Consider the following 144,179-nt stretch of genomic DNA (forward strand, 5'->3'; position numbering starts at 1 on the left):
GCCCAAAATGTATCAGTCCGCACCGCTGTCTCTGTGGAACCGGGCAGAAATCAAACACATCGCCCCTGGAGCTCTTAGTCGACCCTGACACTTATCAGCCAATCAAAAATAGAGGCTACACAATAGCCAATCAGAATATACCACTATTTGGGTAAGATTTAACACAACAACCAATGAAAAAAAAACATTTTCGATGGTCGGTTTGAACAAAACCTCAACATGAAACATCTTGTCTCTGGACGGGACATTGTCCTCAATCATGACCCTAAAAATGTCTGGGCTTGAGCCGAACTGTTTTAAATGGGAGCAACATTACAAATGATAAAGGAGACCAAAAAGGCAACAAACACTTACAATAAACAACACCAGTCATAATCTCTCTCTCTCCCTCTCTCTCTCTCTCTCTCTCTCTCTCTTTCACACACACACACAAATTAAAAAATGGAAATTAAACAAATACTTTGTATTTGGTTAAAATGTGGTCAGTGATCCTTACCAAGCACAACAACCCCCCGATTATTATTATTCATTCATTCATTCATTCATTCATTCATCTTCTACCGCTTATCCGAACTTCTCGGGTCACGGGGAGCCTGTGCCTATCTCAGGCGTCATCGGGCATCAAGGCAGGATACACCCTGGACGGAGTGCCAACCCATCGCAGGGCACACACACACACACACTCATTCCCTCACACACACACACTACGGACAATTTTCCAGAGATGCCAATCAACCTACCATGCATGTCTTTGGACCGGGGGAGGAAACCGGAGTACCCGGAGGAAACCCCCGAGGCACGGGCAGAACATGCAAACTCCACACACACAAGGTGGAGGCGGGAATCGAACCCCGACCCTGGAGGTGTGAGGTGAATGTGCTAACCACTAAGCCACCGTGACCCCCGATTATTATTATTATTATTATTTTTTTTAATTTAATTTAATTTTACTTTAGTTTTTTTTTGTTTGTTTGTTGGGGGGCTTGGAGATGGCCTGTCTTCAAAACTTGAGAGCCCTGTGAATGGAAAGCCAGAACCAGTGTTGGTGAGCACCTGCAGTCCCTGGGTTCTTACGTTTGCATTTCGACACCTTAAACCTGCTGGACAGCTGAAATCTGGCAGCAGATTTGGTGGAATATGATTCAATTCCACTTGCTTTGACTTAAAGTGAGGCACAGGCTTGTAAGCTGTCATAAGAGTTTAGGGCACAAAATGGAATCCTGTATCTCCAGTGCACTTTTTTTTAATCCATGTACATATGTTTAAAATACATTTCAACGTGATAGTATAAACTACATTCTGATTGACTTATGGATTTAGGAACCAATGCAAAAACATATCATAGCTGATTATATGCTGCCAAACTCTCAAAAGAGTGAAGTGTCTTGTTGCTATTACCAATAATTGATGTCATGCTTAAAGTCATGTACATGATGATGTTATATTGCATACAGTGTCATGACAGCATGAAACCTGTGATTAGATATTTATAACATGGTTATGTTCCAATAATTCTTAGGCTTGAAGAATATGTTACTGCTAAAGATTTTGCGTTTTGGTGAAAATATAAGTGACATTTCTTACATACTCTTTTGAAAGTATAGAAATACATCTGAGTTTGAGTTCAAAAGATGAATATTAGACTATATACCAAAATATGGAATACGATAACTTTGTTGGCAGACCATATAATTTAGATACTGGGATGAACATGAATGCTACAAAAAAACTTGCATATAACATTTTTTTGGGTAGCCCCTAAAATGTCTTTCTTATGCTGTTATACTGAGCATGCTCATTAAAAACTGATCGCTCTAGAGGTGGCTGTCAAATTACCTCAATGAATTAGGCTGAAAAGATTGACACGTGGGAGGCACGTAGGGGGTACTGCTAAATACACTGCCATTCTCGAATTAGGGATAAAACCACCTACACAGACACAGAAACACACAGAGACACAAACCGCCAACACTCCCCCACACACTGACATGGAAAGCTGACAACTTAATACAACTGAATAAATCACAAGTTGGAATATCGGGCGTGTGAACCTTAGGAAACTTTATGTGCGTGCATATTTTTTCTGTTGTTTCTTCTGAAATTATATAATTAGCCTATTATATGTTGAGTTAGAAATATCCATCAAACCTTAAAACATAAACAGTACAAATGTTCAGCAGTATCGCCACGATTTGGACCATGTAAACTCTTTAAATAGAACAAATTGTGTGAAAAATTGTTTTAAATTTTATTTAAAATGTGCCAACATTTATATAATAGTTGGCATTGCATAAGCAAGACTAGAAATATCCGCCACTGTTACTTGAACTGATTGAGCCACAACGAACAGTACCACCGCTATAGAAACTGTTGTTTTTTTACATTGCCCAAATATATTTTTAATTAGCTGTGTAATCATGATGACCCACATGTCATTCCATTTTCCAAAAGGTGTGAGACAACCAGAGTGTTCATTGCTCTCTGTAGGCATTCAGTGCCTGCCAAATCCTCCCCTTCAATTAAGTTAAATATAATGAAGCCTGTGAATTCATTTAAAAAACATGTGAGTTTGTGATGAGTCAAAAGAAAAAGAAATCAGAATGATTATGTTGTTCGTAAAGGGAATGGATTGACTGTTGACTGGGAACGAATCCTAATCTATTATGGAAGATAAAAAACAATAATTCGACAGTAACCTTCAACATAATGCGAGGGACAAGGAGAAAGAAGAGGACTGGCATGTGCAGTGCAAAACGGCACATGCATGAACAGACAGAGTAGTGCAATCAAAATGCTAGACCTTTCACTGAGTTTAAAACCCTTGTCTGGTTTCAGCAAAGAGGACTGTTGCCAAGGCAACCGCTGCCACACTTGCCAGATGGGGTGGTGATATATATATGAAATCTAGAGTGGTATTAGGACTATAGCATGTGTATATACCTAAGCATACAGTACATATATATACATATACACATGCTATAGTCCTAAGACCACTCTAGATTTCATATATATGTATGTATGTATATATATATATATATATATATATATATATATATATATATATATATATATATATATATATATATATATATATATATATATATCACATATGTCACCTATACTGACCTACACATATACACAGGGCAGTGGTGGCTCAAGTGGTTAAGGCTCTTGGTTGTTCATCGGAAGATTGGGGTTCAAGCCCTAGATGCTCCTGCCCTTAACCGTTCCTGCTCCAGAGGCACTGTATCATACCTGCCACTGCACTCTATCCCCAAACACCTCAGTTCGAATATGCAAAGAAAAGATTTCCACTATGCTCTAATGTATGTGTGGTGATAATAAAGATTTCCATTCTTTTGAAATACAGAACTCATCTTTTCTGGTCATGTGTGTTGTGAAACAGTGAATTGCAGAAGGCACAAAGTGTCTACTAACAGAACATAATGAAGACCACTAAAATCCTTTTAGTCCAGTGTGTCTCCTGCTGTGGTTACATCTGTGTAAGTGAGTCAAGGAGCCCATAAGTGATGATACAAGATGTGCTGGGGAGACTTTCAAGTGCTCTAATCTCATCAAGTAAAAAAAAAGATTAAAGTTTGCTGAAAACTACCAACTGCTGGTTTGAATATTAAATAATTGTAGGAACATTTGCACCATTATTATTATTGGCTTTTTGATATTTATATTAATGTTAGAAAATAAAAGCAAGAGGGATTGCTATATCCAAAAAAATCAAAGCAGTCTATCCTCATAATGAAGCAAAGCATGAGCAGTGAGACAGAAAAGTCTTTTAAATAGAGAGAGAGAGAGAGAGAGAGAGAGAGTTCTGTAATTAGAGGCTAATCAGTAGAGAGACAGCTAAGTGGCACCTGTTCCATTCGTATCTGCTTGCTAATGCATGGCCAAGTGTTTATATTGTGGCGTTAATGTGTCTTTGTTTGTGATTTACAATCTATTTCACAATTCACATATTCATGCTTGAGTTTTGTTTTCCTTGCAGGAGGTTACAAGAGTTTATGAAAAGTGTTTTAAAAAGATTAAATATATATATATATATATATATATATATATATATATATATATATATATATATATATATATATATATATATATATATCATAATATATTGAGACAAATGTCAAAGAATGTCAGAATGGTTCAAATCAAAGTCTGTGCATCATTCATTGAGTGTATGTAGTTACACAGGAGACAAAATTATCTCAAACTCATTCATTCATTCATCTTCTACCGCTTATCCGAACTACCTCGGGTCACGGGGAGCCTGTGCTCAGGCGTCATCGGGCATCAAGGCAGGATACACCCTGGACGGAGTGCCAACCCATCACAGGGCACACACACACTCATTCACTCACGCAATCACACACTAGGGACAATTTTCCAGAGATGCCAATCAACCTACCATGCATGTCTTTGGACCGGGGGAGGAAACCGGAGTACCCGGAGGAAACCCCCGAGGCACGGGGAGAACATGCAAACTCCACACACACAAGGTGGAGGCGGGAATCGAACCCCGACCCTGGAGGCGTGAGGCGAACGTACTAACCACTAAGCCACCGTGCCCCCCATTATATCAAATTATTATCCAAATTATTCCAATTGAGTTTAAGCTTCAATGCATTATTGCATATCGACTTACGGTCTGATAAAATTATGTCTTATGGTGAGTCCATATACCACAACACATTAGGAATTCAGTTGCGATACAGAATGCACCAGAGTTATAACCACTGGTATTAACCACTGTCTGTGATTTTACCTTTATCAAAGGAAACAATTTCCTGTAACTTGGCGTGGTTCTTTTTTCTAAATTAACATAACTTCCTGCAGAGTTGTTTCAGTGATCTAATGCTAATAATAATCGTTTGTTGATACACCAGAAGTATTTCTTTATCTTTATTTTTTAAATATTGCATATTTTTATTTACTTTTTTTTTTCTCTCCAAATATTAGGTTATGACTTTTCAAACAGTTGCCATGAAATGCCGTTATATTCCACTTAAGATAGAAAGCCAATCATTTTAGATTTATAGATGCATATTAAAAAAACTCTTTACCAGAACACATACAAAAAAGATTCAAGATTCTAGGTTGGAAAGTCAGGATTGCTGATGAGATATATATATTCCATTGCATGGCCTTAGAATGATGTATCTTTTATGTTTTATGAGAAGAGCGAAGATAAATGGATGAAAGCAAAGCATTAAGTGGATAGCTGTGTTGGATGACCTGGATTAACCTTTGGTGAGCCATTTCCCTCCTTAGCAGGGTAATGCAGTCTATGAGCTATAGAAAGGCCTTTATTGAGTTAGCTAAGCCGCAGTGTGTTTTCCAAGCTTACCTGTCTGAGCACACACTGCAATCATCAAAGGTTTGCAGCCCAATTTGCATGAAATTTAGGCCAAGATGAAGAGATTAACCTCACACTATTATGGGTGAAAAGGGAACTGGATCTATTTGTCCTCGTTGAAGATGAGAGAAGAAATATTCTTGCTCTGTACACCAAAAGATAGCAATGCAGATGTAATTTTAAAATGTAATCCATTTTAGAATGTGGCCCATAATGATTCAGAATGATTAGACTTATTGTGCTCATATTATTTCACATGTTGGAAATTATTGGCTGTATTGGGGCATGGGTACGCTTTCACTGTGTCTTTTTTGTCATTTTAGCAGTCCTTACCGCCTGTGGTACACCAGTTATTGTGCCCCGGTCATACCCAAGAGACACTTCCATGGTATAGCCATCAACCTGGCTTTCTGGATCTTGCTCAGAACCTCACTGAGATGGTGGATGTTTTCTGACCAGGTGTTGGTGGGTATCGAAACATTACCCAGGTAAGCAAATCGCCGGCGGAGCTGTAGGACAATGACTATGAGGCACTGGAATTTGGTAAAAGGTAGAACCTGGTACTGCCAGTGCCAATACCCTTGAGACTGAAGAAGTTGTTACACAGTCGGAGATTTCCCTCGGGATTCAGGTCCACCACAATGAGGATGGACTCGGGGCTGAATGATTCTTCTTTTAGCATCTGACTGATCTCTTTCTCTGTAACCTGTAGGTCCACAAGTGGATCATAGGTGTATAGTTGGTGGACATTAAAAACCTGTGCCACAGTTTTGTCCATATAATTTCCTGCCATAAGTAATTTCCAGTGGTTCAGTTTCTGTATGGAAACAGATGGGCATTGGTTGGTGACTAGCACTGGAGATGGCACTGGCTTAACGAGTCCCAGCAGGTTGTCTATGCTATTAGTAAGTTGACTGAATTAGTTGATCACACCATCTCGGCACACTACTCAGTTTGCTCTACACCACTGAACCCTTGCCTGAAACCATCTTTAAATTGAATGCTGATTAATCCCAACAGTCTTTGCTGCCAAAATGAGAAATGTTAAATAATAATCTGCGGTATATCGTTACCTTGCTTTACCAAAAGCAGTCTATCTTCATCTTTCTCAGATTCCAGACAGTCAAAAAAGTCTCAAAAATCTTTTGAAGGGTTTGAGTAGAACTGTATTAAAGTATTGTAAAATGCATAAGAAATTCCTCACATTTTCTCGGACAGGCATCAAATTTTTTTTACTTAAAGTGAGAGGAACAGACGTTTTTCATGGTTGCACAGTAGCTGACCCTGAGATGTGAATGGGTCATGCATTTCCACTGGTGTTAGGGGGAAACCTTCTTCTTCTTCTTCTACTTCTTTTGGCTTTTCCCTTAGGGGTCGCCACAGCGAATCATCTCTCTCCATCTACCCCTTTCTTCTGCATCCTCAACACTTGCACCCACTAGCATCATATCCTCATTAATTACATCCATATACCTCCTCTTTGGCCTTCTTCTTTGCCTCCTGCCTGGCAGCTCCATATCCAACATTCTCCTACCAATATACTCACTCTCCCTCTTCTGAACAAACCATCTTAATCTGGCCTCCCTAAAGAAAAGAAAACAAATGGATCCAAGACACAAATTTTATTAAAGAACAAATACAAATTCTTTAATAGTCCAGAATTTTAACAAAATGACTTCAAGGGCAGACAAATCGAAGTGATTAAAACTTTATCAATAAACATGGTTAGTCAATGGGCTAGAGACAAAAACAAAGCAATGTCATCCACAGAAAGTTTATCCGTATATGTTACAGCTCAGAGTTTAAGAGAATGCAGTGAGAAACAAATACAAACTGTAAGGATTTGCATTGAAGTCTTGGTCCATGTGCTTTTTATAGCCATCTGACAGAACATAGGGAAAAAGCAAAGCAACTGGAGGATTAGTCTTACCATAAGATACCACTATAGTTTTATATACAGTAATGGTCTTCTTCACTTAAGCTTCATTAAAATTAAATGCATATGATTATGTCCCTGATTTAATAGACATAATTGATGTAATTACTGACCATAGACTACCATTAAAATGAGTAATCTAAATTTAAACTATTTCCATAGATTTCAGTTTAATAAAACACTGCACATTTAAGAAAAGATTGGGGTGCTATTCAATTCAGGACCAAACCCAATAGAATTGAAGAAAATCTCAGAGAAACCGCAGATCTTTATTTTGGGTTATTCATTCATTCATTCATCTTCTACCGCTTATCTGAACTACCTCGGGTCACGGGGAGCCTGCGCTCAGGCGTCATCGGGCATCAAGGCAGGGACGCCTGACACTAGGGACAATTTTCCAGAGATGCCAATCAACCTACCATGCATGTCTTTGGACCAGGGGAGGAAACCGGAGTACACGGAGGAACATGCAAACTCCACACACACAAGGCGGAGGCGGGAATCGAACTCCCAACCCTGGAGGTGTGAGGCGAACGTGCTAACCACTAAGCCACCGTGCCCCCCCTATTTTGGGTTAATTAGGATTAATTCATTGATAACAGTTGTATGATAACATAAGGAACATGTTGAAAAAGTTCTGGAATCATTTATCTTTCATCTTTTTTTACTGCCACAAAAACCTGCAGTTTAATTATTTACTTCAGTAATAATAATTTGACATCAAAATAATGTCTAATATAGATTATTTCTCAAAGTCTCTGTTGTACTTTTTTATACTCAAATAACTTATGATTTGATGGGGTTGGGGTAAATACTAAGGCCATTCAGTTAAAAAAAAAAAAAAAAAAGATCTTTCCATTTCTACAGGAATCATTTTAGAAGCTCTTCCGCATGCTGGTAGTCTTGCATTTCTATTGATGCTAATTGAAGACTCTAGCTCCAGTTGCTAAAAGACAGACTAATGTCTTTAACTTTCTGAAATGGCAAGAGTGCACTAGATTATGCCAAAGGAGTGTCGATTACCATATGAATGCAACTACTTAGAAGCAAAACACAATGTGACTCCACTGATAACATTGTATTGCTGTCCTTGTGTGAAAATTATAACTGGCATTGTGGAAACACAGTTCTTATTATAATGTTCAGGCATCACAAGGCCAAACAAGGACAAGTGCTGCTGGGTGTTTATTACTTGAGGGTATGTAATTAATGCTGTCTGGGAAACAACTCAGTGCTACTCAATGCGACAATGTTTATGTCCAACTTAATTGCACAATTACCCTTTGTTCCAAATTACTGGCAATTTCTCAATCATGTCTGTGTATATTATGAATATTTTCTGCCACCAAATTAAATACAAAGACTCACAAAGACTGTTTTAGAAGTTGTTTGAAACAAATCTATAAATAATATACCATCTGACTTTTTCTAGATATGAACGATAGTATTATCAGTATTAATCTATACACCGATAAGCCAAAAAACCTCTGATTGGTGCTGTGAATAATTTTGATTATCTCGTTACTCTGGCACATGTCAAGGAGTGAGTTATATTAAAAAGAATGGAAGCATTCAGGTCTAGAAGTCAATGTGGTGAAAGCAGGAACAACAGTCAAGGGGCAAATTGTGATGGCTAGATGACTGGATTAAAGAATCTTCAAAACGGCAGTTCTTGTGGTGTGTTCCTGGTATGCAGTGGTTAGTATCTCACTGTACAATAGTCTTTGGTACGATGTCTGCGGCCTTTTCGTTGATTATATAGAGCATAAGAAGTAAAAGCATTTGTTTGTCATATTTATTTTGCATATTCCAGCTTGATAGAATGCTAGAGACAGATATGGCAGCCCTGGAAGAAAAAAAAGTTAAGGGAGCCTTCAAAATTTAACCATTTAACAAGAACTGCTTGGCAGATCTGGTGATTGAACCCCCACCCTTCTGGTGTGAATGGGGATTGAATCTGCGAGCTTTGGTTCACAGGACCAATGCCTTCCCATTGGCCATCATGCCCGAGCATTAAGTTGTATGCTGCTAGCCTGCCTTGGATCTTTATAACTGCCTGTGATTTGCTTTCCTACATTATGCTGAATCACCATGGCAGCCAAAAGCCTCTTAGAATGATGGAGGAATAAATTCACAGCCATTTAGAGATACAAAAGGTCTGTCCTCCACAACAGAGAATGTCAGCATATGAAACAAAAATATTCTCAATAGTACTTTCACAAAGTCTTGAACAATGAAAAAAAATAAAGATTTTTAATAAAGATCTAACACCAGCTTCAGTTTTGGGAGAATAACTTACTATAATATTATTTATGAATATAGGCCTTATTCAGTGAAACGTCTTGAGACAGCCAGTACATGAAAGCTTAAAAAAAGATAAGCAGGAAATAAACCCCCATCCCAGCGGTACAAGGCCACCATGATAACCACTAAGTCACCTTGCCCCCTAGCAAACAACATTAAAAACAAATGAAATTTCTGATTTTACCAACATTTGCATGAGTTTTACAGAATTACAAATATAAAAAAAGGGGAGTTTTTAAACTCAGGCCATCCTTAAAAAAATTTTGGTTTGCAGTAACAGTAAAAAAAAAAAAAAAGGTCGGTTGGTAGGTCAATATATTTTTTTTCAAGTTTCAATGTAAAAAAAAAGTACAATTTTGGTGATGGTGATTACGTAGGTATGAATTTAAACAAATTAGCATATCGTGACGTCACTGACTGGGTCTTCAACCCGTGCCTTCGGTCGAACACCGTTCACATTTCTGTTGTAAAAAGAGAAAGATTGTGCAGAAGTATTATTTGCTGTTATGCGTGTGTCCGTTGCTGTGTGACGCGTTCCTAAAAAAACAAAAAAAAAACCTGGACGCACTCCGAGAGAAAGCCGTTAAAATCAATTTCCTATTTTCGAATCGATTCGTGCAATAGATTTTCGAACAATAGAATTTGTATTAGTTGTTTGAAGAGTGAAAAAAAAATTTGTCGGTCCTAACGCAAATTTACAACCGGCAAGTCGGTCGGACTTAAAGCAAAAAAAAAATTAAAAAAATCGAGTCGGTCCTAAATTGACAGGGTTCGGTCGGGTTACGGCAAACAGGAATATTTTTAAGGATGGCCTCATTTAAAGATTTTTTTACTTATTTAAAGATTTAAACCCTATGTATACCTATAAAACCACTACTCTCATTAAAGTACAGTAATACCTCGAGATAGGAGTTTAATTCGTTCCGTGACTTTGCTCGTATCTCAAATTGCTCGTATCTCAAATTGCTCGTATCTCAAAGCAATTTTCCCCATTTAAATGAATTGAAATCCCATTAATCCGTTCCAGCTTGCAAAATTCCACTCCAGTTGTTTTGTTTGTGTGTTTTGAATATGAAAAATTTACAGTACCTGTATTTATAAATGACAAATATTGTAGAAAAACATACGGTAATAAAAAAGAATGTTAAAAAAAATAAACTGGTTTTACTTTACGGAAGATGCGCACAGAGGTTGAGGGAGGAGTAAACAGGCGTAATTTTGTCTCATACGTACACTTTCGCTTTCGTTCACTTACTCGCTACTGTACACTCTTAATGCTACATTACACTTAAATGGAACTTAACTAAACTTCACTAAAATTAACGAACTTAACTGAAATTCTCTTAACTTAACTTAATTGCTACAATTTCTGTTTTCTTTACATTAATTTTGCTTAATTTTCTTCATCGCTTTTCTCTTCACTTGTTTTTGCCTTTTTTGTCACTCTTTCTTCACTAACATCTGCCGGTCGTTTTAATAAAAACCCGTCCGGTCGGCATATCAGATGCGTTGTCAGAGTCGATCCTGACCTCCCTGGGGCCCTAAGCAAAATTCTGCTAAGGGGCCCTCCTACCTGACCCGTGAGCCATGTAAACCATTTGCCACACATTCACACTTGACACCCCACTGCTCCCACTACAAACCTCCCTCCTTTTAAAAAAGTTTGCTCCATCTCTCAGTCAAAGAGTAAAACAATACAGAATAAAATGAGGTATAAACAAATCTTCATTGAATGGAATATTTTAAATAGAATTTTGAGTTGAATATTAGCAATTGAATTTAAATGTAATTTCTGATATCAAAAATATGGTTACTACTAGAAATCACACTCTTAATATTTACGTTTTAAGTATTGAAAACTGAATTCTTGATATCAACAATCCATATCATGTGAATGTATAAAAGCTAAAATGGCTTGCCATACCGTATCACTTTGTTTTATAGTATGCATGAGAGCAATACTTGATCCCTGATGATTATTATTTACTGAGGGATGTGCATTCATAGTGACCTGGCATTATGCCCACTCCAATGTAAATCCATTGGTTTCCATATTGCATTAACGTTGTTGTAACCTTGATTGAGAGACTATAAACATTATCATTTAGGAGTGCTATCATGCTACTTTTTGTACTGGTCCCCACACAGATGTTGCTGCTGGAAAGCGCGCGTGTCATTACGTGCACGATTGCACGCGCATATGAACACATGTTCACGCGCGGCGCGGTTATCGAGCTGCCGTTTATAAACACCGTTGCCCTTGGGCGTTTATTTACGCGAATGTTCACGCAATAAATTGTTGTGTGACAGACAGGCCAAGAGATGCACTGGCAGCACTGCACAGCTAATTTAGCTTGTCAGATCGAGACCAGAGACAGAATCACATCAACTTAACTTTACTGTTTTTTTGCTCTTGCTGACATCAAACCTGAAGAGAACACAAGTTTACCTGATTGCTGTTCTCGCATTTCACTCTCATTTTGTTTCTTTTTTCTTTTCATGGCCAGATGGATAGCTCCGCTTCATATTGTCATCTACACAGTAAACATTAACACGCGCTGTAAAATGAGGCAGGGGGAGGCGGAGCCTTGCGTAATTTGCGGGGCCCTACGCAACTTGCGTAGTGAGCGTATAGGGCCGATCGGTTCTAGTTCAAATTTTTTTACGGATCCAACGCTCAAAACGGATCCGAAAATTACGGATCCTCAGATGGTCGGCACCTCACGCAGCGCCTTTGCGACTCTCCATAGAAAATTAATGACTTCCTGTTTATCGGCCGTTGTTTGTCGTGTGCAGTGGAAAGGCGGCTTTAACCGAGTGAGACGCGGGAAGCTGAGGCGGGGAAACAGAGCACATGTGGTTGTTGGGGATCTTTGTTTCGGCGGCTCGGATGCTCGTATCTCAAAAATTTGCTCGTATCTCAAGGCAAAAATGTGATCGAATCACAGCTCGTATCTCAAAAAATTCGTATGTCAGAGCACTCGTATCTCGAGGTATCACTGTATATAAAATATCTTTCAAACAGCAAAGAGGAATCCCATCAGCAGTTCGAGAGAAATGTTATTCTCTGTAAAATGCAAAATAAAAATGTAAATAAATGGAACATACATACAGTATGTCTCTTTCCTGACTTTCTGCAGAGCTAGCTAAAATTATTGTGAGAACATAATTCTCCCCCACATAGAGAAAGGCAAAGCACGGAGTGGAATTGAAGTATTAAAATTGTCTCTGGAAAATGAGCAGATGAGCAGATGGCCTCAGACCTCCACATCAGGCATCTGGATATCAGCCCTTGCATGAGCAGGAAAAGGACAGCATTGATCAGGGTTGCTGAGTCCTTTCAAAAGGCTGTTATAGGAGGTGTCCCTGAGTTAATGGGGAGTAATTCAATCCTTATCAACTTTCATTTTTTTGAAACAATACAACAAAATAACCTCCTACTGTTTTGGGGTTGGATTGGGTATGATCCTGTTTTATGGTTCCTGAAAGCTATTCATTTGCTGAGATTTGACAAAGGACTAGTAAATAGAATAGAATAGAATAGAATAGAAATTCTACAAGTCAGTCAAATAATCGGATGACAGCATAGAGATCGATTTAATAAATAAATGAGTGGCATAATCAGCTTAAAGTGATGCACATAGATTAACCTTTATATTTAACAGATATTGTTTATTAGAGGTTCATGGAAAAGATGGGAATACTCGGTAGCTAGTGTTAAATACACTTAAGCAATGCGTGGATGATGTAGTAGGGTCTTGAGTTTGATACTGAGCTCGTATGGCTGTGAGAAGTTCTAGGATATTGAATATACATAATGAAATCATACTTTCCTATCCAAAAACAAACTGTGTTAATTAATAAGTGAAAGGATTTTTATTTACAAATTACCACTTGCTGTGTTTTTGAGGTTAAAGCAGCACACAAGCTCAGAATAATAAAATATGAATGGGTCAGGTTACTCAAGTTTACATACTATATTAGTCATGAAGTTTGTCAGGTAACATGGCTTAATAAAAGACTATTCTAACCAATGAGATAACGAAGTAGGTTGTATTACAAACGTTTTGGGGAACCCACCACTGCTTGACCTCTTAAGGTCTGGCTGTGTGACTGTGAAGAGTGCAGAGGAAACAAGGCTTCCTAAAAATCCCTATAAATCTAGCAAGCACTGCATGTTAGATATATGATATTTACACTTAGTTATTATATTTAAAATTTATTTTCGTATTTGTTTATAGAGGTGACAAATAGACATTCGCTAATTAATCATTTTAGTTATCTTCTAGACAAAACGGGGGCACGGTGGCTTAGTGGTTAGCACGTTTGCCTCACACCTCCAGGGTTGGGGGTTCGATTCCCGCCTCCGCCTTGTGTGTGTGGAGTTTGCATGTTCTCCCCGTGCCTCGGGGGTTTCCTCCGGGTACTCCGGTTTCCTCCCCCGGTCCAAAGACATGCCTGGTAGGTTGATTGGCATCTCTGGAAAAATTGTCCGTAGTGTGTGATTGTGTGAGTGAATGAGAGTGTGTGTGTGTGCCCTGTGATGGGTTGGCACTCCGTCCAGGGTGTATCCTGCCTTGATGCCCGATGACGCCTGAGGCTCCCCGTGACCCGAGGTAGTTCGGATAAAGCGGTAGAAAATGAGTGAGTGAGTGAGTGAGTTCTAGACAAAACCTTTCCACCCAATAATCCCCTGATACTGTGTGTGCTTCTTTGACATGCAGGAGGAAATTATGTAGGTGGAATGATGGTTCATTTTCCGCATGAAAGGCTTTCACAAGAACATTTGAAGTGGAAAGAAGAATCGGAGTGCTCCTTACTGTGAACAAAAGACATCTGAATAAATGCATCTATCCTTTGTTGAAATATGATGGCTAATACATACTCAAGGCCAGAGGTTCTCAGTTAGTGTAATGAATGTGATGTATTCCAGAAAAGCTTGTTGTTCAATGCTGTCATGAGATGTGAGGGAACTGAATTGTTGTATATACAAAATAAATGAAAATCTCAGGTGGTGTTCTGGTGACTTTGAAATCCCCATTCAACTTAACTTTGTTTCATGCTTGTAAATGATTATTTTCCAACAAATTGCCTTGAATTCTTGAGCTGTAATAAATTTATTATCTACAGGACTTTGCAAAAAGAAAAGTATAAAGAAAGGTAAAGATTAGTTAAAAAATAATGAAAAGAAAAACTTTCATTCATTCATCTTCTACCGCTTATCCGAACTACCTCGGGTCACGGGGAGCCTGTGCCTATCTCAGGCGTCATTGGGCATCAAGGCAGGATACACCCTGGACGGAGTGCCAACCCATCACAGGGCACACACACACACACACTCTCATTCACTCACGCAATCACACACTAGGGACAATTTTCCAGAGATGCCAATCAAACTACCATGCATGTCTTTGGACCGGGGGAGGAAACCGGAATACCCGGAGGAAACCCCCGAGGCACGGGGAGAACATGCAAACTCCACACACACAAGGTGGAGGCGGGAATCGAACCCCGACCCTGGAGGTGTGAGGCGAACCTGCTAACCACTAAGCCACCGTGCCCCCCTGAAAAGAAAAACTTAAATAATTAAATAACTAAATATGATATTTTACTCTAAAGTTCACATCTTAAATGTATTCATATGTACTAGGTCTCTACACTGTTTTGTGTTCAAGGAAATTAATGTATTTCTTATTTCAATATTTCAACCATCTTGGCAAACCTGTCATTGTTCTTCTGACATCGACAATACAAAATGTTCTTTATAACTCCTTTGAATATTTAAAAATGAGTATCTTTTCTACTGACAGCATTTCATTTATTAAACTTCAGTAACTCCTGATATTGAAGAAGACTGCTTTGAATCCACCACCAAGCCTAAAACCACTGACACTGAATGCAAATCAGGACTTCACCCCGGATACGATACCAGTCCATTGTATTGCATCCAAGAAAAATGCTTTAGGAAGCAAAAATGTACCCCGACACCTGACCATCACAGCCATATGTGGACTTTCCCCATTCTGTTGTATAGGATGTCTTTGTATGCAGTAGTACATGGTTTGCTAATGTAGGAGTGGATGACCTCGGTGTCACCACAACCCTAAACACACCTTAGGAAGTAGTAGTGAAAAACCTTCTCAGAGATTATTGGGGATAAGTTAGGGAGTAAATCTGGAATCTGGAAAACTGTATATGACGATAAGAAGGACATTATTCATAATAAAATTCTGTGGTGTTTATAAAAATTTATAATCACACCCTCCAGTGTCACCCAAATGAGGATGGGTTCCGTTCTGAGTCTGGTTCCTTTCAAGGTTTCTTCCTCTTCTATCTAAGGGAGTTTTTCCTTGCATCAGTCACCTCAGGGAAAAAAAATTAGGGGACAAAAATAGGGAAAAAAATGAAAAAACACATTTAAATACAAGTTTAACACATTTAAACACATTCTAATATTAATCTTGAACTTTTGTATTATAGTAATCTTTGTGTCTTACGTTACAGTATGTAAAGTTTCTTTGAGACAATGTCCATAAAACACCTATGGGCACATATTGCCAGCTGCCCACAAACCTATGGCCTTATAGTGTAGCTGACAAATACAAGACATAAGATAAGCTACAGGGTCTCCATAAAATGTTTGATTCAAAGTAGTGTTAATTTTGTCACCTATTTTTAATTTAGTCTTAGTCTTAGTCTTGTGCCAAATGTCCTTGTTAGTTTTAGTCATATTTAGTCATTCACATATCTTTTTTTGTTATTCAAGTTTTAGCCGACTAAAGGTCTCGTCATTTTAGTCTAGTTTCAGTCAAAAGAAAACTCAAGGTATCTTCGTCAGGTTTTAGTCGACTAAAAGTCTTTTAATTTTAGTCTAGTTTTAGTCAAAAAATTGTAGTCTTTTTTTAAAATAACACATTATTACTGAGATTATTACTGATAAACATTTCAGTAAAAAAATTGTTTCACATATGTTTCACTCGAACTTGACTGCACATCACATTTTTTACTTTATTGATACTGCTTTTAATCGTAATGCAAAGACCGGTCATCGGGACATAAGCTGTCATGTACAATAAAAGAGCCTGCGCAGCGACAGGAAATATAATTTAACACACAAAGCTGCCTAGACCTAGGGTGGACTTGTGCTCAGGATTTTTACGAATGGACGAATGGCGTGTGGACGAATTCTTTCCACACACACACTAAACAGCACGAAGCCGCGAACTCGTTCTGAACATTTTAAAGGCGTAACAGCTGATGAAATTACATTTTATCTTAGTTTTTATTTTATACAAAACATTTCCGTCTCGTCTTTTTTCGTCAACAATAATGCATGTTAATTTAGTCTTAGTCAGCGTTTTTGGACAGTGGTGCAGTCTTGTCATCGTCTCGTCTTAGTCATGAAAAAAAAAGGTTGTTGACGAACATATTTCGTCTCGTCTCGTCTGACGAAATTAACACTAATTCAAAGCAATGTGATCCCGTTCCTATCCCCGATTACTACATAATAATGTGTAGGACAGGCATCCTAAAAACCTTGAACTGTGAACTCATATAAATGTTTTATTCAATGTTATCTCAGTGTATACAATGGATTGACAAACTGTACACCGCAGACTCTTTTTGCATATATGTAATGTATGTAAAGTCTAGTGGTACATATCAACAACATTTTAATCACTGTCTTGATACACATAGCCTACAACATGCAGGTCTTCAATCTTCCCCCCTTATTACCATGCAACAGATGAAACATATGGTGAATCAAAGAAGAAAACCTCCCCAAAGGAAAGCGATCCAGAGAAAAAACAGATATCATCCTGCCGGTAATATTCACGACACATATAAAGGACAAATAATCGAAATAATCTTCAAGATTAAAAGTCGACGTAAATAGTTTATGTCTACGACAACATGGGAACATACAAACAAGTACAAATGGAATAAAATGTCAGTGAAATGGGGAAGATACCTTACAGGACGTTATAGCAATGAAAAACAATGATTTTTACATCTTGAATTTTACAAAAATAAATCCAGTCTTCTGTAGAAGCAGTTCCAACTGGTTCGCAGGGCAAAATATACAGTTCAGGAGTCTGGAGGAACAAAAACTTTCAAAGCATACAGGTGAAGGTGTTCCAACTGAAAAACAAACGTTAGACTGAAATAGTGCAAATTTCAGTCATTTTTCAATTTCAGTCATCGTTTACTTTTCTGAGAGAAAAATGGTAACTTTTGAACAAACCCTAAGTTTTGGATTGCGTTAATAAACCACTTGATAAATGAATGTAAAATAACATGATTATATGGTTGGTTATTATTATTTGTGTTTAGAAATAGCAGTGTTGTTGGTAATCTTTTAAGATTAGCATGGCAGCATCTATGAATATATACATATATAACAATTATCATAAAAGAAAAAAATGGGAAGGCATTTTGGGATTTTCTTGACAAACCTGTAGCTAATGAAGTTTATATATATATACATATACATATATATATATATATGTATATATATATACATATATATATGTGTATATATATATATATATATATATATATATATATATATATATATATATATATATATATATATATATATATATAAATTTGCTTTTGAATTAAAAAAAAAAACATTTCATTTATAGCAGATTATAACATATTTGCAGTTAATGTTCAATGTCCTGTAAATGTCTAGGTCTTATAAACAGCATTTACTGATGCACAGTGATATTTCCATATCCTCTTGCAACTCTTATACTTCATAAATGAAACCTCAATAGTGGAAAAAGTCTAACAACAAAATAACTCAAATACTTCAAAGAAAGAATCAAAGAAGGTACTTTTCCTTTATGGTACGTGATCATCGACTTTCATTATTGGAATGATCAATTAATTGCTAATTGAAAGCAGTGTGTATTCAGGCATGATTTTAATCCTAAGAGAAAAAAAAAACAAAAACAAAAACAAAAAAACTGCATGATAGTAATAAACATGGCATTTTGTCCACCTACATACCAACAACATACCTCTTTTGCTACTATAAATGGCAAAGGAAATAACAATACATCTGACCATTTTATAATGTGGCCATGACCTGTGTGACAGCATCAGTATACACTCAGGCTTTAACATTCCCATCATTATTCATGAACAGTTGCTGTCATTGGTCATGGGCTTCAGGGCTTGGTTGTACTAAAGTCAGATTTATTATTATTATTATTATTATTATCATTAATAATAACAACAATAATAATAATAATAATAATAATAATAATAATAATAATAATAATAATAATAATAATAACATAGAGGCTGAAAAGTATGTTGACAACAATATTTTTTAAAAAGCTGTTATCTAAGAGTCAGGGAAGTGAGCTGAGGCATATCGAGGGTATTTGTGATATGTATACTCTTCCCCTGTGAGGGATTATGTCCACCCTGAATGCCCAGAGGCATGATTATCAATGCCATATCTCTTAACTGTTCACAGATTAAAACCTAGTGCAATTCAGTGCTATTCTGTCAGCCAGTCATATGAGCGATAATAATTAAAAGGTAGAAATGAACCCAAGCACCAGTTCTCTAACTAATTTGGCAACTCTGCACTGTCTCTACATTTTTACTGTATCTTAAACACATCTGTTTTACTGTACATGATGTAGCAAGTTTCCTCATATTGTCTTCATTTCATTTATGTGCACAGCTCACGACAGTCTAAATGGAAAAATGTTTTAGAAAAGAACGAACAGATAAATGGGCCAAGAAAAAAAAAAAAACAACAACAACAACAGCAACAGATTTAATTAGCATCTGTACAGTGATCAATCAAGACAAATGCTGGTGCACTGTGGTAATTCTGCAAAACCACAATAACATGAAAGGTCTAACTGAAAAACCGTCGGTAGCCAGCGTCAGGGAAAGCTACCAGAAAAGGCATGAAAATATGGCATTTCCACAGAGGATTGTCACAGGAATAAAGGCAGAATGGAAAGAAAAGTGACTTTTGAAAAGATGTTCCATATCGCATAGGACAATCCAATGACAATCCAGTCTCTCAATGCTGAGCATTCAAGTTCCCCCCTTTCCCTCCTCAGTCAGAGCTCTACTTTTCTTTTTGAGCAATATAATCTTGTCCTTCAACCATAATCATCAATATAATCTTGTCTTTTGACCATAACCACCCCATGATTCATCTGTTCCAGCGGACAAACGCTACAGGAGGGAGATTTTTTTTTTTTTTTCATTTTTCCTTTCACAAGCTGAAGACACAAATGTGTGCATTATTTGGAGAGTGGAGAGTCCCTTCGAAGAGGAGGGGAAGGGGAAAAAGGGCTATGTTTCCTTGTCAGGCTTGCTGACAGGCTTGCCACCATTCATGACCACTGGATCTGTGCTTTTGCTGGGAGGAACTCCAGCCTTTGGGACTGCTTCACCAACGTCGTGCAAGGAAGGCTCCCGATACATGGCGACTGCAGACGAGAGAACAACATTGGTTGGACAGAGAACACTGACACGGGAAGTATTTACAATACACACAATTTTATTTCAAGTGTGTGTTTATCTCATTGCTTTTTGAAATTTGTTGAAACTTTAAACACGCTTTAAGGAACGTGCGAACCTGGCTACACCAAAGCAACTGAAATCACTCTAAACCTACTGTATGTTTACCTTCTATAGGCTTGGGTATAAAGTGTGCAGCTGGTTTTGTCTTTTTCACCCGGTTCCCCTTCATCGGCTGACCCTCTTTATTTAGGCCCAGGAACCAGGCTCGTCCTGACTCCTGCTGTCTGTAGAGCATGGATGAATAAATGACGTAGTAGTTCTCAAAAACCGACTCTTTGAACTTGCATTCTGGTGTGAAAAGCTCCTGCAAGACAAAGACGAAGATATACAGAAGACAATGTAACTATATCAGTTTAGTAAAATAAAGAATTCAACTGGATTTTTGCCAGACTGGAGGGGATTTAATATTTAAAAATATTTTGCCAGTCATATGAGGTCTCTAAGAGAGGTCTCTATGTGCTGTCACTTTGTCTCCTTACTGCTAAGCAATTTAATCATTTAGTTGACTAAAAACCTTCATGAACCTTCATGCATCACATGCATAGCCATTTACAACTTATTTCTTGAAAAACCCATGCATTAAACTCCCAATTAGTGTAACTGGGGAGAAAAAGGAGTAAAACTATGGTACCCGAAAAGTATGAGGATGTGAATTACTCCTGACTGACACAAACACACACACACACACACACACACACACACACACACACACAAACACACACACCCTAAAAGGAAGCGTTATCTACTAACATCACACCTTGACCTTGATATGAAATGCAATTCAAAATATTGGTCAGTCATAATTTTGAGGATTAAATAACACACAGAAAAGTAGAAAAAAAAAAACAATGCAGAATTTGTGACCACTATTGTTTTTTTTATCTTGCCCATGCAAAAATAAAGGTAAGAAAGGGGGAAAAACAGTGTTTCTTCTTCTTTTTTCCCCCCCATTTGTTTCTGCCTAAATCTGCAGCGAGATCCCTGCACAAGGCTTTGCTGAACATGTGAGTCATTACGGATCCACAATTCTGATGGAGGATCAAAGCAAAACACACAGTTCTTGTCATTTTTATGCAGTAGTCATTGTATAGTCTGTGCAATTCAGTAAACAAAACACAGCATGAGCTTAAGTTGGCATTTATTTCATTGCATCACAGCTAGAATGTTAATTAGCCGAGGCTTTTTAAAATGCACATACATCCATAATCAAGGCTAGGCATTCATTTAGACCTGTCTCTGGGGGGTTCTACTTCTATTGTGTTTGCCAGCATAGCAACTAGTTAAGGTCTGACTCACATGAAAGTGATTTTAATACCTCTCTAATTCAAAACTCACTCCCAGTATTTCTCCATACGGTATTTTCCCTAAGACTCGTGTGTATGTGTTCAAAAGCAGGTCTGATAATAATCTCAAAACTTCCTAGATCGAGTGGGAAGTAATACTAAAGGAGAATGTCACCTTTTGACTGAAAATTCTCAAGGGATATTGTTCTTTCCTCACCCAGTGATGGGAGGAGGTGTGTTCTAACACTGCACAGCACTACAGTGCTAATAACCCTGTGGAATTGTGGGTAAGGCAAACAAATAAAATAAGGAGGATGTTAGGAAGGCAGAGGGCCAAATTGAATGCAACTGTGTGGCATCATAAAAGTTTAAAGACTAAAAGCTTTTATCAGCAGTTTTTTAATTTTTCAAAGCAGGAGGAACGTACAGTACAGTACTTTTTATGCATCAAACACTGGGATGCTGACAAGCCTTCAAATGGGCACTCGCTTCTAGCCAAAGCGTCCTTAACAAACATAGAGAAGCACGATATACAGTATAAAGTAAAAGAGTTTCAGAGCTGCTGAGGAATATTAGTTCAGGCACATCAAAAGAGACTGAAAGTCCTCAATAATAATGAAATCAAGCAAAATACTAATTATTAGATGCGTTAAAAATGTATATACAGTATCTGCCATCTTTACATACATTTTAAATATGTTTCCTTTACTGACTTCTGTCTAAACAGACGTAAATAGATGCGTCTAATAAAAACTACTGATTGTGAATAATAACTGATTTAGTATTGGGTAAAACATATCTTGAGAGGAAAAATATTAATATATTACTCATTAAATAAACATGAGTTTTATTTCATTTCTGTTTATTTTATAAGGTATTTGGTACACCGCTGTATGGCAACACTGCATACTGAGCTTCCAGGTTCTTTATTTTTTCAGTATTCCCTGGTTAATCACAGGGAAGAAGATGGTCTAATCTTGATTTAATGAACAGAAATATTTCCAGATTGGCCTGCTCTACTTTGCTGTTGGACTGAGGGTGATATCCAGAGGTGAGGGTGATAGTCACACCCATCTTCTCCATGAAGTTCTTCTTGACTTGAGAGGTGACTTGTGCTCCTCATTCATTCATTCATTCATTCATCTTCTACTGCTTATCCGAACTACCTCGGGTCACAGGGAGCCTGTGCCTATCTCAGGCGTCATCGGGCATCAAGGCAGGATACACCCTGGACGGAGTGCCAACCCATCGCAGGGCACACACACACACTCTCATTCACTCACACACTCACACACTACGGACAATTTTCCAGAGATGCCAATCAACCTACCATGCATGTCTTTGGACTGGGGGAGGAAACCGGAGTACCCGGAGGAAACCCCCGAGGCACGGGGAGAACATGCAAACTCCACACACACAAGGCGGAGGCGGGAATCGGACCCCCGACCCTGGAGGTGTGAGGCGAACGTGCTAACCACTAAGCCACCGTGCCCCCTTGTGCTCCTCGGTCACATATAATATCCTCTGGCAGGCCGTAGGGTCGGAACACATGATTGAACGTGAGATCTTCGGTTTCAAAGGCTTTAAACATGGCTGGTCAAACATCACCAAGCCTGAACACCATCATTAATCATTAAGTCATGCATGCCAAACAAACCTAATTTAGAACATGAAGGTAATAGAATCTGCTAGCTGAAAGCTTTGGATATCAAAGCCACCAGGATGGGTTTTGACATGCATCTGGTTTTAATATCACATTAGCAGAGGCCATTTTAAAGTGAGCTGGCTTTTGTTATTGGGAAAAGGAATAGCACATGATTGGAAAGATATTAGCATGAAAACCAGATAGAGACATCTGTGGATTTAAACTTCAGACAGATGTCACATCAGATTCATCTGAATTACAATTATAGCACATATGCAGACTGTTCCAGCTAGTGTTTATATTGCAATTTAATATGCTCTGAAGAAATGCATTATTTGTTAGCATATCTTTAAAAATAAAATAAAAGTGAAATTTGCTGCATGCATAAATATTAAACACCTACTTGGTCCCCCATAGTAGAACCTCATTTTGAGGCACTTACTTTGGGGTAAGCCCCCTTCAGCTGCGCATATTGTTTGAGAGTCCAATATTTCTGGAATATTAACTTCAGGTTGTTAAATTTTTTTCATGATGCCTGTGGGCCGAAATTTTGAATCAGTGGCACGGATTCTCAATTGGATATTGATTCTTTCTGTCGAATCGCTCGTGTGTTGCTTTGGCCTGGGTTCATGTCAGCAGTCCTTCACTTTTAACAAGATTTATCGCTGAGGAAAAGCATCCTCATGTCATGATGCTGCCACCTCTATTCACCACTATTGGGATGAGCATCGTTATCCTACACATTCTGGCAAACGTCAGATAGAATTTTGCCTTGATATGTTTTCCTTTATCTGTAATGGTTTCTTTCTATCCACCCCTCTATACAAACCGGTTGTATCCACAACTCTTTATACTGCTCACACTTAATATTAACTTCTCTCTAGTCACTAAAGCTCCTTTAAAGTGATTTCTGGCTTCTCTGTGTCTTCCCCGATCTCAGACTATGACTCAGTATTTGAGAGACAGCCTTGTCTAGGTTGGACCTGGGTGGTATGATGCGGCTTCCGTTTCCTCTCAATTGATCCAGCAGTTCTCAGTGTGATATCCAAACTATATATAAAATGTATATGTATATAATAAATATCTTAGATTACTAATAGAATTATATATTTCACTGCACAGTGACATAGAAGATGTCAGTATGAAACAGTTTTCTTCACAATCTGGTCACCTGCCCTATACTGTATACTGTAACAGCTACCATTTCGAGGAGGGTAGAGGCTTGCATGACATGTAAAGTTAGCACACCCCTTCTTTCGGGAACTGCTGCTCATGCTGCGCAGTGTAACACAAAGGAAATTGCTATCTACCCTTTCCATGAGCATACAGATGAAGCAAACACTTTTCAAGCGAACGTGTTAAGCTGCTTTGTGACAATGCCCATTGCTAAAAACGCTATATAAATAAAACTGAATTGAAACTGAATTGAATATTCTGTCACGCCACTCCACAAGCCATCCGTATCTGGAATTACAAACAAAAGAGTAATACTTTTACCCAGTGGGTGCAACATTATTCCGGCAAGTGATTTTAAAAAGCACAGCTTCTCTATCTCAATACATTAGACACGTGCTGTAAAATAAGCTTAGAACGTGTTGCCCAAATCTTTTCTCTTTTAATCTTTCAAAACTCTTTCACCTTTTTAAAAATGTGTTCATTTAAGAAACGCACAAAACAAAGTACGGCTCTAGCTGCTAACCGCTACTGAACGGATATGAAATAAATAACAGCCTCAACATAAGTCAAGTCTTCTATCTTGTCATTTGGCAGTAATTGCTGCAATTTGTCATTCTCTACAGTCAAGCTACAAATCACAACAGGGAAACATGCTTGCCAGGCCACACACACCGCATGCCCACAAAGACATTGAGGGTAATACAGTACAGGCCCACCTTATTAGGGAAACCCTGTACACCTCATGCACTTTATCAGGTCATTACTGTGAGTGTAAACAGGACAAAACTGTGCTGTTTTAGTATAAGCTGCCTGAGTAAATTGCTGGGATAGCCCGAGCCTCCAAAACTCTCTGGAAGTGTACTGGAGGGATAAACATCATTCTTCCAATAGACTTTCTCTCAGTAAAAGTTTTGAGGACGGTAACATACCAGTCCAAAATCTGCCTGACCAGAGCATATGATTTACAGGACTTTCACTCAGCAAACCATTTAGTAAGTTCTCATCCCCTCTGAAAGGGGTCATCATCATTCTGGAAGAGATAACACAACAGGATAGAAATGCGTCATCAACATCAGCATATTCTAAGGGGACAAATGGACACAATCCTATCCACAAACCAATCACCACATAACACATCTCAGCTATCGTAAGCTGTACAGAAAGAAGTTATTAATAGAACGTCAGAATCTTTATTATTTATCAAATGTATTTTCTAAGCACTGGACAAATTTCAATAGAGCATGTCATTCTTGGCACACACTGTTTGTTCCCCTTTATGTAAAGAATATAAAGAAAACACATTATGATGATATGATGCCAAGTTAGAATATATATATATATATATATATATATATATTTTTAATAGAGTACACAAGAGTTTATTTTGTCATTCATTAAAAAACACACCATTGTTGTGAAAAATATGAAAAATATTTATTACTGGTACAACGTTGTCACATCAGCTTCAACCCGGAACTCCAAATCCCAGCAAATACTACGGCCTTCAAAGACCGCTGCCATGGACTACACAACACACACACACACACACACACACACACACACACACACACACACACACACACACACACACACACACACCTGCTCACAGTTACCAAGGTACTGTTTGAACACACACCTGCTTTATATGAACCACACTCACACACAGACGGTTTATAAGGACTTTCATTCATTCACTACACTAAAAGGTATTTGCTTAGTTTATGTGTTGCAGACCTTATCAATCATCGCATTGTTCTGATCTCTCAGTTCTGACCACAGGTTTTATCACATGTTCCCTATGCTTTTGCCTGCCGAGACACATGTAAATAGCTAAAAATAGTCATTCCTCCATAATCCTCACTTTTTTCTCACTCTTGATCTTAAGAAGACAAAATATTAGAAATCACAAAAACCCTCGGTCCTGAAATTTGGTGGAAAATTTACAAACAGTTCCACTGAACTGATGTTGGAGACTCCTTCCATTATTCATTCATTCATTTTCTACCGCTTATCCGAACTACCTCGGGTCACGGGGAGCCTGTGCCTATCTCAGCCGTCATCGGGCATCAAAGCAGGATACACCTGGACGGAGTGCCAACCTATCGCAGGGCACACACACACACTCTCATTCAATCATGCAATCACACACTACGGACAATTATCCAGAGATGCCAATCAATCTACCATGCATGTCTTTGGACCGGGGGAGGAAACTGGAGTACCCGGAGGAAACCCCCGAGACACAGGGAGAACATGTAAACTCCACACACACAAGGCGGAGGCGGGAATCGAACCCCCAACCCTGGAGGTGTGAGGCGAACGTGCTAACCACTAAGCCACCGTGCCCCCTCTCCTTACATAAAAACACATTCATTCTTTCACTATTAGTCTTAATTATGTAGCCTGTGCCACATTAAAGTCACTGTAAACTAGCTGTTAGTAAAGAAGTGATTAAATATTACAATGAACATATACCTGTAGTTTATCTCTGCCTACTGTCAGAGCTGCTGTTGTAGAAACCTGACCAATCTATAAATCTTCTTCCAGCTAGCAGAACCTTAATGCCATTTTGTATTTGTCTTAATGTCAGTGCCTCACAGCAAACGATTCCACCTACTGATATTGAATAGAACATTTCAAAACTATATTGTGAATAAGACAGTGACAATTTACAACTGAAGAGGTTTGTAATTAACACATAGAGAATCACTTCACACCCAGCCATCTGTTGAGCACAGAGACAGAGGTGTCAGAGGAAGAGTCTGTTGAAACCGCAGTTCTCGTTATAAGAAAAAAAAAACAACAAAAAAACTCTGCCCTATTTACATTCACAAAGTGATGCTGTTAGGCTAACATGAGAATACACACTCCATAGTAACGGTGCATACTGAAAATGCCTTGCATCCTGACATTGTGTTTAATACAGAGAGTAAAATACAATAATTCCTGAAATCCTTATGAGCTACTTAACATTTATGAAAAATGCTTTAACCTGTATTTCCAAATTGCATGGCAACCTAAAAATTTTCTGCTCATTGTAGCAGTTTTTCCATATGATTTTCTGGATGAATGCACTTAAGGATGCAAAACCATCATTAATTCATTCATTCATCTTCTACCGCTTATCCGAACTACCTCGGGTCACGGGGAGCCTGTGCCTATCTCAGGCGTCATCGGGCATCAAGGCAGGATACACCATGGACGGAGTGCCAACCCATCGCAGGGCACACACACACTCATTCACTCACGCAATCACACACTAGGGACAATTTTTCCAGAGATGCCAATCAACCTACCATGCATGTCTTTGGACCGGGGGAGGAAACCGGAGTACCCGGAGGAAACCCCCGAGGCACGTGGAGAACATGCAAACTCCACACACACAAGGTGGAGGCGGGAATCGAACCCCCAACCCTGGAGGTGTGAGGCGAACGTGCTAACCACTAAGCCACCGTGTCCCTCTCAAAACCATCATAATTCATTTAATTTATTTAATGTATGTACGTTAAAGCCCTTTCTTTGAAGCTATAAAATCTGCCACCTTCGTGGATGATTGCTCTAAAACAACCAGCTCTGAAGGATCTTTATTGCTTATATTTATATTGTTAAATATAGGCAAACCCAAATGAATGGGAGTCAGACCAATTCAATTTAGTGAGCAATCCCAGCCCTCTAGAATCTTCAATATAGGAAATCATTACTAGTAGAAGAGCTTCCAATATGTATTCATGAAAATCTAAATATTTAATCCAGTACGATGTTATAAAATATTCCCGCGAGCTGACTTTGTTTTTTTGATTCATGCAATTGTGATTTTGTAAGCTGTAGGATGTAAACATACTTTAGCAAAATGTGACACAATACATCAAAATGACTGATAGGATCTATTTACACAGAGACCCGTTATATGGAACAAAAGATGATGCACTTAAGATGGAGTTCTTAAAATGCTGCATCTACATCTTCAGCAATGAGACAAGTCAGCAATCCTTCAGCATTGCTCTAATTCCTGCATTATGTTGTCCTGAAACTTAGGAAAGTGGGATGAAGGAACCAAACTAATGATTAACTGTAATTCTGGATAATGCGCAGTTATATGAGGGAAAAAAAAAAAAACACATAATATCTTTATGGGTAACATTTAGGAAGATAGATTCTGGCTTTGGCTGACTCATTAAACTGGACAATGATGTACATTTAACAGAAAATCACATATGATCTCTATTTATATCAGCCAGCAGTGGTGTGGAAATCTCACTGTCAGTGATACCAAGTAATAGATGAGATTTTTTGCTAGCAACCTTCCCTCCGGACAGGGTTATAGGCTCCATGATGGTTTCTTTTTTCTCCACGTATCATAATTATACCTAATTTGCTCTCAACATAAAGCTGTATTTTGTACGAAATTATTCTCTACTTGTATAGGTATTTGGTTATTTATGAGTTTATATAATGAAGGCAAACATGCTTTAAAAGGCAAAGATTTTAGTACTGGAGTCACCGCAGGTTACCTTCATTCAATTATTCTCAGCATCATTCGTGAAAATCTTTTTTTTTATACAGTTTCCACAAAAATACAAATTAAGCATCTGTACTATTCTAAATACATTAAGAAACATGGTATAGAAACTAAAGATATTTAAGCATTTTTGGCTTGTATACACACACATATATATTTGACAGTAGATCATCCAATTTTAACTGATTTTAACCCCAGATATCACTGATGACTATGATTCAACATAAAGTCCAAACAAATAAAAGACACCTACGTTTAACAACCACCGTTTCTTATTTGCTACCAGGTGTTTGGTGTTCATTAGACAAACTGAGCTGAGCATGTAAAGAGTCACACTGGAATTGTCTAAAAAAAATTAGCATCTGAACCAGACTTTATTAACATTTGCATTTTCTGGCTCTATTACAGATAAAAAAAAAAACTCACAGAAGACAGAAGGAACCTGGGTATCATTTTAACATCATTACATAATTATAATATAATCTCTTAAATCCCCAGAATGATTTTTAAATAGAACCATGAGGCTTTATGTAAGGGATTCACAATGCAATTTAAGACACAGATACGCAGGATTTTAAAACTAGGCATACACAGTAAGCATAAATAAAAAATAAGTAATACTATGTGGGAAGTCTACAGAAATGTATTTATATCATCAAGTCTTCTATATATTCCTGGTTTCTATGTTCTATGTCCTAGTTTTTATATAATGTGTCGAAAATCTTTGTGTCTTACGGTCTAAAATGGATTGTGCATCCCTTACGAAGCTACTGTAAATGATATTACTTTCAAATAGTCATGCATACTTGTTACATATATAACATATATGTTTTTAAATGGGTTCATTTTATTTTGGGATTTTTGTTTGCGACTGGGGGGGCACGGTGGCTTAGTGGTTAGCACGTTCGCCTCACACCTCCAGGGTTGGGTGTTCGATTCCCGCCTCCGCCTTGTGTGTGTGTGGAGTTTGCATGTTCTCCCCGTGCCTCGGGGGTTTCCTCCGGGTACTCCGGTTTCCTCCCCCGGTCCAAAGACATGCATGGTAGGTTGATTGGCATCTCTGGAAAATTGTCCGTAGTGTGTGATTGTGTGAGTGAATGAGAGTGTGTGTGTGCCCTGCGATGGGTTGGCACTCCGTCCAGGGTGTATCCTGCCTTGATGCTCGATGATGCCTGAGATAGGCACAGGCTATACAACAATTTGACGTTATGCGAAGATACGTCAAGAAGGTGTGAGACTATTCAACCCCAGACTGTCAAATTAACTGAGATCACATGATCGATGAGATCATTTTCTGAAGCACTTGACCTGTATCTTTTATGAAGCATGCTGATGCCACATGATTGGCTGATTACTGAATAAAAAACACAGCTGTCGGTTCCTAATTAACTGCCTTGTGAGTGTATATATACACACACTATGGGGCTTTTTACACCTGGTCACTTCATGCGTTTTCTGTGATCAGATAGCTATCCGATGGTAAAAAGACCAGGTCTAAATGCCCTCCGAAACGTTTTCAAGACGATATAAATCCGATGGTTCAAACCACTTCAGGAGGTGGTCTGGGACGTGTTTCAGATGAAACTGGACAGATGAAAATGAATGTGGTTGTTCAAGCCACATACGTCAGCTCTATATTCCTCCCAAACAGAAGAACGTCACTCGCAAGTGACTCACGAGTCGTGCATCGCGCCAGAAATGAGGTCAAATATATTTGCATTTTGGGCGGGAGTAGAAAGATCGGATTGATATCCGATTCGCCAAGACGCGTTTATGTGGCCTAATGTAAATGGATCAGAGAAAACACATGAAGTGACCAGGTGTAAAAAGGCCCTATATAGCCAAACGCTTGTGGATACCCTACTATCAAACCCATGTTTCCTTTTTGAACATCCTGTTCCGGATTTAGTCCCACCATTACAATTGTCTTCACCTCCACTCTTCTGGGAAGGATTTCCACTAGACTTTGGATTGTGGATATAAGGATTTGCCCATCCAGTGATATGAGCATTATGAGAAAACCTGCCATGTAGTTGAGGAGTTGCGGTTGAGGTCACAGCTTTGTGCAGACCACTTCAGGTCTTCCACTCAAATCTTTCAAATGATGTCTGTATGAACCTGACTTTGTGCACAGTGCCATCCGGGAACAGGTTTGGGCCACAGCATTATGGACAAAGACAAGAGAGGGCCCACATATGGCCATAGTAGACACATGTCCACAGACTATTGTCTAAAATCAGTACATTATATTCACAAGATAATCACAAATCTCACTCTGGACCATTTTATGAGAGATCCAGCATGTAAGGGATGAACATTTCTTCAGTATACAGACGTTGTAAATATTTTCCTTTTCAATTGTTCTCAAACCCTGTAAAATCAATAATAAATATTATATATATATATATATATATATATATATATATTAACCGAAAAAAAAAAACATCCTCTTTTTGCTTACAAAGGCAAATGTGGATAGGAATAAGCATTTGAGACTGAAAAATGAGGTAAACAGTTTAAATTCTGTTGGATAAGACCATTCTGTCAGGGTTGGGGATAATTTATATTCTTGTCAGGTTGATGGCACTCACACATTTTGATGAGCCTTCCTTGGAGACAGAAAGAAAAGATTCAGTTGCAAACAGCAGAGAATTCAATGGTATTCCACATCTTTTTTATTATCCACTGTTCCCTCTTTGTTGCCTTTGTATCAAGAAGAAAATGAAAGAAAACACTGCATGCCTTTATCCCAGAAGGACAACTTATATTTTAGATAAATTAGCTTTGATACTTTGCTTGAAGAAGGCAAATAAAATACAATGAAAAATCAGACATTTAAATAGGTGGCAAATTTTTGACTTTTTTTTCTATTTTGAAGTATGCATTTTAATATATAGAGTGATGCCTCGAGATACGAGTTTAAGTCGTTCTGTGACTTTGTTCGTATCTCAAATTGCTCGTATCTCAAAGCAATTTTCCCATTTAAATTAATTGAAATCCCATTAATCCGTTCCAGCTCGCAAAATTCCACTCCAGTTGTTTTGTTTGTGTTTTGAATATGAAAAATGTACAATACCTGTATTTATAAATGACAAATATTGTATAAAAACATACAGTAATAAAAGAGAATGTTACAAAAAATAAACTGGTTTTACTTTACGGAAGATGCGCACGGAGGTTGAGGGAGGAGTAAACAGGCGGAGGAGTTAGGAGGAATTACTCTTTCGCTTTCGTTCACTTACTCGCTACTGTACACTCTTAATGCTACTTTACACTTACATGGAACTTAACTAAACTTCATTTAGAGCGCGGAGAGCAGCAACTAGAAAATAGAATAGAACCCCGTATAACAGAACCATTAATCATGCATAGAGTTAAAAATAGGAAAGGAAAATAATAAATGGATAAATAAATAATTAAATAATTAGAGAGGGAGAGAGAGAGAGAGAAAAATATGTGGAGATTTATGACGTAAACTGGTACAACGAACACGGGTTCCGGCATGGTGGAGTTGGGGTTGGAGGAGGGAGTTTAGATCGCGGCAGCAGCGAAGCGCTAGAGCGGCTCAATGAATGGGAATTTAAATGGTCGGGTAATATGGATGTCCTAACCGGATTGGTGCGCGTCGTGGACAGCTGACTAACAGCTGATGCACGCTTGACGACGTGGCCTGTCAGAACTAACGCGATGCTTGATTTCTCTTAACTTAATTGCTACAATTTCTGTTTTCTTTACATTAATTTTGCTTAATTTTCTTCATCGCTTTTCTCTTCACTTGTTTTTGCCTTTTTTGTCACTCTTTCCTCACTAACATCTGCCGGTCGTTTTAATAAAAACCTGTCCGGTCGGCATATCAGATGCGGTGCAGTCGCACAAGTTAAATTTTTTAACGGATCCGAAAATTACGGATCCTCAGATGGTCGGCACCTCACGCAGCCCCTTTGTGACTCTCCATAGGAAATGAATGACTTCCGGTTTATCGGCCGTCGTTTGTCGTGTGCAGTGGAAAGGCGGCTTTAACCGAGTGAGACGCGGGAAGCTGAGGCGGGGAAACAGAGCACACATGGTTGTTGGGGATCTTTGTTTCGGTGGCTCGGATGCTCGTATCTCAAAAATTTGCTCGTATCTCAAGCCAAAAATTTGGTCGAATCACAGCTCGTATCTCAAAAAATTCGTATGTCAGAGCACTCGTATCTCGAGGTATCACTGTATATAGAAAGTGTTTCACAAACTTTTCCTGGTACATTTTCAACACTGTGCAGTTTTATCTATTAAATGTAATTTGTGTCAAAAATATTGCATTATTAGTCAGAATACGAAAGTAAAATGAGTTATCATCGCCATCTAATGAAAATGGGTGAATGTATCCCAAGACTTTGTTAATTCATTCATGTAGACTTTTATAAAGCAGCCTGAACACATCAAATGATCTTTACCCTTCAACGTCGTAAAATCTATCAATTAAACCTATCAAAAATTGTGAAAGGCCTAAGGACAATTTGATACAGTAGCTGATCCACTAAACATCTAATGTACAGCCATAAGCTGGACCATCTAAATAAAGGGAATACAAGAGAGATAAATCAATAATCTACAGAATGAGTATAGAAAATCCACCAAATATTCATCTAACACAAACACCTTTGACAAACACCAAAGGCATATTGAACGCTTCAACATACTGTAAAGACTGTAAAGGAGCTTGAAATGATTGGACAGATCTTTCATCATTCTGAAAGTGTTTGCAAAAATGTTATTGTGTGTAATAAACTCTAACACTTAAAAATGCGACAAAACTCGATTTTCTGCAGCTGCCTATATAACTCACCACTCATTAAGGGCTTTTATTCAAATTTCTGCAGAAACTGTTATCACAAAACACAAGTCATGCACAATACACGGCAGAACTGAGCTTTAGAATCTTGTAAGGTTATAAAACACAGCAGAAGAATGAAGCAAAGAGGCAGTGAAGGTGCTTTACTCACTGATGTGTACAGATGGCCCTCTGCATTCATAGCAATGTATAAACCTGTCTTCACAGACTGGATAGCGACGATTCGAAGGCCCACTGGGATGAGGTTGAACAGTGCTGGAGAGAAAAGCAACAGAATAAAGTGGGAAAATACTTTTGTTACTTATCATCAAGCTCTTGAAGGAGAGAGGTAACCAAGCAACCAATAATAAGTAATTGCCTAATTTAGGGGTAATTCTTCGAATTGGTGACTAAAGTTTAAAAGGTACGGCACTACTTATGGCAAGAAATTCCCAGAATATGAGACGACTTATTCAAGGAATCCAGTTGATTTTCTGAGCACTCTATTTTTTCCTCTTAAAATTACAACCAAAATTACAACCAAGGAGTAAACCGAGTACAGGATTGGGGTTTTCACCTGGGTGTGTAGAAGACCAACTTTAAAAACAAGCATTTACCTTTCAGTAAGTGATAGAAAATGACGCACATCTCATTGTTCTTTTTCTTTGTTGTCAAATGTAATATGATGTAACATGAAGTCAAGAGAAGTCAAGATTATAAAAACAAACAAACAAACAAACAAATGAAAAAAGTTGATCCTAATGAGAAGACAGCAAGTACTGAAATAGAGCCTAAAAAGAGTTTACTATATTGGTGCATAGTCATAATTGTGGTTATTCTTTTATTCTTTCGTATTCCATAGCTTATAAAACACTTGATTCCTTGAGCCACAAGATCCTACAATTTCATTTCATTTCATTTCATTTCATTAATGTGATAGCCTAGAGTTTAAGGTGTTGGACTACCAATCGGAAGGTTGTGAGTTCAAATCCCATGTCCACCAAGCTGCCACTGCTGGACCCCTGCGCAAGGCCCTTAACCCTCAATTGCTTAGTTGTATAAAAAACGAGATAAAAATGTAAGTCGCTCTGGATAAGGGTGTAGAAAACGAGCCCATCATTTTATCTTTTTAGTGGACTTTAAATACGGCGTCTCATAGTTTATTCGGGCTTTCGGATGAACTTGAATGCTGACCGCACTCTGAGCCTTCTCCTCAGGGCCTGACTTCACCAGTGCATGACCACTTGTGGCTAAATAGGCACTAGATCCATATAAACATTTATTCTACAGCTATATGACAGACTGTCAAAGCATCATTTAAAGTTAATACATAAAAATGTAAAAGTGAACTCACAGGAGTTAGTGCTGTCATCTTTGGTTCCATCCAAACATCCATCTGGGCTCATCTGCAAGTAGTAACCTTGCCTGCAATATAACCTGGTTACAATGCCCTTGAGCTGGGGATCTGAGACCCGGGAAAAAGAGAGAGGCAAAAACAGAAAACAAAAGAAGATAAATATCACGCCACACAGTGTCGGCTATCACAGAGTCACGATCAAGATGCAAGAAAGATGTCCTGCAAGCATTTCATAATAAACATCACATTATACAGACTCGGATATCAGAAGATTTAGTATCGTTTTGCAGGACAGACCTCCTGTGAGCATTCCACTCGACAAGCTGTCTTGCACCATCTATCATCTTTTTAAATATTTATTATCAGTTTCTCTAAATGGCATTAGATAAATGGGAAGTGTTATAGAACAAAAGCCAAACCCTTGTAGGAATTATATGCGTAGGCAATATGCATATATATATATTGCCTACGCATATAATTCCTACAAGGGTTTGATTTTATATATATATATATATATATATATATATATATATATATATATATATATATATATATATTACACCGTGTATCACATTGATGTAGCAATGGTAGTGGATTGTGTTGTACTTGTCTTGATAAGGATGTCTGCTTTAGAGTAATTCCAAAATTATTAACACCCTTCAAGAAAATGAGTGAAAATGAGTACATACATCAAATAATGTTAACTGTGCAAAATCTTTTAGCTCAACTCAATTTAAATGAATCATTTTCAGTCCCTGCCACAGATTTTCAATATGATCTCAATCCAGAGTCTGATATTATTCTTTTGCGATTCTATAAGCATCCAGTGTAAATTTGAATATGTGTTATTGAAACACCTTGGCAAGAGACAACAGATTCATGATGCCATCAATCATCACAGGAGCCCCTTTCCAAATCAAACGCCTGCTCAATTCGCAGCCTACGTTTTCCTTAAAAGGATTTCCAAATAGTACATTTGTGCACAGAAAAAGATGCTGTTGGTCTCATCAAACCACAATAAGCCAGGTGCCTTGACTAGGTTAGATTTCAGTGTTAGCATAACCTGAACAAGTTACATTAATAAATATCTCACTGAAAGATCCCTACAAAGATGGCACATTTAAAATTTGAATGGCTTAGTATTATACTTCTTGTTATGGTTTCAAATAATATTATCTTGTTTCTATGACATTTTATGACCAAAGGCATGAGGTCTGTTTTTATATGATTTAAAAGGGAGATAAAAACACAGACAGACATTTTTCTAGTAGGAAACTGAAGTGTTTGCCAAGGTCTCAAATATTATAATAGGTTTATCACTTATTTATATATTTATATATATATATATATAGGAAACAAAATATCACTTCTATATTGTACTTCTATACAGTTTTAGATATAGCTCAGGATACAGAAGACAATTCATCCTTTCGAAGATATGGCAAAAAGTTAGATTCGATTTACTGTATTTTCCTCTCTGGTTTATGTAGTTGAGGGAATCCCACTTAAAAAACAAAGTTTCTTAGATATAACCCAAACACCTACTGTACACACCCATACTATTACACACTCCAGATGGCAGTGACCCACTTTCAGACATACAAGAACGTTCCTCACATAAATTAGAGAGCAACTTCTCCCTCTCTTTTCCTCCACTTGGCAGATTGCCTTTAGTGCCACATGCTGTGTTCAACCTTTCAGGGTTCAATATCAGATTAGCACTATCACATTACGCTAATTAACTTTCTCCTAGCCCTACCACACCTTGTGTGCTGTTTAGAGCATCTCTTTTCTGACTTCTTTCTTGTTTATTGTGTGAAATGAGGATTCACTCTCAGCCAAAAAAATGATTACCATGTAATGCTAAATTACATCACATTACAGTGAGCCATAGTAAATGCCAGAGATATACGGTCAGTGCTGAAATAATAGATTCTTACGTTTCCTTTTCAGGATTATATCCACTAAAATCCTAAGGAATCTTGAATCATTCCAGGGTTACAATCTGGATCTGTTGCCATGGAGAGTTTCCCGGCTCTTTAACACAGCCCCTCCCTTTCCCACAGTCTGTTACTATGGAGACATTCTTCCTATCTAGGATTTCCCTCATCCGGACTGTTGCCAGGGATACCGTATCAGGGATTCCCATTTCCTGTCTTCTAGAACAGACACTTCTTGTCTGTTTTTTTTCTACAAATATGTTTTGTGTATTCTGAGTTTTCTCTTCATCTCAAGTGTTCTTCTGCATCTACATAGGTGTGTTGGATTGTGTCTGTCTATAAGGACCAAAGAAACAATTTGTTTGAGAGTGCTGGCTCGTATCTTGTCATGGCCAATTGAGAAACGTGAACAGATACAGACACAGCTTTGTTTGCAGTTCAATAATCCAGTATTCGGTAACAAGAGGAACTTTGGATTTTTCATTACACTGTTTCAGACCTGAAATATCTTCTTGTTTGCTGCAAAACCCATGCAATTAAGTACATACAGTATAAATACAACACAGTACACTCAATGCTGTACTTTTTAAATCATATTCATTCATTAGAACTTCACATTTCTAAAATTCATTCATTCATTCATCTTTTACCGCTTATCCGAATTACCTCGGGTCACGGGGAGCCTGTGCCTACATTTCTAAAATTGTGACATTAAATAAAATAATGACTTGCTTCCTTTGGCTCAGGAACCTGGATATTTTTATGAGAGTCTTCAACAATTTATTAAAACAAATAAAATAAATCTCAGATTTTCACCTGGTAGGTTTGTTCCTTATAAAGTATGCATCCTTAATTTAAAAAAAAAAAAAATAAATCTAGGTTATTTCAAAGTGAACACTGAATAAATGTTTTTTTTTAAACCGTCCTTAATGTGACATTCGTATTCCAAAACAATACCACATTAATCTTTCGTCTAAATGTTATACAACCTAACAATGGAAATGAATTTCACAATAATTCTCCAGAATAATATAAGGAATATTTTAAGCATTAAAAACATCTGCAACTAATTCTTCTTAATACTTAATACTGCTTAATACTACACCCTACCTTCAAATCGCTATCTAACATTAGCTTGGATCAGGCAACATTAATGAGTGAGCGAGTGAGCAAACAAGAGCCTTCTGATTCAGACACCCTTCAGACGACCTTCGAGCGATGCCAGTGGAAATGGCGAGATTTCAGAAACGTGCAGTGTCACACGATGTAATTGGCAAGCGGCTACGTTTTAAGAGAACTCCAAGTGCTCCGTTTGTGTGTGTGTGTGTGTGTGTGTCCGTGTTTGTGTGACTGGTTTGTCCACAGATATTGTGCTGATAAGAGAATAGATTAAATTTCTTACAGCTGAAAGCAGATGATAAATCGGTCCCAGTGACAATATAACTGCAGACAGCCTCACAAACTGTACACATACCACTTTCTAATACAAACCATATCTTGGATGATCAAAAGTTAATGAAATAAACACATTGTTTTTCTATTCATAAATATGATTTGATTCAAAACACATCAAGAACAAAACAGTTAAACAAATATGGGTCTTTTAATTGTGACTCTTTTGCAATCTATCAAAAAAAAAGGGTTTGTGATATTAGTTTGGAGGATAAATTAATTTCTGTTATTATTTCGAATAATGTGTTTGACTGAATTAAACTGATTCAATTTACATATCTTTTTTTTTTTTTTTTTAAAAGGACACTTAGATTAGATTATAAAGTGAAATATTGGTGTAAAAAACAGACTTAAAAACCTTTATCAAGCCATTTTCGAGGCATGATCAGAAAAGGATCAAAAGAGAAGGTTGGAATGAAGCTGATACACATTACACATAGAAAAAGACGAGGTGGGACCGAGGTGTCATGAGCAATCAGGGAGTTGCTGTAGTTCCCAAACAGAAATGTGGTGGTGTACAAATGAGGCACTCACACATTACCGCCATAGAGATAGGAAAGCGTGCCTCATCAACTCAAACTGACAATATGTTGCTGATGACATTTAATCCGGTGTTCGTGTGTGTGATTTCGACTCAAATTGCAATCAAGCACGGATTGTTAGGGTAAAGTGAATATTTATGCTCGACGATTAAAAAAAAACACGTATTCAAATCGGAATTGAATAAATGACTCCATTATATAGCTTCTCAATCTTGTACTTACTATTTATAAACAAAGAATAAAACATGATGGGGTTTGCTTTTACGGGAAAAGAATGAACATATTGAAGGGATTTACTTCAAGCAATTTGCAAATGCCTACATGTTTCTTATTAATTTATGACTTATTTTTTCTGTTCCTCTGTCATTTCAGCCTTCTCTTCCCTCAGGGCTGTTGTAACAGAATGAATCAATCAGTAAGCGAAACACATCGTGCCTTAATACTTATTGATAGTCTATTACATAACAATCCAGCTGATCGATAATCTTTAGATCATATAGATCTTAAACTCCATGTTCTATAGCTTTTACGGTATCATTTGACTTAACAGCTTTAGAACTATACAATATTTGACAATGCATAATATATCTATAACCATTAAAGCAGTATTCGACAAGATAGACACAAAAAAAAACCCTCATGTGCTCTTGGATAATTGTGTATATTTGTTATTAGCCACAGTAACCAAAGCCAAAATATTCATAAACAAAGATACACATTTCTGGAGTTTTCTGGACACTACAGCTCAACCATTTAATTATCATTATCTGATTTACAGCTTTATTCGGGTATTTCTAGAAAAAAAAACCTTTCAAAGACACGTTTAGGTACTCCTAATGCAATCTGAAGAAGAATGTATATAAAATAATGATAGTCAAGAGTGAAAGATTTTTTTTCTTCTATTAAAAGTTATATATCTCATTTTCTGTTGAAAGCCGGTAAAACAGAATAAGATCGAATACGGTGTGTCTCCTTTTCATAAAGCAACAAGTTGTCATGAAACAATTGTGGATCAGGGATGATCAGATTCCTTTCATTTTTATATATGTATATATACATATATATATATATATATATATATATATATATATATATATATATATATATATATATATACACATATATAAAAATAGATTTTTCATATTATCTTGCTTTTTTTTCGAAGCACAACCAAGATTCCATCTAACAGTTATATTGATGGACAAATAAATATACCAGCATGTATAGCTACATGTTCACGTGAATGTCTTTGGGATATTACAAGCTTTTCAATAGCAAAGCATCTAAGAAGAAGACAGAGCACTGACATTTAAAATAATCTAAAAATCTAAGACTGTTTGTTTACGGATGCCTGTGTGTGTGTGTGTGTGTGTGTGTGTGTGTGTGTGTGTGTGAGAGAGAGAGAGACACAGTGAGAGAGGGAGAGAGAGTGTGACGATGCGATGTCTCCTCGTGTATATTGCCTGCCTTGCTGTCGACAGGTTGTCATAGCTGCAGTTAAATTGACTTGATAAATCTCAAGTGGGTAGAAAATTAATGGCTTCCGATAAAGCCTCCATAAAACAAAAACAACTGCGCACATGCAAATAAACCCAGATATTCATCTTTCTGTGCAGGAATAAACTCAGAGTCAAACTCTGTGACAACAACCCCTTCAATAGACATTGTCCAGGGTAAATAATCCAACACACACTCTTGGTCTGTTAAGAACTCCCTTTAATAAAGGGTACTACGGTCAGAGTTGAACAAAATGGCTGTCACCTGTTATAGTAGGACTTCCTGTCTCTGTCATTATATCTCCCCCCTGGCCCCGCACACACACACACACACACAACACACGCTAGTCATGTCTATTATTCACAGTATGATATTCCGCCTTGACAAACACTTAGTTACACACACATACACACACACACACACACAAACACACCTCTTGATATAGACACAAAAACCAAAACCACCCACAATGTGCCAAAGCTTCCATCTGCTGTGGATTTATAAGATCTTCCTGTGATGTACCAATATGCAGGTCAGAGATTTACCTAAAGATAATAAAACTATTTAAAGCAACAGGCCATGGTATTCCTCATCAGAAAAAAAAATATATATAAAAAAATCTTAGAAAGGAAGTAGAGGCAGTATGATATATACTAACATTTTTTTAGACTACAGTTGCTCTAATATGTCACTCTTCAACACTCTTGAATCAGTATCACAGACTCTCAATACAAAACATCATGAACATATTAATCGGAAGATACAATACGGCTTTAGATATTTTAAGTCGGTTACCAAAAGGGAAAAAAAAAATTAGAATAAACTACAGATTCATTTCATTGTACAATTAAATAATGTTCCATACACTATTAACAAATACTTGCCAATACTTTCCCTAGAAGCAGTATGGAATGTCACCTGTATTCATGTGTCATAACCACACCCTCCAACATCATGTATAACCACCAAGTAACACATTAAAAAAAAAAAAAACATTTTTCAACTGATTCTCAAGGACTGCCTTTATTTTAGACTACGATGTAAGTGTGAACGCAAACAGCTAAGTCTGGTAGAAATTGCAAATCAATTCATTTCATTTAAAACACTTACAGAGCAGTGAATCAGACCTAGACAACATGTATTTTTTCCAAACGCAATCAGGCCAGAAATAAAGACTCTGACCTATGAATAATAAAAGCTTCATCTTGGACTAGTCAGACTATCAGAAAAGAAGATAATCCATTTTGGATGCATTAATTTTGGATCCATTAATCAGGCTTAAAACTGGACCCTGTTGTGCAAAAAATGTTTGCAGACACACTATGTGCAGAGGAAAAGTGCAACCATGAATAAAATATCAGCAGTATATTTAAGGCAAGAAGTGTCAGATAAAAACCTGATCTCTAAGTGTAATTAAACCGAAACATTATATTCCCTTAACGCATATATATCCCAATTAGTTGCACTAATCTGAAAGCGGATAAAGCGAATCTTTCAGCACCATACGAGGATGCTCTCACGTCTAATTAAACACAAGTGGCTTTGTGCCCGAGACACAACAGCTTCGAGAGCAAAAGGGCCCTTTATTGATGTTGCTCACACCTTGTCTCCGTAGTCTCCTCTTCTTGAGGCCAAAGATTCGCACTTTGGAGAAGATGTCGACCAGGTTGCTGTTGCACAGCCCTTTGCTCTTACTCGGGCTTTTCCTGCGTCGGTGAGTCGCCGGTCTGTGCAGGTGCTGTTCGCGCGCCTGTCGCTTTTGTCGGATCAGACCGCTGGCGATTGCCGCTGCCATGTTTCAAACAACAAATAACAAAAATACACACACTCCACCGCCACCACCACCACCACCTAAAAACGCAGACGGGAAAAACCGGAACGCGTTCACCCCCGAACGCGCAGAGCGAAACGACAAGGAGCGATTTGCGTCTTTTTCTCTCTTTCTGTCCCTCTGCGTCCCGCTTTTGTCCGCGTTCATTACCGAAGCTATATCAACAGCGACTTTTTAAAGGGTCAGGGCTGAAATACTGGCAGAAAAAGTCCACGCGCGACACGTCGACGTGTTTATCTCCGCCGCGAGTCCACATAACATGCGTGCGCCGTCATACACACTTCGGTAAAAGCTCTTCTGCAAACACGACTCTGCCCGACTTCTTGGATGAACCTCCGCGCCACCACATTATTATTATTTTAGTTCGAAACGAATGACATCGGAGCGCTCAGGATCCATCCAGACCTGTTATTGCCAGTACAAGAAAGCATTAATATCAAGATTTTCTCCAAGCACTGTCCTCCTATTCCGTTCCCTTTCCTGACAGTGACACACAGCACAGGTGAAGATCGTTGGAGTTTAATGACCGCGTGTTTCTCCTGTGTGTGCGTGCGTGCGTGTGGTGTGTGTGTGTGCGTGTGTGTGTCTTGCCGGGTGTGGCACTATGGTCGCCTCACTCGCCCGCGCACCAAGTTCACTATGAAAATGACTATGCAAAAATTGAGGGGGGGTGAAAGAAATCATGAACGGTGTATCATGAACGGGGTAATTGGGGGAAAGAAGAGGTAAGAACCTGATGCATTCCTTATTACTAACTTTTTCTCAGGTGACATGGTGGCGAGGTTTGATCCCCCAAAACTTATCCGTCGTGGGCAGGTGGTAAGCTGGACTGATTTCATGGCATCAGTTTGGTCAAATCGAGAAAGTGAAGCTTATTACAATGTAGATGTTATGCACAATGTGTATATTCAGCATTATTCATCATGTCAGCAGATGAGACAATTCTTATCATAGGCGAGGTTAGTCTATTATAGTCAGCTGGAACATTGATCAGAACGTGGGAATGAACGTGGAACGTGACGCACACGCACACACGCATATCTTACATGATTTTCTTTTTCTTTCCTTTTTATTAAATGTCACTAAACCGCAGCGATTACAGTGCTGTTCGACAGCAACATAAAATTGAACACAATTCACGTTATTTAGTCAATAGCCAAAACAAGATGAAACTCGAGAGCCATCTACTGTTTGGTGCGTCAATGTAAATGCTGCTGCAGGTGTAAAATGACAGCAGCTCCTCTGTTATCTTGTCATGGTGTGTGACATGCTGGCGGAAAGCAGGCACACTGCAAGTCTGCCTTGAATATGCAATCAATGTGCATGGGTGAGATACAAGTGAATGAATGAATGTAGGTGTATGTGTGTGTTGGAAACAGCAAATAACTAAACCAGGCTAATCTAAACTAGAGCATATGCAAATGAAGGCAATTATTTTAAGCTTTTATTTCTTGTTGTCAGTTGTCATTGCTGCATTATGAATTATGTAGCTAAAAATGAATAATAATAACATTATTGATTGTTTTAAGTTCCACAGCACAGTGGCTTCTTTCGAACCTGTGGTTCAAATAACGATAATTGTGTGTTTTTCTCACCAAAAGCTTAGTGTTGTCTTCAAGCGGGATTACAGTTAGTCCTGCAGGCATTTTAGGGACCTTGGATAGCTCCCGGTTAATCAAGCACTATGATGAAACTGTATGTACGAAGAAGAAGAAAATCTCTTTGCACTTTATCATACAACACATAACTAAACTCTACCACAGAGGTTAAATCTAGAACACTGTAGGTTTTTTTTAGTTTGTTTCTCCAGGGAGAAAATTTTCCATTTCAGAGCCATTGCATTTGCTACTCTTTAGTAATGATTAATGTAGAACACCCCAACTGAGGTTTAGCTTTCATTTTCTTTAAGAGAAAAGCTTTTCAAAAAGAATCCTTGACTATCTAAGAACATTTAATTAACCTTTTTTAAATATAGCACACAAGCCACATCATGTTCATCATACAAACGTTCCACACTTTTATAAACTATTACCACATGCTTAGTTAACCAACTGCTAAATCTGTACCTGAATTATTGCTGAAAGCACTACAATAATTACTCTTGGTTTAGCATCATCTCAGGGGTTGTGGTGGGTCTTTAAAGCCAGGCTGTTAAGTGCAATCACATAGAAAGTTCAGTAAAAATTTCAAAACTTCTATTACATGCAAAGACGTGTTTCTGATAACTGACTAATATATGCACAAATGCATATGCTGTGCATTTTTGAGTGAAGATAAAATATTATAGCAACAAAAGATATTACATGCTTTATTCACCCTATAAAATGATAACTAACAAAATGATCAGCCTTAACATAACCACTGACAGGTGAAGTGTATAACATTGATTATCTTATTAGAATGGCAACTGTCAAGGGGTGGTATATATAAAATAAGCAGTCAGTTTTTGAGATTGATGCTTTTGGAAGCAGGTAAAATGGACAAGATTAAGGATTTGATCGACTTTGACAAGTGCTAAATTGTGATGGCTAGAAGACTTGATCAGAGCATGTCCAACAACAGGTCTTGTGTGGGGTTTTTCAGTATGCACTGGTTAGTACCTATCAAAAGTGGTCCAAGGAAGTACAGTACATCCAGTGAACCTGTGAGGGTTATTGGTGCCCAAGGCTCATTGATGTGCTTGGGGAGTAAAGGCTAGCATGTCTGGTCCAATCCTAACAGAGAAGCTAAATTTTGGAGCAATGGAACATACTACGTTCTAAAAGCTAGAATGCTAACATTTTTTAGTTTCTTTTTTGGCTCCTCCGACTCAAGCTCTCAGCAGGTAGCTCAGCTGTACCTGCTTACCAACTAAAAGTGAGGCAGAATAAAAAACAAAGCAGAAACTCAGACTTTAAGAAACTTTGTCCCAGCTCAGTGTACTGTACTACATTTACTCACTCACTCACTCACTCATTTTCTACCGCTTATCGGAATTATCTCGGGTCACGGGGAGCCTGTGCCTATCTCTGGCGTCATCGGGCATCAAGGCAGGATACACCCTGGACGGAGTGCCAACCCATCGCAGGGCGCACACACACACACACACACACACACATACACACACACACACTACAGACAATTTTCCAGAGATGCCAATCAACTTACTATGCATGTCTTTGGACCAGGGGAGGAAACGTCCCGAGGCACGGGGAGAACATGCAAGGCACACACAAGGAGGAGGCGGGAATCGAACCCCCAACCCTGGAGGTGTGAGGTGAACGTGCTAACCACTAAGCCACCGTGTCCCCCTGTACTACATTTACACTTTTGAATATGACTTTAAACTGCTTTCTACTCTGTTAAGTGGATGTAGATGGAAAGTTTAGTTGAAGCTTGTCTAAAGTAATGCTACTTCAATTTCTTTTGGTAGTGGTTACAATGTTCAAGCCTATTGCTCATCTTAAACATCTTGTTTTTTGGTCAAAGCTGACCAAAACAAATTGCACCACATTTGGGTAGCAAACCATAAGCACTAGAAACAAGACTGTCAAAATACAGATACTAGAAAACTAGACAGTAGGTATGGTATTACATAGCAAACACATGGAAGAATAGGTAACAGGTAGAAAAATGGAAAACACAACTCAAGAAGAGTTTCAAAAAGATGTGCAAGTTTGCCCTCTGGTGCTCTATTGGGGAAATGTCCAGGGTAGCTGTGACAGGGCAAGGAGGCAGAGCAATAAGTTCAGCAGAGCAGGGCAGGGGAGCAGAGCGGTGTCCAGTGGGGAGCAGAGCAAGATGTAGAATGAAAACTACCTCTAGCACCACCAACCACCAAGTTAACGCCCTTACAGTGCACCCTGGGGTACTACCCACTGCTGTTCCCATGCAATACAAACTCATCCAACTGCTGCAGTGGACAAATGGGTCAGATGGAGTGAATGGTTCTGGGAACAAGCCCACAAACACAGACTTGAACAGACTCCCTGCTATAAACCAGCTGACCACATTTATTTATCCACTTTAGACATTCACATTAAAGAGCTGTTATTTCGCAACATTGGTCCATTCAAGATCCTACAAAGAATTTTTGAGATCTGAATTTATGTACAAATTGGTCCGGCCAAGTCACAGCCACCTATTCATTATTCTGCATTTCATGACTGAATCAAGTAATACAAGGTCCCCTCACAGAGAACATCCCCCCTGCCACTTCCCCAGCACCCCTCAACATCTAAGGATAACTGGCTTACAGTTAGAGATGCCAGGCACCTACCCACAATGCACTCGACCGAATGCTATGCCAAGATTTCTACACACACATCACATTAACCCCTTCAGTGATGTCAGCGGTGCAAGCGGTTGGTTGGGGATTCATGGGGGATGTTGGCTTTGTAATGTCCGTGCCAGAAACAGTGTCTAACTTTAACAGTATATAAGGACTCTCATTTATTTTTTACAATACAAGCTATGCACAAAGTTATTTTGGAGCAGTCGAATTCAGGCAAGGAAGCAATACCCTCAGAAAAACAGGAAAGCAATGCAGCATTCTCAGTGGAACCACTTCCTGTGGATCAAGGAAGCGGATTGACAACTTCAGCCTTGCAGGGAGGCAGAACAATATCCAACGTGGTGCATGATGGTTGTGAAATGGCTCTAATCTGGGCAGGTTCTCCCTCTTCAAGAAATACTGTGTGGATGAACCCTGTCCTCTGGTTTGGCAATGAGTTGATCCAAGAGTGCCCCAAGCCTGCCTTTGCCTCTGGTTCACCCAGATATGCTCATATTGGAAAAGGTCCTTTTTGTTGGTCTTCTGTCACAATTAGGAAGGCAAAGATGAAAGCAGAATTGCACAAAGGTGAACAAAAAAAAACCATAGCACACAAAAAGAGGTAGCAAAACACAAACACGAGAAATAAGCCTATGGCAAAGAAACATAGACAGTAGAAATGGCTACAGTAGGCAAAACACAACAAAACAGTGAAACACACGATTTTAAATAAGGCTGCTATTGAGCAAACACAAGGGATTGGAAAAGAGGCTCAGAAATGTGTGCATGGTGCATGGTTTCCCTCTGCTGGTCGGGAGTGGAAATGTGGAGGAAAGCTATGAAAGTGTATAACATAAATAAGGAGTTTTTAATCATTTTTTCTTTAAACAGTTTGGCTAATTCTTTCTCCCTATAGGCAGATCTCTTGATGGATTGATGCTTCCCATTTAAGTTGATATTTGATGCTTTATTTTTGTTTACCTTTTCCAGTTGACCTTGTCATCTGTGGTGCTGGAGCAAGTTACAGACGATTGCTCTTTAAAATCATATTTATGTTTATATTAATGAAATTAACAGTAATGTAGTCATTATTACACATCATTTTCAATGGACACAATAAATACAGTTCTATTACTTTGTTTTATTTGGAAACATATGTAGCTGCATTATTATTGCACTATTATCATTTTTATTGTTCCATGGCCATGATTATGGTAAAATAAAGTGATTAAAAAAATAGCAAATCACTGACATTGACGTTCTTGGTCTGTCTAGCGTTGAAGTGTAATCAGTAATCAGAGTGTGGTCACTGACTCACTATATGAGTCAGATTAGAAATGGAATTGTGTAAAAATTAGACTCTCTGTTTAGACTCTCTGCGATATGGAGATAACATTGAGAGTATATAGCCTAGCTTCCTGCTACACTTTATTACATCTTTTACATTATTTTTGACATATTTTTTAGGAAACTAAATGAACTCTTCTTGTTTTTTTGTGATTTTCTCTTTGCTTTGGATATCTTGTTTGTAAATCACCTGACCTTCTGCCTGCTTTTGATTATGATTAAGCTTTTTTTTTTTGCAATTACTAAAAGCAAAAGCCATAAAGTTTTCTAAATATTGTGTCATTGTGTCAGCTGTATTCATTTTACTAAAACTGTCATTACATACTTTGATGATGTCCTAATCTACAAGGAACTAGGTACTAACAGGTACTAGGCATTTGACTACTCACTGAACAATTCTACATAACCATCAAGAAATGTGAGTCTTTTTTCTTCCATGCAAATAGAATCATTTTCCTTGGTTACATCAGAGATGGTGCTCTTGGACCAAGACAAAATCATGGCTTCAATGATCCACAGAATACCATCAGGGAACTGGAATGTTTATAATGGATTAGCAATTTTATATGGGAGATAATTAAAAAGTTGCAGCACGATAGTGTCACGTCTTACTGCCGTGCTGAAGAAGGGAGCCAAGAATCTCAGGTGACATCCTGCAGTGGAGCAAGCTTTCAAAAGCCTTAATCCAGCATTCACCTTGGCTCCATCCTGAAACATCTTGACCCCTCCAAGTCTTTCATAATGCAGGTGAAAGCTGCTGAGACGGTGTGGAAGCTGTTCTCTCATAGGATTTCGTGGAGAATCCCAAGCTCCACTCAGTGGACTTCTTCTCCAGGATGCTTTCCCTGGCAGAATGTAATTATGACTGACCTCAGTACCCAGGTACTCATCACAGGCTCTCCAAGAATGCTGTCTCTGGCTGGAGGAGGCCTTCACCCATTCCCCACTTTCATAGACCATTAAAACCTTAATATATTAGCCAAGAAAACTCACGGTAGGCATGCTGGACTCTGTAAGACCTGGTTGTTCACTAAGTTTGAAATCTCCATCACATATGAACCTGGATCAAAGAACACCAAAGCAGACCTCATTTCTCAGTTGTAGAGTGTAAGAGTGCAGCCTCCCACAGTCACACTTTGTAGTGACTATCACAAGGGACATCGATCAAGAGGTTGAAAACACACCAGATTTGAGAACTCCCATGTTCTCCTTGGTCATTCTGACAATCACTCTGGCCAAGGGACACCCCAGCACTCACCAGACCCATCAACTCCTCCAGGGCAAGTACTGATGGCTCAATATGTGCAAAAAAATTCATATGTTTATTTCCACCTGTCCCAAAGTATCTCACACCTTGCACACCGGAGAATCCCTCCTGCTGCCTACACCACAGAGACCATGGTTACTTCTAGTCATCTAGTTACTGATTGTTTCTCAAAGTCCCTTAATTTGCTTCCATTACCTGGCCATTCTACAACATTTGTAATAGCTGTTCTTATATTCAATAATGTGATCAGGTAATTTGGCATCGCAGAGGATATAATGAGTGACTGGGGAGCTCCATTCACATCAAGTGTAAGTGGAGGATTAATGTAGAGACTTGGCATCTGAATGAGCCTAACATCAGGTTTCCATTCCTGGCTAATTCCCAAGTGGAAAGAGCCAATCAGAAGGCAGGATGCTTCTTACAGACATTTTGCAAGGACAATCAAGAGAACTCGGCCAAAATTTGGTGCAACAGCACTTTACTTTTAAAAAAAAACAACAACAACAAAAAAACAAAAGCGTAGTCTCAGCGATTTTATTAGGACATTGTCTGGCATGTTTGCTGAGAATCTGCCATAGTATAAAAGAATTTATATTCATGAAAATCCCAGCAACCATCATTGTTGTTTTTTCTACTTGTCTGAAAAGTAGTAGTAGTTTCCCAATGTTTGTTTTCTTTTCTCTTTTCTGATATACTGACTTTTTCTTTCTGAAAAGTAATTTTTTTAATGTTTAAAATGTATTAATTAATAAATTTTTTTGTACTGACTCCTAAAGAGTATATATGACATCAGTAATTCAGCCTTCATGTCCTGTTATTTACATCTAGATGTGTTAAACATTTAGTGACGTCAGTGGGTTACATGCTTAGTGCAGTTATTGCAAGCAAGGGATTCGCAATCAAACTTTATTACGGTATTAACTTTTAAGCAAACATCAAGATATATTATATGTGTTTTATTTGGAGTTTGCTATAACTATATCATGAAATGGAAATAATTTGCTGCTTCATAAACAGCATTATGGCAAGTTGTCCACAGTGTGGAGCTGTGGTTCAGGATGATAAATGATCCTGTGAACACAATTAGACATGGAAGCTTTTTTAATTCTGTTCTAACCACAGAGTGGATTAGAAGTCTAGAAGTCATGTTTATGAGAGAAAGCTTAAAACTGAAAGGGCTAAAACGGACTATGAGTTGTAGAAGACAGAAAATAAGTAAGTAAATCCATAAAACAAACAAACGATTAAAAAAAAAAAAAAAAAAAAAAAAAGGAGATACTGTAAAGGATAGAGAGGGATGATGTAAGAAAGGATACATACTTTGGTTCAGTCCTACTGCAGAGAAAAGGGAAAGTCATCTATAGGACATAAATGGTAAAACAGTGCAACAGGGCCTTCTAACAGAAAGTGTAAATCATTAAGATCATTTAATCAGTATTTTTTTTTTTCAAATGAAAAGAAACCATGACCTCAGAATAACATTTTAAATAGGTCTTTCTTTGTGGAATACAGAACAAAACTGTGACCCCATTGTGTGCTACATGACTTTGGACTATTTACATATAGATTTTCAAATTGCTAATATTTGAGAATTTCTAATATTCTAACATATTGTACTGCCAAGATATCAAAAGACATGACTTAGGTCAACATCCATTGCTAAGTAGTGAGCAGAACAGGGGGACTTAAAGCAAACCCTCTGACGTCGAGAGAGCTGATTTTCACTCCAGGCTCTGCATTCCTCTCACCAGGTTTGCACTATTCTGCTCACATGTAGGTGACAGGAATGATGCTCATGCTTCTCTTAGCTGATTTGCTGAGTCTCTCCTTGGCCCTTCCTCCTATGGCCTAATTGATGGAGTGAAAGGAGAGTCCTTCTGCAGTGGTAAATCCCCCCACCCCCAACCACACCCGTACTAGACCTGTTGCTAAGCAACACGGCTTGAGTGGAACTCCCAAATGCCAGAAAAGAGGAAATTGGAGAGGCAATCACCTGCAGAATGTGAGCTGACGCAGCAATGATCTCGACTCAAAACCGTCTGTTTATCAAAGGTCTTTTAGTTTCAGCACTACAACATTAACTGATAAAGAACTGCTTGTTCTGTTACACTGGAACTAAATAATGATGTGCTATATCGGTGCACATGGAATGCTTTCTTTCTCAGTTTTTCAAAGACCTGTTTACTTGATGTTTGCTAAAGAAATCTCATGCTGATGAACCGAACAAATGCAAACACATGCAAATGCTCCTATACCTCACACATGCATGCAGAGTCACTGATCAGCCATTGTCACTGTACTGCAGAGGAGCATCAGCAGTTACAATATAATCAGTGCAGCATTGCATTCATAAACAAGGAGGGCTCTGTCTCTCACTAGTTCTCACTCTCTGTAGCTCCATTCACAAAGGAAAAAACGAGTTAATGCTTACAGAAAGAAAGATTGGATAAAAAATGGCCTTTATAAAGCACTTTATTTTACAGCTGAATTTTCCAAGGCACAATAACATTAGAATCTATTTGTTCAGGCTTGAAATCAAAAATGTTATACTTTATATATTTGTACTATATATCATAAATATTAATATTGTTAATTATATATATACATATATATATATATATATATATATATATATATATATATATATATATATATATATATATGTATATATATAATTAACAATATTAATATTTATGATATATAGTATAAAGTATAACATTTTTTATTTCAGTTTTGATTAAAGTATAACATTTTGATATATATATATATATATATATATATATATATATATATATATATATATATATATATATATATATATATATATGCACAGGTGCATCATTTATTATGATTCATGTAATAATCCAATTAGTCATAAATCAATCAAAAATCATTCAGTGCAAAAACACATGCATATACATTACAAGTCAAGAGCTTCACGTCAAAAATCAGAATTGGGGAAATGTGACTTCAGTAAGTTTGGTCATGGCATGCTTGCTGCTGTCAGACAGACTGCTCTGAGCTTTTTGTGCAGAATAGTGAAAAACAATTGAAGTGGTCATCAGTTCTTTGGGCAGAAAGCTACCAAAAATCTAAACCACTGTAGCCCAAACATGGAGAGAGAAATAACAAAACAAATGATGACTTAGCTTCCAGACACTTCGCAAAACTGGGCTTTAAGGTATATTCATGACTCGGTGGAAAAAAAAGACATTAGTAAAAAAAAAAATAAAATAAAATAAAAAATAACCATCTGTAAAAGGTATGTTGGAGTAAGCAAACAAAAGGTTCTATGGTCACATATAACAAAACTGAATGTTCATGAATGCATTTGTTTAATATATGAATGTTGATTGGTTCTGTACTTTTCAAGTGCTTGGTTGAACCCACTGAAATATCATGCCAGTCCATTTCCGGAGCACGGTCCATCAGGGAGCAACTCCTGTTCTGTGTTGTGGGTTGCCCTTGGACCACTGTCTTTGACTGTCTCTCTTTCTCACAGTTACACCAATACCACAATTCTCATACATTAGTACATCAGCAGCATATCAAAACTGACTTCATTTTAATATTGCACTACAGTTAAGTAGATGCAACAAATGACTGAAGTATCTAATTAAATATACTTACACATTATAACAACAAAAACAAATTCCACCTTGAGAATACCACATAGGAAGTGAGTGTTTCTAGAAAGAATATACGTACCTGCAAATCTGTCTAAGGCACACCTGCTATTTGATTTGACTTTTTCTGTATAAACAGATGCAAACTCCCTTGGGCCCATTGGCATTTTCAGACAAATGGTCTATGGTCAAGCCATGTTTGAAATCCTTCGCTTAAAACACGGATAGTTCATTTTGCCATCTTCTGTAAACATCTTTCTATAGCAGTAAAAAAAATTCTAGAAAATTCCTAGTTTTTCATAATCATCGCTTGACCATGTCTTATAAGGTTCAGGTTATAAATGTCTGTAGTCCAATGTACTCTTCCATGTAATTTTCTCAAAAGATGCCTTGGAATCACATGGAATCTGCATTTTTAATACAAATAAGATGTATGTTAAGTGTTCATCAGATGTATTGCCTTCCCTCAGGCAATACATCTGATGAACACTTAACATACATCTGATGGACACCTAACATACACAGAAAAATACCTATTCTTACATTGTCTGCAAGTACGCATTTATATTTTATTTTGCACATCTATATTTGAATTTGCACATCTTTACTTCAATTTGCACACTTATATTACAATTTGCACATACAACTGTCTATTATTTATATGTTCATGTCTTACCATTGCTACATGTTTACACTGTGGAGCTCCTGTACTAGAAAAAATTCCTTGTATGTGGAAACATACTTGGCAATAAAGACCTTTCTGATTCTGATTCTGATTCTGATTCTGAATATTCCCAATGAATTAGTAACATAATCAGATCAGACTCAGATCAATAAGATTCATAGCAGCTATGAAGTAAAGCCAACAAGTTAACTGTGACCAGGTTTGGTAGAATTTTATAGACTATTTATGTGATTTATCTTTGCTTTATGTTTTGTATGTAGTGTTAATATGAAGCTTAAAAAACTGCTTCACAAGAGCTTCCACAACATTCGCAATATTTACGAATCATGTGAGCTTCCACGACAGACTCATACTGTATGGTTGATGTTGCTTCAGTAGAACTGCGATTTCTTTGTTAACTGTTAATAATGTCTGGTCTTGGTCCTGTGAACAACAAACTTGTAACAATCTAGAATACACGAGTCTACATAAACCTTCTAACTACAGAAAAAAGGTTATCAAATTCTTCAGTAGGAACCCTTAGGTTTTAGGTCATTTTCTTCTCTTATTGGTGAATCAAAACAGAGTGAAAGAAAGAGGGAGAGAGAGAGAGAGAGAGAGAGAGAGAGAGAGAGAGAGACTGGCATCTATGAATAATTCAGTTGTCATATGATGAAATATGGAGAAAGACCTGGGGTGACTGACAAAAATGCCAAGCAATGTGTCTGACACCTTTGGTGGCCTAGAAAAATGAACGATCAGATTAAGAAAATCTCAAGGTGTCAAAATCTATGCACTGCTGAACAATCATTTAATAGTATGAACGAACAGAATGTATAAGCAAATAGTCTCAGCATGAGTGATCACAAGTGGTGAGAAACAGTAAAATGAAACAATTATGCAATTATGCACACTGTGCTTATAATACCATGGCATGCAATACCAATTGATGTAACATAATGTACATATAGTTTATTTTCTCTCAGATTATGTTTTCTTACGTGTTCTACACACAATTGGGCATCATCTAGGTCCAATAAGTCAAATAAACATGGCTCTGGCTTTATGTTGCATTACATAACAAGCAAGCTCCAGATTTTTCTCTTGCTCCGAATCCATATAGAAGAAGGAAAAGAGAGAGAGAGAGAGAGAGAGAGAGAGAGAGAGAGAGAGAGAGAGTTGATGGCATTGGGAAAGGGGTGGGGATTAGACCACCACAAATTTAAAAGGATATTTAGCACACATAAAATGAAGAAACATTAATGCAGCTTCCTTAGCCCTTATTTACCAGGCAAAATGCTCTAAATCTCTCTTTTCCATTCTTGTTATGTTGCTCTGTGAGGTTATGCATAGACATGCAGGTTGTGTATACTATAAATCTGACTTTATTTATGCTTACTGTTGTTCATTTTTATTTAATTTACTATTAGAAGGTATATTTGCTTTACAGTATTTCTTTGACATACACACAGTACTGTATAGCCCATGTAATACATGATGTTAGATCACTGATGCATTGTTGTTTACAGGGTTGTGGAGCTTATGATTTATATTTTTTAGAAAACACCTTGGGGTTTGAACTTATAACCACCTGATTACAAACCCTATGCTGTAACCACTGAGCCACTGCTGCCCTTGGGCTTTGTGATGCTGGATTTCATCCCAGTCACATCATATGTCAACGATGTCACCTCTAAGGCCTCTCCAGCATTAGCCTCATCCTGATATCATATCGATGATAATCATAAACAGGAGTGGAACCATAATCAAGTTCAATTGTATGCCATGAATGCTGACACAACTCTCACTGCATTCATAGAGAGACTGGATCCCTCAAAGCATTGACCCATATTCCCCACTCCTGCAGTAGCACCCATAAATTAGACACATGATCTACATGACGTATCTCAAGTATATTCCCAAGTCACCTCACAGAGCTGTGCAAAAGTAAAGAGCTTGTCCACTGTTTCCTGGTCCCCCACTGGTCCACCTGAATCAACAGTCAAATCTCCTTTCCAGAACCCTGGCATACATCGCGTGACACCCCAAAATAGAAGCGCTTTCTCCCCCAGTTTGCCAGTCTAAATCCCGTGCCACTGATCTCTTGACAAAACACATTGTTTACCAGCAAATCAACTGCCCTATACAGTACCTTGTGGTCACCAACTGCAGTTACAGTAGAAGCCTGATAATTGGTAGAGCCTCAGAATAGAACCACCGAACCCCTGAAGTGAGAAGGATGCCTTCTGGTTAACTCCCACAAGAGCTTTAAGAAGCACCAATGGATCTGGAGGAAGAGCCGGGTTCTGTGGCATGGTAAACCTGAACTGCCCTTCAGATTCCTGTATAAATAAACGTGTATGTTTTGGGTATCTATTTTTAACTCATGTAAAAAGCTTTTATGACCTTATACCTACCTATATATCGACCTGATTTCTGTTTATAGTAACAGCAATATATTATACTAATAGCCATATATTTAGTTTATAGCATGTACCATTCTGTAAATTTCAGTTTATACTACTAGCCATCTGCATATTATATTCATAATACATATACAGTCACCTGTATATTATATTTATAGTACATACACATCTGTAAATTACTGTTTATAGCAATAGCCATGTATTTTGTTACATCCTTCTGTAAATTTCAGTTATAATTATAGCCATCTGTTTATGTTCATCGTACACACACATCTGTAAATCACTTCATATTACCATTTTATTTAACTTATTTAACTTATCTAAATCTTGTAAAAACTGTATATCCTGCACTTGCTGCTATTGCACTCTGGTTAGACCTAAACTGCATTTCGTTGCCTTGTACTTGTACATGTGTAATGACAATAAAGTTGAATCTAATCTAATCTAATCTAATCTAATCTAATCTAATCTAATCTAATCTAATACCTGCTAAGCCACCAGACACACCAATGTGTGTGCCTTTCACTGTTTTCTCCTCACACCACCCCCACCATCACAGGAGGCATCATTCAGCCTTAACACACAAAGACTGTACTGTATATCACACACCATGCTCACTGGGACATTTCTACTATTGCACCTCCTGTCAATCCTTCATTGACCATTAACTCATGTTCGGGTTACAACACATTATTTTCTAAAAGGTTTATTAACAACAACGCTATAGAATCAAGGTTCAAGGTAGTATGATAGCAATCGGTATCATATTATGCAACATATGAAATATTTTCTTATCTTGTATGTTTCTCTTCTCTTTAATGTCTTTTGCATCTTTTATATCCACCCAATAATGGATTCTTGTAGCGTTTGACATATCTCAGCAGTTTCCTATTATTCCTCCTCAAGGTACTCCTTGCCAGTTAAGTTTTACATAAACTCTCAAGGATAACTGGACATCCTATCATTACCCGAGGCCCATATTGAGCATCGCATTTGAGTCCCACAGAGCAAACTGTCAGAAGGAAATATGTAGTGACTGAATGAGAAACTAGATATAAGGCGATCGTGTAAGGCAAGGCCAAAAAAAGCGCATTACTTTTTGCAGTTACTTCTAATTTGCTAAGAAATTAAAATATTTTATTGACCTAATTAACTGAACTAACACAAACCAAAACAAATATGAAAATAAAACACAAAAATGTCACCTACAAATCATTATTAATACACGAGCACACCTCAAGCATGATCTGCAGTGGTGGACTTTGTAGTCGTGCCGCACTGACCATGATGGTAATCAAATCATATTGCTGTTCTCTCTCCCTCCTTTATATTCCTCCCGCTCTGTCACTAATACAGTTCTTTCTGGCTCGCTTCCAGAGACACAGGCTGACTGTCAATGCTTATTCTATTATAGGTTTGTTGAGGCAGAATGCTGGCTGGATGGTGGCCAGCTGACATTGATCTGCACAACTAAAAACCATCCAGAACATAGCCCACTCATTCAGGCAAAGTGTTGCACATCCCACATCACACACATTTCAAGCAATATGAACATGGAGGTTAGTTAAAGGTTTTCTGAATGTTGAAACTGGTGTTTTGTTTCCAAATGCTTAGCACACAATTGTCAGACAGTATCAAGTTTAAATGAACACTTAGTTTGGGACAAGGATAGTTGGGTATTAAAGAAAGATCGATAGAAAGAGATACAGCATCAGCTTGAATTCATGGATGGATGGATGGAGTGACTATGTGGCAAAGTTATTAGATGTTTTTTGAGTAATGAAGGCACACTCAAATTCAAAGAGCTGTAAAATGGAACACAAATATCATATCATTGATATAATCTATTATTGGTTTGATTTAATCTCAAACCCTTGAACAGCAGCTTCTCTAGTGTCACTGTTATTAATAAGCATGATACTACCATGGATGGACCAGCTAAGTTTGGATAAACTGTGGCTACCTTGGGGGACATTTACACTATTTTCAGCGTTAAGTGACCTTCATTTGCATCTGCAGATTGTCCTCCAGATCTGTTACACTAGCCGTAAATAGAAGAGTAACCGTGTATACTTTGGGACATTTTACCTTCATTGTATCTAGGCCTCAAAGTTTTTCATCATCCAGAAATCATAGGTTGGTCCAGATTTAAACTCTTCACTCTGAATAACTACATATGTGTCATGCTAGTTCTCTATAGTTACTGAATAACATGCTGAAATTATATTTTAATTTTAAAAAGGTAGTTTAATCTGTATAATTAATGTTTTGATCTTCAGTGGCACTCAAAATGTACATTATATGGCCAAATATATATATATATATATATATATATACATGGGGAAAATGTCCACCATCCTTCAAGTGTGTTTTTATTCATTTGGACCCAAATAGCAATCGTGTTGCAAATAAACCTATTTCATTATTCTTTCCTTAAAACATACCGTTCCCCAAAAACAACCATGTAGAAAAATAGAAATATACCATTCCTAGTTTTACAATAATTAACAGAATATTTAGCACCAAGCAGTTACTACTGTTAAGTAGAAGATTAATAAATCATTTACATCAGACGTCCTTATCCAGAGCAACTCACATTTTATACAACTGAACAATTGAGGGTTAAGGGCCTTGCTCAGGGGCCCATCAGTGGCAGCTTGGTGGACATACGAATCAACTCACAACCTTCCGATTGGTAGCCCAACACCTTAACCACTAGGCTACCACATCCCCAATCATCAAGCAGTGTTGCTACTCATTAATCTGGGAAGTGCTATTAGTCTATCTCCAAACAATTTAAAATCCACTATTCTACAGTGAGAAGGCTTCTTTACAAATAGAGAGCCTTCAAGACACTTGCCAAGCTTGGGGTCCTAGCAAATTTAGTACATTTTAAGACTGTATAATTCTCAGAAATTAAAATAAATAAATAAATAAATAAATAAATAAAAGCTTCATAATTTTCAGGCCAGTTTATATTAATGAAAGTACAACCAGAAAAAGATAACGCAAGAATGGTTTCATGGAAGAATGATTAGGAAACATTTTTTTCTCAAAAAATAAACAAACAAACAAACAAACAAATAAATAAATAAGGCAGCACACTTTAAACAAACCACAAAGCTTCAGAAGCGATATTCTTTGGACTGATAAGACCCAGATGTAGAGGTTTGGCCATTTTTGGTGAAACTCAAACACAGCACATCACCACAAACATGGTGGTGAAGGGGTGATGATCTGGGCTTGTTTTATAGGATCTGGACAACCTGCAGTCATTGAGACACTTAAAAACTCCCCTTTTAAATCAGAAAATTCTTCAGACAAATATCAAGCCATCTGTTCAACAGCTTACACTATTATAAACTTGGGTCTTACAACAGGATAATGATTCCAAGCAAATTGGCATCCTTTGGAAGTCTGTGTTGAAATGGCAAGTCAAAAAAACTACCTTCATGAAAACAATTAACATTTGGAGAAAGTATAAACAGTTTAATAGTTTTATTTCACATTCTTAACCTTTAATAAGTTTTTCTCAGTAAGTCAGCACCCTAAAATAAACCGCATCACAGACTAAAAAGTGGCTTACCACACAATGAAATACAATCATTCTGATAAAGCTGACCATGAAGTTTCAAACAGGACTAAATAAAGGTGAGAGACAGGTACAATCAAGTCTGCAGAAATAAAAAAGATTATGTTACGATTATGCATGGTAAACCGTTTGGCAACCTGACCTTTGTCTGGTCTAAAAAAATCAAACCATCAAAATAAACACACACACACACACACACACACACACACTACAATGAGACTACTCCTCCTGGACCCCAAATTACCATTAAGTTGCTTTTAAAACATTATTAAAACATGCTGATTTAATTATAAAGCATAGAAAGTATTCCCAAAGGCCGGTATGCTAGGGTACCAATACTTTTGGAAGCAAGTGGATACGTGCATGTGACCTCACCCGAATACCTGTGATGAGTTCCCCTCATTGTGCTGAGTGTTTTGATATATCACATGTTCATTTTGTGGTAATTTTTATTTATTTTTTTTTGGCAGGGCTGCACGTGACGTCATCCGAATACCCATGACGCAGTTTCCGTCATTGTCATTCCCTCATTCTCTCATGAGTTTCACCCTAAACAATCTGGCCGAGTTTGGTGTAGATGGATCAAAAGCATGCCGAGCTTTAAACCTCTAAATTTTATAATGGGTGTGTATGGCAAAAAAAGGCCATTTTGAGACCCGGTACTATTAGTACCGGTACTTGGATCACTTAGAAAAGCCTCAGATCAGGATCTACGACATATCCGCATGTAGCCACAATGATCCATAATGATTTCCTTTATACAGTATAGATTTTTTAAACAAAGGTGGCTAAACTTTTTGTGTTTGCACATGCTCTTGACCTTTAAAATCAAGGTGTTCACAAACTGGCAGGGAAAGTGGAAGCGTTAGCGTTAGTGGAAACTGTCAGCCTGTCAAGAGTAATTTGTTCAGAAAAGGGTTCTGACCAGGGCAGTAAAGTCACTGCATTTAATTCATCACCTTTTTTTTTTAATATCACTTCATGCATCTGAAAAACAAATTCAGTCTTTGACAAGAGGAAAGACTGATGCTGCATTGCTACTCTCATGCAAAGAGGTCAAGGTTTATTGCTGTCTGATAATCTAATTTCTGTGCAGATCTGAGATCAGATTTGATGTTTATTTATTAATAAAATCCACTGAACAAAATGGTCTGTCCTGGAACTATGACAAGAAGTACAAATGTTCAGCTAATCCTAATCCTTAACCCTAACCCCGCCTACAGGTCCCCTTGTGCCACCAAAAAAACTCCTATTGAGTCATTAACTCCACAAGACCAATGGAGGTCTGCTGTGGTTTCTGGCAGTAAGATGTTAACAGCAGCACTTTCAAGTTCTGTAAGTTGCGAGGTAGGTCTCCTTGGGTCAGATTTGTCCAGCACGTCCCATGGATGCTTGATGGGATTTAGATCTGGGGAATCTGGAGGCCAATTCAACACATTCAACACCTTGAACCTAAATAGGGATCTAATTAATATAAACTAAAAACATCATGGCTAAAGTGAAAATATACGCTCACTGTCCTATTGGGAATTCTTGTACACCTGTATATTCATGATTTTATGCAGTGCAATGCAAAAAATCTTGCTGATTGTGCTAAAGAGCTTCAGGCAATTTTTACATAAAATGTATGGTCTATGGGGGGCACAGTGGCTTAGTGGTTAGCACGTATGCCTCACACCTCCAGGGTTGGGGGTTCGATTCCCGCCTCCGCCTTGTGTGTGTGGAGTTTGCATGTTCTCCCCGTGCCTCGGGGGTTTCCTCTGGGTACTCCGGTTTCCTCCCCCGGTCCAAAGACATGCATGGTAGGTTGATTGGCATCTCTGGAAAATTGTCCGTAGTGTGTGATTGCGTGAGTGAATGAGAGTGTGTGTGCCCTGTGATGGGTTGGCACTCCGTCCAGGGTGTATCCTGCCTTGATGCCCGATGACGCCTGAGATAGGCACAGGCTCCCCGTGACCCGAGGTAGTTCAGATAAGCGGTAGAAAATGAGTGAGATGAGTGTGGTCTATGTGACTTTGACCATGTCACAGTTTTTGGTACCAGGTGGGCCACTCTAAGCATTATAGAAACAACTGATCATTTCTCTTTTCAGAACTCTTAACTGATCATGTTTTACAACCAATGGTGAGCATAAAAGCATCTCAGCATGCACAAAATGTCAAAACCTTGTGTTTGTCTCTTGTCAGCCAAGAACATTCCGAGGCTATCGTGGGCAGAAGTTCTCCCAAACCACATGGTTAACTAATAATAAAATTCACTTGGTCTTTTTGTACTCTAAAACTTTCCAGTTTCCTTAACAGTTCCAGTAACTTTCCATAGATAGTTCTGTGACCATCTGAAAAGTGCTTCAAAAAGACCCAGTATCCCAATATTTCTGTCAATTCTCAAGGACACATCCAAATACAGCCTTGCTATTGGCTGGACTACATAAGAAGTTCACTAAATCTCACCTGAAATATTTACAAGAGCATAGCATTTTAAGAAAATTCAAATAAAGCCATGATTAAAAATCATTATTTTCTAAACATTGCATATTGCAAATTTGTAGAAATATTAGAGCTTTATCAGTCCTTTCTATAAAACTTTATGTACTAATGGTTAAAACCCCTCTGGTTGAGTTGATAGGTAATGATCCATGAGCAGTGTGATTACAGTGATGGGTTTGTTCCGTTTTGTTGTCTTTTAAAGTTAAGATTTGTTATGAAATTAGATAAAATCCCTGAAGCACCTTGATGCTAAAATCTGCAGAAATATCTAATTATGGTGGAATATGTTGGCTTTTAAATGTATAGGTGATGTATTCATCAAAAATGTTATGAGGTGTTCTTTTGACGTGTAGTAAGAAAAAGCAACACAAATTAGGTACAGTTAAAGAAAAACTACAGAAAAAGTACAGGTCCTTTAAAAACATATTTAAGTTCAGTAACAAAGCCCAACCCTGACCAACACCAGCCAACACACCTCCTGCTCTCCTGGACTTTTACTGTACTTAGTTTTGAAGGCTATGTAAGGTTAACGTCACATACCTGGATCCTCCTTGCCAAGAATCTTACGTAGCTCTTTTTCAGCTATTCGAACTATTCTGTCAAGGTCCATAGCTGTGTCCTCTCTTTGTCTGTGCAACCCAATAATCTCCCCCCCCCAGTGCGTTGTTTAAGTCAGTTCCCCCTCCCCACTACTTACCAAGACTATAAATATACCTTTGTGTCACATATATAAGGTAGAACTGATGATACTCTGACCATTATTACTTGTCCAGACAAACGGTAATTTCTAATAAGTAAAACAATTCGACAAAGTGTTAAAAATAGTCTTATAAACCTCTGGTACTTTGTTTAATAATTTCTTCAGGAAAAGATGATTCCTACAAGAACGACACTAATGCAATACGAAAAGAAATTGGGAATTCAAATATTTCCAGATAAAACTCTCAGTAAGAGTTTGTACTGTAAGTGAAGAATATTGCATTCTTACGTTAAAAGCTCCTTACAAATGTAAGTTAAAATATATTGCAGTTAGTAAAGGAAACTTTGATTCAATCCCAAACACCTTCTACTTTATTTTGTGAAGTTTATCATCCTGTCAGCAGGATATTCGGCCTGCGTCTCTTAAACTATGGTAGACAGATCTAAACTAAGACCTTTCACCACTCACTCAGACAAGGCCAATGTTCAAGTGGATGGTGTACTCCAAGATTAAGGTGAAAGTGGATGTCTCGTTATAAAGGCATGCGATCCGAGCTTATGGGGCACGAGTGCATGTGATTAACAATGCAAGAGAAAAACATGGTAGGGCTATTTTACTTTAACAGCATGTCTCGAGGTGTTTTATTTCTGTTATCACTTGCATTATAGCAGATAGAAACACTATTCATTTTGTCATGTTATTGAGGAACCAGGAAGTGTACAGTAACATCTGCTCCTGAAGACTTTCCTGAGGCAGAAAACTATTTTATGGTTGCAAAGCACTGACCCTGGTGACTCCTTCCAAAAATGTTAATGAAATGTCTCCTCTATCAACCCATTCAATGTTTTTAGAACATTATGCATTCCATCTGACCAATCAGAATTAAGAATTGGACAGTTTTGTGATGTATGAGAAAATAAATGATGCATACTAAAATTTTAAATCTGTATCTGTCTGCTGTCTATGTGGAGTCACATGTTCTCCCAATGTTTATGTGGGATTCTTCTGGTTAGATTTGGTATACTAAATTGCTGCAAGGTCAGAATGAGTGCGTGAAGATGTGTGTAAGCATGGCATCCTACGATGGTTTCTCCCACTTGCTCACAAGAATATAGTGTGTTTTTTTCTGGTTTGGTGGAAAATATGATTATGTGCTAAGTGTGGGTATTTGGAAATACATACAGTACAAAAACACATCTCTCTCTCTCTCTCTCTCTCTCTCTCTCTCGCTCTCTCTTAACAGAATAGAGTAATAGAGAACAAAGCTTTCGGTCTACCTTCGGTTTGAGCAAGAGCTCATTGGATAAACCAACATCAAGATCCTAGAGCTGTCTATCAGCAAAAGGTAAGCCATTCTGAAGCTGACTAAAGAGGGAAAATCTATCAGAGCCATTGTACAAGCACTGGGCTTAGCCAAAAGAGCACTTTGTCACGAAATGTCCAGAAATACATTTGCAAAGAAATATACAGATGAGCCACGAAAAATCGGGAACCAAGATTAACCTCATCAGTAAACTGATGTAATTCAAAAGTTTGTAAAATAAAAGGTCCAAAACATAAGGGCTCATTGGTCAAACACGGTCGAAGGTTCGCATGGCTGCTTATGGAGCAGGCTCACTAATCTATGCTAACGATGTAACTCATGATGACATCAGAACGAATTCAGAAATTTACAGAAACTTTCTGTTGCCAATTTACAGAAAAATCCAAGTCAATCACCAGACCTTAACACAACTGACACGCATTTCACTTTCTAAAGAGAAGACTGAATGGAGAATCCACAAAACAAAAAAAATCTGAAGAAGCTATGGTAGGATCTTGGTAAATCATCAGAAAAGAAGCATGCAACAAGTTGTTGATGTCAGTGTCAGGATAGATGCCGTTATTACAAGCAACTGAAATGCAACCAAATGCTGAGTTATTTGCCTGGCGCAGAACCTCATCTGGTCTCTCAACACCAGCTTCATCACAAAGAAAGCCAATCTCCCACCCCTCATCATGACCAAGATTTACAGAGGAGAATCAAGAGTATCATGAGCAGCTTTATCACTGCCTGGTTTGGGAACTGCACCATCTCAGACCTCAAGATCCTGCGGAGGACAGATCAGGACAGCTGATAAGATCATCAGAGTCTTTCTTCCCTCCATAACAGATATTTACACCACATGCTGCATCCTCAAAGCCAACAGCATTATGGATGACCCCACACACCCCTCACACACACTCTTCACACTCCAGCCTTCTGGGAAAAGATACTGAAGTATTTAAGCCTTCACAACCAGACTGTGCGACAGTTTATTCCCCAGGCCATCAGATTCATACACACCTGTAAATCTTTTCACTTACACTGCAATATATTCACACTTGCTGCAACAAACTTCTGCTGACTTTATGTTTTAAACGAAGCATCTTTACTTGCACTCTACAGAACTGTGTACTTGTCAGCGCTGCTCTGTGTACATTACTGTATTGTAGCATAGTGTTTTGCACAGTCTTCTGTCTTGCACTGTGTCCGGTCTTGCACTGTTTACACAAGTTTTCTCACTTGTTATGCACTTTATGTTGAACTGTGTTAATATACTTAGTCCTTGATACTGTGTTGTCTTATGTAGCTCTGCATTTTAAATTGCACCATGATCCTTTATGCACATTGTTTTATTTCATCCCCTATATATATGGTTGAAATGACCATAGCTTCTTAGCTTATTCCCCTTAGCTTAGCATCAAAGCTTCTTAACATGAATGCCGTTTAAGAGAAGACGTTTCCAGTACTTTTGCTCATATATACGATTTATTTTTAAGGGTTTAAGGGAAGCCAGGAATTAAATATATTTTGCAGTTTGGACAAAAAATATATATAATTATTTTGCATGAAATCTGAGCAGCAGCTGAACCTGAATTTGTAACGCCTGAACAAAAACAATGAGAGGTTGAGAATGTCAAAGATTTGTAGTATATTGGGTTTGAAATCAATCTGCAATTACAATACGTACAACAAAAAAATTGCTGTGCCAGATTACATCGAACCGGCCCCAGCCTGCAGGTCGTATGTCTGACACCTCTATCAAAGCTTTTAAATAGAGCTATAGATGAGCAATAGGTTTTCAGGCATGTCTCTGATGGATACTGTAATAGATATGCACCATGTATAGAAATAATTCAACAATTCAACAATAAAGGATAAAGATATAATGATATATATAAATAAATAATTCAACAATACAACAGTATTTTATTAAATTTCATAGAAGTGCGAACACACATAATGCTTGATTACTAGTGGACTTGACCGCAGAAACCAAGATGGTTTAGTACATGATTCATTGATGAAAATTAAAACTGATAGAAATCAACTATTTGCTTATCTTTAAAATTTCCACCTTATTAAACAATTAACACTTGATTTAATTTTATCATATGAGGAAACGGTAGCAAAAACAACCTAAAATTCCCACCTTAAAACTGAGAAAACCCCAGTCGTGTTCTGCCATGGCACCATGAGCCATTACATAACATATGGTCCTGAAACCATATATTTAAATAATATCCAAATCATTTTAATTATAAATATCATTATAAATTCGTCAAATTCAGTTTGTGTTGACCATAATTTCAGTCCATATTAATTTTCTTTCCTAAGGTAAACAAAATGCGAGTTTATTGAATAGACCTTGGTGACTGAAATGATTGCAGAGTGTAAGCCAGCTGAGCGAGCAAGATCTACTCTCTTTTATCATTTCCTTTTGTATTCCACATTGGAAAATCTCAAGACTTTTTGGGAAGGACACAACAAGGCTGCCTTAACATGGTCAAGCACTATGAGGCCTAGTTTTTATCCTGGGTCTGAAATAACCAGAACACTGCAGTGTTTTTTTTTTTTTTTTTAAGAAGAAGAAGTAGCCCAAAGCAAGACTTCTAGAGGACTGAAGAGCAAGAGGCAAAAGACACTATGGCACTATTATACACTCCGTTTGGACTGACATATGGAAGTATATGTTCTTTCAGTAGTGAAAGCATAGTTATCACAGTACCTAGTATTTCCTGGATAAAACAAAAAGTGTAAAAAGCTTTTATCTCTGTATGATAAAATAAGTTATATAATGTTATTCTGAATACATTATTAGGTATGGACAAATAATGCTTTTTAAATTGATACAGATACAAAAAGGAGACACACTATATATATTTGTTTTCTTTTAAGCAGACCAAAAAGGTTATCAGGCTATCTGATTAAAAGTAGAGGTGAGCACCAGGACTGGGAGGCAAAGTGACCTAATATGCAATACGCATTAACGTTAACATTAACATTCAGCTATGTTTGATGGATTATGTACACATCCTTAGTAACTGCCTGTTTAAGGTAAAAATTGCATGAATTTATTATAAAATATTATGGACAGGTCCAAACAAAAACAGTGATTGTGCAAGTGAGATTAAAAACATATACTGTATGTGAGTATAACAATTATTAGGGCTGGGCGATGTGGCCGAAAACTGTATCACAATATCAGTGTTTCATATCGGTCAATATCGATAATTACTGATATTTTTTATGACCCATTTAAAATAAGGACCAGGAGAAAATATATTACATTTAAACATTTTTATTTTAAACTTAACCTTCCTCTGATCATAATCCCTTCAGTTATTAAGACAGAAATGTCAACAAGCAGGAAAACTCCAATAATTACAATGTTAACATAAGCCTAAAGTCACAATGAACACTTAATATTTAAGGTGCAAAATAAAAAAAATGTAAAAAAAAAAGAAATGCTTAACAAAGTGTAATAAAATAGTGCAAAGTGTTAAATATAAACATAGAGAAACCTGAGAATTTAGTGAATGTTAAGTGCTAGGAAGTTCACTAGCTGTTCACCTTCTGGTGAATAAAGTGTTTTAAAATATGTGCAGTGTTTTGTAAACATAAATAAAACTGAGGTAGACTGAGATACATCTGTAATATAAAAAACAAACCTGATACACTACAGTAACATTGTCTGAAATATAAAACCTGCAGAAATATGAAAAAGTAACTGACTTTTCCTCTTTTATTTACAATTTCCTCGCTCGCTGCGGCGCTCATTTTCAGTCGCCGGTTACTAAAGAGGAATCCAGCAGACCAGCACGAGACAACGATACGGCGCAACCAAACATGATACTGTTACCTGATTGGCTGTTAGAGTGTCATTCCCTACGTTGCTAGGTTACCAGAGAGTGAGTGCCTTTGTTAATGTAATGTTAATGTTGTTAAAGTTTGTTAACCAAACTTGCTTCACAACCTCTGTTTTCTTCCGACGGAGAATAAAAAATATCAAACATTTTAACGAACACATTTTTTATTGATATCGATCACGTGTCTATCGCGATACATATCGTTATCGTTTTATCGCCCAGCCCTAACACATATGTAAATGGCCACGTCATTAACCACTTAATAACATTTTATTTACACATTAATTACACATTAAACAGGTTTTTATCTGAATAATAACACAGATTTGAATATTTGAATAACTATGGTTACAGATAGGTGACCACAGATAATGTCAACAGATACAGATTAAGATAGATATTGTTTTGTGGGCCTAACTCTAAAATCAGCAACAAAGGAAGCCAGCTCAATTATAGTATCTGTGGTGCATATGGGTCAAGCTTGAACCATCATAATCTAATCATAAATATATATTTTTTGTAAAATATAAAATGCATGACAAACATATTCAGGTAATACATTTAAGCAGCAAATAATGACCTTGTTGGACAAACATTATATCATATTTATATCCATCAAACTCCATTAGATTCTAAATGTTTCATCATAAGAATTGACCCAAACCATGCTAGCAAATTTTCCATTCACAGCAAAACAGAGCTACCAGGTTCACCCATTTTTGCAGCCAGATCTAAAGTTTGCTCTGCAAATATATATTAAACTTGTATTTATAAATTCAACTGCAAAAGAAAGCATCAGGTGGCATATCAACATGGCCTTGCATTTTGAACTCAATTCATATGAAAATTTACCAAGGTTGAAGCCACAGCTAGTAGGAAAAAAAAATCCAATCACGTTTTTTTCTGATTTATTCTTTACTACTTGTTATTCAGAATTACTGCGCCAACATGCTACATTAAGCCCAGATCTATCTTTGCCACTTTTTTGTGACCTCAGCCTGATTTTGGAGCTAGAATGTCACCAAGGCAGTTTGGATTTGACACAAACATCCAACACAACATAACCCACATCATCTAAATGTCTAGCCAATGTGGTACAATACCCAAATGTCTATAAGCAAATGAATATGTATCCCACTGGGATACTTTTATTACTATCAGTAATATATATATATATATATGTCAGGCTTATATATCAGCCTAAATTCTGAAAGGTTTAATGGCCAGGAAAATAAAGACAACAACATTGATTGTATTTTAGCTTGCCTGCCCACGTTTTTAGTGCTTCATAAAAAGTGATTTAAACCTGTAAAAGGAAGGTTTTAATAGACAAAAGGATTACGTGCCAGTATGGAACTTCAAGCTTTTATGCATGTTTTGGGCCACTGTTACTAAAAAGGATTCAGAAAGGAAAGAATTAATGGGGCATGTAAATGTAGCATACTGTAACGTACATATATATATAATATACAATAAATCCAACTTTTCCTAATGAGCCAGGAAAAAATATTTAAATCATAATGTGATGGAACATCTACTAACTGACCTATAATTAAATATATTGCAAAATATATTGACACTTGATTGCTAAGTTGTGGTTTCTTCTCAATTTTCAAACAGTATCTAAAAGGTTGCGATGGCATTGGCAACTGGATCTTTTTAAAGGTATTTTTCTTTGTGCTAGTTAAGTGTACATTGATATTCACTGAATACACTGATATCTATTCACCAAATAATCCTGTGAAACAGAAATATTTTAATAAATGTGCACATATTCATTTGGAACAGGCCAAAACTATAGCTATACTATGGTGGCATGGCCAATTCAGATTATTTGTATAAAGGCATTTGTGACTCTCCTAGACTTCATTTAGGTTAGCTTGTCATAAAACTGGATGAAATGCAATGTTAAACAAGTAAACTAAAGACAGTTCTTAATAGCACTAACTCTCACACTACCGAATATCTATATGTCATTACAGAGAAACAAAACACTCACTGTGTTTTGCTCACTGAAAATACTCAGATTAAGTGATGTTTTCTTCTCTTTCACTGTGTTTTTGTTGCAGTTGATCATAAAGCTAGTCCATATTGAAGAATGAGTAATTAAACAGATCTTTTAAGATATTAAGCCCTTTTGATTCTTGGTACCTTTATTCTTAAGAGAGCCAATCACAAGTGGATTCACAACTAGTATTTAACAAGAGGTATTTTTACAGTCTGTTTATATTTAGCACTAGGATATTATTTTCTAGTTAAATTGACAAGCCCACTGATCACATTACATAACATATTGAAAGCTGGGGTGCTGTTAAAAAATTGACAAAAGTAGTGGACTGGCCCTATAAACTCAAAAATATTATCAAATGTCAAATATATAATGTGTTCATTTTGTGTCTCTTCTGAGCTACTTGATCAAATGAGGACCGTGTCAAACACATATACAGTGATTTATTTGATATTTCCTTAATATGACTGAACATACTGCCAAACTCTCAAAATATCCCTCTGTCAAACCTTAATTCCATCACTGAAGAATTGCAAAAGAGTTGTGATATTAAAAGGTAATGTCATAACATTCATTTTTAGTATTAAAGCGTATTAGACGCATGCTCATAAATAAGCATCATCAACACTGGCAAATTTATACCGATTCCGCGTGAAAGCTGCGGACCTGGCAACGTTGTTAACTAGGCTGTGTTTTGACTGTATCCAGGACGCGTCAGGACGCATTGCTGTTTACACTACAGATATAATCTCCCATTCGTCTAGGATCACATCAGCAACTGACTAGATTTCAAGACTCATTTGATCCCATTCACACATGTACTTATTTGTGATCCAGTCTCCTGAGACCAAGTGTGTATAGGCCAAAGCAGCAGTTGGTTATAAACCCAAATACAAAAGTCGCCACCTTTGAGTTGTATTGCTTGCACTTTAATAATATATCACCCAACAATATTTTGTGCCATTAATAAAGCACGATCCCTTGCTTTAGATGCGGTTCTGCACATCAGACATTCCACAGCCCCAAGCTGTTGATTCTTATAAAGTCTATGGCAAGAAAAATAATGGGTTTTTACTGATTAATTGACGCTGTCGCGTGGTCGAAGCTGCAGGCTTTTGTTGGAAAGAAAAACCCTGTGCGCATTATAAATATTTGATTATTTCTTCCCTGCTCACGTCAGAGACTGGCCTGGGGGGATCCTCAGAGTTCATTTGCAATAGTTTTGCGTGATTTGCATGCGTTTGCTGCATGGACTCGTCGGCTACCGAGTTGGTTTATTTGTTTTTTAATGCCATTCTATTCCACTACCTAATTTAGACGTTGTCTTTTTAGCCATTAAGCTTTGCACTAATGCTGTACTGCAGTAACCGCTCTTACACTGACAGTCTGGAGAGCGGGGACAGTGCAAAGAAAAGCGCGCGCACACAGCAACATGCGCCGCAGTCTCAGTCTGGGGTTCACTGATGATCTAATGATCCACTGACACCGTGGAATAAAAGTTGCTTGTCCTATTCAGAATCAGAATCAGTCCTTGGTATACAGTAGATTGCATACACAATCAGACTGTAGTACACAGTAGATTTTGGTGCTACGCCTTATAATGCTTATTCCTCCACTCACGCACTCTCTCTCTCTCTCTCTCTCTCTGTCTATCTCTCTCTCTCACACACACATACACACACTTGCGCACAAATGCAACTATATTAGAACACCCATCACCGTGAGAAACGCACACTCGATCAGTCAGGGGAAATTTGGGGAGTGATGAAGAGAAGGAGTCATGGTGAGGGATAGTACACATGGGTGCTTACCACTTGGGTTCTTGTTTTTCTTAAGACTCTTGCCACAAAGACACTGCAGCATATGCGATCCTTTGCTGAAAATGTTCCAAAGAAACCACATTGATTTGGGCGAAGAGCAGTCCAGCAGCCTAGGCACCCTCATAGGGAAGGGATCTTTGCGGTTGCATAATAGCCCTGCTGGATCAGTTCTGTCGCACGAGAATGCTACTTGTACCATAGAAATCACCGTGTGATTCCCCGGCTCGTCTGCGTCTTCATTCAAGTGTAGAAATATTGCGTGCCACTTTAGAACGGCGCTTGGGTTCACATCCGACTCGTTAACAGCGGCGTAGCCTTTCCGGCTTGTCCGTAACCCGAATACACTTTTTCGATCGCATTTGTCGCGCGGGCGTGGGTGTGTGGCCTGATCACGGTGCGAGGCGAGGGCTTTCAGCACAAAATAACATTGCATATTAGTTCGGCGCTCCCTGGTAATGGTGGGATCTGGTCTGCGCGGCGTCAGAAGCCAGGCGAGGGCGCGTGCCTTCGGTTAAGAGAACCGCAGCGGTAACCCCTAACTAAGCGCATCGCCAGGGTTCAGTCAAACATTTCCAGAAGCTGCGGATTTCCAGCAGTCCTCCAAAAACTTCAATATCTGTTGTCCTGATAAGAGTGAATCCGTTTGTGCGTTTTTCTAGGCTTATTATTAAACTGCCACGGGAGCACCGGGAGCCGCTTTCCGAAAGTGGAGCGCTTTCGGCGCAAACGTGCCCGCGCAGTGGTGAACCCGCGCGCCTGAACAGGAAGCCGGAGTGTGGGTCGAACCCAGAGATTGGAATCCCATTACGAAGACACGTGGCTTTAACATCGGCGATGCCTTCGCCAGTTTTCGGCTGGAGCTACTTAACTATGGCCTCCGTCGTGGCATCGTGCTCCATCCAGATGCATCGCAGCGTCCACAGCGAGTGAGGGAGGGAGTGTGTGTGTGTGTGAGAGAGAGAGAGAGAGAGAGAGACAGAGCGAGAGAGAGAGAGAGAGAGAGAGGGCGGTCACAGCGCGCGCACTCGGTGGCATTTTGGAGCGCTTCATCAAATTGTATGATGCTGTTATTTTATGTGTGTGTGGGGAGGGGAGGGGAGGGGACGGGGTGCATTGGGGAAAACGTTCACAGAGCGGAGCAACAGCCGCAATGGATCTTTGGAAGTGAGCTGAGTCCGTGAATACATCGAGATCATTCCACTTTCCTCCTGAGACTGCAGTCTGAGAACATGGCACCGGATTCGAACCAAAAGAGCGACATATAAAGAGTCTCTGCTTTACAACAAATGCTTTGTTTAAGCTAATGATGATGACGATGCGGGTTTCTCCTCTGCGATCAGTCCATTCTGTGTAATGGAAGTAATTGAGTTTGTTCCTGCGAACAGTAATTCTAGTGATTATGTGGTTACATTAGATGGTGGCTACAAACCATGTTTCTTAGAGAGATTCCTGAAGAATTTATCAGTCTGTCAGTCTGGTCTATTTCTTGCATTTGTGGTGAAACAAACATATATATCTTGAACAGAATCTATAATAGGAATAGAAAGAAATATAATAGAAATAGTGTCAACAAACAATGCTGGGATCACTGCATTATGGGTAATGAGCAACAGTGACAAAGTAAAACCAAAATTGAAAATTATATAAAAAAAAATCTAAAGTTCAAGACCTAATTTGAAGAGGCAAAGACCAACACTATAGAAAGAAATGGTAGGTTATTGAGTCCGTTTAACCTCACAACAAAGTTTTTCCATGGTGCAACATGGTGGCCCTATTTCAATATATACTTTCCATTTAATTCCATGCTCTGTGCAGACATAATCATGATTAAGGGTTATCAGTCGTGATGCAGGGATCTGCACACTGTGAAAGACATGAACTCAGTCTGACACAATTATAAATTTAGGAATATTACATAACCAAAGGTAGAGCATACGTGCATTTTTGTTGAACTCAATTTTGTGGTTTTACTGCTAATACTCAGAAAATAAAAGCTGATAATAGAAAGTCATTATAATAAAAAAATTAGTTCTTGTACCAGTAATTAAGGATGGTCAGGTCTTTATACTGTATACGGACCCTAAAAAATGTCTTAAGGCAAAAAAAGGCAAAAATTGTTGGAGAGGAATGAGGTGGTGCCTCACTGTAGCTTTTCTCTTGAATTCAATACTACAACGTCACTACCATCTACTTTAAAATTTAAATCTTCTTGTTCTTCTACTTTCGGCTTTTCCCGTTAGGGGTCACCACAGCGAATCATCTGTTTCCACCTAAACCTATCCTCAGCATCCTCTACTCTTGCACCAATTAACTTTATAGAAATCAATACTAGTACTAATACCAATCTTCAACCAAGCTTTAGGTGATTAAAAGTAAAAGAAAAGAAAAAAAAATGAAAAAGCATTTATTATTTGTTTGCATACCCTTGCTAGCAATAACTGCATCATGTTAGCAACCCACAGACATAACCATATTGTTGCGTCTGCTTTGTGATGCTTTTCCAGCTTTGTAGTGCAGCCTTTCTCAGTTGTTGAACGTTTTGTGAATTTTCTCCCTTCAGTCTTCTTTTAAGAGGATGAAATGCTGCCCAGTTGCTCAGCCAGTTCTTATTGCTAATGAGTGGTTTGTATCTTGTATCTAGTGGTATGGCCTCTATATTTTTGCACTTGCAGTCTTGTGGATTGTGATTCTCTCACCCCTGCTCTGTGGAGGTTGTTGTTGATAGTTGGTGGTCACAATGTTTCTGTTATCAACTACTGTTGTTTTTCTTTGTTGACCTATTTTATTTATGGTTGTTAGTACACCAATGGTTTCTTTCTTTTTCATAACAATCCCAAATGTTGTATCGGCTATGCCTGATGCATGTGCAATGACTCCGATAGATTTCCTATCGCTTCTCAGCTTAAGAATGGTTTGCTTTTATGACAGCTTACTGTCTTAGCCTTTTTGAAAACAAATGCAATACTCAAAAGTGAAACCCAGGATTTAAATAAAGAGTAGAAATTTAGAGCTACTCATTTTTTAAACAATCTACAGTATATAACAGGACACCCCTGGGCAATGGTCCAATATTTACGGTCATTTTAAAAGTGGTTTCAATCAAAAGGTCCAGTTCAAAAGATGTTTCACACATCTCAAAAGACACAAATAAAAAGAAATAAAGGTAACGAATGCGGATATTCTGATCCAATGTTCCATATTCACCTTTTGAGTTTTGATCTCAAACCTAGATTTCCCCTTATAATAACTTTATATATAGTAGTCAGGAAAAAAAAAAGAGTAAAGCCTTGATGTTCCAGTACTTTTGGAAGGGACTGTATGCACATGCCACCTTTGTGTCTAACATAATAACTACTTTTTTAAATAACTGAGTTTTACCTTTTTTGGTATAAACTCTGTTTTTTGGTATAAATAACTGTACCTGGTGCGCTGTCAGGGTTTGGCATCCTATCTACAGTGCATTCTTGCCTAATGTCCACTGTCCCCAGGATAAACTACAGATCCACCATGATGCAGTGATTGCTGCAGAATAATAGATGAGATAAATGTAATAAAAGTAATCTGGCTTTCAGTAGATGAATTTTATTATTTTAAAATTACTGGCCCAATACGTTTAATAGAAATGAAATTTAACACATTAAAGTAACATTTTTGCAGACATTTTAAGTATTGTCTTTTCTCTACTAAACGACTCTCCATTGTATTTATATTTAGCTCACAGTAGGGTAAGTATTCACTAAGAAATGAAGTCATCATATCATATATGAAAACCATGTAACTGCTATTTAAAATATAATGATTGTGGGGAGCTCTTTACACACTTTAATGGGCTACCACATGAGAAATTAAAAAGACAAGGCTGGCTTATCTAACAATGAACAGACTAAGAGGCATTTAGCAGTAAAGGACTCAGAGAGAGAGAGAGCGAGAGAGAGAGCGAGAGAGAGAGAGAGAGAGATGAGAAAACTGCCACAATGCATTGAGGCCTACTTGAGTTTGCAATATATTCTGCTATATTCAGTGATGAAGTATGAGTCAGAGGCCACAATAGTTATTGCAATGTACTAATATATATTATATCCAATGTCACGAGTCATGAGTCAGCTAGAAATGGAAAGAAAATATCGGTATATCAGCTTTGATTTTTAATGTAATTTGTATGTTATTCATGGCTCTGTAGCATGTAATACTTACAAGGATTGCAATGCAAATTTCAAGTCTGCTGATTCAGAACATTTTATTGGTCAGTATGTACAATCAATCAGAGATGAGACAGACAAAGTGTCCTGGCATTTCAAATATATGATTTTAGAATTGTGGTGCAAGTGTGTGTGTGTGTGTGTGTGTGTGTGTGTGTGTGTGTGTGTGTGTGTGTGTGTGTGTGTGTGTGTGTGTGAGTGTGTGTGTGTGTGTGTGTGAGTGTGTGTGTGAGTGTGTGTGTGTGTGTGTGTGTGTGTGGTATAGAACGAGAAACAATTACCTTTGATTAGTTCTATATCATTTCAAAAAAGTCCAGTAGATGGCAATCTGTATGCATACAAGAACAGATGCATCTGTAGAATCTTTAATTATGGCAGCACAATATGATAAAGCACAGGTTAACACTTATTCTGTTTAATAGACTGAAGTAAAACATGTTTAATCAAATAAATCATGTATTAGTTTAGAGGTATGCTAGATAAATTCAATATCAGTTTACACTGCTGCAGCCTGACAATAAGCAGGACATTAAAGCATAAAGCATAAAAATAAACAAAGCTATCAATGTAAATGTAGTTATAGATGCTAGTTAACCAAATGTAATAGCTTAGATTTTTAACTCGATACAGAATGTTTTCTTATAATTAATGTTGAAAAATGCCATTTATTTTATATCCGGTTGTGCTAATATTTTATTCAATCCCTCAGTGCAGCATTTTCCCCAAAAGATTCCTGCACACTTACATTTTTCAAGGCAAATAATAAAACCTCTTTCTGGCCACCTGCTCTTGTTATAATACTTTTTAAACACGCAATATTACACTTCAGCAGATTGGTTTATGGTTCAAAATCATGTCACGCCACCAATTTTCGATATTTAACTAATGATTATAATTATTATAATAATAATTCTAATAATTAACTAAAACAAAAACCATTAGAATTTGAATGTTTTACTTGAGCTATAACTAAAATTGATCAGGCAATTTTACTTTACTCTAAAAGGAAAAATAAAGGTTTCTCTGCAGGTTTCCTCATGATTTCCTTTGTTTGTTTAACGCAGACACGGATGGTTGACTTCCATGGCAACCACAGCAAGAAATGGCCACATTATTTACTTCTCAAGTCTTACAAGCATCATCCATCTGTATGTAATATGTTCCCCAACCACCTCATTAGAACATAACGTTGCCTGATGTAATTTACTTACAATAGCTGACAGAGTCATTACTCCATTATAAAAGGAACACAGTGGCTATCACGGAGGAGGTCCATTTGCTGGAAAAGTATCAAATTACAACGAATTACAGAAACAAATGAATAAACCATAATTACAAAGCTGTATATTATTTTTAGAATGTTTCCAAAATGTACAATGCTTGGCATATATTTACTTTGCATTAGAATATGAGGAAGCATGACAGAAATTAGACAATAACAAAAAAACTGATGAGTTTCTAAAGAAAACAAGAGATCTGATAAGCTTTTGTCAATATATAACTGTTTAAGTGGTTAAAATAAATCACATTACAGTTTAAATAGTATCTCAAGGGTTAGCAAGACTACGCCGCATGTCTTTAAAAAGATAACAATCACACCACAATAAGGTTTAAGTTTTGGCATCTGCGTCAGGTATTTGCAAGACAAATGATTAGTACTTTTGTGGAACAAAGCTCTACTGATAGATAGATAGATAGATAGATAGATAGATAGATAGATAGATAGATAGATAGATAGATAGATAGATAGATAGATAGATAGATAGATAGATAGATAGATAGATAGATAGAATAATGATATATACATATTTATAAATTGTGTGAACTAGGAACGGTGGGGTCCAGACTACAGATTCATGAGGTTCATTATAGTAACAGTTTTGTGCATTTATTATCTATTCCTGTTGATATTTTGCAACCTGATTCACTGACACAAATCATCAGCAGTCATTGAAGAAGGTGAATGAGAAATAGGTCACTGAAGACTTAGTGTTTCTTTGGTTGTTGTTTGTAAGAAAGTGATTTAAAATGTCTTTAGTAGCATACAGGGAATTGGTCTTGGTCATGTACATAGATCACAATAAAACAAACCAAAAATATTGTTTTAAAGAACATTCAACAGAAAAATAACTACATAAGGACAAATCATTTACCATAAATAAAAACAGGGACAGAAAATCATATTATCATTAGTAGTAGTTTACTAAATATATATTATAAAATAATATATATTATATATTATAAATTATATATATTAGAAAAAATAATTAGTTTTCTCACCATAACCATAACTATATCTAACGAAGCCCTCCTAACAGCCCTGATATTCACTATTTTGCTTACACGCTAGATTGAAGTTAGAATGTGTGCAAATTGTATTATTACAGATACCGTAGATGTTATCTATTCAGCAGGTTTTAATGCTGTAATAGAATCAATAATTTGTAGTGATTTAAAAAAAAAATAATGTGATAAAAAAACTTCAAGAAATATTCCATAGTGGTTTTCATGTCTCTGACTCCATCTGCTGGTCTGGAAAAGAAACCGGGGACCAAGGTGTCTTATACACTCAATGTATTTTACACCCAAATGTCTTCTAGACCAAGGAGAATCAGGATATTAATTTCTAGTAACTACTCAATTACTACTCAACCCCCTGGCTCCACCTGCTTCATTCTCCCTGACTGCTGATGACTTTGCTTCCTTTTACAACGAGAAAATAGAGAAAATATGCCAGACTTTCACTTCTTCCACTGATTACACCTACATTTCCCAGACAGGATTCCCCTACTCCTTCACTGTCATATTTTTCAACTGTAGCACCATCCATTCCCTTCCACTATGCTCCAGACCATCTCACAAGACCCTAACATCGGTCATGTACCAACTACGTTCAAGAGAATAAGGGTTATTCCCATCCTGAAGAAACCTACTCTGGATCCATCAGACATTAGTAACTACAGACCGGTATCACTTCTCTAATGTCTTTCAAAAATTCTTGAACACATTTGTGTATAATCAACTCACTGTCTATCTCTCGCAGAATAACCTCCCAGATCCCAACCAGTCTGGCTATAAAGCAGCACATTCCATATACTGTAGATTGCTCTTTTGGCTGTCCCTGAGAAACGACATGCTGCTAGATCAGCCAAGCTGTCATCTGTCCTCATTCTCCTTGACCATTTTGCAGCGTTTGATACGATCAACCACAAGACTCTTGTCCACCCTCAGGAGTCTTTGAATTGGCGGATCGGCATGGGAATGGAAGGTCATTCATTTCAGGTAACATACCACAAGATCCCACTGATCCCATCAATACCACTGCCAGTAAGGGGTTGCACCTCAGCAATGCACCTTCAAACACCGAATAGTCCACCAATGTTTTAGCCAGAAAGATCATGTTTTTTAACATTAGTTGACTTAGTCATAGAGAGTTGGTTCTTCTTTTGGACAGACTGTTAATCAGAGATTTTACACTGAAGTGCTTAGCGACTAAGGGAAAGCGTTAGGAAAAATGCACTGCATAGAAAAAATCAATACAAATACCACATACATACAGAAAGTACACAAATTATAAGGCTACTTGGGAGACTGACTCACCAGACTGTAAACTTAGCAAACTAGCAAACATGACAATGACAAGTCATAGCGTTTTAGCCTGATTGTCACCGATTATCAGGATTATCAACAGCCTTTGTCTCATCACCTAAACTAAAAATAAATTATGGCATCTGACTAAACAGAACATCCTACTCAAGTCTCTATCTCTTCTCTATTTTCTATTCAAGTTTAAGTTGGGGAAATATTCGCTGTTTGCTTCAGTCAGTTTCACTTTGTTATTAATGACCTTTATTATGGCATTTCAACATTTTATAACTGTGTGCCTCCATCTGTATAGCGTGTGCACTCACACGTCTCTGTTTTGATGATAATGGGATGGTAACAATATAGAAAAACTAGAAAATGTGAATGCAGGAAGACATCATTATACAGGTATTATATCCAAATGATCAGAAGTTCTCTTATTGATTGATTTGTTTGCATCATACAAACCAGTGGCCGTACATTTATGGCATTTGGCAGACACCCTTATATTTTATCTCATTTTACACAATTGAGGATTAAGGGCGGGGGGCACGGTGGCTTAGTGGTTAGCACGTTCGCCTCACACATCCAGGGTCGGGGTTCGATTCCCACCTCCACCTTGTGTGTGTGGAGTTTGCATGTTCTCCCCGTGCCTCGGGGTTTCCTCCGGGTACTCCGGTTTCCTCCCCCGGTCCAAAGACATGCATGGTAGGTTGATTGGCATCTCTGGAAAATTGTCCGTAGTGTGTGATTGTGTGAGTGAATGAGAGTGTGTGTGTGTGTGCCCTGCGATGGGTTGGCACTCCGTCCACGGTGTATCCTGCCTTGATGCCCGATGATGCCTGAGATAGGCACAGGCTCCCCGTGACCCGAGGTACTTCGGATAAGCGGTAGAAAATGAGTGAGTGAGTGAGGATTAAGGGCCTCGCTCAAAGGGGCCAACAGTGGCAGTTTAGTGGACCTGGGATTCAAATTCACAACCTTCTGATCAGTAGTCCAACACCTTAACCATTAAGCTACCACATTATTTTTTGCTTAAAGATTCATGTGTCCATCTATAGATTACTTTAAAGTGTTAAAGTGACAGATCAAAACTGTTCTTCTGGTACATTAGCTTGAATGGAGGTGTTATACAGTAGCAACATTATCAGAACTAATTGTATTGTCTAATGTTGTGCAAGTCGCTTTATATCTCCCAAAATCTATAAACATAAAAATAATGCCAGGTTTTAAAGTTTTTAGCACCTTTGGATTCTGAAATGTGATTGGTCAGGAAGAGTTGGTAAATTTTCTGTAGCTTAGGTAGTGAAGTGGTTCTCAGTGTTGGGTTCAGATAGCCCCAGGGGTCAGTGAAGCATTGGCAGGGGGTCTGTCATGTTTTTAATTTTGACACAAAGATGGAGATCACAACCTACATTACCTACACAACATACATTTTTATGTGCTATCTACTGTTAAATATGTAAAATGTGTGGCATGAGTTCAAATTGTATACAGTGCACCATTTTAGTCCATGGGTGTTTGATTATACATTATACTTTTTACCCGCAGAGTGACTTCTGCTATTATTTAAATATATGACAGCTTACAGTAATAATTTTAAACTGTAGCTTTGAAGCGATTGTTCTTCTGAAACTACAAGTGAGCACAGAGGTTATACAAACATATCAAAACCAGGCCTACAGACAAACCTGAGCTGTTTTGCTCTAAGGTCACCCCGCTACTCCTTTGTGCTGGTGGCGAATCTTATCTCTATTTCTTTCTTCCCTCCTATTGGTTATAAGTAGTTCATTACCAAAGTACACAGAGATATCAGTTACTACAAAGAGTCATTATTCATACTCCTCCATATGCTCTAAAGGTTACCAAGCCTGTGAGCACGGTGTAAAACAAGACAGCATGAAGCCCATGCAGATATATATTCTGTGTACTGTTCTCTTGCTGAGTGCATGCTTAAGAGAAATACTGGCCAAAAAAGAAGGTGAAACCATTTCGGAGGATAAAGGAGTGCTGGTGCTGACTGAAAGCAACTTAAACCAAGCACTTAAACAACACAGCCAGTTACTGGTGCACTTCTGTGAGTATGTGTGTGAGAGTGTGAGAGAGCGAGTAATTTTTTTACACCACGCCTTTTTTATAGAGAACGGACATTTAGCTTAAAACCGAAAAAAGGAAACAAATGCTCACTTTTTTAGATTTCTAAGAACTATAGACTCCAATGATTATCGTAGCTTTCGTTTGCAGTTATTCCAGTAACTTGAACTAAGTAGAACTGACTTGAAGCTGTACTATATAATAGACATATTTCCTTGTTATGTTTTAAGTGCTTTTTAAGCTAAAGCCATACAGTCAAGTGTCTGAAAAAATTAATATGTGCAGTTTAGGAGAATAACACGTAGATCATTAACACTTGTGACTTATAAAATATATATTGTGTATATATAAAGAAATTCTGTAGGAACCGTATACAGTTTGCAGTCTTTTATGACTGTTAACACAGACTTCTGAATAAAGTGCAGACGTGTGCAATTTTAGCACAATGTATGCAATTAGCACTGCAAAAATCTGCTTGAGGTAGTGGGTGACAAGTCCAGAAAGTTCCAAGCATTAGTCGTATGTGTTGTCCTGGCTGAAGGCCCAGCCAGGCTTCTCTATCTTCCTGGCCTTGGTCCAGCACTGCTTTCTGTATATAGACTGCAGGTCAGGGAGCTCAGCTGATGTCATCATGCTCTGAAGAGCTCACCTATCCTGCTTAGTGCTGTTCCCAAACCAAGCTCTGATACTTCCTGTCAGGATGCTCCGAATGTTGCAGGTGTAAAAGTTACTTAGCACTTTAGAGGGCAGTTTAAAGTCCCTAAGGTGGTAAAGACCTTGATGGGTCTTCATCAGGGAGTAAATACGACAGGGCCATGTGTGATGCAGGTCCTGCGTGATCTGAATACTAAAGTCCTGTTGATCCTAGGTGGTTGGTAGCAGATCTCCTGCTTCATCCTGAAGTCCATTATGAGACTGAAGTACCAATAAATAAAGAGTTTTATTATTATGTTTACATTACTTAAACCTTTTTTACCTTTCATTTTACATTAATGATCATTATGTAATATTATTTTTGTAATTCATATTCATTTTTGTATAGATGCTCCTCTCTCTGGTGAGTCTCTTGGCTCCATTCTAGAGTTTGCAAAGGCAGCCAGCGAGCTCAAGGAAACCGAATCAACTGTAAAACTGGGAAAGATTGACGTCTCTAAAGAAAAAGATCTTGCCAAACTCTTAAATGTAACTACGGTGCCGTCATTACGACTGTACCTTTCTGGAGACAAGTATAACCCAGTTCAATGTCCAGGTACGTAGAAATAATCGTTTTCAGAAATATTATGGTGTGATGGCTCAATACTTATTTCAGGATTTATAAAAAGACAATTCAGTGTAGCTGATTTTTCAACAAATAATTTATTATAGGAAATGATACACTGGTACTGTTAGAAGGTCTGATAAAAAAAAAGATGATGAGAATTTTTTATTTCATTCACTTGACTGAATACATGATGAAATATGGAATAAAAAATAACCTTGAACCTATAGCAAGTTGTTCACAGAAACAAACAAAACCTTATCAGCAAGTATTTAGCTAACAAGCTGTTTCATAATCTTGCATGCATTAATAAAAAGTTAGGATTAAAATCTTCTGTAGGAACTTTTTATTTTTTTTTACAAACTCATCTATGAACTGACAAAATGGCCAGCAGTGACAGTATGTTGAGTCTTCTTTAGTTTATAGTTTGTTTAAATCAGACCCATTATGGGAAATATCCTTGTCTCTTTTTAAGATTTCTTGTCATTCACACACTTAGTGAAGAGTTTTTGTGTATCAAAAACTGCTTAACTTAATCCATCTTATTAGTTCAAAATTCATTTCAGATTCTGTGATTTTACAGGAATTGGTTTTCCTTTTCACTTTAAGCTGAATGTATGGACTGCCATCAACTTCTCATGCAAAAAGCTTTTTCAGTTTGAGTAACAAACATATCTGCAGGCAATTGGTCACAGTTACCCTATCGAGCTACATTAACTATGACCTTAGCAAGTCATTTTATTTGTTTAACATCTCTATCAGTTTTAGCATACAAAGATTTGCCAGGTTAGCTGGCTAATGCTAATCAGGTGGAGAAAGAGCAATTTTTTCATGGGGATTCATGAGGTAGATCCATTCAAATGGCAGAAATGTCTGCAAAATCCTTAACCCTCAAATGGTTTAAAAAAAAGTAAATATATTTGATACTTGCATCTGCCAAATGGCATAAGTATAAATATTTAAATATAAAAAATATCCAAAAGGCTTGAAATATTGGAGAGAACATTGGCTTGTGTTTTATGCATCATGTTTTTTTGACAGTGTAATGGCCTAATCATTCACTTCATCACACTGCAATGTATACAAATGATCCAGATGTAAAGAGAATTAAATCCGTTTTGCATTTTATTAATATTTATAAAATTAACTAAGCAGAGAGATTTTTGCTTTAGTTCTGAAGAGCTCAACTGCCATCCTAACATGGCTTAAAAGGAGAGCGGGCCCTAGTGCTGACCTTATTACAGATCTCAACCGGCTGGAGAACTTAACCGCAGAAGACGAACTTGTGGTTCTAGGATTATTTAAGGTGATATCTTTAGTACCTTTTGTAGTATTATAGAGTTTTTGTAACTTTAATCACTAACGGTTCCTTCTGCGTGTGTGTGTGTGTTTAGGATGTTGAGACGGGTTTAGTACGACTTTTTTACGATGTGGCTGCTGATATTGCCGACTTGCCCTTTTGTGTAACTGGAAGGGAGGAGATCTTTAGCAAGTATAATATATTTGATGACTCAGTTGTGCTTCTCAGAAAGGTAAGAAATTCACATCGAGATATGTTTCTACGAGTTGTTTCATTTCCGCTATAGGGATTTGCATAATCTTTTAGCATATTAAACAGTTAACATCCTGCTGCATGAGTATAAACTTTATTAACTAAAGCCGAATAGCATAACACAGATATGGTGTCACATTTCCGTTAAATATGTTCACATTGTGTTCTTCAAGTCAAAAATGGCAGAAATATTTAAGATGACAAGCAAAACAGTGAAAGAGGATGTCATTCACTTCATTAGAGTCCATGAGATGTCTTTGGTGACTGAGTACAATGGCAAGGTTTGTATCTGTAAATCTATGTAGCTTTTCCTCTAAACAGCTTGACCTTGGTTGCTAGATGTCAGTTTAGGTCATGAGATTTTGTCTTTTTGCTTCCTCTCAGACATCATCTAAGATACTAAACTCTGTGGTGCTGAATCACTTGATTTTGTTTATTGATAAAACTGAGAATGGATTCAAACAAACATACCGTGCCTTCAAAAGTGCTGCCAAAGTATATCGAGGCAAGGTAGGGATACAGTGTTTAATATACCGCATGGCTGATCAGTTTAAAGTTAAAACAACATAAAGAAATATATTAGTGAAGTGTGTGGTCTTTGGAGCTGTACTGAAGAAACAAACACCATTCTTCCAAAAGCCTTTCTGGCAGTCGATGTTTTGCTGATGGAGTGCTGTCACTCCCAAAATCTTGCAAAGGTTTCCCGTGAGTTCTGTTGAGTTTGAAATCCATAGCATATGATTGCAGTGCAGTGCAGGGATTACGCAAATGGTTAATGGGTTTTATTTGGAAGGATGAGATAAAAGGCCCAGCACTGCCAAGATGCCACTATTAGGGCCTTGAGCAAGGCTCTTCAAGTTCAAGTTCAAGTTTTCTTTATTTGTCATTTCGCTACATGTTGAGACAAGCAGTGGAACGAGATGTCGTGTCTCACAGGTCAAACGGTGCAAAATCCATACAGACATTAAACATCAAAACAAAAAACACAAAGCACAAAACAAAGCAATGCAATTTAAATACACAAAAAAAATACACTCAGCAATAAATATGAGCATGAAGACTCTACAATGCTTCCTTGATATTGTACACGTGCAACAGGAGGCATTCAAAGTCAGCAGCTGGTAGCGGACTAGTGCAAGATGTGGTGTGCAACATGAGCATACCCCCCTCTGTATGTATCATGTCAGATCCTGTGATTTGAATTCATTCATTCATTCATTCATTTTCTACCGCTTATCCAAACTACCTCGGGTCACGGGAAGCCTGTGCCTATCTCAGGCGTCACTGGGCATCAAGGCAGGATACACCCTGGACGGAGTGCCAACCCATCGCAGGGCACACACACACACTCATTCACTCACGCACTCACACACTATGGACAATTTTTCCAGAGATGCCAATCAACCTACCATGCATGTCTTTGGACCGGGGGAGGAAACCAGAGTACCCGGAGGAAACCCCCGAGGCACGGGGAGAACATGCAAACTCCACACACACAAGGCAGAGGCGGGAATCGATCCCCCAACCCTGGAGGTGTGAGGCGAACGTGCTAACCACTAAATGACAATGTTTATAGTCTCTCAATCAAGGTTACAAGAACGTTAATGCAATATGGAAACCAATGGATTTACATTGTAATGGGCATAATGCCAGGTCAATATGAATGCACATCCCTCAGTAAATAATAACCATCAGGGATCAAGTATTGCTCTCATGCATACTATAAAACACAGTGATACGGTATGGCAAGCCATTTTAGATTTTATACACAGTGTGGCAAATGGTTTACATGTCTCACGGGTCAGGTACAGTAGGAGAGCCCCTTAGCAGAATTTTGCTTAGGGCCCCAGGAGGTCAGGATCGGCTCTGCTCTGTATCATGGCTGAGCCTGTGATCCGAGTTAAAAATGTTACAAAATTCAAGAACAAAAATGTGTATCTAAATACGTCCAGACAGTCTGTGGACTTCTGAGAGCCACCTACAGTTTCTTTTCTTTGAAGAGCTTGCGAAACAGTGGCATTGAGGATGTGGTAGTTACTGTACCAGAATAGATGTGACAAATGGCAAATGATGAACATTTACAGTACATAATACACAAAAATCAACCATATTATTCTCTGCAGTATGCGTTGAAAGGGGAAAACAATCATTTTCAGATGCTCATGTGGCTAGTGCAAAGCCTAACATCATGTCTATAAAGATCGAAAGCTTTCGTTAATGTTTTCATCAAACTTTAGAATTAGGAAAAACTGTGATCTCAGTGATCTTTATACATACAGTTCAGTCTGAAAAAAAAATTCAACTGCAATTTATATCGACTTTTGTTAAACAATTTTGTTTTAATCCACTTACTATACAAACCCACCCATGAACCAACAGCATAGTAATCTTTTCTTTTGTGTCCCATCTCCATAACTATTAACAAAACACCATTTGATGGAGAATCTTCCGGAAGAACCATGTTCGTCTCTTCAGTACAGTTCCACAGACTGTTTTGTTTTTAAGCCATCACCTGTCTATTTGTTGATGTTTGACATTGTTTCTTCAAATTTACTTTTGGAATTTTTAACAGTATCATAACATATTAAGAAATTCACAGTATTGGGGTTCTCGGGTACCATATTACAAACACGCAAGCATCTTGTGGGGTCAGTATTCGAAATGGTCCGTGGTGCATGACAATCAAATCATAAATCATTGTAAAATGGTTCGATTAACAAATCTAATTTTCTATTCGATTTATTATTTGAAACATGCAGGCCCTGACAGACTGACAAAGATGCGAGATCAGTAATATTATCAGTTTATCTGCCATTTAAAATAGATGATGTGAAGTGGTAGTTTAGTGGTTAAGATGCTACAGTAGTCTTTGGAAGATTGTGAGGTAAATAATCCCATGACCACTAAAGCTACCACTGCTGGGCTCGTAAGCAAGCCCCTTAACCCACAACTGCTCCGTTGTTTAAAAGATCTTGTCACTCTGGATAAAGGAATCAGCCAATAGATATATACTATACTTCATATAGATTTTGTTTGTGCTGATCGACACGGGTGAACCCCGGAACGGACGAACCTTGGAGTATTTCCGTGTGAGAAAGGAGGAATCACCACTAATACGCATGGTTAACTTGACCAGCAACTTCCAATATCAATTACCTTCAGAAAAACTGGACATACAAACCATTACGGACTTCTGCCAGAGTTACATCCTGGGAAATGCTAAGGTGAGAACATGCATCAGTCATAAACATTCTGCTTTTTTTTAATATCCAGTTAAATACTTCATTGTTTCATCAAGATGTCTTTGTAAAGTAAGTACTCGGATATGTGTGTGTGTGTGTGTGTGTGTGTGTGTGTGTGTGTGTGTCTGTGTGTGTGTGTTTTATAGCCAAAGCTACAGAGTGAGCCAATCCCTGATGGCTGGGACAAGGAGCCAGTGAAAGAGCTGGTGGGGATTAACTTTGAAAGGGTGGCTTTCAATGAAAAAAAGAACGTCTTAATCCTTCTCTGTAGGTGCCAATATACTATGTACATTTACAAAGTATTATAGTCTCAATAGTATCATCCTAGCATTCTGCAGAGTTTCCACAACATTACTGTATATAGTGAGAATTAAAATGTTCAAGCACAAAACAATGTATCTCTATATGTCCAGATGCTGCATGGAGTTCTGAAAGCAGAGCATTGTTTCCTTTATTTGAAGCGCTTGCAAAACACTACAACGACACTGAGGATGTGGTAATTGCCAGAATAGATGTAACTGCAAATGACATAAACATTCTTATGTCAGACAGATATCCATCCATTAAACTATTTCCTGCAGTCTATGCGGAAAGGGTAAGAGATGTTCATTTACTAATAAAAAATGTGTGCTTGAAATAAAATTCTGTCATGTTTACCAGGTTAGTTTATTACCATGTGTAATATGGTTACATATACTGGCATATGAGGAAGAATGCAAGAGGGAAAGACAGAATTCTTATAGGTGCTAATAAATAAAGTGTAATGGAAAAGAAATTACATTTTTGTCTTGAACATAATATGTTAAAGAATTAAACATATTTCTAAACATGTTCATTCAATCATAATCATTAATATTTATATAATTTTATAATGTGTGTGGCGTGTTTCATTTTTTCACCTAATTAATATTAATATTAATATTCCATAGGTAGTGCCATATTCTGGTCCAACCAAGCTGGAGCCCATAGTTGAGTTTGTGAATGCAGAAAGAGCACAAGCCAAGAAAGATAAGGCTAAGGTCATCACTTTATCTCTCTCTCTCTCTCTCTCTCTCTCTCTCTCTCTCTCTCCCTCTCTCTCTCTGTTCTTGTTTTCTTCACATTGCATTTTACTCATCTACATTTTTAATGTGTTCATCTTTTAGGAAGAGATAGAAAGGAAGAAATATCTGGATGCAATATCACAGAAAGAAGCAACTAAAGAGGAGCTATAATACACACACACACACACACACACACACACACACACACACACACACACACACACACAAACAAACACCAAATGCTTTATGGAAAAAGGATTTCTGCTTTTAAAGTGATAAGAAAGAATGTAAAACAACATAAGAAATAAAATATATAAAACGTGTATGTTTGTGTTGACTAAAGTGAGTACACATATACAGTATATCACAGAAGTGAGTACACCCCTCACATTTTACAATATATAGTGAGTGTACAGCTCGTATAACAGTGTAAATTTCCTGTCTCCTCAAAATAACTCAACACACAGCCATTAATATCTAAACCGCTGGCCATAAAAGTGAGTACATCCCTAAGTGAAAATGTCCAAACTGGGTCCAAAGTGTCAATACTTTGTGTGGCCACCATTATGTTCCAGCACTGCCTTAACCCTCTTAGGCATGGAGTTCACCAGACGGTCACAGGTTGCCACTGCAGTCCACTTTTCCACTCATCGATTTCCCAAACACAACCTCTGGATATGACGCTGACCACGTGCATCCACGTCAACTTCTTTGGTGGACCATGGTTAGGCCTGTTCTGAGAGGAACCTGTCCTGTTAAACCACTGTATGGTCTTGGCCACCGTGCTGCAGCTCAGTTTCAGGGTCTTGGCAATCTTCTTATAGCCTACACCATCTTCATGTAGAGCAACAATTCTTTTTTTTAGATCCTCAGAGAGTTCTTTGCCATGAGGTGCCATTATGAACTTCCAGTGACCAGTATGAGAGAGAGCGTGATAACACCAAATTTAACACACCTACTTCCCCATTCACACCTGAGACCTTGTAACACTAAGTCACATGACACCAGGGAGAGAAAATGGCTAATTGGGCTCAGTTTGGACATTTTCACTTAGGGGTGTACTCACTTTTGTGGCAGCCGTTTATACATTAATTGCTGTGTGTTGAGCTATTTTGAGGGGACGGCAAATTTACACTGTCATACAAGCTGTACACTCACTACTTTACATTGTAGCAGAGGGTCATTTCTTCAGTGCTGTCGCATGAAATGATATAAAATAATAAAATATTTACAAAAAATGTGAGTGCTGTTCTCACTTCTGTGAGATACTGTATATACAGTACATGCCACACATGTTTTCACTGTCTAAGCACTAAAGAGTCTATCTATCTCTGTTGATTTTTTTTTAATGCACTATCTGGCTATCACAGTGTGACGTACAGATATAATAATGCTATCACAGGTATAATGATGGTAATTATAGCTAGATTTCTATATGTTATTGTAGTTTAAGTAACAGGTAATTCACAGGCACTTATAGTGGACCCTCTGCATAATCTAAACCTAATAATACAGTGGTGTGAAAAAGTGTTTGCCCCTATTATTATTTTTTTGCACGTTTGTCACACTTTAATGTTTCAGATCAGATAACACAAGTAAACACAACATGCAGTTTTTAAATGAAGGTTTTTATTATTAAGGGAAAACAAAATCCAAACCTACATGGCCTTGTGTGAAAAAGTGCTTGCCCCTAAACCTAATAACTGGTTGTGCTTTTGTGATAACTTACAATGAGTGTGTTACAGCACTGTGGAGGAATTTTCGTCACTCATCTTTGTAGAATTGTTGTAATTCAGCCACATTGGAGGGTTTTCAAGCATGTACCACCTTTTTAAGGACATGCCACAGCATCTCAATAGGATTCAGGTCAGGACTTTGACTCGGCCACTCCAAAGTCTTCATTTTGTTTTCCTTCAGCCATTCAGAGGTGAACTTGCTGGTGTGTTTTAGATCATTGTCCTGCTGCAGAACCCAAGTTCGCTTCAGCTTGATGTCACAAACAGATTGCCGCACATTGTGCTTCAGGATTTTTTGGTATACAACAGAATTCATGGTTCCATTTATCACAGCAAGTCTTCCAGGTCCTGAAGCAGCAAAACAGCCCCAGACCATCACACTACCACCACCATATTTTACTGTTGGTATGATGTTCTTTTTCTGAAATGCAGAGACGAGCCTTTATGTTCTTTTTGCGGTTTTTATCTTGGAACTCTGCAATGCAGGCCATTTTTGCCCAGTCTCTTTCTTATGGTGGAGTCATGAATGCTGACCTTAACTGAGGCAAGTGAGGCCTGCAGTTCTTTGCATGATGTTGTGGGGTCTTTGTTGACATCTTGGATGGATGTGGGGGGGTGGGGGGCAAACCATTTTTCACACAGGGCCATGTGGGTTTGGATTGAGTTTTTCCTTAATAGTAAAAACCTTCATTTAAAAACTGCATGTTGTGTTTATTTGTATTATCTTTGACTAATATTTAATGTTGTTTGAAGATCTGAAACATTAATGAGTGACACACGTGCAAAAAAAATAACACAAAGACTTTTTCACACCACTGTATAAAAATGTAGTAATGTATTTCAGTATTAGGATGTAACACCACCAAATGTGGAAAGGTTTGTGGGTGGGGTGGTAGAAAGTTATGCAACGCACTGTACAGTAAGTGAAAACAGGAACCTGTTTCATGCGCATTCCACAACATGTCTATAAATCAATATAATGAGGTGTCACTTTTTTAACAGATGGACATTTGTTATGTCTGGATGAATTTGAGAATCCTAAACTGCCTTATCATTGGTTAATTGAGATACCTACTATTGTTCTAATTCCGTACTCTGAGGGTATGAACAGTAGGCCACTCTGATGATACAAGGACCTAGTGGCAATCAGTCAAAGATTCCTTTCACGCTATTCAGAAGACATCCACTGTTCAGACATCAATTGGCTTATTTAGCTAGAAATAGAAATAAAAGGGGCACGGTGGATTAGTGGTTAGCACGTTCACCTCACACCTCCAGGGTTGGGGGTTCGATTCTCCGCCTTGTGTGTGTGGAGTTTGCATGTTCTCCCCGTGCCTCGGGGGTTTCCTCTGGGTACTCCGGTTTCCTCCCCCGGTCCAAAGACATGCATGGTAGGTTGATTGGTGTCTCTGGAAAATTGCCCGTAGTGTGTGAGTGCGTGAGTGAATGAGAGTGTGTGTGTGCCCTGAGATGGGTTGACACTCCGTCCAGGGTGTATCCTGCCTTGATGCCCAATGACGCCTGAGATAGGCACAGGCTCCCCGTGACCCGAGGTAGTTCAGATAAGCGGTGGAAAATGAATGAATGTTGACATGGACTGAATTCAATTTCAATTATCAATTAAATATGTTAATCAGCAGATCTCTTGAAAGCCCAGCTCTTGTGAGAGCATCTTCACTATAATGTCCACTAAAAGACAAATCATTTAATCTACTGTGGTTTATAAAGCTAGCTTCAAATCTTACAAAGGTCTTTTCTGCTTCTGGTGTTCAACTACAGTAAGTGCACTGTGGGACTGTAGGTCATGTCCCTGAACTACTGCACCCAAGGGAGCCACAAGAATTGAATAATTATATATTATGAAATAAGGTTCACTTGCCTTAAAATTTATTGCAGGTTTTGGAATGTTCTGTACAGCTGCAAATCTGTTTTGTTCACATTATGATTTTGTAAAGAAAATGCAAACCAAAATAAGGGATACTGCATTTTACAAAGTCTTCATCTTCATTTTCTACCGCTTATCCGAACTACCTCGGGTCACGGGGAGCCTGTGCCTATCTCAGGCGTCATCGGGCATCAAGGCAGGATACACCCTGGACGGAGTGCCAACCCATCGCAGGGAACACACACACTCTCATACACTCACGCAGTCACACACTAGGGACAATTTTCCAGAGATGCCAATCAACCTACCATGCATGTCTTTGGACCGGGGGAGGAAACCGGAGTACCCGGAGGAAACCCCCGAGGCACGGGGAGAACATGCAAACTCCACACACACAAGGTGGAGGCGGGAATTGAACCCCGACCCTGGAGGTGTGAGGCGAACGTGCTAACCACTAAGCCACCGTGCCCCCATCATTTTACAAAGTCCTGTAATTAAATTAATTCCTGTAATTCAATTTGGTGCACAATTCTCACAATTCTTAAAATGGGCCCACATCAAGTTTTCCCATTCCCCAGAGTCCCTTAGGAACTTTGCCTAAATGGAGATTGTCTATAGAAATGTGTGGTAACTGCCACATCTGTTCTTGCCTGTGGTATTATCTCAACAGCCAAGTTTGCCCAATTCAGGGTCATGTTATAAGTTTTCATTTTCTCACTATAAAACACAGAGGGGTCTAAACAAGGTTTCTAGTCACAAGTTTTCATACATTTCAGTGTACACAATCATGTCTTCCCATGTCTCATCTATACACAATGATAATGATGCTTACTAAAAAAAACTTAAAATACAGATAAATAACTGGACTATTTTTTTATTTTTTTTTTTGCCAAAAATGCTGTCTGTGGCAAACAATATTTAGGCATGTTTGCCATTAGTGCCATTAGTTGGCAGACTTATTACCAGAAGATTGCTAGAAGTTTGCCACTACTGGCAAACAGTTATGGCAGATGCAAGAAATTACAGATTGTATGCACCCAGTTTCGACTCTAAGATACACATCGGAAAGAGCTCATTTTTAAAAAGGCTTAAGTATCCTAAGGTAATACGTTTAGAACTCTAAATGAATAAACTTAATTAAATTGTTAGTATGGGAGCTGCAGCAGGACATCAAGGACCGTCACTAAACAAAAGGTATGTGACCATGATTAACATTTAAGGTGATCATTTAGGTGATAACATCTGTAACAATCCCAAGCCAAGTTGTACATGACCATGATTAACATTTACAGACATCTGGCTAGATAACAATGTGTATCCCAGCCATTTGGGAGACACTCAGTTCTTACGCTTAATACACATTCAAAGCAAAACCTCATTTAAACTACAAAGAGGAAAAACAGTATAAAATGCTTGAGCATGATTTGCCCTGACTCCGATGAACCCAATGTACTTCATGCATTTTGTCACTGCTATGCTTGAATAACCTTCTTGTTCTTCATTAAGATCTTCACCCTCATCATTTTATTTTCTTACATTTTTATTTCTTACAAAGATCAGGGGTGAACTTATTTGCCAGTCCTGGCAGCTTTTTCATTACAACATGTGGCAAAATCTTTTAGAAAATTAACTTGTTTGCTGCAAATCTGCTGCAAGATTGCACATTAAACTGCATTCGCATACAACTGCACATTTACTGGAGAAAATGCTGATCACCTGGGATTTTTACACACAAAATTCTTTATAGTTTACACAAAATGGTGTGGGGAAAAATAATGTGAATGAGCGTTTAAAATTAATGATTTGGAAGGTCAGAGGAGAATCGCCAGACTAGATTCTGCTTTGTTTATAAGCCGGCTTTCAACAAATAACAAGATCTGTAGTGTAGAACATTGTTGTATAATCCTTGCATTTTGCACAGATGGCTGTATTAAAAGTTAATTTCAAGCACAAGGTTATCTAAGGTTATATTCTCTTTCTCCAACTTCTGTTTGTTTCCTCAATTATAAAACTAAAAGAGGCAAAAGTAAAAAAAAATGAAACCAAACAAAAAAAAAAGTTTAAAAAAAGTAAACAACACAGCAAAACGAAACCAGGTTACATATGTAACCCAGTTCCCTGAAAAAGGAACGAGACACCAAGTCAGGCTTGATGCTATGGTAATGCTCCTTGCACAAATGGTGTCTGAAGCTCTGTGTGAAATCACGCCAATTTTTGGACTAAGGGGGCCATGTTACAAAGAGAAGCTTGCTAGCAAGACCATATAAGGGCATCTATGTCGCATTATTCCAGCTTCTGCTTGTCTGACAAAGTACTAGTTGACTCTCAGAGTGTGGAAAGTGACACAGAGTCTTGTTCCCTTTTCATGTAACACTGTTACATACATAGGTAACCTGGTGTCATTCCATTTTGAAGGTCATGAAAACAGCATGAAAGACTATGGAAGCAGAGCACTGGCTAGACCTTTAGGACCTGGGAACCGCCTTTTGGTCCTGGTCAAAACTATAAAGCTTGATAAAAGTGTGTGGAGAGGACCAGCCTGCCACAACACAGATATCACATAGGGGAACAGCACTAGTTAGGGCAAAGGATGAGGCGATACTGCTAGTGGAGTGAGCCCTAACGACAAGGGGTGAAGGCTTGCAGTATGTGCTGAAAACCTAAGTGACAGACTCCACTACCCAGGTACAGAAGACTGAAGAGGATTTATGCCACAAGCTCAAGTAGTGGACGTAGAGTCAGGCACAGCAGGTACAGACACTTCTGCTCCACTGACTCGGTGGTTGGGGGAACAAAAGGCCTGCAAGGCGGCCAGACAACCCAACCGCAGTGGGCACTCGTGAATGAATCCCAGGGATCCTGGGAAACTCCGGACAGGAGGGGGCATCTGACAGGGACTGCAAGTCCCCAACCCTTTTATGCCTCTTTTCCACCGAGGCAGTTCGAGTGCTGGTTCGGAGCCAGAGCCTAATTTAGAACCAGTTCTTTCTGTTTCGACAGCCAAAGCACCGGGTCTGAACCAGGAAAAGTGGTTCTTAAGTAGCACCAAAACGCCGCTGGTCTAGACTTAAGAACCACTTGTGTCAGGGGCTGTGGGCGGGGCTACTGTTAGCGCATTTGATAATGCTAAGGCTAACCTTTTACTGTGTTAATGATAAAATAACGTTATGTACTTTCTCGATTACAACCTCCGTTTATACAGATTACATGGAGCTGCACGTGCACGTTGGATTCGCCGCATTTGGGTGTTAATGTAGGTTCACAAAGCCATGAGCATTAACAGTAAAGCAACATCCGCCGTTGTTGATGTGTTTGTGTTTGCCGCTGCTGCGCTAAAGTTGCTGGGACACGTGGCACGTATACAGTGACGTCAGACTCGGCTCTGTGTGATGGCTCTCTAGCCGGTGGAAAGGCAAACCGGTTCTTAGAAGGTTCGCCAGTGGAACCAACTTTGAACCAGTACCAGCACTAGCTCTGAACCAGCACCTGGTTCTTTTTGGTGGAAAAGGGGCATTAGAGATGCCAATGCTAAGAGGAGAGTTGTTTTTATGGTCATAAACTCTGACTCCATGGGCTAAAAAGGGGCTACTGGCATCCCTTTCAGGACCACTGAGAAGTCCCAAAAGGGGAGACACGATATGACAGGAAGGTCTCAGCTGCCTGCCACCACACAGAAAGCAAGAGACTGGGGGTGCCTCTCAAGGCCCGAAGGTTGATTACATGGTCTCACAGCAATGGTTGCCACATACTGTACACTTTCAATAATGAGGGTGTGAGACCCTGTAAGTGGTGCATCTGCAGAAATTCCAGCACTCTCTAAACAGAGCAATGGACTGTGTATAAAATACCCTGTTGGGTTGTTGGTGACGTAATATGTGGGCGGAGTTATAGACCCACCCAGACATGTTCTAAATAGTTCAGTCCGACTTTTGTTTATTGTTTGTTCTGATGTGTGCGTCCATGAGACTGTAAGTTATGCAGTGAAATCGGATGTGAAAACAGGCAGTGGGACAGTAACTACCCAGAATAATTGAACACTTACACACTGAGGCACAGTCTGAAAACTGTGAACTATGGCTGACTGCGCACAAAACCGGCCATCAAGAGTTCTCTCAGCACAACATGTCTCAGTTCAGTGTACAGGAGTTACATATACTCCGGGATATTAGTTTGTTTAGAGTCCGAGGGGCTGTCAGGCATGACCGAGTAACTTTAGTAATTTGTGGATCAGCGCTGACTCAAGACACGAACTGTTTAGAACGAATCAGTCCGATTTGGTGAACTGGTTCATCCAGTTCATTAAAAAGAACCGGTTCAAAAGAACGATTCGTTCACGAACCGCCCATCACTAGTCGCTACGGACGAGGCAGTTTATTGTTTGTTCTGATGTGTGCGTCTTTGGGACTGTAAGTTACAGTTATTTATGGTTAAGATACGTTATTCTACTGTTCACGTGCATTAATAATTGTGAGCATCACGTTTGTATGTGTACTCATTATTGGTGACGTGTAATGATAAGCATGGGCAAAACCGTTTAAAGGTTAGCTTATTGTTGCAATCGCCAACTAGTTGCATAATATTACTAGTAGCATAATATTTAATCCTTTGTTTATGTTTGTTAAATTAGGATACTAGCATTTAGACACACAAACGTTATTTATAGTGGATTTTGCGATAACCAAACTCAAAGAGTGGGACTAGAAGGGGAAAAGAGGGACGCAGAAGGGGATAAAGGGGATAGAAGGGGATTTAGAACCCTAAATTATTGTAATCAAACTTGTTTTCTTAACGCTAGGGTGCACGATGTTTGAAAGCCAATGTTGACATTTGAAACCACTAAAACAAACACGCCCCTAACCCAAATGGGTGTCACCCCTGTTTTGATAGCTCCGCCCACACATACATACATTATTTTTCTGTATTGTGATTACCAATTTATTATTCATGTCATCCCTTCTTTTGCAACAAACCTATCTTAAACTTCCTACTTTATTTATTTTTCCCATACGTGTCTGTTTCATTCCTATGTCCATGTTTAACCTTTGCCATCTTTTAGCAATTATATCTTTTATTTATATCAACCAATGGCATTGGAATTAAGGAGATATAGCTGATATTGCCACTGATGGGCTAATTTCATAATCAAAAATTCCAATTCTTTGTGTCTCATTATCAGCGTCCCATCTGAAACTGGCTACATGTGAATATTCATATTCCCAGCAGTTCTTAATAACTCTTTTTACAGGGTGAATAATTTTTTTTGTCCTTTCACTGATACCCAGGAAACCATTTTTAGCTCTTGCCAGTGGTATTTCTCCCGTCTCCACCTGTACCGCTGCTACTGGTGATAACTAGCACTGCTTGACTGGTCCCACCATCTCTCAGGGTAAGAGGTAGGTCTACCAAATGCCGTAAAATGTAATTGTGATGTTCTAAAAGTCCCACAGCAAATGCTTAAAACCTGTGATTGTATTCTTTCAATCTTTTTAATCTGCAATGTTGATGCTGGAGAATAAGCAATGCTGCTATAATCTACTGTAGATCTTATTAGAGCACCATCTATTTTTCTTAATGTGTTCCAGTTAGCTTTCCAATATGTGCCAACCAAACATAGAAGTATTTTAATTCCCTTTTTACATTTATTTACTATATTTTGAAAAACGTAATCCAAATATTGCCTTAGAATCCATGTTATTCCTTAGAACTTGCTTTCTTTAACTTGTTCTAAAACCTGTTTAAACAAACTTAGATTTTTTTGCTTTATTTTTCTTTCCTTAGAAACATACTACATTGCTTTTATTTATAATGTGAACCCCCAGCAGTTAGCCCATTTTCAACACCGTCTCTTGTATTTCACCACCTCCTGCATTTTTTTCCTTTTTGACTTTCTTAACACTTCTTCCTCTTTTCCATATTGCCAGCATATAAAGATTTCTGTTTCAACATGAAATAAAATATCATTAATCATGATATTAAACAGAATAGGGCTACAAACAGTGCCTTGAGGGATACCATTTTCAGTTGTATAAACTCTTGAGTACGAGGACTCCACCATTACCTGAATAGTACAACTATCATAAAATCTATAACCCAGTTGTACATCCTTCCTTTAATTCCCATTTTCTCCATTTTTATTAAAAGGCCGTCCTTTCATAACATATCATATGCCTTTTCACTATCAAAGAATACACCAATCAAAAGCTTCTTATTTGGTATCGCTTTTCTGATATCATTTTCTAGACAAATAACAAAATCCATTGTATTTCTCCATTTTTGAAAGGCACTCTGGTGAGGACAAATCAAATTCTGACTTTCAATCTCATATATTAGCCATAACATAACAATATTTATATTATATATCGATTGCTATGGCACAATAACGCCATGTTTTCAACCAGACAGATTCTTTCTATCCAGGTTTTGTTATTAATCCGTAAAATGACAATCAATGATATCACATACATTTCTAATCATCTTATAACATATTTCATCCTTTCCTCTGGAGGTATGTTTCAATCCCACCAACACTTGCTTCAATTCAAATTGAGAAAATACTGCATCTGTTGTGGTTCTAAAAACCTTTCTTCTCAAAATTCCTGGGTTCTCTGTGAAACATCTCATTTCATTTGAAATATTTCCATTGGTAAAAGTTCTAGCTAATTCATCTGCTTTTCACTATTAGATAGAAATTGCATACCATCATAAATTAATACAGGAAGGTTTTTACACCTATAGAATCCACCCATTTTCATAACCATTCCCCATAAATCACTTACGTCTACATTTGCTCTTATAGGACCACAAAATTCTCTCCAATAATTTCTGTTAGCATAATATATAACTTTTCTTTCCTTAGCCTGTACTCTCTTATAATTAAAAAAAAAATCATCAAATACAAATGTTTTCTTTTGGGACTGCTTTATTTTTATACTTTTTACAAATTTTTTACCAACTCCACATATTTCATCATAAAGTTCCTCACTAAGTGTCCATTTACTTATACTACATAGCTGCTTCAACCCCTAATTTGCATTAGTTCCTAAAATGAACTACTCTTATTTTCTGTTTTCCAATCAACACCTCTACCACTAGTGCTTCATGCTCAAAAATTTATTTCCAATTTTAAAAATCTAATCTTAATTTAATCAGAGTAATCACCATCCAACTATCCACCATTTCCAACTACAGTCCCTGACAAAAGTCTTGTCGCTTGTATACAAATTGACCTGAAGATTTTTTAACAAGAAATGGCTCATTTTAATCCCAACAGCTTTTGTAATAATGTTTCAGTGCAAAACATGTAATAGTCACAGCTTAGTAAAGCCCATTGAGTCAATTTTTGCAAAGACATAAGTGTTTTTGCCTTGTCATATGAGCTTCACCTGTGACTAATAATGGATCAATTAGGTCTCAGGTGTGTATAAAAAGAACCCCAGTACACTAAACCTTCACATCAACTGCAACTAGACCAATGCAAACATGCCTAAGATTCACCCTGGGACTAAAGTTTTGATTATCAAGAGGCTCTATTATCCCTACGTAAAGCCGTATAACCCTGAAATTCAAAACTCAGGTGAGGTTTTAACCAAGACTCTTGAACAGTTATTATATGTAGTTTATATTCAAATGATTCTATTTTTTTTTACATTCTTGTCGGTTAGCTATTAAGCTTCTTGCATTCCATTGTAGTAGAATAAAAACCATTAAGATCCACTAACCCCACATGGTACCTTTGAGTAATTCACCTGCATTTTAATCATCTCAAAGTACACTCTGTTCAGTGCCCCAGACATATTTCTTTTTATATAATATATAATAACTGTTATATAATTATAATAACTGCTACGTACTGTACGTAGGCACTCCTGTAAGGACTCCTCTAAACCATTTCCTTTCTTCCGTTATCGTATATACTACTTTTTTTTAACCCATCAAGATTTTAGACTAGCTATTTTAATTGCTGTCTATTGTCTTTAAAGAAGATCAGTAATTTGCCATCTCACACAACTAGGGTCACAAAGGGGCAGAAAATGTCTGGTAAATTTCCAGAAACTACAATCCTGTAGATTTGTGCTGGAGAGAAGAGGAATCCTGATCCTTTTCCCCAGGTTCAGAAAACATATGTGAAGACACCTGTGTGACCGAGGAAGAAGTGGATGGCTCTTCATCCTGATTGGTGCCAAAATGTGCTCATAATATAATATTTCAGAATGTATCATATATAAAGCACCAGAAATTGCACAAAATACAACATATTAGTCTGACACCATGAATGCATTTGTTGTATAATTACTGTAAATATACAATGAATGCATGTCATTTTGTACATTCTACAGTTTATCAACTAACAGAAAAATAACTATTTCCATGGAACGATATAACCTCATACATACAAAACAAAAGATAACTTCTATACTATTTATATAATATTCTATATAAATTATATATGCCATAGGTAATCAGTGCCATAGCATTAGGAATAGCTACATATCACTGTTTGAGAGATATATTAGCCTATTTCATTACATGCTAATTTCATTCTGAATTGGGCCCCTGATGGTTCTGCCGTTTTTTTATTTGTGTTCATTTCTAAGCTCAGTTGCTTGTACCATATATACCATATATACATTTTAGTCAATATATATAAAGATCACTTTAGTTTTTTTTTTGGTTGAATGTTTCTGGAAACTGCTTATTTGCCAAGGATCGCTTTGGTAAAAAGAGTATCATGGAAATGTAATTAAATATTAACCATTTAATAAGAGTCAGATGACTGTGAAGACATTGTGGTTAAATCCAGTAATACTTCCCGAGGTCATAGAACTCAATTCTGGGAATCTTTTGATTGACCTTTGCAGCACTGAATGAATGCAAGGCTGCAAAGCATTTTTTTGATGCTCTGGCAGTTTGTACCATCCGAAAGCAGACAAAGCAGAACAAGTAAAAAGATAAAGTATCATTTCCTATCATCTGTTATTTAAATTTACTCCAGGGTTATAGCTATAGCAAACTTCTGAGAAATAACACCTAAATGTTCAGTTATCTGTTCCAATGGCAATACCACCCTAAAACAGTAGAGGGCAGTAATGCGAACAGTGGCAGCTTTTTTTCTGACACTTCAGATGCTATAAAGAATATTCGTTCATTCATTCATTTATTCATTCGTTCATTTATTCTTTCAGCAACCACTTCATCCTGGTCAGGATGATGCTGCACCTAGAAGTAATCCTGTTAACATTTGGTGCAAGACACCTAGGAGCAATTTACCATAAACAATTTATTTTCCTACATAAGATAAGTGTCTTGTTCATGATTGATAGTGAACCTGTCTTCAGAAGAAGCTTCTGCAAAAGAAATTACTCACTAGTCTATTTGTGGGCATGACTTTTGAGGCTGAGAGTACCCAGGACCTGCTGGAGAGCTCACACTTGGGATAGAGAAATACAATATAATATTCTCTCCATGACAACCACCAGGAAAAGCAAAAGAAGAATAAATTAATGAATAAATGCTTGGATTTTTAATTCAAGATAAAACATTCTTCTAGATAATCTAGAAAAGGCTTCTAGATAATCCAGGATAGACTTGGACAAATGTAATCCAATTATGTACAGTATACATCCAAATAAATGTAACAACTTTCCTTTTAGTGTTAAGGAAAAAACACTCATTGTAGCAGGCAAGAAAATAATTAGCAGTACGTCGTGTAAAACAAAACTTACTTTAAAGTATTGTTTACGTGTTTTGATATTACTATAGCATATGTGCCGCTAGATAACATGAAAATACGCCAACGCTACTTTAGCCATCGAATTGTTCCCAGAGTTTTCTTTTTAAATCAGTTTATAAACTGAATTGTGATTGACCTAATTTGTGTAACTGTGTACTGTGTATAGAACAAAAACTATCACTTTAAGTAGCAAAGAGCATTGTGGAAACTCCCCCCCAATGTCACTTCCTCAATATGCTTTCCAGTAAACTTAAACGCATTTCTCTTCCCTTCTGTACCTTAAAGTTTTACCCAAACTTCTTCTCAGAAAAAGCCACCGAGAGGTAAGCTTATTATTATTTAGTCATTTTCTGATAGCGTCTTGTAATTTTACGATTGTCAAAAGCTACAAGCTACACACGATGTGTCACGTGTTAATCAACATGTTCTCGTAGCCCAGTGTAATATGAGGCTGTGTGGATTGCTGATGAGCTGTCTGGTCTCCTTGGTGCTGGCAGATGAAGACGGTTAGTGTTCTTTCTATAAAGTAAATGATAGAGATGAAGTTTTCTGGCATCTTAATATTTATTTTCATTTGGCAACTTACATTTTATCATTCAGTGTTGATTTTTGTACTTCGGTTGCAGGCAGTGACAGATACGACATGTGTGAAGAGGTACTGATCTCCTATGTATGGATATGTTGTTATGTGGTTAAGTTGGATACCATGTACAGAAAAAGAATTGAAATGTTTTAAATGTGTATTTCTGTTCTTGTTCTCAGAATATCGTGACTGTACAGACAATGGACAATGACACTGACGCCAAATCAAGTAACTCAGCCTCAAAGGCATTTATTTTCATGTAATAAAATGACTCCGTTGAATTTGAATGAATCAATGTAAAGTAGGTTTAGATATTTCAATTTCTCCACAATAGTCCCATATAACAGCTTAAAGAAATGTTCAAGATCAATTTAATAGATTACGCTATTACATGTTTAAGTCAGGATTGTGAATAGACAACATAAGGGCATTGACTTCCTGGATTTTATCCACTGGATAATAGTTTTGGTGCTTTTGGTCACTGTAAAGTTCCTTCTTTATATCCTGCCTGATGATAATAATGTAGCTGTATTATGTGTTAGTTATTTTATTAATTATTCTGATAAGAGCCCTGTTTCAGAGTAGTTGGATGATTCATCTCTAATCGTGCTTTTGACATATTTAGTGGATTTCTTTTGCTATATATTTATATATTTATAAAGTATAAATATATAAAGTGAATTAGATACTTAGAGATCTATATTGTGAGCCTCTATTCATTCTCTCAGAATTTCTATTCTGGCATTATTGTGAGTAAGAGGATTTCATGAGGACATTAAAGTTGTGCAGGCTTTAAAATTATAAGGGAAAGAAAGTCTGCTTAACTCGAGGTGTTGAGATATAACATGTATACAAGAAGGTATCAGTGTCGAAAAATAGACGTCACTTTTCATGTTTTTCTTTGCTGCAAATATATTTTTTTTAAAGGACATGTCACACTTTTTTAACCATTAATAGTTTTTAATGTGTCTATCATTTTAATGTGAATTATTTAACCATCAATAGTTACATAACATTAGTAAGAGTTCAGTCGTAATCTCTCAAGATAATACAACAAAAAGCACAGATAAAAATAAAACAACTAAATGTTACAAAGCAGTTATTGCTGTTATAATGTAAGCCAGGATAGAATTTAACTTGCCTTACTTACTAAGAGTAAGTATTTTTAAATTAATTAAAAAAAAATCTAGCAAAGTACCGCAATCTAATAATAGTGCAAGGGCATGCTGTTATTGAAAAAAAAAAATCTCCAGGATTACATATAAATTTGAGATTTTACCTGGCTTTTTAAAGTGTTTTTTAAACTTTTTTTTTAATGTATGACTTTTAATGCTTTTTAATGGACCCAATGCTGAAAATGGTTGATGGCTTTATTAACCAACCAATATTCTTTTAATATTCCATTTCCTGTTGACTGTCCAGTCTTATTTTTAGTGTAGTGTCTAGGTGATATTCTAGAAGTGAACCAGTACAGTTACATTTTATATAAAATAAGTTTTTTCATTATGTGACACCTTGAATTCTGACTTTTCTTTCTCAGGTATATCCGAAATCCGATGTTTAATCTATAATAAAACCCTATTACGTTGCTCCTGGATCACAGACCCGCTTCCTGAAGAATATTTTGCTTCATATCAGTAAGTGTTGGCAAATGTTGTGGTTGTCCCTAATGCATGATTTTATTCATTTTGTTAATAGAATCAATCTCATTTTTGTTCATTTCAAATTCAATTGGCACATTAATAACTGATGTTTTTTGTCCTTATACCAAACTTTGCAGCAATAACCAGGACCATCCTTTACATTGCGTCATAAATAGTTCAAAGAAATTGGTTGAATGCCAAGCTGAAATAAAATGGGAGGAGGAGGAGGAGGGAATATGCTCAGAGGAACTATTTGTCATGGTCAACATTACGATAAATGGCTACTGGTACATCATCTGCCAAAAATATGAGGCAGGAAATATCGGTAAGAACGTCCTTCCAAAAGTTGTTCCATTAACCACAAACAACTAGAAGTATCAGTATTTACATGTGATAATTAACCATTGTGCATATATATATATATATATATATATATATATATATATAAAGATTGCTTTAAAGCAGTATAATACAGTACTCCTCATCCTCCACTTTCTACTTCTACTACTAATAATAATCATCATCCTCACATAATCATCATCCATTTTTCAGTGTAATTTTTAGTTATTCCCATTTTCTACAGCTACACATTTCTAAAAGATGATCAAAATCCATGAACCATCCTAAAAGTCCATTACTATGCAAAAGCTTGTTATACATCACAGCTTTCATGCATATAGCTGAGAAACATTATATTTCTTTATATTTGTGTTTGACAAAATATAATTCACACAACAGTGATATTTGGATTTCCAAGCTATCCAGAAAAGGACATTTAAAAAAAAAAAAAAAGACAGACAGCTAGGTATGGCCACAAAGCCCTAGAGATTAGACATTTACTTCCTCCTGAAATACAATGTACGCACTTTGTATACGCATTACTAGGTCATAATACTCCCACAAGATGACCCTTACTACATACGTAGAGCTGAGGCAATAAACATTCTCAGGAAACGGGTTACTCATTTGCACTTCTTGCATTTAGCGGACACCCTCATCCAGAGTGACGTACATTTTATTTCAATTTGTTTAACTGAGCAATTAAGGGTTAAGGGCCTTGCTCAGGGGCCCAGCAGTGGCAGCTTGGTGGACCTGGGATTAGAACTCATGACCTTCCGATCAGTAGTCCAACACTGAGCTACCACATCCCTTACTGGGTTACTTGAAAAAAAAAGTTACAGGTCAAGGGAAAAAGTACACACACAAACACACACACACACACACACACACACACACATACAGTATATATATACTGTGTGTGTGTGCTAATGTCATTTGGAATTATACATGAGTTAATTAATTTTGGAAGTCGTGCCCTAATGGTTAGAGAGTTTGACTTCTAACCCTAAGGTTGTGGGTTCGAAATGCATAAATGGCTGCCCACTGCTTCGGGTGTGTGTTCACGGTGTGTGTGTGTGTGTGTGTGTGTGTGTGTGTGTGTTCACTGCTGTGTGTGTGCACTTTGGATGGGTTAAATGCAGAGAACGAATTCTGAGTATGTTTCACCATACTTAGCTGTATGTCACGTCATTAATCCCACATTATTTCATTTGGTAATTTAATTTGATATTGTTTTTTTGTTTTCTGTTTTCCAGAAAGTCTTAATCCCCCACAAAATATAAGAACTTCAAAGAAGTCAAAAAACCTGGAGATACAGTGGTCACAGCCAAAAAGCTTTTGTTCTGTTTTGAGCAAATGTTTTATTTATGAGATGAAGATTAATAATGAGGTAAGAATTTGTACACATTTCATACTTATACTTTTTTATAGTTTACTTGCAGAGTTAACATTTTTTTTTTTTTTTTTTTCTCTAGTTAGTACAATTGGAGGGTGTGTTGGAATATAACCTAACAAACTTTGTACCAACAAGGAGCTACACTATTCAAATAAGAACCAAACTAACCAGCTTCTGTGTCATTAATGGTCAATGGAGTGATTGGACTGAACCTCTGGGTGAGTCATTTTAAAGCATTTAAACGGCGCTATAGTATAATTATAATGTTTTTTTTTTATAATTTTGTTTGTGCTTTTAGTAACAGTGTCCAGCTCAAGCGGAGCTGATGTTAATCCAGTTGTGATTGCATCCATTGTTTTTGTGCTTCCTATGATTCTATTGGCTTTCTTGCTGGTCTGCAAGTTCCAGAGGTAAATATTTCTAGTATGACTAGATTCTAGATTAACTAATTGAAGCCATCATTTTCTGCTCAGATTTGCTTTTAGAAATAAATGTTCATTTCGGAAAAGCAACTAAAGTCCATTTGCAAAATATACACAAAGTAATAAAAATATCTAGCTATATATGTTCTATAAATGCAATTGAACAATTATAACTATCTCTCTTGTCTGATGGGAAAACAATGCTCAGATATCTTGTTTTTTGTATTTAATAAAAATTCAATAAATGCAAAAGTGCCTTTTATTGTTGATTTAAACTGGAAACTAACCATGTACAAATGTACAGTGTTAGACACAGCCTCCGTTTCCTCGTGTCTGTGAAAAAATAACAGGCATAAGGAGACAAACGCAGAATGTAATGTAAACAGAGAAAACTTCTTCAGCTAGATAACGCATATGCTCTCCATAATACCAATATTACCATATATAATGTAATCTAATAGCAATATATACCATGGAATGTACAAAAAGGATGGACACACGCCTTTTTTCCTGAAACTTTTCAAATGGGGAAATCCAAAAAAGGCTAACTTCAGATTCAAGATTTTTTTCCGGAGCAAACATATCATTGTCCAGAAACTAATTTTGTGTGTGTTTTGTGTGTGTGTATGTGTGAGGGAGCGAGAGAGAGAGAGAGAGTGTGTGTGTGTGTGTGTGAGGGAGCGAGAGAGAGAGAGAGAGAGTGTGTGTGTGTGTGTGTGTGTGTCAAAGAGTGAGAGAGAGAGAGTGTGTGTGTGTGTGTCAAAGAGTGAGAGAGAGAGAGAGAGTGTGTGCGTGTGTGTGTCAGAGAGAGAGAGAGAGAGAGAGAATGAGTGTGTGTGTCGTGTCAGAGAGAGAGAGAGAGAGAGTGTGTGAGTGTGTGTGTGTCAAAGAGTGAGAGAGAGAGAGAGAGAGAGAGACTGTGTGTGCGTGTGTGTGTGTGTGAGTGTGTGTCAGAGTCAGAGAGAGAGTGTGGGTGGGTGCGTGTGTGCCCGTGCGTACGTGTATGTGTGTGTCAGAGAGTGAGAGAGAGAGAGAGAGAGAGAGAGAGAGAGTGCGTGTGTGTGTCAGAGAGAGAGAGAGAATGAGTGTGTGTGTCGTGTCAGAGAGAGAGAGAGTGTGTGAGTGTGTGTGTGTCAAAGAGTGAGAGAGAGAGAGAGAGAGAGAGAGAGAGAGAGAGAGAGAGAGAGAGAGAGAGAGAGAGAGAGACTGTGTGTGCGTGTGTGTGTGTCAGAGTCAGAGAGAGAGTGTGTGTGTGTGGGTGGGTGCGTGTGTGCCCGTGCGTACGTGTATGTGTGTGTCAGAGAGTGAGAGAGAGAGAGAGAGAGAGAGAGTGCGTGTGTGTGTCAGAGAGAGAGAGAGAGAGTGTGTGTGTGTGTGTCAGAGAGTGAGAGAGAGAGTGTGTGTGTGTGTGTGTGTGTCAGAGAGTGAGAGAGAGAGTGTGTGTGTGTGTGGGTGGGTGCGTGTGTGCCCGTGCGTACGTGTATGTGTGTGTCAGAGAGTGAGAGAGAGAGAGAGAGAGATTGAGAGTGTGTGTGTCAGAGAGTAAGAGAGAGACTGTGTGTGCATGTGTGTGTGTGTCAAAGTGAGAGAGAGAGAGTGTGTGCGTGTCAGAGAGTGAGAGAGAGACTGTGTGTGTGTGTGCGTGCGTGCCCGTGCGTGTGTGTGTCAGAGAGTTAGAGTGAGAGCATGTGTGCGTGTGTGCGTGTGTGAGTGCGTGCCCGTGTATGTGTGTGTGTCAAAGTGAGAGAGAGAGAGTGTGAGAATGAGCTGTTTCAAACTTTGTGTTACAGGTGATAGAAATATGCAATTTACTTTAGATTGTTAAAGTAGGCGCTTTGTGAAGCTCAAATGATTTCCATGGTGGTGTCCTTTGATGCATAGGAAAAAAAAGCTCACTGGCTAACAAAGTCTTCTAAGGAAAGATCATGAACTAAATTTAACAGTGACATCAGGTTGCACATTAGAGAACTGAACTAAAGAAATGAGGAAATGGGCTGATTCAGTATATAAACTTTATACTTTATAGAATCTTCTGTAAAAAAAGGTTTTTGTATAAATCCACTTTTGGTAAGTTCAGCATATTAAAGCCAGCGATAAACAAACCCTTATTCTTCTATTTGTACACAAGTCTTGTTGTCATCCTCTAAATAAAACTGATCGAGACTTAAATAACTCGTGGCTATAATTCTTTACTATGTTCAGCAGTCAAGTGGCTTTTACTCTCATTCCTCCATATTACTTAAAATGTAATCGTGACACAACACCCAATAAAGTAGTTCATGACATTAAGAATTTCTTCGATTCTGTTTAATCTTTCTTTTATTTCTTCAGGTTATTCGAGAAGCTGTTCCCTTCCATTCCAAACCCATCCAAGAAGGTTCAGAAGATTCTTGAGAAAAACGATTTTAATCAGGTAAACTGATGTGCCTTATATATTGGGATCTTATTCTATCCTGTTGGGCTTATTATTCTTATTATTGCCTTATATATTGGGATCTTATTCTATCCTGTTGGGCTTATTATTCTTATTATTGCCTTATATATTGGGATCTTATTCTATCCTGTTGGGCTTATTATTCTTATTATTGCCTTATATATTGGGATCTTATTCTATCCTGTTGGGCTAACGTTCAACTTACACAACAAGTCATACGTAAACTCTATTTCTCCTAAACGAAGGCATTTTTTTATAAAAAAAAAACCCTTTCTTTCGGCTATGTGTTTAAAATGTAAAATTAAAGTAGGTACTCAAACACATTGTCTCTGGTCATTAAGACAGACTGCACAGGTATTATGGAAGGTCTTTTATATGCTGCTGGATTTTGACCCAGTCACTGGTCATATGGTCATATACCTAATGGACATATTGCTTTATCTGCTAATAAGAAATTATATAATTATGCATTCTGTCAGAAAAAAAACATATTTTACTTCATTGGAATAGTAATAAATCTCCATCACTTAAAAGATAACAAGTTGATTCCTATGGGACGTCTTACCTACGTAAGATTACATCAAAAAAACGTGTGAGTTTAATAAAGTCTGGATTCCATACTCTGATCTGTTTGGAATCTCATCTTCACTCTATTATATAATAAGGTTTACTATAGCTACACAACACTCCGGACATTCAGTTTCTTTGTTCTCTTCTTTATTCTCTATTATGTTTTTTCTTTCCCCAATATGTTTTATTATGGCGTAGTCCTGTTTGATATAAAAAATATCTAGCTTTTTGATCCTTTAGGGTTTTTTTCCTTTTTTTTCAATGTTCTATTGTACTTGTATTCCAACAGATATTCAATAAAACAGAATTCCAAAAGAAAAAACGTGAACAACAATAACAATGTGCTTCTTTTGTTTTTTTCTTTCCTACCAGGACACGCCGACTAAACAATGCGAAGAAGGAGCCGAAGTCCTTGAGGTGATATATAATGAAATATAATGGCATTTCTATTAATAGGTCATAATAGCAAACTGTTCAGTCTTTGCAAGGCTCTGTACAAAACAAGATTAGTACAACAGAGTTCGAGGATGTTGCATAGATGAAACTTCAGTGGTTTTCGGGTGTAAAAGAGAGGCTAAAACAGAAGTGGTTCAAAATGAGTAAACAAAAGCATGAGCTATCATATGTGTCATTTTTCCTGCCCCCAAAAGAAAGTATTGTTGTCACTGAAATGCCTTATTCTCAGTTATTTCAGCTAAACATTTGGTTAAAACATTACATGAACAGGCCTGTTGGTATTTAGTTGTGTAAATAATGTCATGTTCTCCAGCTCTGTAGTGATAGCCATCAGTTTTCAGTTCAAATGCTTTGGGATGTATATTTTATTTCCACATAATGCAGAAAATGTTACTACAATTATATTGATACACTTCTGTCAACTGTTTCACTGCTCTAATTATTTTTAGTAACCCAATGTCTACATGCACATCCTTCCTTTAAAGGCATTAGAGCATTTCACATGGGTACTTTCCATCTTGTTTAAGTGTCCAAAAACTTTGTAATATCTAACCCAGTATACTTTATATTACTTTATATCTCTCATGATCACAATATAAAACCTTTAGACATGAGGACATTGGATGTGTCTGAAACAGGACCGATTAGTTTTTCTTCTAAATGATTCATTTTGATTCATCATTGATTCATGATTCATTCAGTTTTTTTTTAATGATTCATTTTAAGTTATTCTTTAATTCATAGTGAACTAAGAATACGGCGTATTACGATTGAGTTCGGATGAGGATGCTCACGTCCTTGTTGTGTATTTTGTGTACCTTTTTTGTTTGTTTTATTCAATGTAAATGCTTTGTTTTATTCAAATGTAAATTTTATACAATTGGTTTTTCTTTCATGTTTTTCAACTTTTTTTTAGATTCATTTAAAATCAGTGAACAATTTTTAATGACCCGGATGTATAAGAAAATTCTGGGTGGTAGCACGAAGGGCGGATTAAAGATTTGCCTGTGTACATCTAACATATCGCTGTGCTTTATATAACGTATACAGTACTGTATGTGGGTGTTGTAATCGAATTTACTGTGCTGCAGTTTAAGACTATTTTAAGACTAATCAAATAGATTATATTTTTGTATAACACATTTTTTTTATTGTTTTTATTTGTGAATATATGATTTCCAGGCTTTGTGTGGTGAAACGAATATAAATAATAAGCCATTATAATATGTATATAAAAAAAAATCTAGATATGCAAAAAATGTGTTCATTTACTATTTGTCATGAGTATGTCATTAAAAAACAAAACATACAACAAACGATATACAACTGCTGCTTTTTTGTTCCATTTTTATTTTTAAACAAAACAAAAACACTTAAACACTTAAGTAAGTGACCACTTGGTGCCACGTCATTAGAAACATTAGTTTGTGGGTAATTAGTCATCACTGTCAGATAATACCAGGAAATAGATAACAGAGAATAGAAAAAAGAAAAAAAAAAAATTTATATATATATATATATATATATATATATATATATATATATATATATATATATACTGTGTCACATAAATGCATTAACAGTATTTGATAAAAATAAAATAATCTAAACGCCATCAGGTCATGTCTTTTTTTTTTTTTTTTTCTCCTTTTAATTCATTTTCTAAAATTATAATCATCTCACACTCAACTAGAAAGGGGTGAGTAATCTGTAGACCTTGCTGGCTTTTGGCCACAATCAGGGGCTTTCAAAAAATTTTCCCAAACTATATTATATTTTAATTTATTGGTAATCATTTAAAAGTCATTAAAATACAACAACTTGACAACTATCAATTTGCATAAAAGGTACATACATAATAACAAAACGACAACAAACTCTGGACCAAACACAGCACACTTTAGTCGTGAAGCGTAAATTCTACCACCAGCACCACCGCATCAGTTCCCACACTTTATTTACATGATTTGTTGTTCTTGTAAGGGTGTTCTTTCACTGAGTCACCCATGTTTAAACTTTACATGGTTCGTTTGGCATGTGGTCACTGTACTTCCACATCTTCTTTTTTCTTGCCAACTTGGACTTTTGACTTGCTGATCATGCATTGTTTAAATAGTACAGATAGTATGTAGTAATTGCTATTTTCCTAACAAGTGAAATTTTTGGCACATAAATTATTAATCTTGGAACATTCTAGCCAAACAACTTATGTATTTATTTACAAATATTTGGTATTTTCATTCCAATCAGGTTTACAATAAAACAATTACTTGTATTTTATCAAAAACCATTATCAATGTAGTAAAACATAATTTATAGAGAACACCACATTTTCTCAACAAATCTTAGCAAAGCTTAGAGAAGACTGTATATAAGGCAGGATTCAAAACTATACACTAAACTGTAGGACATTTCCTGAAACCAGGATACAGTCATTGGAATATTTTCATTTATTGGAATTTACTGAATCCATCCTGTAAACTTAACAATTTCAAATAAAACAATTCCTGAACACAGAATCCATCACACAGACTTGGTGTCATGGGGAAGGCTCTGAATTTACAAACTTCCTTATGAACATAAGGGGAAGTTAGAAGTGTTAGTCTGCTCACAAATGTTTACTAGCTTCACTGCCATCTTGTGGAATATTTTCATAGTCTTAAATAATAATAATAATAATAATAATAATAATAATAATAATAACAAACCCAGTAGGGTCACTTTTGCACTAAACAAATGGAGGCAAAACTCATTTAACAGATAACAAATGCCTGAATTACTTATCAAAGAAACAGTTTAGAAAATGGAAAATAATCAACACAGACATAATCCCTCTTAGTGAGTCAGACTAAAGCGATCATCACATTTCCATGTAGGTTGGCTCTGTTGGTGAATAAACACAAAGAGGAAAAAGAGTTATAACTGAAAAGAGATAAAGATACACAGCTGTATGACTGATCACGTATCTGCTCGTAAGGGCTGTGGTTAAAGCCACATGCACAACTGTCAGAACAAAAGAGACAGCCAAAGCACACAATAAAAGAATTCAAAGTAGTTGTTTAGATTCAAAATAAATTCATATTTACTTCATTTCATATTTACTATGAAAAAATAAATAAAACAAATAAAAACGAATTTCTACCATGGGTATACAGTATATTTAAGACATAATACATAATCGATAATAGTGCAGACATTATATGACAATGAACTATTCAGTGCTTTAGATATATACAATATATACACCATGAGTCCAAGGGCACAATATTGCGTCTGTGTATTTTTTTCCTCTCAAAACAATTGTGTCTAATGTTTTATTAAACAATGAAATGATTCAAAGTTAAAGATCAATATCTTCTTATTTTCTTATTATTATTAGTCCTAAGTGTTTTTCTTAAGCTACTTTTGAGAGAGAGTTCCACATAAACAGATTAAATGGAAGTTATCTTTCACTTTCACTGCTTTGTAATATATATACATATAAAACATATATGGCGTGCACGGGGGAAGGGGGGGGGGGTGCGGGGAGGTTCTAAAGCCCCTGCCCCTTTTGTCTAAAAGTGTAAAGTGCCCCTCTCTTATTAGTATTATTATTATTATTATAAATAACAATACACTTCTATACCATTTGCCAGTAACAATAGTAATTAAAACAACACTAACTTTATTTTTATTCATATGAAGATTTAACAAACATAAAAAAAAAAAAAAGGGATTTCACGGGGAGTACACACCAGCTAGGTACGCATATACAGACAGACAGACAGGCAGACATAGACAGACATAAACAGACAGATAGACAAAGACAGACAGATAGATAGAGACAGAAAAACAGAGAGACAGACAAACAGACAGAGACAGACATAGACAAACACACAGACAGAAATAGACAGACAGACAGACAGACAGAGTGTAGGGTTGGTATATCTGTACGTGTGTCTATTAGTTATTATGGGGGGTAAAGATAGGGGTGGTTGAAGTGAAAGGTGGGAAAGAGGGTAATGGGAATGCACTTGGTTCACATTAACTGTTGAATTTGTAGAGAGACTATGAATGGGTTCCAGGTTTCTTTAAAGGCAGATATATTATTATTTTTATGCGCAATGCATAAAATGCATTTAGTGAAATTAAATCTAATTCCACGTCCAACTCTAACGTAAAACACGTATATCTTTATTTAATGATAGCTAACGCTTCATCCATGTAATACAAATAAAGTTTTCAATATCAACAAAATTAAACATGAATTCAACATGATTAACTTATTGATTCTCACTTATCATCATCTCCTGGCTGAGGAGAGAGAATAAAGATGAAGGTACTGTTTGTTAGTTTGTTTTTATGTTTGTTTTTATTTTGTTTTTTTAAGCTAGTAAGCTATTACTTATATTACAGTCTAAACAATACTTTAGACATTTTTTGTTAAATGAATAAATCACCCAAATTGATTATTCTCTCATTTAATCATCTATATGTTTCAATTCTGTATGACCTTCTTCTGTTGAATATTTACAAGATTTGTTTTGTCCATATATTGAAAGCCAGTGGGGACCAAAATGGAGTCCCCATCAAAATACCTGGTGAGTCAAGACCCAGAAAAATACTTGCAAGGTATAAGTACAGTTCCAAGTCAACAGGAGAAGACCATCACCCTGAGAATTTGGAGGAGTTCTAACGAACAAGGGTGTATTACACCTTTTTGGATACCATTACTCAAGAGATGCTCAGACGATTCAAAGGAAAGGATAATAGTTCAACTGGCATTATCCTCAAATGCTTACACACTCTGACAGTAGCATCCGAATGGTCAAAAGGAGTAGAACCTGGTGATGCTGAACTTGTCAGAACAGTTAGTAAGTTCTACGGGATTGAGGAAGAGAAGGTCTTCACAGAACTTAGTGTTTCATGCATCCTACTCCAAAAGTAATGTCCAGGAAATGCTAAAGTGCTTAAAAGACAATGAGATTGAGTCTGTTTTCCCCTCTCTTTCTGAACTCCTAACAATTTATGTAACATTGCCTGTCTCCACTTCTACAGTTGAGAGGTCATTTTCTAAGTTAAAACCTGTGAAATCCAGTCTTCGAAGTCTGTGTAATGAAGAGAGGCTTTCTGACCTACTGCTGCTCTCCATTGAGCGAGACATTCCAATTAATCGTGATGAAGTCATTCAAATATTTAAAAAGACAGCAGATAGACGAATACTGATTTAAATACAGGTATTTTTATATTCATACAGGTATTCATAACTTATTCATAAATAAGTTAAAATCTGTACAAAAATACATTTGTTTATTTTGATTGAAGTAATATTTTTGTCTTTTTTTTTAGTGCTCTTTTTGGTCCTTCCGCCCCTGCCCCACTGCAGGTCTGTGCACGCCACTGTATATATACTGTATATAAAGCTGAAAGTTGAAGTTTTATTCAGAGTCTTACAGAGAAAGAGAGAGAGAGAGACAGAGAGAGAGACAGAGAGAGAGAGAGAGAGAGAGAGAGAGAGAGAGAGAGAGAGAGAGAGAGAGAGACTTGCTGTTAACATGACAAGCTTCAGAAGAAAGTAAAAATGACGAGGGATATAACTGTTCTGGAATCAGTGTGTTTTGTACTTCAAAAAAATATTTATCTGCATTTCATTTAACTCGATATATTTTTTTAAAAAAAAATAAAAAAAATTGTGAGTGATGACTGGATTATTATTTGGTTCTTTTAATATACTATGTTATTAATAATTAAAATATTCTTATAATAATTAATAATAATTAATATAATATTTGAATGTCTGAAAAAGACTTCATAGTCAGTTTAAACCTCAGAATTATGATAGGAAGACGTTAGTATTACTTTAGTTAGACGTCTGTGTTTAGATGACTAATAAATCACTTGGTATGACTGGAAATGAAATAGGAAATTGTCCCTTTTCCTCTTTTCAAGCATTTCTTGTGTACTGTATCAGAATCCTGTAGAAGTATTCGTGAATGTCCTGTGTTTTTAATATTATTCTGTCCGTGTTAGGAATCTAGATGGAATCGCCACATAAAAGGTACAGGTTTTTTATTAATGACCAAGCAGTGAAAATAATAATATGATGGAATGGATACAAAACTTTCTGTGACCTTCTTTTGTCTTCTTTCATGATAGAATGCTTTTTTTTTCCAGTTATGTCTTTCTCACGGTGTCTGAAACCTCACCACACACACATAGGCACACCCCCACCCCACCCCACCCCACCACAACCCACCCCTTTTTCTTTTTTTTTTTAGGTAAAACATTTTTGGTTGCTAAGAGACCTACAGCACCATTAAAGGAGATACAGGAATATCTGCCAAGTATTGCATGTGTCAACAATCTCTGGTATTCTTCACATGTCTGGACTATGATAAGATAAGATAAGATAAGATAAGATAAGATAAGATAAGATAAGATAAGATAAGATAAGATAAGATAAGATAAGATATACCATTATTCGTCCCACAATGAGGAAGTTTCACTGTTACAGCAGCCAAGAGTAATAAAATGCAAATATATAAAAAGAATAGAGACATAATATAATATACAGATTGGAAAGTTTATGTGGAAGACTATGGAAAGCCTTTTCCAAAAAAAATTAAAAAAAATTGGCTCTACAGGCCCATAAAAATTTGCCAAAACCATTTGTCAGTGTTTTGTACTTATTAGACCACGATATAAATTTTTAGGCATAATTCTTAAAAAAAAAAAACACATCTATGTTGCCAAAAAACTAGCAGGTCTTTGTTAAACAGCTGAAAAAATGAGGAAAATTTTGACATTTCAGAATGTCACAATAATAATCAACAAACAAACAGCTTCAAATGCAGAAGAGCAAAGTTTTGAAATAGCCTCAGGAGATGCTGTCACAATTTGACCAATCTTTGTAGAGCAACTCACCAGTTAAGGTTCTGTACATGTGTGCAACCAGATTTTTGAAATTCTAAGTTTTTTTTACTCCTAAAACCTTTGTATATGTCACAGTGACAAGAAAAAAGAATAATATACTTTTTAAAATAAGTACTTTTATGTTATTACTTGTATACTGTATACACACACACACACATGCACACACACACATTTTCTCTCTCATACACACACAACCACACGTACGCAAACAAATATGTCTCTTCTTTATCTGATTGACCCCAATAGTATCTTATCATATTCTTTTACACTCATGTCTTAGATCTCTGAGATCTATTTTCTTGATGAGAAGGTTGGGGGTTAAAGCACTTGCACCACCAAGCTGTCACTTCTGGGCTCCTTGAACAAGGCCCTTAACCTTCACTGATCCAGAGGAGCTGCATCATCAGCTCTGATCCCAGCTTCCTAATAAGTTTCCAAACAAGCCAGTTTATAAAAAAGAATGAATTTCTGTCAGTGCGCTGAAGTATATGTGAAAAATAAAGGGTCTCTTGCTACTTGCGATTAGCTTTCTCAGCAAACAGAGATTCTGATCGCACCCCAAATGAAGTAGAAGAGTATTTTCTTCTTTAACACGTTGCTCCTTTAACTGTAAGCAGAATTTTCTGATTGATTTAATTACACAACAATTCATTGCCTTACAGTCATATTGATCCTTTTTTTTGTTTGAATACAAATCTTACTCAGTGATTATGAGGTATAGGTCTGAGACAGCAAACGAGGTATGAATTTACCACTGCATTGATTTGCATCTTACAGAGAAACCACAAAGTCTGCTGTTCTGAAGCCGCTCACAAGACAAACTTAAAACAACACCTTTGTCAATAACAAGTGTTACAAAGCACTAGAGACTCCTTCCATAAATTTGAAAACATCACGATGATACAGGAATTAAACACATATTTTCATCTGTTTATGTGGAACGATCATGTAATGATGTTATAGAAGAAATAACATGACTTAAAAATGGCCTGAAATACATTTCTCAGTAAATGGTACAACAGTTATAAAGAACTGATTATAATCTTCATCGCTTCTATGCTTCCCGATTAGCACAAGTTACCAATAGGCACACGCTCTGGCACTCACATGAAGTATGGCTTTAGGTGTCAGGTTTGGGTTTATTTGTCGTGCTCAGTGGTTTTCCTAGTAAAAAAATGCTTGAATTATATCCTGCTATGATTACCGTGTTTATAGATGTAATCTGATTGTGGTTACTTGCCCTGAAAAGTTACTGATTTGAAAGATTTTTCATATCAAACACAATCTGATATCTTACCGCAAATCCTGATGACAGAATAAGGGCACACAAGCTCACCTCTGTTCCGTCTGTCTTCTTTATTTAGGTGCGACTTTTCAAGAGGATACAGAAGGGGAACCATGTTATGGGGGGTCTCTTTATAGGATTGAATGAGTTTATCCAGTGACTGGAACCATTTTATCTTCTCCTTGTTTTCAGTCTTCAAATATAAGAAATGGAGAAAACATTTATTAATTAATACAGTTCCAAATGAAAGGGATTGTAACGGAATCATACATAACTACAAAGACATGAATTTATTGATTATTATGATGACGTCCATAAAGTTCCATGAAGTATAAAGTATAAAGAATGCAGTTGGATTGAAGATATACTGAGAGGCCACTTTAATAGGAACACCTATACTCTTACTGCTGCACATTCTGGATGTTATTCAAACTGTCAATCATGTGTGAGCTGCACAATGGCAAAAAAAAAAAAAGAAAAAAGAAAAATCAACCAACAGACACTGGTCATGCACTTCAGTTAATGTTTACAACATACATTAGGTTCTAAGAGTAAGCTGGTTTAAGTATTATAGAAAATGGTGATCTCTGATTTTCACATCTATCAGTCTTTCAGTATGATATGAAAGATGAAAAACATCCAGTGAGCTGTAGTTCTGCGGCTGAACGACCTTGTTAATGAGTGGAAGCAGAAAAGAATTGGCACATGGGTTCAAGCTGACAAGAAGTAAGAGAAATATACTCTTAAGCAGGCTTGATGAGTAAAATCATTTCAGAACAAGAAAACACTTAAGAGAAAAAAGTATTAAAATTGAAAGTTAGTCTTAAAGGAATCCATCACTGTTTGAACTCTAAAAATTCTTTTCAGCATTTGTATTACAGTCTTTGTATTGTAGTATTGTTATCTACAGTCATTTTATTATGTGTTTATTGTGTGCGTGTGTGTGTGTGTGTGTGTGTGTGTAAGGCTTGTGGCTATGACAAAAAGACAGAAGTTGCTTTAAACAACAACCACAGACATGAGTGTATAACCTTTGGACATATACCTGTAGTCTGTCACGCAGATGCCACAGTCTAGCTTTTTTTTTCCGATGTTTTTTTTTTTTTTTTGGTTATGTCAGTTTTGTGCAATAGTAAAATTACAAGAACGTCTGTAAATTTCATGTTTGTGATTTTTAATATGTAACTACAATAAAAATGAATCAATTTATATTTAATGTGACAAAAGGAGGATTTGTGCACTTTAAACAAAGGCTTTAAAAAGAAAGGCTTCTACAAAGTACTGAATTGATCTTTAAACTACAGCCATTACACCTGGCATTAAGTTTTACTCAACTGGTCTCATTTCATACATTTGTTATATATGAAAACGATTATTATATTATTACTAATTATTACGAAACACCAAAGGTCTTTGTTCGTTGTTTGTTACAATGAACTAACAGTAAATAATGTAAGTTAAGAGAACATTCATGTAAAACATTAACAGTATAAAGTGTTATACATGATAAACTATATAGTCTAAAGTCAAATGAAAATGCAATTGATCCGTATACAGCGTATTTATAAGCCAGATGTCGTGTTTCTCTATTGAAGATGTATGTTTTATTAGGAGGCAGGACAATGGAATGAGTAATGCTCAGAAGATTGCATCCAGTTTACAGGAATTATGCAATTAAAAGAATATTGAGGGGGGACAAAACACTGCTGGTGGTGTTTATACTGTGGCATTGCCTTGGAATTTGACCTTGACTTTTTTATTTGAGTTTTGCTGGTTAGACATTTTCTAAATAAACAAGTTCAAATATGAAAATCAGCTTAATGATGCTTACCTCTAACCCCCAGCCTTGGTGTGAATGCGTAATCCTGTACGTGAGCACATATGGAGCTTTCCTTCGTATAAAAAGACGCGTGGATTACTATTAGTATTTTTATTCAAAATGGACCAGTGGTATATTTACTGCGTTTTTCAAAGAAAAAGTGAAAAGTTTAAGCCAAAAAAAAAAGAGTAGTAGTCAAAGAAAAAGTGAAAAGTTTAAGCCAAAAAAAAAAGAGTAGTAGCCAAATGTGATTCTTACCTCACACAGAGACATAAAGCACCGTGTTGGCTTTCACTGTCTCTCAATAGAAAGCTTCCATCCTTCCCATATTTTCCCAATAACATTTCTGCATCTTTGTGGCCGATCTGGCCATAGTAGACGCTTTGTTGCATTTTTTTTACCTAAAGTGTTATCTGAGCTCTTCGTTCCCCTTCTTGCGTGTGAATAGCAAAAGAGGCGTGACCGAGAAACTTTCTCTATGCGCACTGATGAGTTCAAAGTCACGCACACCACAAACACTAGAGAATACTCTAAACTAAATAGACGTAACCTTTAAAATCATCTAAACCTATCAAAAAAAGACATCAGTTTCAGTTATGGAGTAAGTTGCATGAACTACACTAGGTCGCAAGACATTTGGGAAAAAGAGAGCACAAGGCCTTGTGTGCGTAATGGCCACAAAAAATGTTGGGGAAAGAACATAAGATATAATATTCATGCAAACGAATATTTATATCAACACTATAAATGCTATTGTCATTGTAGTACATGGGTCTGGTTTGATTCCGCTCCAGCATCCTTTGTATTTGGAGGGTGTCTGTGTGTGTGTGTGTGTGTGTGGCTTTTTGTTGGCTTTACAGCTCTATATCTGAATTCTACTCTGTCTTACTTGTAAATTGCTTTGGATAATGGCATTTACCCTAAATGGAAATGGATTTCTAAGTGTAAAAGGAAATAGAATTAAGGATAACGTAAGGAAAACTTGGAACAGACTGCATCAGAGAGCACAACCCATCAGAGTGGCATGCAATTCTGACTTAGGTTTAAAAAACATGGTCAAAGTTAAATAGTAACAATATGTAGATAATAAAGTAAAATAATATAATGCTGATTTCCTTGGGGACGTATGTTTTAATGTTGAATTTTTATTTACCTGTTATGTCATGAAATACCACCACCACCAACAGCAACAACAACAACAACAACAACAACAATAATAATAATAATAATAATAATAATAATAATAATATACAGCAGAAGTGTTGAAACATTTCTGCATCAACAAGTGACACACACTTGAACACATTTAACCCACATGCCACAACGTCAAGCTAATCAAAACCGAAACTGCTCACTCTTTTTTGATGTCGTGTGGTTCTGAAAATAAACGGGCAAAGTGCACAGATCTTCCACAGGAAATAACTGATGTTGACCAAAGTGAATGTGCACTACTCACTGGGAAACTTCATAAGTATAATGAAGACTGAATAATAATAATAATAATAATAATAATAATAATAATAATAATAATAATAATAATAATAATAATAATAATATACAGCATCACCATCATCATCATCATCATCTTCAATTTTACTTTTTTAAACAAGTTTACAAAGTGCTTTTCAGTGTAAGATTGGAACATATTAAAATACTAAAATGAAATGAGACATTCTCAGATAAAATTGTTTAAAAATATAATAATTATAAAATGGTACCAAGAGCTGGAAAAAAAAAAAAAAAGGTGATTAAAAGAGTGTTCAGTAGTGTACAGTAAAGACCGGACTGTCCGTGCATTTGTAACGGTACATGGTGGTCCAATAGAATCATCTTACCAAGATTATTTTAGAGAATCTTATCAAACTTACTACCTCCTTTTCTTGTGTCTTGCTAGTTTTGATAAATCATTTGGAAGACAATCTACATTTCAAACGGTTCTCACATTTTTTGTTGTAAACACAGATGCTGCTTCCTGTGCATTTGGTCTCTATAGCTTTTTTTTTTTTTTTTAAGTTGTGGTAAGAAACATGTGCGGAACTGTACTTTTATTCCAGCTACATGCTTTCAGCTGGAACGTATCGCTGTATCCAAACTGTACACTGCTAAAGCTACTGTAGTTTCACTAATAATTATAAAGTCAAAGGATAATAATATCATTACAGTACAGGAATGATAAAAAAAAAGGCAATGACTTTAAAAAGAACACCCTGAAAGAAAATAAAACCCAATACAGTAAATTCAATTAGAATATAATACAACACACTCAGTATTATGGTCATATCAAGCCTGTTACACATAAATAATAACGATTCCCTACAGCAATGCACACAAATCAGCCATAACATTAAAACCACCTGCGCAGGTCTTCCTGTTTTGTGCCACTAGATCTGACAGGTGGAGTCGTGAACTCCACAAGACACCCACAAGACCTCTAAAAGTCACGTGCCTATAAGTGTTTTCAGCAAGGGAAAGGAGTCAGCATGGGCAAACTGACTGGTCTGTGGCTATGCAGCCCAAAACACAGGAAGCTCTGATTTTCTGTGTGTTCTGACTCTTTTCTATCATATCCAGTGTTAACTTTTTCAGCAATTTGAACTACAGTAGCTCTTTTGTGGGATCGGACTAGACGGGCTAGCCATCACTCCCCACATCAATGAGCCTTGTGCATCCATGACCATGTCTCCAGTTCATCTTTTCTAGGGCTATTTTTGGTAGGCATACCAGGAAAACCCCACAAGTCACCCAGCCATCACAATCTCGCCCATGTGAAAGTCACTCAGATCCTTACACTTGCTTTTATTTTTTCACATCAAATTCCAGAACTGTCTTTTCACTTGCTGCAAGGAGATAATCAATGTGGTTTATTCTCAGTGGTTAACGTTTCAGCTGATCGGTGTACATTTTAATAATTAAAACGAAAGTGCATCCATGCATCTTTCTTAGATAAGGTTCTTGGTTACAGTAAATAAACAGTAAAAAAAAATGCAGTGTGACTTTTTATTATAGTAACTTAATTTTTCTTTTCTCTTTCCATACTTCTGTAAAGCTGCTTTGAGACTATGTGAATTGTTAAAAGCGCTATAGAAATAAATTAAATTGAATTTAACTATTTCGTGGATTTTTCAAACAAAAGAAATAACAAAATGAGCATAAAAATGATCCCACTGTACCAGGAAAGTGTTTCTGACACCTCCACTCCTTTAACAAAGCATCAAAAGATTTTCAGTTAGTAGGCCTGGCCTCCCCCCTCCTTCTCTTCTCATGACTCATAAAAGACTACGGGCGATGCATATGCATGAATAAGACATGAGATAAACAAACTAAATATTACCGTCATGTTTCTGACCACTGAATCAGACGATAACATTGTGCAGTGAAGCACATAAGTACATAGAAAAGCAGTAAAACTGAATGAATGACTCTATTAATGATGCAGTTGTACCGAGTGCTGAGATATCCAATCAGATTATCTCCTCTCCTTTCTTTAACAACTAAGTATGTATTTATAAATAATAGAGTTTCACAAACTCTCACTCACTCAATCACTCATCTTCTACCGCTTATCGGAACTACCTCGGGTCTTGGGGAGGCGTCTCTCAGGCGTCATCGGGCATCAAGGCAGAATACACCCTGGACGGAGTGCCAACCCATCGCAGGGCACACACACACACACTCTCATTTACTCATGCAATCACACACTACGGACAATTTTCCAGAGATGCCAATCAATCTACCATGCATGTCTTTGGACCGGGGGAGGAAACCGGAAAACCCAGAGGAAACCCCCGAGGCACTGGGAGAACATGCAAACTCCACACACACAAGGCGGAGGCGGAAATCGAACCCCCAACCCTGGAGGTGTGAGGCGAACGTGCTAACCACTAAGCCACCGTGCCCCCAGTTTCACAAACTAAAGAATATTATATTATATTATAATGTTATACAACAGATAGTTCTGGTCCACTAATCTGATTGGGGAAGCAGCTGTAAGGTCAAGTCAATCTACAGACTCGACAGACTTTTTTCAGTACATATTGTGAACTACAAACATGGCTACACCAGACTTTACTCCGCAAAACACAACCGCATGTCTGCATGTCCACATGTCCACATATCTAATTGCACTTTGCAGTTTCAGCCATGTTTGTGAACTATATGTTCAGTTTCCTTAGTGTTAATAACCTAATTAATCCTCTAGAGCAGGGGTCACCAACCTTTTTAAGACTGAGGGCTACTTCAAGGGAACTGAGTAGTACGAAGGGCTACCTGTTTGATACAAACTTCCTCAATAGCAAAATTGCACAGATCACTTTTTAATAATAATAATAATAATAGGGTGAAGAGACTGCTCACATGTCAATGTTAATTATTCCCCACAATTATTAACAATGATTTATACAACAATGACGGTAGGAATATTTAAACATGCAACTTTTATTTATGTTTATCTGTTCCAACATTTGAAAGTCAGGAAGTAATGTCAAGGTAATCATTAATCAAGTCACAAGTTATCTAGTCTTTTTTTTTTAACAATTTTTCACATTTCTGTGCACCATTTTTAGTTTAATGTTATGGTGTTTTCAATGAACATGTTATCTCTTCTTTGTCTGTAAATGTCTGCTAGTGGGAAGCCTGGCACTGCATTCTGCTCACCATTGTCCCATTGAAATTTTTTTTAAACGGAACTATATTTTGACCAGTGCTATTTTTAGAACATGCCTCGCGAGCACCTTAAGTGCTCCTTGCGGGTGACCAGGTGCCCGCGGGCACCGCGTTGGTGACCCCTGCTCTAGAGCATCTCTGTTCTGACCATGGTGTTCCGATAGAGTTTATACTTAATATAACTGCACTGCGAACAGTTTTTGCAATAACAGTCTAAGTTACATAGAATCTGTTAGCAGTCAGTCATTCAAACCCCACACTCTCTAGCTGTGGCTTAATGTCAGATACTTAAAATGAATCAAAATCCTACTAATAAAAATGTTGTATAAAGGTAACCTCACCATCATGGCGATCATGTACTGAATACTGGCTTGTGATCAGTGCTGATAGCCACTTATGTGATTTAGCTTTTTTTTTTACAACAGTTTAATATAAAATCATTCAGTATTGAATAGCTAACATTTCTGATAAAATATGTCCAAATATTCTGGCCAAAACTTACACTAAAAATAATTTGTATAGAAATTAGTGGCCTCTGTCTTTTTTTGAGGTCGAAATGCATGCATTTTTAGCAAATAATGAATTACGATCTACAGTAGAAATACGTTCTACACGTAGTTATTAATCTTTACAAATGTTTCAGGAAACATTTGTCATCCTTGTCTGAAATACATCATCCATCTTAGAATAGAACTGATTTCCTGTTGGGAATTTTCTCAATCTTAATTATAAAGGATAAATTGGATATTGGACAATAATTGGAGAGATCAGATTGGTCAAGAATATCGTCTCAAAAGGAAAGGTTTAACAAGAGATGCCTTAAAATAAGTGTGTCGTTCTTTCACCATTCAGTTGATGGTCACTGAAAATAATTTTAAAAAAATTGAAATGTTTAAGTTAACTGTTATTTTGGAAAATGATTTTCTCACACAAGAACAAACAAATTTCTATACCAAATCTCATAAATCTCATAATAATCTGCCTTAATTAGACAGATAGCTTAACCTTTCCCTGAGTACATCAACCAACTTATCTTCTGCAACTTTCCTGCTTTCTTCCCAGTCTGAAAGAGAGAGAGATGTGTGTGTGAGACAGACAGCAGATCTTATTTAGCAGATCTTATTTATCGTTATTCAGAGCGGGTATTGATTTTATTCTCCTCACTTGGATTTGAGCAGGAAACTTTGACAGAAAATGTGACTTTCGATCCATGAGCCTCCTCAGTGTTCTCAAACACAGGCTGCTTCAAATTCTTCTGTTTAAACCATTCATCTAGGCGGTTTCTTAAAGATGAAGTATTCGAGTCTGCAAAACAACAAATAAATGAATTGGTCGAGTATATGAAAACATGTCTTGTGCATACACGCTGGCTGTGGATTATTATTTATCCCATACTGTAAAAAAATGACATCTTATCCATTAGATATGTAGAATCTCCTATTAAAAGTTTATAACAAGAAAAAGAATGATGAAGTCTGTTTGCAGCGTTTCTTTTTACTAATTCACACTTGAAATAGTCTTAATAAATGAATAATGTTGATAGTTTTAGCATATATTTCGAGAAATAAGAAAAATCTGCTCAAATAAAGTAAGAAAAATGAAAGCTTGAAGTCAGTATATAATAAAAGATTATTGAGTTACTGATGGAAAGTCATAAATTTCAATCTTAAATGCCAGCAACTCCATTTTTAAAGAAATGGGAAAAAAGCCCTTTGTTGTCATGAGCATTGTGATTATGCTGAGAACACATAATATTATTATATAATATTTCTAGTAGGAAAATCACACTGTGTGCTTTTTTTAAATGTTTGTGTAGATACCATTGTTTTTTTTTAAATTATTTGACAGGACATAAACACTACAAACTGCATATTTATTCTGGCAAAAATAACTGGAATTTAATTTTGCTCTTTTCAAATATGCAAATCTCAATAAACCTTGTTAGTAAATCATTCGAAACCTTTACAGATTCATTAAATGCACCATTTCCTTTTATTTTTTCCTGTTTCTTGTTTTTCTGAGTAAAAAACAGAGGTTAGAATTCACTGCTTTAGATAATGATTTTTACCTGGCTCCACCGCTAGCAGGCCCATAATGCGTCTACTGAGATTATTAGTATTTTCCTTTTTCCTCTTTTCTTGTTCGCTCACAATGGTGTAATCTTTGAACAGGAGCTCAACTGAGCTTTTATATAGGTTTCTTTGGGGTGAATAAATGAGGTATTTTTGGCCTTTTGTTTCTAGTAAGGAATTAATCTGAACTTCTGTTTCCTCAACTGTGCTACATTTTGGCAAAGAGTTGAACCCAAAGAGCAAGCTTAGTGTGTCCAGGGCTTTCTGCAGGGCATCCTGCTTTGCTTCTGCCTCAGTGGAACCTGCAGAGAATAAAAAAAACAATACATTTTTATTCAGGTCAAGTCAGTTTTTTCCCCATTCACAAAAAAATGTGCAGTGGTGTTAAATTAAATAATTGAAATACACACGCCGATATTGAGGACAACACAATACAGAACATTAATTTTCTTTCTCTAACATTTATCAGGGTTTTTGGCCTAATTCCATTTGGCAAATTTTAATAATGTGACATGGATTACAACACATATAAAGGCGAACTGTAAATACATAAAATTAACCAAACTCACCTTCTCCATCATAGACTAAATTGTATGATATTTCATTAAGGGAACACTTGTTCTCTTCAAAGACTTCTTTAGGAAGGGTAAGAGACTTCTTTGAAAAATGCTCTTTCACCAGCATGGAAGCATTGTTTTTATCTTAAAGAGAGAGGCAGACAAAACACAGACATCTATTAACTATGTTTCTATAACAATATGATAACAAAGGTCTGTGATGATATTAGATTCAATGCAAAATGGTGTCTATCAACAGCTCGAAGATGAATTTATCGGAGTTGATAAACGTATTATTTCATAAAGTCTAATAAATGGCGTAATAGTGTGATGTGGATAAAATATTCAATTGATATATTTATGTTTATGTCAGGGGTGTGGGTTTAGTGGGAAGTGACTAGCAGTAGCCTCTGACAGCAGTTACCGTGACATATCATTACCTAATTGTGTTTTAGAAATTCCCAAAGCATTCCCAAGCAATAAAAAGGTTTCCCGAATGGCATCTTTCTTAGCAGTGTAATGGCTGTTGTTTTGAAAAGTGAATTCCTCCAGCTTTATGTCCACGCGACCACTGAAAACCACCTCAGTGCTGACGCCCTCTACGGTTACAGATGGTGGCTTGAGATGAAACAATGCTAGAAGTGTGTTAATGGCTGTAAAACACACATAAAGGTCAGATGGGTGAAGTACTCACTGACATATGCTATGGGGAGAATCTACTGACTGTTATTCTAAAAAATAGATACTCTGTACATGTGAAACAAACCACTGTGTACCTGAATTATCCATGTTGGGAGATTTGTTAGGTTTGTTTAGAGGACCTGGAGCCGGTGTTTCGGTTACCTGATGCTCCTGACTGTTTGGTTGAAGACATAATTTCTTGCTAATGACTGTTGTGCAGGTTGCTGCAGTAAGTTTAACTTTTTGTCTACATGTGTACACAGGGCTTTTGAGATGGAGTGCATCTAGTTGTTCCTTCAGAATCCCTTTGTAGTTTTTGACAGTTCCGGTCTCAAACCTGCAGTCAAACAGTCCTGACAAATGTTGTAGGGCAATCTTAGCTGCCTGCTGTTCTGCCTGTTTCTTCTTTGAAGAGCCATCTAAAGGATTTTCATACACCAAGGAACAGTGAAACATCAGAAAAGAGAGATTTAATGGGGTAATGACATTGTAGTTAATAACATAGACTAATTCTAAATTACCTTTGTCAAAAAATGTGAAATGACCAGTGAGCAGGAGTTTGCAGAAGAACTTATTGTCTTTGCAATCTGAGCATTCCAGTGGTGGTGGGAAATTATGTCTTTGAAAGTGCTCCAGCACTGCTCTTTTACCTGTTACATGGGGCAGAAGCAAGTCTTTTGACCAAGCCAAAGATTAAACATGGATAAATATTACAGTCACATAAGTATTGGCACCCACCTTCAAGTGAATTCAGTCCCAACTGGCAGGCTAGTTTCTTGTAAGCTGATTCAGTGGCTTCCTCGTCTTGAACACACACATCAGACACAACCTCTTGGTTGTTGAGGGCCACAGTCACAGCACCGAAAAAGACTATGGCTGAAATGGAAACAGCAAAATCATAGGTTTCTTTCACCTTGCAAAAAGCTGTTTCTGTAATAGAACATTTTTACTGTATATGTACAGTAAACTTCTGTATACCTGAAGAATTCACTTCAGTGGCTTCACCGGACATCTCTGGAGGACTGGAGTCCAGTGGTTCTGTCTCCTCATTGTCAACAGCACTGACTGTGTCGGCTTTAGGCAGATCCAAGACCACACTGTCACTGTTCATTGCTTGAAGGCTATCATTCTTGGTAATTATCTTTGTAGCAGATTCTACGGAGTTTAAAACAATAATTTTAATAACAAGCAAACTACTTTATTAAAAGAAGACCACTGTTGTTTTGAAACACATATTTTACAAGGTAATGTTAGGTTATATTATATTTATAGCACATTGACATTAACTGAAGTCTCACAAATCTAGACGTTATATAAATAAATTTAAACTTACTTTCTGAATTGTCTTCATTAGGAGTGGCTCCCTCGACTTCTTCACCAATGTCTTTTTTTTTATTTGCAAAATTATACTCTGGTTGCGGCAGACCAAGAGCATCTAGACTTTCCTTCAGAAATCCTTTCCAGTTTTCACCAGCATTATCCAGAGACCTACGATTAAGAATCATTGACAAATTCTGCAGGGCCACTTTAGCTGCCTGCTGTTCTGCCTGTTTCTTCTTTGAGGAACCATCTAAAGGGGTTTTCATACACCGAGTATAGAGCATCAGTGAAATAGACCAAAGAGAGCTGTAAAATCCAGTCAAACATTGCCATGATGGCTAACTGTATAGATAGAAAGCTTCTGAATTACCTTTGTCGTAAAAGGTGAAACGCCCACTGATCTGTAGTTTGCAAAAGAACTTATCCTCTTGGTGAACTGGTAGTTCGAATGGGGTCGGGAAATTACACCTCTGAAAATGCTCCAGGACAGCTGTCCTAAAAGTATTGCCTGCTACATGAAGAAATGCAATACTAGATAAAGACCAAGCCTCTGAGTTAATCTGTTCAACTATTAAAGTCACGTAATTTTTGGCACCCACCATCAAGAGACCTCAGGCCAAACTGACAGGCTAGTTTCCTGTAAGCTGATTCAGTAGCTTCCTGCTCATGATCACAACCATCAGACACAACCTCTTGTTTTTTAAGATCCACAGTCACAATACCATAATATGTGTTGCCTGGAATGGTCAGTTTAAAAAGTAAATTTCCCATGTTTAATGTGAAACATAAAACTTAATACTATTTCTCTCTATCATTTCATCATGCACTAAGTTACAAGTTTATTATATGTACTTTCTTTTTTAGATACACCTAATAAGAAAAAGGCTAGGGAAAACACTTTACTTGTTGACGATGCTGTAGATGAGGATATTGATGATAAGGTTTCAACTGTCTCTTCTTTCCAATCAGGGTGGGATTTCATGTACTCCAGGGCTATCTTAGCAACCTCTTGGTGGGAGTTTTTTTTATTTTGACAAACCTGCAAACCTCTAAATGTACGCCCATTCACAGTCACAATACCCCTGTAACCTGAACAATAATTTGAATTAGAATGAAATACATTCAACAGAGAGTGTCTATTATTATTTGTTATAACTGTGAAAATGTGCAACTGTAAATCTGCACTAAAGAGCAATTATAACATTTATTACAATATATATAAATTACAATAGAAATAAAGGTTCAGTTACCACTAGCTTCACTTTCTTCCATAAATTCAGGTTCTGCCATGTTCCTTCTTCGAGCCTCTTCAAACACATGATTCTTATATTTATATGCATCTCCAGTGAACGTTGGGTCTGCAAATCACAATCAGTTTAAATTCTACAGTATATATAAAAATATATAATATACAAAGACTTTACACCTTGAATTTACATGATATACCATTTCCTGCCTTTTCAAATTTCCAAAAAAATGACATTTAGACAAATGGATTTATCTTTAAAGGATAAAACAGTCTTGCTAGGCAAAATGACAAAGTGTACTATTTCATTTGTCTTTCTTTAGTCAATAATTGTTGGTCACATTACAAGCATTGTGATATTTAAACAGCATCATTATTATAGAGGCCAATTTAATCATGCAGAACGATGTTAGCTGGTGTGCTTATTAACAAAAAGTGCGAGTTGCTGTGATTTATGAGCAAACAAAGCTACAAGAATAAAACATTTAAATCCTATTAGAAATATCTGAAAACTCACTGCAGTTTCTATAGCTTTCAAGCAGATTCTTGTTGGTTTTTTTTCCTGATTTTTAAAGATATGTGGATTCTCAGTGAATCTCAGTGGCTTAGTTTTCTTCCCAACAGTGAATATATACATTAAAATATTAAATAAAATACAACAATTGCAATATACATTTGTCATTTTTATTGAAAAGTAAATAAAATTGTACTTGTACTATGTACATCTTTTTTCCGGAAGAAAGATGAAGATGGACGATTGCTTAAGAGTGACCTGTCAAAGCTGTGGGGACATAAACCTTAATCCTTATCCAACTCTCAAAATTCAACTCAAAATTTGTAGCCTAACATGAGCAAGTAAGAACATAAGCATGTAGATGGATTCGTCACTGCTTGCTCAGTTTGCTTTTTTTTGCTTGCAAACAGCTTTGTGTGCTATTAAACCACAACAGCTTGTGCTCTCTATTAAAGATGGGGTGCACGGTGTTTGAGAAATGCTTCAGAAAACTGAGTCGGGCCGACTAACAAAACAAACGTGTAGCCAATGAGCATAAAGGGGCGTGTCTTGTCAATATGCGGCAGAGAGAGTGTTCAGTGCGCATGTCTGACATTAGCCAAAAGCGATTGAAACACTGACATGGCGGATAAAAACGAAAAGCAAAAAAAGGCTTACGATAAGGCAAAAAGTAGGACCTTTGTTAATATAGGATCAGCTTTCCAGCGCTGGAGAGAACTGAACGTCTTCGGCGTGAAACGGAGCTAAACTTTTCACGGTACAACGCACAGTACTACAAAAACACATTTGTATTACCATAGTATTACTCATTTATTGATAAAAATATCCCCTCGGTCAGCTGCCCCAGCAGGTTCCCCCATGAGTTGCCTGGGTTATGTATGTGTGTGGGGGGCGGAGCTATCAAACAGGGGGGACACCCATTTGGGTTAGGGGCGTGTTTGTTTTGGAGATTTCAAATGTCATCATTGGCTTTCAAACATCGCGCACCCCACCTTTAATAAACACACACACTAACACTTTTCCTTATACTGCAACTGTCAGGGGCTGCTCGGACATTTCACCGTCTGACCACTAGGAGGCGTTGTTTACATTTTCTATTAACAGGTGCATTTGTTTATGTGTTTTGGTTTCCCTCAGGACTTCCTTGCCCCACCTGACATGTCGCTCTCTTCCCACCTTTTCCCCTCACCTGTTTCCTGTTAGCCTTGATTAGTTCTCCAATATATACACAATTCAATTTCATTTCAATGCATTTGTTTAGCATGTTTAACAGTTGACATTGTCTCAAAGCAGCTCTACAGAGGCATACAAAACAAAATAAAACTTTCATTTAAAGTTTAAAGTTAAGTTACTGTTTATCTTTAACATTTATTCCTAATGAGCAGGCCTGAGACAATGGTAGCAAAGAAAAACTCCCTGAGATGATATGAGGAAGAAACCTTGAGAGGAACCAGAACCAGAAGTGAGCCTCATCCTCAGATGAGTCTGTTCCAGGCTCTGTTTCTGTATGTGTTATGTTTATTTGGTATTGTTTTAAGTATTTAAGTTGTTTTTGCCATAAACTGTCTATGCGCGTCTAAGCTGAATCTGTTTCTATTGTTTCATTCTATCTTCATTCATCTTTCACTCACCAGGTGAAAAGTTTAGCAGGAAGTCCACTTGCGTGTTCAGTTTGTTGATTTCCTTCTCATGCTCTTTCACCTTCTCATGGATTTCATTGAACCGGTTCATTTGAGGGCCCAAGTTCTCCAGCAAATCTTTGTTTTGTTCCAGAAAGTTCTTCATGCCCTGCAGCTCTTCCTGTAAATAACATGGACATAAGGATCTGGTTTAAAGAATCAAAGCTGCAACTTTCATGCTATTTTTGTTTTTGGCCAAGTTGGCTTAAGCAACTTAAACTAAAACAAGCTTTTGTTGTTTATTTAATTTGACGTTATATTATAAGACGTTAGTCTTACTTTGAGCTCTGTGCCTTGATCATCTTCATAGCACTGGGCCAGGAACTCAATCTTCTCCTTCAGGGCATGTTGCTCTCTGTCTAGCAGCTTTAGACTTTCATTCTTGCTGTCTTCTGTACACTCTGAAACCTGCCTACTACATCTCTTCAAAATGCTCTTGAACTGTACGACAAAGAAAAACAACTTAGAACAGATTTCCCTCTTTTTTCTCCTTCCATTCATTCTAATGTTGTGGAACCTTAGAAAAAGAAAAATCTATTTTCTCAAATCTACTGTAATTACCAAACCTTAATATGCAAAATAATTGTTGCTGTGTTATGCCTTTTTATGACTGATACCTTCTGTATCTTTTCTGATATGGTTTTTAATCCAGGTGCATGTTTCTCAAGACTCTTAGCCAGCTCTAGAACACTGTTTATACTTTCAGTCATCTCCTTTTTGCTTAAACTGAAGTCAGGGGAATGCATCACCTTGTTTCTCACACTGATGACCTTTATGATGAACAGAAAAAAATGTTATAAATGGCATCTCATTTGGCTTAAAGTCTATACTTATAGTACATAACATATTTATCTGGTTTGCATATATCTACAAACTAATACATAAATATTACTATATTTAAAAAAAAAATGTGTGTGTGACCGGAATAATTCAGTAATTTTACCTTGGTTAGATTCTGGCCTGATGTAAAGGATGTAAAGTACTTGCAGTGATACATTAAGTTCAGAATGGAGGAAATGTCAAACTGATCAAAACTGCGATGACTTTTTACTCCACGTATCATATAAACCTGAGGAAAATAAAGCCATATTATTCTACATAACATGAGTGATAATGGGTTTTGCTGTTAGTCCCTACAAACAATTAATAAGAGCTTCATTTTTTAACTTGCCATTTCTCTGTGATTTTCAATGTTCTATTAACAAGAAATCCAGCATAGAGGTTGTGCAGACAGAAATCGCTGGACTCGGAGGTCCAGAATGTAACGCAGCTATGCGTCAAAGCTGCTCTGATGGTGTGCTCAGGTCATGTCAGAAAATACGTATTTACAAGTTAAACACACTTAAATGACACCGTAATTACGAGTGGGATTCCTGATTAAATATGTTGGTATTAATTAATTAATTAAATATGTTGAAATTGGATATTTACTCATCTCAGAAGCTGATTTTATCAATAGTTATTATTTGCTAGGTCAGTTATTGAAATACAAGCAAATTGGTTAACTTTCATGGAGAGAAATTGTTATTGTCTAGAAATCGAATTAAAAAACCTTGCTGTATTTTTTTGGAATTAATTAACACAAGTTACACATCCATCTCGCTGTATTCAAAACGGTTTGGTTTAAACCGTTTTGAATACACATCATAATTCTGACTTCCCGACTCAGAATGACAAACTTTCCAGGAGGTCTTGAATGCACAGTGATTTACAGCAGAGAATCAGCTCACGTGACCCTCTGAAAGATACATTACACACACACGGTTAATGAGGAAGAAAATGTATGTCAGTATGCAGAACTCACCTTGGCCACTTCCCATTTGTCTGTAGGCCACAGATGTGGCTGGCAGTTATTCCAGGGAATGTCAATACCCTTATGATTATGATTGTCCAAGATCGCATTTTTCCACAGCTGACACTTATCACAAATTGGAAACTGTGGACAGCCATGATAATGTGAGCAACACGCTTTCGCTAAAGATACAAATTCGTGTATTTTCCAGTGTACGTGAATATAATGAACATTGTGTCGATATAAACTTAAACATGTAGAACAAACGGATAACACATTAGTTTAAGGAGCACATACAAGGGGGTTTATTAGGCTCGTTAGTTATTTTATTTTAAGTTCAAATTAAGCACTTAGCTAAAAATCTTTTCCATCACTTATTACAGACACAAGCAAGGGCTACAAATACTTCAACCAGTCTTTTTTGGTCTCATATTCGAAGGTCAGGGTCTATTATGTTCTCTGCAAATCAGTGAGGCTCGTCCATCGTGGCAATCGGCTTATTCTTACTCATCATTCGTTCATATAACGAATCTGCGCTCCAAGGACATCATTTAATGCAGCGGTGTCCGATCTTATCCGCAAAGGTCCGGTGTGGGTGCAGGTTTTCGTTCCAACCAAGCAGAAGCCACACCTGATTCCAACAGTTTAATCAGTTGTTCTTGGCTTTTAGTAGACTTTTAGTGTGGCTTCTGCTTGGTTGGAATAAAACCTGCACCCACACACCGGCCCTTTCCGGATAAAATCGGACACCGCTGGTTTAATGTGTCATGTCCTGCATTAGGTTTATACAGATTAAATAAAGGATTGAATATAAAGCTGCAATTGGTGGTTATATTGAAAAGAAATAATAATTCATTCTGTATTAAAAACAACGTTGTGCATACAGAATGCATTATTATCATTTCTTTTCAATATAACATCCAATTACAGCTTTATATATTATAATCCATCAGGGATAAACAATGACTTAAAAAAAAAAACAAAAAAACAAAAAAAAAAAAAACATTTTAAATGGCAAGTTTGATGTTTCTTAAACATTTTACAAGACCTTTTTTTTTTTTTAAAAAACAAAAAAACAAAAACATGATTAACCTCTTGTATGTGCTTCTTATAAACGAGAAGTTGAATGATGATGAACTGTTTTATTTTACCTTCTTTAGTTTTAGGGAGCATTTAAGGAGACTACATTTTGATTCACAAACTTGATCCTTTAACTTTCCCAGAAGAGACTTGTGATAGGTTTCGGTTTCGTTTTCCACAAACTCCTGAATGTGGCTCCTCAGTATGTACAGACTCTCAGCAGCCTGCAGCCAGTGTTTGTAATTATCGTCATTGAAGCGTTTGTAGGAATCCATTAAGCTCCAAAGTCACATAAAATGTACAAATAAGTAAGTAATAGTAGGGAACTGAAGAACTGTCAGTGTGGCACCCGACAACTGAAGTTAACGCCTAGGGTTGCCAGGTATTCACTGAGTTTCGCTTTCCTGTTTCTTGTATAGAGATATTTTAGTACAGTTGTCAAAATAATTAGCGCGCAGGTAATGAAGCAAACGCGTTCAAAATCAGAATCGCTACAATAAGCCGAAAACACAAAGGAAAGGGTTTACAACGGAACGGAAATATAAATGTAAAACGCGCTTGGTCGTTTTAACACAGATGCTAATTCAGGCGCTCTTCCCGAAGCTAGTCTGGCTGCACCAGAAATAAACAGAGGCGCGGCTTTTAGATAGTTGACGGTAATGGAAAGGGCCATATCTATCTATCTGTCTGTCTGTCTGTCTGTCTGGAGTCAGGGTTCTCAAGTTTTGAAGACAGGCAAGCGTGACATCTCCAACCCCACCCAAAAAAAAAAAAAAAAACCTAAACAAAACAAAAAAACAATAATGGGGGATTTGTGTTTGGTAAGGATCGCTGACCGCAATTTAACCAAATACAAAGTATTAGTTTAATTTCCATTTATTCATTTGTGTGTGGGGGCACGGTGGCTTAGTGGTTAGCACGTTCGCCTCACACCTCCAGGGTTGGGGGTTCGATTCCCACCTCCGCTTTCTGTGTGTGGAGTTTGCATGTTCTCCCCGTGCCTCTGGGGTTTCCTCCGGGTACTCCGGTTTCCTCCCCCGGTCCAAAGACATGCATGGTAGGTTGATTGGCATCTCTGGAAAAATTGTCCGTAGTGTGTGATTGCGTGAGTGAATGAGTGTGTGTGTGTGCCCTGTGATGGGTTGGCACTGCGTCCAGGGTGTATCCTGCCTTGATGCCCAATGATGCCTGAGATAGGCACAGGCTCCCCGTGACCCGAGGTAGTTCGGATAAAGAAAATGAATGAATGAATGAATAATTTGTGCGTGTGTGTGTTTGTGTGAGAGAGAAAGAGATTATGACTGGTGTTGTTTATTGTAAGTGTTTGTTGCCTTTTTGGACTCCTTTATCATCTATCTACAGTATCTATCTATCTACAGTATCTATCTATCTATCTATCTATCTATCTATCTATCTATCTATCTATCTATCTATCTGTCTGCCAATAAATATCATGAGCTGGTTTCCAATTGAGTCTCAAAGTAGAGGATGAGGAATTCATGTGAATTCTTGTGTTTTTATGTCTTCTTTCGTATTTTATCAGTAGTTATGTAAACATATGGCACGTGCGAATGTTGATCTCTTTCCAGTTCATAACAATTTATTGGTTGTAACTTGCACACAGTTGCATACTACTAAAATCTATGAAAAGTACCTTAAACCATAAACCAATGTCATGTGTACTGTTGCAAAATGCATAGAATGCCCAGCTTATGAAAAACCTGAATTAATTACCTGATTGAAATTTAGTATAAGAATCAAAATAGAATTTCCATTTACAAGTATTGACCCCTGACCCTATATAATAATAATAATATTTGTTGTTTTTCTTCTGCTGTCTCTGTAGCGCAGTCATCTTTCTGCATCAGCCTTCATCAGCAGCAGTGTTTGCTCCTTGCAGCTGTTGTGCCTCCAGGAGGCAAATGCTCTGAAGTTCTGTACTGAACTCCTCTTTGAGATCCTTGTGGCTGCTCAGGAATCTATGGATGCTCTGGAGTTTCTCCTAAACAAAAAGCCATGAGGATCAGATAGTTTAATTAAATTTCCCAACAAGAATAAAACATTTTTTCAGCAAAAACCTATCAAGAATATAGAATTTATATAAACAAAACAGCAGAAAGCTTTATACTATAGTTTTATTATAGTTTGTTGACAAACAGATGGTTACAGAATTGTAAGTCACTGTCTCTAATTGTTATAATGATCAGAAGTTACCAGAGGTATGGCATTTCCCTCGAGTTCACTGTTGTTTAATAGGTCTTTCAGAGATTCCCTAAGCAATTCCGTTTCACACTGGCTGATGGATTCAATCAATACTCCTTCCACTGTGGCTCCATCCACACTGTCGACCCCTGGGATGTGCAATGACAGATCAACAGAAAACATCTAAAAAAAACAAAAATAACAGTTACCTAATTATTTATACTCCTGACCTTGTTATATTTAGCATTTGTATTCCAGAATAACAGCATATTTGTCACATCGTGTAAAATTTTGCCTTTAGATCATATACGACAATATGGGACAATTCTGGCCCTCCGACCAAGTCAGTCCGACCCTCTGATCAGTATAAGATTGAAATTCTGAAAGACGTTTAATGCAAATAACTGTCATTTTTGCCACAATAAAGTCATTTAATCATGCATCATATGCCAGCAGAACCAGCAGAGATGCAGAACTAGCCTTTATTTTGTCACATATACTTCACATCTATGACGTGGAGTCAGAGTTACAGGCACGTGTGACGGTTACAATAGAACAGTGAAATTCTTTTCTTCACATAAGTTGGGGTCAGATCACAGACTCAGCCACAATACAACCCAGAGCCATAACTGTTTCAGCCAACCAAGGAGTCTTAAAGCCTCGAGTGTCTACTTTCATATGAGCCATTAATCACCACTGTAAAATGTGAGATGACAAAAAAATACACTGCTGATTCTGGACTTTGGACCAAAATAGGTGCGAATTCCATTTTTTGTCTCTGGGAAAAAAGTTAATTATTGTAACTATCAAAATAAACAAAATACTATTTGCTTAATCATTTATACTGTACCATCACCTGATATCACATGTTCATTACTATACTATAACACCAAGTGCACCACGTTACAATGTACAATGTCTTGAAATAGTAATGTTACTAGGCAGATATTACATGCATTAAAACCACACTTTTATGTAGTGTTGTTTTGTCTTATACCTCCTGGATCTGTTGACCTGCTGCAGCCACTTCAGGGACATGGCGTAAAGTTAGTAACAACTGCTCCAGGCTCTTCTGAAAGTGTGCCATCCACTCATTTGAGACCTGCATCTCACACGAGTGCATTAACTCATTCCTACAACGGATGACCTGTGGGGAACAGATGGACATCACATGTACATCGGCCAAATGGACAAAATGTGTTCGCACGTCTTCACTACAAACAAATAAACTCAATGTAATCTGAAGTCATCAATAACGTCATCGTTATAAATACAGACTTTTACTTCAGAATGTTTTATTATCCTATAAAGAAAATACATGTAATGTGACTTTGCTCATTCTTATCTGTGTGAACACACAAGTGTGCGTCAAGCATAAAGAGATGTGTACAACACTGTTTTACCTGAGTTACGATGGTCGGATTGATAAAGCTGAAATGGTCACAAAAGTGGAGAAGGTTAAGCAGTGCGGCTGCATCACATTGGTCTGCTCTGGATAAATCTGCCAGCCCACGTGGCATGAAAGCCTACACAATGTAAGAACAGCTATTAAACATATTCAAATCCAAATGACCTGAGCTGTTGAACGTGATAAGAGGAGCCACTTTGTTTAACACGCAAAGTGATACTGGGTCATTTCTGCCAAACTGATGGCCTTCTTTAGTGTTTTTTTTTTTCCTCTTTTCATTCCTTTTTAATAAGCAGGCAGAGTTACAAGAGAAACTGATGGACTGTAATTAAGAAAGCAGATTTAGACAGACAAACAGAGATAGAGAGAGAGAGAGAGACAGATAGAGAGAGAGAGAGAGAGAGAGAGAGAGAGAGAGAGAGAGAGAGGGAGAGGGAGAGATAAAGACAGAGAGAGACAGAGAGAGAGAAGAGAGAGAGAGAGACAGAGAGAGAGACAGATAGAGAGAGAGAGAGAGAGAGACAGAGAGAGACAGATAGAGAGAGAGAGAGAGAGAGAGAGAGAGAGAGAGAGAGAGAGAGACAGAGAGAGAGATAAAGACAGATAGAGACAGAGGGAGAGAGAGAGAGAGACAGAGAGAGAGAGAGAGAGAGAGAGAGAGAGAGAGAGAGAGAGAGGGAGAGATAAAGACAGAGAGAGACAGAGAGAGAGAAGAGAGAGAGAGAGAGACAGATAGAGAGAGAGAGAGAGACAGAGAGAGACAGACAGAGACAGAGAGAGAGAGACAGAGAGAGAGAGAGAGACAGATAGAGACAGATAGAGACAGAGAGAGAGAGACAGAGAGAGAGATAAAGACAGATAGAGACAGAGGGAGAGAGAGAGAGAGACAGAGAGAGAGAGAGAGAGAGAGAGACAGATAGAGACAGATAGAGACAGAGAGAGACAGAGAGAGACAGAGAGAGAACTGAGATAAAGAATGCTGGAATGCTGAAATAGAGGCACTGCCTTTAAATTCAACCAATTCAAGATTATCATCACAGTCAAGTAATCTGTGAAGCAAAGGGAGTTTGCAGTGACATACAGAGATGTGAAAACAAGAATGTGGGTCACTGACAACACGGACCTGAACGTCATCTTACAATGATCTTTGAGACTTCTATAATACTCGCTCAAGATCTACAACAATACACAACCACTTCACACACTTTACTGCAACCCACCTTTGCCAGTTCCCAGTGTTGAGTCGGCCAAAGCCAGGGTCTGCAATTTCCCCAGTTGATAATAGCAAATGGTTTAGTGTGGTGTTTCAATATTTCCATTCTCCACTCAGTACAGAGAGGACAAGCAGATTCAAACTGGAAAGAATAGCACAAAAAGACAGAAGTTGTTTAAATTAATAATTACTATATTAATCCTATTTGGAGCTCCACCAGTATTTACTGCTTTAACAAAATTAGTGAGTTTTACTAACTGTGAATTAATAATTAATATAAAACAGATATTTTTGTAATTCTGTTCATTTCTACATGGTGTAACAGGCATTATTATTATTATTATTATTATTATTATTATTATTGGAGGGACTATGTCTCTCGGCTGGCCTGGGAACGCCTCAGTATTCCCCCGGAGGAGCTGGAGGAAGTGTCTAGGGAGAGGGAAGTCTGGGTGTCCCTGCTCAGACCTGCTGCCCCCGCGACCCGGCCCCGGATAAGCGGTAGAAGATGGATGGATGGATGGATGGATGGATGGATAATAATAATAATAATAATAATAATAATAATAATAATAATAGGGGGGCACGGTGGCTTAGTGGTTAGCACGTTCGCCTCACGCCTCCAGGGTTGGGGGTTCGATTCCCGCCTCCACCTTGTGTGTGTGGAGTTTGCATGTTCTCCCCGTGCCTCGGGGGTTTCCTCCGGGTACTCCGGTTTCCTCCCCCGGTCCAAAGACATGCATGGTAGGTTGATTGGCATCTCTGGAAAATTGTCCCTAGTGTGTGATTGTGTGAGTGAATGAGAGTGTGTGTGTGCCCTGAGATGGGTTGACACTCCGTCCAGGGTGTATCCTGCCTTGATGCCCAATGACGCCTGAGATAGACACAGGCTCCCCGTGACCCGAGGTAGTTCGGATAAGCGGTAGAAGATGAATGAATGAATAATAATAATAATAATAATAATAATAATAAACCAGTACCTGATTTCCCCATGGTTTACAGTTGCTTCTGCAAATCTGTCCTTTTAAGACAATGTTGTTATTAACGATTGCGTTGTGAAAACACCGCATTTCGCTGTCTGCAAATCCGCACAATCCATCTTTAACTTTCAGGAGGCAAAAACCTGCTTTTAACCAGTTCTTATATCCAACTTCGTTAAGACGTGAAAACAAATCTTCGTGAACCATTTCTGTATGGTTATAAAAACCCGTCAAACTCGTCTCTATACGAAAAATAAGAGTATTAAGGGTAAAGGTTTCGTTTTCTTTTAAAAGACACTGGGGTCTTGTTTATTAACACAAAAGCGCTTCCGCGTTAGAAATGCATTGTGGGAAATGAAGTCAGGAACAATATTCTCCTTTCACACGTTCATTGGTTCTGTGGTTTTGTGGGTTGTAGCCGGTGTGTGGTGGCTGCAATCAAGCAACTTTGCTCATTTGTGTCTTTTCTAAATATCTAATACCTAAATATCTAATACACACACACACACACACACACACACACACACACACGCACACGCACACGCACACGCACACGCACACACGCACACACGCACGCACACACACACATATAAGGGGGGAACGGTGGCTTAGTGGTTAGCACGTTCGCCTCACACCTCCAGGGTTGGGGGTTCGATTCCCGCCTCCGCCTCGTGTGTGTGGAGTTTGCATGTTCTCCCCGTGCCTCGGGGGTTTCCTCCGGGTACTCCAGTTTCCTCCCCAGTCCAAAGACATGCATGGTAGGTTGATTGGCATCTCTGGAAAATTGTCTGTAGTATGAGAGTGTGTGTGTGCACTACGATGGGTTGGCACTCCGTCCAGGGTGTATCCTACCTTGATGCCCGATGACGCCTGAGATAGGCACAGGCTCCCCGTGACCCGAGGTAGACCCGAGGACAATATTCATACTAACATTCTCTGGTGTTTATAACAGTTTATAATCACACCCTGCAGTGTCACCCAAATGAAGATGAGGTTCACTTTTGATTAGGTTCCTTTCAAGGTTTCTTCTTTTTCCATCTAATGGAGTTTTTTCTTCCCACAGTCACCTTAGTCGCATCAGACTTGTTCATTAGGGATAAATACAAACACATTTAAATATATCTAATATTAATCTTGAATTTTTATATAATGTTAATCTTTGTATAATAAACCTTTTGCACTATATTTCTTATGTTAAGTAGATCTGCTTTGAGACAATGTCCATTGTTAAAAGCGCTATACAAATAAAATTGGATTGCATTGAATAAAATAAAAAGGATTTGGTCAAAAACCAACCGTTATGATGTGAGCTGTATGGAGTACAGGGCACTTACTAATGTCTGTTAAAAAAAAGACTCTATATTTCTGTGAATTCAGGCCACAAAGTGGAAAACAATGAATCCTTCTGTGTTTGTCTTAAATTAATAACAATCTAGACAGCTGTTCTTACTGATATGTTTGATGTACCTCCTCAAAACAGTGAACTTTTCTTGTTTGGAATTAAATAAATGCTTCGTTATTTCTCTTGTTTATGTTGTGAGGAGCCATTTTGAATTCAGACTAGGAAATTCAAGTCTAAGTTGTTTCGCTGTTAAATCATCAGTCATCCAAACTTAGCTCAAGTCCCAACATACACTGAAAATATCTTCTGAAACAATAATTCACATGACAGCAAAGATACTAAAAAGGTAACTCCCTTGAACTCCCTAATAATAAATCATTTGTTCACATTTTACTATACTAATTTTCTAATTTTATTTATTTTATTTTTCCCCACTATATCTGTCCTTACAGATATCTATCCTTACTTCAGAACTGTACTGCAATTTATTTATCTCTTGTTTAACTCTTATTAACGCTCTCCGATAGTAACACAGCCATACAAGCATTTACCTGCATACTGTGTATGTTTATGTATGTGACAAATAATATTTAAATTTGAAGAAAATGTATTTTTTTTATTAACCTTTATTGTTTATCAACAATTATAAATCAAAAACAGCACTACTTAATTAAATAACCATAGCAAATTCAATTGCATGAGTTAGCTATTGAATTTTATTTATTTAGCTTGAATTTTATTAAGCTTTAGTTAGCTATTGAATTTAACTCATAAGTAGAAAAAAGACTCCCAGTATTCCACCCATTCATTTCATTAATTTATTCAATATTCCACTGGAACTATACAAGATGTGTCAATAAATACGAGATATTTTACATACAGCTATTTACACATATTTACATAAACAAAAAAGCTCATATGACATTCTATGTGAAATGAACTAATTCACTATGTTGAGCTTACCACCATAGGGTACAAAAAAAAGAACAGATATAAAGCAGATATGTAGCATACTACAGCACTGAAGAAAAACAACGTGAGCTTTAAACAGTGTGTCACAATGTTAGGTTTGTGCTTCAAGCACTTTTTTAAAAAGATGCTACAGGTATGCTGGTGATGTCTGTAATCGGCTCTCGGGGAGATGTCGCTTGTTTGTCTAATTGTCTGTGCACCTGATGATGATTGTAAAAGGATGATTGTGTCGCCATCCTGTAGAACACAGGGGCATGTGGGTAATCTTTGGTTTGGTTGAAGACTGTATTACAACTGTAGCCCCTGAAGGATTGTCCTTGGTTTTCGGCAGCTGGATGGCGGCCATAGCCCAGTGTCCGATATGCTACAGTGTATGCATTGTTGCCCATGTAAGACCTGGGAGTGTGTATCGGAACCTCTCTGGTTCTGTATACTCCAGCTCCATCCATTGGTCCAGGGTACAAGGAACCTGCGATTTGATTATAATTCACATTAGGACATTTGAAATGAATTGCTCAAGAAATATCAGGCTATTGTTAAGTGCAAATCTTAAGATAAAAATTAGTTATATAGATATATTAGATATAATATTTAAAAACAGGTTCCAGATCTTATCATGTGAACTCTCTGCCCAACACATTTTCTGTTCTCACTACACTCAATCCAGCTAATTAAATGCTTAAG

At 37.3% G+C, this 144,179-nt stretch overlaps 7 protein-coding genes across 13 annotated transcripts in view; 2 read left to right on the plus strand and 5 right to left on the minus strand.

The window, feature by feature from the left end:
- Positions 1-18,270: 18,270 nt before the first annotated feature.
- On the minus strand, positions 18,271-72,521 carry LOC132839309 (fibroblast growth factor 14-like). 2 transcript variants are annotated; one of them, XM_060860217.1, is made up of 5 exons: positions 71,584-72,521; positions 34,968-35,078; positions 33,786-33,889; positions 20,283-20,481; positions 18,271-20,083 (listed from the first exon to the last, which is right to left on the minus strand). In XM_060860217.1, exons 1-5 carry the CDS (start codon positions 72,023-72,025, stop codon positions 19,947-19,949), a joined length of 993 nt encoding a protein of 330 aa, XP_060716200.1. In that variant the 5' UTR covers positions 72,026-72,521; the 3' UTR covers positions 18,271-19,946. The 2 variants fall into 2 exon arrangements, with proteins under 2 accessions (XP_060716200.1, XP_060716201.1); XM_060860218.1 differs by lacking the exon at positions 71,584-72,521 and adding an exon at positions 42,004-42,818 and having other exon boundaries at positions 18,274-20,083.
- Positions 72,522-81,213: 8,692 nt separating this feature from the next.
- zgc:136472 (uncharacterized protein LOC678514 homolog) lies at positions 81,214-88,888 on the plus strand. The gene is made up of 11 exons (XM_060860216.1): positions 81,214-81,453; positions 82,513-82,719; positions 83,901-84,034; positions 84,123-84,260; positions 84,454-84,561; positions 84,665-84,790; positions 87,307-87,504; positions 87,669-87,789; positions 87,936-88,117; positions 88,452-88,541; positions 88,668-88,888. Exons 1-11 carry the CDS (start codon positions 81,276-81,278, stop codon positions 88,734-88,736), a joined length of 1,551 nt encoding a protein of 516 aa, XP_060716199.1. The 5' UTR covers positions 81,214-81,275; the 3' UTR covers positions 88,737-88,888.
- A 7,568-nt stretch (positions 88,889-96,456) lies between these two features.
- On the plus strand, positions 96,457-110,981 carry LOC132839724 (interleukin-13 receptor subunit alpha-1-like). 2 transcript variants are annotated; one of them, XM_060860855.1, is made up of 13 exons: positions 96,457-96,592; positions 97,469-97,579; positions 102,202-102,239; positions 102,351-102,422; positions 102,543-102,571; positions 102,679-102,727; positions 104,040-104,136; positions 104,280-104,467; positions 105,738-105,871; positions 105,957-106,095; positions 106,176-106,287; positions 108,631-108,712; positions 109,676-110,981. In XM_060860855.1, the coding sequence occupies exons 4-13, from the start codon at positions 102,362-102,364 to the stop codon at positions 109,739-109,741; spliced, it is 957 nt and encodes a 318-aa protein (XP_060716838.1). In that variant the 5' UTR covers positions 96,457-96,592; positions 97,469-97,579; positions 102,202-102,239; positions 102,351-102,361; the 3' UTR covers positions 109,742-110,981. The 2 variants fall into 2 exon arrangements, with proteins under 2 accessions (XP_060716838.1, XP_060716839.1); XM_060860856.1 differs by having other exon boundaries at positions 97,469-97,572.
- Positions 110,982-111,329: 348 nt separating this feature from the next.
- On the minus strand, positions 111,330-120,224 carry LOC132839798 (SH2 domain-containing protein 1A-like). 3 transcript variants are annotated; one of them, XM_060860969.1, is made up of 4 exons: positions 120,034-120,224; positions 119,788-119,848; positions 117,969-118,149; positions 111,330-112,642 (listed from the first exon to the last, which is right to left on the minus strand). In XM_060860969.1, the coding sequence occupies exons 1-4, from the start codon at positions 120,165-120,167 to the stop codon at positions 112,620-112,622; spliced, it is 399 nt and encodes a 132-aa protein (XP_060716952.1). In that variant the 5' UTR covers positions 120,168-120,224; the 3' UTR covers positions 111,330-112,619. The 3 variants fall into 3 exon arrangements, with proteins under 3 accessions (XP_060716952.1, XP_060716954.1, XP_060716953.1); XM_060860971.1 differs by having other exon boundaries at positions 118,008-118,149; positions 120,034-120,223; XM_060860970.1 differs by lacking the exon at positions 111,330-112,642 and adding an exon at positions 116,834-117,835 and having other exon boundaries at positions 118,008-118,149; positions 120,034-120,223.
- Positions 120,225-120,900: 676 nt separating this feature from the next.
- Positions 120,901-135,990, minus strand: si:ch211-91p5.3 (uncharacterized). 3 transcript variants are annotated; one of them, XM_060860357.1, is made up of 20 exons: positions 135,450-135,990; positions 134,311-134,442; positions 133,450-133,575; positions 133,124-133,276; positions 132,786-132,947; positions 132,459-132,627; positions 130,318-130,425; positions 129,971-130,156; positions 129,667-129,804; positions 129,438-129,575; positions 129,081-129,317; positions 128,726-128,902; positions 128,486-128,623; positions 128,269-128,397; positions 127,843-128,166; positions 127,507-127,719; positions 127,079-127,210; positions 126,506-126,811; positions 125,602-125,742; positions 120,901-125,500 (listed from the first exon to the last, which is right to left on the minus strand). In XM_060860357.1, exons 1-20 carry the CDS (start codon positions 135,651-135,653, stop codon positions 125,421-125,423), a joined length of 3,393 nt encoding a protein of 1,130 aa, XP_060716340.1. In that variant the 5' UTR covers positions 135,654-135,990; the 3' UTR covers positions 120,901-125,420. The 3 variants fall into 3 exon arrangements, with proteins under 3 accessions (XP_060716340.1, XP_060716339.1, XP_060716341.1); XM_060860356.1 differs by having other exon boundaries at positions 129,438-129,578; XM_060860358.1 differs by lacking the exons at positions 134,311-134,442; positions 135,450-135,990 and adding an exon at positions 133,678-133,901 and having other exon boundaries at positions 129,438-129,578.
- Positions 135,991-136,956: 966 nt separating this feature from the next.
- Positions 136,957-141,504, minus strand: LOC132839777 (uncharacterized protein CXorf38-like). Its single transcript, XM_060860935.1, has 6 exons — positions 141,182-141,504; positions 140,209-140,343; positions 138,984-139,106; positions 138,578-138,727; positions 137,593-137,763; positions 136,957-137,380 (listed from the first exon to the last, which is right to left on the minus strand). The coding sequence occupies exons 1-6, from the start codon at positions 141,386-141,388 to the stop codon at positions 137,243-137,245; spliced, it is 924 nt and encodes a 307-aa protein (XP_060716918.1). The 5' UTR covers positions 141,389-141,504; the 3' UTR covers positions 136,957-137,242.
- Positions 141,505-143,492: 1,988 nt separating this feature from the next.
- Positions 143,493-144,179, minus strand: part of LOC132839435 (protocadherin-8-like) — a 3,624-nt gene continuing 2,937 nt past the window's right edge. Inside the window, exon 4 of the mRNA XM_060860402.1 lies at positions 143,493-143,964. Coding sequence (XP_060716385.1) covers positions 143,612-143,964 — 353 coding nt within the window. The 3' untranslated portion in view covers positions 143,493-143,611. The remainder of the gene's footprint in view (positions 143,965-144,179) is intronic.

This window comes from Tachysurus vachellii, chromosome 24 (assembly GCF_030014155.1).
Source record: "Tachysurus vachellii isolate PV-2020 chromosome 24, HZAU_Pvac_v1, whole genome shotgun sequence".
NCBI classification, from domain to species: Eukaryota; Metazoa; Chordata; class Actinopteri; order Siluriformes; family Bagridae; genus Tachysurus; species Tachysurus vachellii.

Coding starts and splice junctions, on each gene's coding strand:
- LOC132839798 (XM_060860969.1), bottom strand. CDS start 120,167: ATGCAACAAAGCGTCTACTATGGCCAGATCGGCCACAAAGATGCAGAA. Junction 118,150..119,787: donor ACCAAGGCTGGGGGTTAGAG/GTAAGCATCATT, acceptor TTATATTTGAAG/ACTGAAAACAAGGAGAAGAT. Junction 112,643..117,968: donor TTCTGTCATCAGGATTTGCG/GTAAGATATCAG, acceptor ATTCACCAACAG/AGCCAACCTACATGGAAATG.
- si:ch211-91p5.3 (XM_060860356.1), bottom strand. CDS start 135,653: ATGGATTCCTACAAACGCTTCAATGACGATAATTACAAACACTGGCTG. Junction 130,157..130,317: donor GGAAGAAAGTGAAGCTAGTG/GTAACTGAACCT, acceptor ATTATTGTTCAG/GTTACAGGGGTATTGTGACT. Junction 128,398..128,485: donor GGGACTGAATTCACTTGAAG/GTGGGTGCCAAT, acceptor CCCATGTAACAG/GTAAAAGAGCAGTGCTGGAG.
- LOC132839777 (XM_060860935.1), bottom strand. CDS start 141,388: ATGGTTCACGAAGATTTGTTTTCACGTCTTAACGAAGTTGGATATAAG. Junction 137,764..138,577: donor CAGGTCAACAGATCCAGGAG/GTATAAGACAAA, acceptor TGTTTTTTTTAG/ATGTTTTCTGTTGATCTGTC. Junction 137,381..137,592: donor AGGGAAATGCCATACCTCTG/GTAACTTCTGAT, acceptor CTTTTTGTTTAG/GAGAAACTCCAGAGCATCCA.
- LOC132839309 (XM_060860217.1), bottom strand. CDS start 72,025: ATGCAATGTTATTTTGTGCTGAAAGCCCTCGCCTCGCACCGTGATCAG. Junction 35,079..71,583: donor GAAAAACAAGAACCCAAGTG/GTAAGCACCCAT, acceptor CCCGGGTCTCAG/ATCCCCAGCTCAAGGGCATT. Junction 33,890..34,967: donor AGATGACAGCACTAACTCCT/GTGAGTTCACTT, acceptor TTTTCTCTCCAG/CACTGTTCAACCTCATCCCA.
- zgc:136472 (XM_060860216.1), top strand. CDS start 81,276: ATGAAGCCCATGCAGATATATATTCTGTGTACTGTTCTCTTGCTGAGT. Junction 87,505..87,668: donor ACATCCTGGGAAATGCTAAG/GTGAGAACATGC, acceptor TGTGTTTTATAG/CCAAAGCTACAGAGTGAGCC. Junction 88,118..88,451: donor CTGCAGTCTATGCGGAAAGG/GTAAGAGATGTT, acceptor AATATTCCATAG/GTAGTGCCATATTCTGGTCC.
- LOC132839724 (XM_060860855.1), top strand. CDS start 102,362: ATGAGGCTGTGTGGATTGCTGATGAGCTGTCTGGTCTCCTTGGTGCTG. Junction 105,872..105,956: donor AGATGAAGATTAATAATGAG/GTAAGAATTTGT, acceptor TTTTTTCTCTAG/TTAGTACAATTGGAGGGTGT. Junction 108,713..109,675: donor AGAAAAACGATTTTAATCAG/GTAAACTGATGT, acceptor CTTTCCTACCAG/GACACGCCGACTAAACAATG.